Source organism: Elaeis guineensis, chromosome 14 (assembly GCF_000442705.2).
Source record: "Elaeis guineensis isolate ETL-2024a chromosome 14, EG11, whole genome shotgun sequence".
Taxonomy (NCBI): Eukaryota; Viridiplantae; Streptophyta; class Magnoliopsida; order Arecales; family Arecaceae; genus Elaeis; species Elaeis guineensis.
The window spans coordinates 23,312,802-23,431,937 of record NC_026006.2 but is presented as its reverse complement, the minus strand read 5'-3'; the positions used below and the strand labels follow the sequence as shown (position 1 = coordinate 23,431,937).

Below are 119,136 nucleotides of genomic sequence, written 5' to 3'. Positions count from 1 at the left end.
TCTCAAGAACAATATCCAATTCAGTGATAAACTTCTTCATCCAGATAGCTTCTTTGATAGCTTCATTTGTAGCTATGTACTCTACCTCAATAGTTGAGTCAGCTACAGTCTGCTGTTTGAAATTTTTTAACTCACTGCTCCATCATTTAGAGTAAAGATATATCCTGAAATAGATTTACTATTATTTAGATCTAATTGAAAACTAGAGTCAGAATACCTTTCTAGTTTTAAATCAAATCCACCATATATAAGAAAAACATCTTTTATTTTTTTCAAGTACTTAAGAATGTCTTTCACCACTTTTCAATGATCTTCTTCTGGATCAGCCTAAAATCTACTGGCTATGCCTAGGGTATAAGTAACATTAGGCCTGGTACATAGCATGGCATACATAATAGACCATATTATCGAAGCATAGGGAATAGAATTCATTCTACTCATCTCTTCAGGTGTCTTAGGAGACCTCTTCTTATAGAGATGTATGTTTTGACTTATAGATAAGTAATTTCTTTTATTTCCATCTATGCTGAACCTTTTCAGCATAAGATCAATGTACCTAGACTGAGATAAGCCTAGCATCTTTTTGGATCTATCCCTATAGATCTTTATACTAAGTATATAGGATGCTTCTCCCAAATTCTTCATAGAAAATTTGCTTGATAGTCATAACTTGACCGATTATAACATTGGGATATCATTCCCAATAAGAAGTATGTCATCTACATACAAAACTAAAAACATAATGGTACTCCCACGTGTCTTCTTATATACACAAGGTTCATCCATATTTTTTATGAAGCTAAACTCTTTGACTGTGCCATTAAAATGGATGTTTCAGCTCTTTGAGGTCTATTTTAATTCATAAATAGATTTTTTAAGCTTGCATACTTAATTTGCTCTCTCACTTGAGACAAATCTTTCTAGCTGAGACATGTAAATTTTTTCCTCAAGGTAACTATTAAAGAAGGTGGTCTTTAGATCCATTTGGCAGATTTCATAGTCATGGTATGCTGCTATAGCAAGCATAATCCGAATAGATTTCAGCATGGCAACAAATGAAAATGTTTCATCATAATCAATATCTTATTTTTGTCTAAATTTTTTAGCACCAATCTGACTTTGTAGGTTTCAACTTGGCCATCTACTCTAATCTTTTTCTTATAAATCTATTTGCACCCAATAGGAGTTACACCCTTTGGTGCATCAACCAAAGTCTATACTTGATTGGTGTACATAGAGTCCATTTCGGATTTCATGGCTTCCAATCTTTTGTCTGAGTCCCTACTCATGACAGCTTCCAAATAAGTCAGAAGATCATCATTCTCAACGATGTGGGCTTCACCATTCTCAATGATAAACCCATACCTAACAGGAGCTCTTCGCACTCTATCTGACATTCAGAGAGGAGATGTATGTTATCGTTGTACCTCATCAATGGGTACTTCTGGTTGAGAAATATCTTGTGTATCTATTTGTAGGTCTTGAACTTCATCAAGTTTAATTTTTCTCCCACTATCTCCTTCTAAGATAAACTCTTTTTTTATAAAAGTGGCATGTCTACTAACAAAAATCTTTTGTTCAGTAGGATAGTAGAAGAGATATCCCATACTTTCTTTATGATATCTTACAAATAAACACTTATCTGTTCTAGCATTTAGCTTATGTCCAAAACTTCATTTTACATAAGCCGAACAGTCTCAAATGTTAAGATACTTAAAATTGAGCTTTTTGTCTCTCCATATCTCATATGGAATACTAGGTATAGATTTTGAAGGTACTCTATTCAAAATATATACTACAGTCTCTATGATATATTTTCAGAAAAACATAGATAAGTCTGTAAAGCATATCATGGATCGCATCATATTTAATAAAGTACGATTCCTTCTTTCATTACACCATTTAACTATGGTGTATACGAAAGGATCCATTCAGAGAGAATACCCTCTTCTTTAAAATGATCTAAGAACTCACTAGAAAAGTATTCATCTCCTTAATCTAATCAAAAGATTTTAATATACTTTTCAATTTATTTCTCAATCATACTTTGATACTCTTTAAATTTATCAAAAGATTTGGATTTATGTTTCATAAGATACACATATTCGAGTCTTAATAAATCATCCATGAATGTAATGAACTAAAAGTATCCTCCTTTGGCCTGAGTTATCATAGGACCACATACATCTGTATGCATAAGTCCTAATAACTCACTTGTCCTTTCTTCAAGTTCAGTGAATGGAGTCTTAGTCATTTTTTCCATAAGATAAGATTCACAAGTTCCTAATAATTCATAATTATAAGGATCAAAGAACTCTTCTTTATATAACTTATTAATTCTTATCTCACTGATATGACCAAGCCGATAATGCTAAAGTAAAGTATTATTCACCTCTTCTCTCTCTCATTTTTTACTTTCATCAATATGAAAAATATTATCATTAAGAGATAGAATTAGAAGACCATTATCAATATTGCCATCACAAAAATGCTCATTAGAAAAAGATATAGAACAACTATTGCCCTTTCCATTAATTTCAAATCTACGTTGTAACAACAACGGTACATAAATTATATTTCTAACGATCTTAGGCATATAACAACAATTCTCTAACTCTAAGATCTTCTTGGAAGATAACTTCAATAGATATGTCCATATAGCTTCTGCCTGGTTGGGCTTTCCTCCAATGCCGTAGAGCTCGAAGTCATCTTTCTTCAAAACTATAAGTTTCTGCAGTCTCTACAATGACTTACAAATATGAGTGCCACAGGAGATATCCAATATCTAAGAATTTGATATTAAAGAACTTAATGACATAATAGTATGTGTTGGGTATAAAATACCCTCCAGCCAAAGTTCGTGTCAGGAGTGACCCTCCGAGGATTTCACCGACGTCCGACCTTCGGCGACATCTTTCCGAACCTCTCCGACGGCCGAGCCTCCGCAACGTTCCCGAGTTCTGCCGACGGATAAACCCCCATCAGTGTCGATCGGATTCTCCATGACGGACGGACTCCATCCAAGTTTCTACGGTGGTCGACCACCTTCTAGACTCCGTCCGGGCTCCTACGGGAGTCGGACTTCTCCGAACTCCAACTGCAGGTAGACTCCGTCCGGGCTCCTACGGGAGTCGAACTTCTTCCCTGAACTCCAACTGCAGGTAGAATCCATCCGAGCTCCTACGGGAGCCGGACTTCTTCTCCAACTGCAAGTAGACTTCATCCGAGCTCGTACGGGAGCAGGACTTCTTCTCCAACTACAGGTAGACTTCATCTGGGCTCCTATGGGAGCCGGACTTCTTCTCCAACTGTAGGAAGACTTCATCCGAGATCCTACAGGAGCCGGACTTCTTCTCTAACTGCAGGTAGACTTCATCCGAGCTCATACGGGAGCCGAACTTCTTCCCCAAACTCCGGCTGCAGGTAGCCTTCGTCCGGGCTCCTACGGGAGCCGGACTTTCGCCCTGAACTCCTGTTGCAGGTAGACCTCATCCGAACTCCTACAAGGGCCAGACTCTAAGCTTCTACTGCAAGCAATCTACTCTGAGCTTCTACTGCAAGCGATCTACTCCGAGCTTTTACTGCAAGCGATCTACTCTGAGCTTCTACTGCAGGCTTCGACCGAGCTTCCTCGACAAATGATCCCCATCCGGGCTTCTACGGAGATCGGACTCCGATCGAACTTCTGTAGCGGACAGATTTCGGACGAACTCCTATGACACATGGACTCCAACAGCCGGATCCCTCCAGCGGATGAACCTCTCCAGCGCCATCCGACACCCACTGCCGGTCGACCCTCTACCGAATTCTGCGTCAAATCGAACTTCATCTATAGAAAGCCTCTGACCGAGCTCCTACAGCAAATGGCCCTCGCCTGCAGTATTAACGTCTAAAGCACCCAACGGTAGAAGGCTCGCCAGCAACATCCGAGCTCCTTTCAGATGGATACCTACTTCTCTCCGCCAGACACCTCAACCGAGCTTCAGCCGACAGGCCTGGACTCCCTGGCAGGCCACAGTAATGGCCACGACTCTGCTCTACTTCCTGCGATGGATTTCGTGTGGCTCCACCACTCTCTGACAAGTCGCGACAACGGACACTGCTCCACTCCCCGCAACAGGCTCTACGTGGTAGGCCACAGTGATAGCCACGACTCCACTCCACTACTCTTCATAACAAACTCTTCCTGACCCCGAACGGTCCACTACCAGGCGGTTACAAATGTCGCTATCAGTCTGTTGCACCCTTCGCCTATAAAAAGGGGACCCCAGATACGTTATTCTCTAAGCTCTAATTTCTATTTTGAAACTCTGCTAAAATTTTCGTTCGAGCACTCCATTCTTGTTGAAGCAAAGAACTGACTTGAGCGTCGGAGGATCTTGCCGGAGCACCTCCAACTCTGATTTAGACTTTCTTTGCAGGTCCCTACGGCGACCGTGACTCCCTCGACTCCAGCTTCTCCGACGCTGGTGGATTTTTGCACCAACAGGATTGGCGCTAGAGGAAGGGGCTGTGTCTTCGCAGTACCCTTGTTCTTAAAGGAGCGCTCAACGGGACCGCCTCCGATCATCTTCTCCGACATCCTCTTCTCCTTCCTCTACTAGATCTTCGCCCGATGCCTCCCCGCAAAGCATCCACTCGGTGATCCACGGCCTCCGTGGCCAGATCTCAGGCTCCGGCCTCACCTCCAATTTTCCAGGTTTCTCCTCCTCCTCCGGCAACAACGGTTGGCGCAGAGCAATTCGACCTACTGGTTCAGCAGATCAGAGGCCTCACTGAAGCGATGTAGGCCATACAGCAGTAGCAACAGCCACAAGCATCAGTACGACTGAAGAGAACGTCGCCGGAACTCCAAAATCGATGGTAGGACGGGCCACTTGGGCCAGTCGCCCCGTCTTTCCCGGAAAGACGAATCCGAGGGTGGAGAGCCCTCAGTCAGATCACGATTCTACTCCTGGAAGATCTCTACCTCCATTCTGCCAGAAGACCCTTAAGACTCGCAGTCGAAAAGATTTTCTGGATCGAAGGCTCTAGAAGATGAACCGACGGATCGAAGAACTCCGCCACGCTCCCCCCGCTTATGGTGAGGACATTTGTACTGACCCTCCCTTCTCTCAAATGATCATGCAGGAACCGATCTCGCCAAACTTCAAGCTCCCTCAATTTAAAAGCTACGATGGGACTTCGAACCCAGTTGACCACCTGGAGGCCTTCCAGAAAATGATGCTACTCCATGGCACGTCAGACGCCATCCTGTGCCGAGCTTTTCCATCCACCTTGAAGGGAGCAGCGAGAAATTAGTACTCGACGCTGAAGTCGAGTACCATCTTTTCCTTTGATCAGATGAGCCACCAGTTTGCGGCTCATTTTGTTAGCAGTCGGCATCCCCGGAGGAGTTCGGAGTCCCTCATCAACATCAAGCAAAGGGAGGGGGAGTCCATTCAGGCTTACGTCAACCGTTTCAATGTCGCCACATTGGAGGTCCGAAATTTGGACCAATCGGTTGCGATGGTTGCTCTGAAAGGCGGCCTTCAAAAGAATGACCTTCTATTCTCCCTAGAAAAGAAGTACCTCAGGGATTTTGCTGATTTGCTGGCTCGGGCCGAAGGGTACGCCCGAGCAGAAGAAGCTTTCAAGATGAAGGATGAGGAGACCGCGAGAGAGTGACAGGCGGGAGACTCGAGTAAGCCTGCAGTCGAAAAAGGACCGAGAGAAGCTCGACCACATTCTCGAACTCCTCTCGGGTACAAGCGCGCCCAGACTCCTCCCTGAGCACACAGGCAGAGAAGCCTGGAGCGCAGGGTTCGGCAGGGCTCTCCCCCAGGAAGATTCTGCAGCTACGCCCCCCTCAACGCATCGAAAACCTAGGTGCTGATAGAAGTCAGAGAGCAGCTCCCAAGGCCAGAAAGGATGTGCACACATCCTGGGAAGCGCAATCCTAACAAGTTCTGCCTCTACCATCGTGACCACGACCACGACACAGAGGAATGCATTCAACTCCGAGACGAGATCGAAGAGCTCATCAGACGAAGTCGGCTCGACAGGTTCATTCAACGCCGACCTGAGGGTAGAGAGAATCGGCAAAGGGCTCTGCCGCAACCTGAGCCGTCGAGGAGGGAAGAGCAGCCCGGAGATCGGCCTCCAATTGGGATCATCAACTCCATCTCTAGAGGACCTTGATGGGGAGCAGACCTTCTACAGCCCTGAGATTTGAAAAACCTATAAATGTATTACGAACGACTTCACTTTAAATCAAGATTCCTTTCAGATTTGTACATCTTTCTCTTTTGGCACGGACTTGTAATGACAGGGGATAACCCCTTCAGACAACAAAAACGACACCTAATATGGGCAAAATCAAAAGTCCAATTATTTTAAGATCGAACGGGAGGAGAGGCCCTACAACGCCCTTATGTGCCCCCACAGCCATGTTAGGGATAGGGGGGAACCTCGCCCTAACATGAGCAGGGTCAAAGGCCCGGTTATTTTTAGATCGGATGGGGGGAGAGGCCCTACAACGCCCTTATGTGCCCCCACAGCCATGTTAGGGATAGGAGGAGAACCTCGCCCTAACATGAGCAAGGTCGAAGGCCTAGTTATTTTTAGACCGGATGGGGGGAGAGGCCCTACAACGTCCTTATGTGCCCCCACAGCCATGTTAGGGACAGGAGGAGAACCTCGTCGTAACATGAGCAAGGTCGAAGGCCCAATTATTTTTAGACCGGATGGGGGGAGAGGCCCTACAACGCCCTTATGTGTCCCCACAGCCATGTTAGGGACAAGAGGAGAACCTCGCCCTAACATGAGCAAGGTCGAAGGCCCAGTTATTTTTAGACTGGATGGGGGGAGAGGCCCTATAACGCCCATATGCGCCTCCACAGCTCTGTTAGGGACAGGAGGAGAACCTCGCCCTAACATGAGCAAAGTCAAAGGCCCGGTTACTCTTAGATCGAATGGGGGGAGAGGCCCTGCAACACCCATATGAGCTCCCACAGCTTTGTTAGGAACAGGGGAAGAACCACGTCCTAACCTGAGCTGAAATCGATTACATCAGAAATAGGAGAAGGACCTCGTCCTGACATCAATTAAGGTCTGATCATTCAAGACCAGATAAGAGAAAGAAAACCTTCTCAGCGGCCCCTCCGCGCTCCCGCGACCCCACTAAAAGCAGAGGGAAAACCCTCACTCGAGAAAAGAAAAAGAAAAAGGGGAGGGGGTTAAAAAGGAAAGCGACGAACTGCATCAGCGACAAATGAAAAATAAATTACATCAAAGATACAGGGAGCCTCATCTCAGCGAAAATTGGGGTTCTTATCAAAATTCCCGATCTCCAAGAGAGCTCTCAACACAGGCCAAGGATAAGATGGCTTCCTCAGGGCGACGAGAAGCTCAAACCTCCGAGCTCGAACTCTGAAAGGAGGCGTCAAACTCGAATGGTCCTAGATAAATCTGCGACCATAAACAAAAGGATGGGTCAATGCGATGACGATCGGGTACCTCCGAACGGCATCGATATCAAGCAAGGCAAAAGCTGAAAGAAGCTCGGTAAATGACAATTCAACACATGAGTAAAAGAGGTAACGAAAAATTCCCTTCTCATGTCATTAACTAAGTATGCATTACAGAGCCCTTGAGGCTGAAGAAGAAAGATGACAAGAAAAGCAAGCCAACGTGGCGACGATCAGGAACCTCCAGACAACGTCGGCATCGAACGGGACAGAAAATGAAAGAAGTCCGACGAACGATAATTCAACACGATGCACGGGCAAGGACCTCAGATTCCACCTCCGCGTCCTTGACTGCCTGCTGCTCGTATACCAGCTGGATCTTCAACTGCTGTAGCTTGGCCTTCCCCTCTCCAAAGGCGACAGATAGCTCTTCTATGGTTCCTCTTAAGGATTGGAGTTCGTCGGGATCCCGAACAGGAGCAAACTGAGCTCCTTCAGATAACTGTCTTTGAAGGTGGGCAACCTCATCGGTCGCCATCCTGAGCTTCCCCCTGTAGTCGTCCACCTGCTTGCGCCAGCAGGCCCGGTATGCATTATAGTTCACCTCAGCATCTTGGAGCTGTTGCTGAAGGTCGGAGAACTTCTTTGACCATTCTTGATCGCAGTCGGCCCGAGTCGAAAGCCAGGACGAGCTTCCTTCCAACTGGCTGATCTTCTCCTGCGCAGCCGACAGCTCCGCTCTGAGAGAGCTGATCTTGAAAGCTTGAGCCCAAGATCGATCGCTGGCGCACTTCTTATGTTCCCCGAGCTCCTTCTCAAAGTTCACTTTCCTCCGATTGTACTCCATGATCCCCTTCACGTGGAGGTTTCGAAAGTAGGTGGCCTCCGCAGTGGCCTCAGAGTGGCTCTCCCTGAACTTACGAAGTTCGTCCTCCATCTCCTTCGACTTTTTTGTTAAATGATGAACTTTCTTCCTCAGATGTTGGATCGTGGACTTCAGCGGAACTCCCTGTGGCAAGGGAAGCGCTTCGGCAGGACGCTGCCATCGGGGAACAAAAGCGTCAAGGCGCGGCTCATTGCAGAAAGAAAAAAGAAAAGAGTAGAGAAGCCCCCCATAAGGAGAAACCCAATTTTATTGATTGAATGTTTCTTAAAGACAAAAGGAAAAAGAAAAATCACAGTAAAAGAAAAATACAAAGTCAGAGGTCTCAGACCTCCGAAGTAGGAGTTGGGGAGCTCGGTGTTCTTAGAAAGGGGGCTGCGGTGGCAGCAGCAGTAGGAGAGGGCCCGACTTCATCTTCAGACGCCTCGTGCAAGAAGCTGAGGTTGAGCTCGAAAAATTTCTTGACCATCTTCTCTTGGCAGAGCTCGAACCCTTTGATGAATGCATCTTGGCCGAACTTGACGTTCAGGTCTCTCATCTCCGCAGAGGCCTTGAACTCCTCCACCGCTTGGGCCCTGGCCTCCGGGATCAGAACCAAAATCTGCTCCATCAAATTTGCGACCTCGGCCTCTGTCTTCCTCACCATCTCCTTTGAGGTCTGCTTTTCTTTCTCAAGGGCCTCTTGGAGGTTGGCTACCTCGGCAGCCTTTTCCTTGAGGCGGGCGGCTTTAGCCCGGCGACCCTCCTCTGCCTGGATGGCGTCCCTCCTCGCCCGATTCATCGCCTCGATGTTGGCAAGGAGCTGGTGCCCGATCTGCAAGGGCGGCCAGGAGGTCAGACTAAAAGTTGAGAAGTTAATTAAATGAAGGAGCAAGGAGAAGGAGGAAAGTGAATCTGTTTACCTCGAGAAAGGACCCTAAAGAGTCCCAAATCCGCTATTCGAGATCGGTGCGAACGATCCTCTGGATGACTTCGGACAGGATGCAGCCGTCGACCAGTCGCTTAATCAGGTCCCTATCATTAAAGGGATTCTCCACCGGCTCTTCTTCGGAACCATGGGATTCTTCGATGGCGGCTCGGCGGCCGCTCACCCTACGGGCCACCGTCATCTTTCTCCTCCCCCTCTCAACCCCTGACACCTCCTCGAAGCGGGCCCCCGAAGCGGGAACCTCAGCGGGAGAACTCCTTGAAGAGGCCCGGGGAGCCGGAGGCTCGACGTCTGAAGGAACATCGACCACGAGAGCCACCTGGACAGGCGTGGCCGAGCTCGTTTCCTCCATTTTGGCCTTCTTTGCCGATCCGAAGGCCGCAGTGCCTTTTCTTTTGTGAACCTTAAGGCCCCTGGCAAGCATCCGTGCTGCTTCAACGTCCATTTCTGAAAAAAAAAAAAGAGAGAGAATAAGAAGAGAGAGAAAAAGAGATTAGCAATGGGGTGAAAAAGGAAGAGGTGACGCGCAGTCAAAAAAAAAAAAGGGGAGAAAGGGAAGAAGAGAAGGAGAAAAGAAGAAGAAAGAAAAGATGGAATACTCACAAGATCCAGGGGACTCAAGCCGATGTTGAACAGAAACTGCTCCTTCAGAAAGTTGGGAAGGGAAGGAGTTGGATAACTAAGAAGCTTCCAGACGGCCTGAAGGTCATCCTCCCCCAGGCTAGGAGTCCGACGGACAGAGTCCCTCAGGGAGCCCCAAGGGGGCAATCCCAACTTTAAGGTCGGGCATTGGACGTAGAGGTACTTCCCCTTCCAGTTATGAATAGAAGAGGGAGCACCTTTCAGCAACCCCTTCTTGTCGAACTGAGGAGAGAAGTACCACCAGTCCTTTGCCGAGGGGTGGTACTTGAAGGTGTAAAAATACCTAAACAAAGAAAGAGATGGCTAAACTTCGACTACGTGGCAAAGGGAGAGGAACCCTATCAAAAACCTAAAGGAATTCGACGCGACTGAAGCTAAAGAAATATCTAGAAAATGGAAAAGAGCGACGACGAAGGGCGGAAGCGGAAGCCGGAGCCCAGCACGGAAGGCCTCCTGGTACAGGCAGAAACGGCCAGGTGGGGGGGTCCTGGCCTGGTCGGCGGGACCGAAAAGCTCCAGATCATACTCCGGAGGAACTCCAAACTGAACCTTTATCAGTAAAAGTTCATCCGGAGTCAGAGAACAGGGAATGGCGCCCGACGCAAAAACCAGACGAGGCCCAGCCCTAGATGTGGGTTCGTCTACAACATGAGGGTTCTGGGGGACTGAGGCAGACGAGCTCCTGGAACCGCTAGAGGTGGAGGTGCCAGAAGATATTTCAAGCAAGAACCCTAAAAATCTCGAAGAGATCAGGCGAAATAAGAGCCGAAAGGTTCGTGGGAGACTTAACAAGAAGAATGCAGCAGAAGAAAAACGGAGGAGAAGGGGCACCTAGATGGCAAGAGAAGGAACGAAAGTTTCGGGACTAACCTAAGTCACTCCGAAGGATGCAGAGGTGCAGGGACAGGGATGACTCGAAGAACACCTAGGGCTAAAGCGGACACCAAAGAAGGTCAGAGCTCTCGGAGAGAATGCGGGCACCAACAGGACTTTCAGGCAGAATGAAACTCCTGAAGGCGGAAAAGTGGGTTTAAATAGACCCTGAGATCCGATTCTATAATGATCGTGGATCTCCCCAGGCCGACCCATGTTCGTCACGTGTCCCACTCGCCACAGCAGGCGGCTAAAAGTAGCTGACAGCTGACAAAGCCATTACTGCATCGTACCTGGGACAACGCTCCAGCGAGAATTTCGAAAGGTCTCTTCAGATCGCCCCAATTTGAAAAGACTCCAGCACGCACGCATTAAATGCCTGGATTTTCGAGGGCAGTCGTGCACATGATTCAAGGGGGCAACTTCGGTTGTAAAAATTTCTCTATACTTCCTTCATTCGAAACTCGAACTCGGAAGTAGGGGGACTGGTGTTGGGTATAAAATATCCTCCAATCGAAGTTCGTGTCAGGAGTGACCCTCTGGGGTTTCACCGACGTCCGACCTTCGGCGATATCTTTCCGAACCTCTCCGGCGGCCGAGCCTTCACAACGTTCCCGAGTTCTGTCGATGGATAAATCCCCACCAGTGTCGACCGGATTCTCCACGATGGACAGACTCCATCCAAGTTTCTACGGTGGTCGACCACCTTCTAGACTCCTTCCGGGCTCCTACAGGAGTCGAACTTCTTCCCCGAACTCCAACTACAGGTAGAATTCATCCAAGCTCCTACGGGAGCCAGACTTCTTCTCCAACTGCAGGTAGACTTCATCCAAGCTCCTATGGGAGCAGGACTTCTTCTTCAACTGCAGGTAGACTTCATCCGGGCTCCTACGGGAGTCGGACTTCTTCTCCAACTGCAGGTAGACTTCATCCGAGCTCCTACGGGAGCCGGACTTCTTCTCCAACTGCAGGTAGACTTCATCCGGGCTCATACGGGAGCCAAACTTCTTCCCCGAACTCTGGCTGCAGGTAGCTTTCGTTCGGGCTCCTACGGGAGTCGGACTTCTGTCCTGAACTCCTGTTGCAGGTAGACCTCATCCGAACTCCTACAAGGGTCGGACTCCGAGCTTCTACTGCAAGCGATTTACTCCGAGCTTCTACTGCAGGCTTCGACTGAGCTTCCTTGATAAATGATCCCCATCCGGGCTTCTACGGAGATCGGACTCCGATCAAACTTCTGTAGTGGACAAATTCTGGACGAACTCCTACGACACATGAACTCCAGCAGCCGGACCCCTCCAGCAGATGAACCTCTCCAGCGCCATCCAACACCCACTGCCGGTCGACCCTCTGCCGAATTCTGCATGAAATCGAACTTCATCTACGGAAAGCCTCTGACCGAGCTCCTACAGCAAATGGCCCTCGCTTGCAGTATTAACGCCCAAAGCACCCAACGGTAGAAGGCTCGCCAGCAACATCCGAGCTCCTCTCAGATGGATAGCTACCTCTCTCCACCAGACACCTCAATCGAGCTTCGACCGACAGGCCTGGACTCCCTGACAGGCCACAGTAATGGCCACGACTCTGCTCCACTTCCTGTGATGGATTTCGCGTGGCTCCACCACTCTCTGGCAAGTCGCGACAACGGACACTGCTCCACTCCCCGCAACAGGCTCCACGTGGCAGGCCACGGTGATAGCCACGACTCCACTCCACTACTCTTCATAACAAACTCCTCCTGGCCCCGAACGGCCCACTACCAGGTGGTTACAAACGTCGCTATCAGTCTGTTGCACCCTCTGCCTATAAAAAGGAGATCCCAGATACGTTATTCTCTAAGCTCTAATTTCTATCTCGAAACTCTGCTAAAATTTCTATTCGAGCACTCCATTCTTGCTGAAGTAGAGAACTAACTTGAGCGTCGGACGATCTTGCCGGAGCACCCCCAACTCCGATTTAGACTTTCTTTGCAGGTCCCTGCGGCGACCGCGACTCCCTCGACTCCAGCTTCTCCGATGCCGACGGATTTTTGCACCAACAGTATGTATCTCATGTATATTTTTTGATGCAACGCTTGCACCAGCCTTTACAGTTGCAAGAAAAGCCTTGCAATTTCTCTACCAGTGATCTGCCTTGCCGCAGTGAAAATAAGTACCTTATCCGGAGGCTTTCTCCCCTTCTTCCTCTTCATAATGCCTCCTTTAGGATTCAACTTTTTTGTTGAACCCTTCTTACCTGTCTTTTTCTTAGAAATCCCATCTACAAAAAGATTAGAGCCTTTTCTTTCTTCATATGGCTATTAACTATCTTGAGCATATTTAACAGCTTAGATAAAGAGGTATTCAATTTGTTCATGTGATAGTTCACAACAAAATGAGAGAATAATTTAAGGAGTGATTGCAAGATTAGATCCTGACTCAACTCATCATCCATCACAAAACCTAATTGATCTAATCGAGTGATCAAATTAACTACCATGAGAAAATGGTCTTATACAGATGTGTCTTTAGTCATCCTGATACAGAATAACTACTTAGATATCTTATATCTAGCAGTTCTACTCTGTTCACCATATAGCACTTTTAGATTGAGCAGTATGGACTGAGTATCCATGCCTTCATATTGCTTCAGTAACTCATTACTCATAAAGGTTAGTATGATACATTTGATGATAAACACTTAATTTAAGTCATTTAAAGCAAAAAATTATATTTAATTTATTTTATTTATTAAAAATTTGATGCTTCTTTTTATATTTTACAGAAAAGATGATCGTCGATATAAAGAGTCCGATTCGCAGATAAAAAAGACTCAAGTTTGAAGAAAATTGGACTTAAAATAAAATTTAAATAAAAGAAGGATGCATACGGTATTACAGAAAATAAAGATACTATGCAAAAAATCTAAAAAAGATATAGAAGTCATTGTAAAGAAACAAAAGTTTCTTTTTGAAATCAAAAAGGAGCGGGCGTGCGGCAGCGAACGCACGGCAGCGGGCGCGCGGGCGTGCAGCAAGATGGGCGCGAGGCAGTGGGTTCGCGCAGCATGGCGGGCGCGCTGCATTACCGACGGGTTCGTAGGAAATTGTGCTGGCGGACAGTGGCGAACAGATAGCAATGGATCTGAAAATTAAAGAAAAAAAGATAATACTTGGAAATACTTCAAAAGGAAGAATTTGTATTTTCTTTATCTACTTGTGATCTTTCCATCTCATCCATCCATCTTTTAGTTCTTAGTATTTTTTTAGTCCCATATCAGAAAACCATGTAAAACTTCTCCCTCCTAACACCTATAAAAAAGACTTTTGTAATCCCATTGGAAGGGGAGCCCAGAAATTCTTCTAGAGCCTTGCATAGAGGAAGAGAAAGGGATTACTCCATGAGCAGCTAGGCTAGCAGTCTCGAGAGTGGAGAAAAAAATTTATAATGACACAGAGTGGATTTATTGTTCTAAACTTTCTTGTATTTCTTTATATGCAATAAAGATTATGCTTTTTATTTAAATCATCATGAGTTCTTTATTTGCTCTCTTTCATATGCTTTTATTTATGCTTTCCTGTTAGATTAATATTAGGAACAACTTTTACTTTTTGGAGACGCACCGTGATCTATGGGTACGGAGCATGTCGAAGAAAGAAGAGTTATTTACCTAGTACTTTTCGAAGACACACCGTGATCTACGGGTACGGAGTGTGCCGAAGAAAGATAGGTATTTTTTCTAAGATTAATCGCATCTATTTAATTAAAAAAGAGATACAACTCTACTAGTACAAAATTAATTCAAAACTCTCGAGCTCTTTATTTTCTAATTACATCAATTTTAAGATAATTTATTTTCTAAATCAAAACAACGCTTCTTTCTTTTATTTTGCAATCTCAACTTAGCCCAAGATCCCTGAGGATACGATCTCGACTCATCCTACCTATGTAGTGAGTAGAGTTATTTTTGGTGCTATCAATGACTACGCATCAAATTTTGACACCGTTGTCGGAGACCTTGGCATGGTTAAATTAAAAAAAAAAAACCACTGACATTTCATAACACTTAACTAAAATAGCGTAACCTCAAATATAAAAATTTCTAACTTGATTGGACACCTTGTTTCTTTGCATTGCATCTCCATAATTAATTTTAAGGACGCAACCCATTAACTAAGATAAGGTAGGGATTTGATCACCCTTCCTTGGCCCACAAATCACTCCCTTGCATTTGTATAACCTAGACCTTAATCTAAAATTAATTAGACGTTGACCCCTAAGGATTTCAAGCTCATTAGGACAAGTGACCCTGAGAGTTGAATCAGGTTAGACTTGGTCAGCTAGCTGGTGTCTAGGCAAGTGGTTTGCAGGACGACAGAGTCCGAAGGAAGATGGTTTTTAATTGGTTCCGTTCGCTGACCTGGTCAATTTAATTGCTGTCTAAGGAAAGCAATGGGGGGACTCCCACCAACCTTACACTTATCTAACCAGTTGGTTGGTCAAGCTCCGACTTGGAGGCCTTGAAGGCTAACTACAGTTAGGAGCTATTTAGAACTAGGGTAACTTTAGGATAGAGAGTCCACTATGTGCTAACTTGATTGTAATTAAAATCTAACCACAACTAATTCTTCTATTAGTTTTAGGACTTCTTAGGATCTCTTCTTTAGAACTCTTTTCTCTCTTCTCTTCTTCTCTTAATAAAAAAAATAATAATAATCCTTAACAGACTAGGATAGTCCTACATAGACCTTTTAGTTGCATGTTAGGTCGACGATCACTAAAATCCGACTTGCAACTATTAGACGAAGAATTAGAAAAGACTCTTAGGACTATCCGAGTTAGAAACATGGCTACACCTGGTGAGGCTAATCCTCCATGCTCATTGAGAGAATATTTCACTCCATCCTCGTATACCTACTCTCCATGCATTCAAGCACCTCCAGTTGAAGCTACCTAATATGAGATTAAGTCTAGCATTATTCAAATGTTGCCATCATTCTATGGACTTAGTAACGAGGCCCCATACAAACACTTGGATGAATTTCTTGAAATTTGTTCCACAGTAAAAATTCAAAACTTCTCTGATGATGCCCTTAGGTTGAAACTGTTCCCTTTCTCACTTAAGGACAAAGCCAAGCATTGGTTAAACTCCTTAGACTCTATAACCATTTCAACTTGGGAACATCTTCAGAGAGAATTTCTCAAGAAATACTTTCCAATTGGAAAAACAAATCAAATTAGAAAAGCTATCACTAGTTTTTCCCAATTGGAGGGTGAACTTTTTCATGAGACATGAGAAAGGTTAAGGGACCTCATTCGTAAATGTCCACATCATGTTGTCCCTAAATGGCAACTTTGTCAGTATTTTTATGATGGTCTATCGGAGAAACACCGACAAATGGTTGATGCATCGTGTGGTGGGATATTCATGCTAAAGAGTGAGGATGAAGCCTGACAGCTCTTTGAAACACTTAGTGAGAATTTCTTACATCATATGTCTGCCACCTCTAGAGAACAACCCATGCTTCAACAAAAAAAAAGTAGAATTTATCAGATTGGAAACGTCATGGATATCCACAGTAAGGTAGATGAACTGTCCCAAAAATTAGACCGTCTTCTAAATATTGGACAATCCCCAATTCCACCTAACCTAATCCAAGAAGTTTGTGCATTATGTGCAAATCCGAACCATTTTGTTAGTGAATGCCCAGCCGCACCTCAATTTTCTGAGTTTGTGCACGAGCAGGTTCAGCAAGCTCAAGTCCAACAAGCTCATAGACCAGGAAATGATCCATATTCGAACACTTATAACTCCGGCTGGAGAAACCATCCAAATTTTTTTTGGAGACCACAACTAGTGGTTGGCCCTGCCACACATCGACCTCAATATCAAGACCCAACATATAGGCATGGACCATATCATCAATTTCAAAATGCTCCTCAACCGTCTACTACTGGTCACAGCTCAGCTTTTGAGGAAAAAATTCTGAAAGCACTAGAACGATTACAAGTCAACACTCAGACCCTTAACTCCCACACACAATCCATTGTTAAGCTAGAGACCCAAATAGGTCAACTAGCGACTGCATTCAGTAGGAGGAAAGGAGAAAAATTACCTAGCCAACCCGAGAGCAACCCAAGAGGGCAATTTGTGATTGAGAGCTCTAATACCCCAGAAGCTTTTTTTGAACACGCCAAATCAATCATGACTCTGAGAAGTGGGAAGGTCATTGAACACACTAGTAAAACCAATGAGACTGACCCTAAACCTCTAACCGAAGTCAAATCACCCAAGAACAAGGAGGACCTTAAAATAGAAAATGAACCAACTGCACCGAAATCATCTTACTTGCCTAAAGCTCCATTTTTGGATGCCCTGAAAGCTCCTATTCCTGCAGATAAGAAGGGAGGAAGACTCGACGAGATATTGAAATTGTTTAAGCAAGTCCAAATTAATCTTCCTCTTCTAGACGCAATCAAACAGGTCCCTGCTTATGCCAAATTTTTGAAGAATTTGTGCACCCAAAAACGTAAATCTAGATCACAAATTTCAAAGAAAGTATGCCTCACTGAACAGGCTAGTTCTGTCTTCCAGCATGCCACTCTTCCAAAGCTTAAGGACCCAGGAGCCCCCATCATTTTCTATGTTATAGGAGATTATCACATTGAAAAAGCTCTTTTGGACTTAGGGGCAAGTGTGAATCTTTTACCTAGTTCGGTGTATGATCTTTTTGGATTCGAAGAACTGAAATCCACATCAGTCACACTGCAATTAGCTGACAGATCAATTAAGGAACCACGTGGAATGCTTGAGGATGTCTTGGTCAAGGTAGATGAGTTTTACTTTCCAGTTGATTTTCTGATTCTCGATATGGAACTAAGTGGCAACCCAAGACAAATTCCCATTATCTTAGGACGACCCTTCCTAGCTACGGCAAATGCATGCATTAATTATAGGACAGGAGTCATGGACGTATCGTTTGGGAATAAGAAACCGAGACTGAATGTGTTTGGTGCTTCCCAAGGACCATCAATGGATAGTTGCTTCGAAGTAGATATACTAGAAGATATTATAGAAGATGCAACACCCACAATTCTAGCACTAGATCTCTTAAATACTTGCTTGGCTCACTTTGGAATGTATGACTTTGAGGGATATATGAAAGAAGTTAACACCTTGTTGGATACACCACACGATAAAACCACTCCTCCATGGACAATCAAGTATGAGCCATTGCCCACATTAGCCAGTATACCAATAGTCCCATCTTTAGAATCACCACCTACGTTAGAATTGAAACCCCTTCCTGCTACGCTCAAGTATGTATTTCTAGGATCCAATGACACCCTCCCGACAATCATTGCATCAGACTTGACCCCTAATCAGGAAGCACAATTGGTTGGTATTCTGAAGGAACACAAAGAGGCTATTGGTTGGTCCATTGCCGATTTAAAAGGAATTGACCCCTCCATTTGCATGCACCATATTCATTTTGAGGCAAATGCCAAACCCCATCAAGATATGCAGAGGAGATTGAACTCAAACATACGTGAAGTAGTAAAGAAAGAGGTGGTAAAGTGGTTAGATGCTGAAATCATCTATCCCATATCTGATAGTAAATGGGTCTGTCCTACTCAAGTAGTACCTAAGAAATCAGGTATTACTGTGGTTGAGAACGAAGAAGGTGAATTGCTTCCAACTCGCATATCATCTGGATGGCGAGTATGCATAGATTATAGAAGACTAAATGTCATTACTAGGAAGGACCATTTTCCATTGCCCTTCATCGACCAAATCTTAGAATGGTTAGCAGGACAAAGTTTCTTCTATTTTCTTGATGGTTATTCAGGATACAATCAAGTACCTATATTTCTGGATGACCAAGAAAAGACTACCTTCACCTGCCCCTATAGCACCTTCGCTTTTCGGCGTATGCCATTCGGGCTCTGCAATGCACCTGCTACATTTCAACAATGCATACTGGCCATTTTTTCGGATATGGTGGATAAATATCTTGAAATTTTTATGGATGATTTTTTTGTGTTTGGAACCACCTTTGAGGATTGTCTCCATAATCTTTCCAAAGTTCTTAAACGATGTATGGAGACAAATCTCGTCCTAAGTGGGGAAAAGAGCCATTTCATGGTGTGGAAAGGAATTGTATTATGACATATTATTTCTGAAAGAGGAATCGAGGTAGATAAAGCCAAAGTTGAGATCATTTCAAAACTACCACCCCCTACTTCGATTCGACAAATACGATCCTTCTTAAGTCATGTCGGATTTTATAGACGCTTCATCAAAGACTTTAGCAAGATTTCAAGACTCCTGTGCAATCTGTTGGCCAAGGACACACCATTTGTCTTTGACGAAGATTGTTTGAAAGCATTCAATACATTACGAACAGTCCTGACAACAGCACCCATAATAAAACCCCCTGATTGGTCCATTCCATTTGAGATTATGTGTGATGCCTCTGACTTTGCAATAGGTGTCATTTTAGGCCAAAAAATCAATAAGGAGCCACATGTGATCTATTATGCTAGCAAGACTCTTTCCGATGCCCAATTAAACTACACCACAACAGAAAAAGAGCTACTAGCAGTAGTGTTCGCCCTTGAAAAATTTCACTCATATCTGTTAGGGTCTAAGGTTCTAGTTTACTCTGATCATGCGGCTCTGAAACATCTCCTCTCAAAGAAAGATACTAAACTGCGTTTGATCAGATGGATCCTTCTTTTACAAGAATTTGATCTGAAAATTCGAGATAAGAAGGGTTCCAAGAATGTGGTAGCTAATCACATCTCCAGGATCTTAGTTGAACACACGATAGGCATAGATGAGGTTAAAGAGAAATTTTCTGACGAACAATTTTTCGTAATCTTCTCTAGCCGTCCTCCATGGTTTGCCCATATTGTCAATTACTTGTCAACAGAACAAGTACCTTCTCACTGGACAAAATAAGAAAAGGATCGATTTTTCTCGCAAATTAAACAATATTTCTGGGAGGAACCTGAACTATTCAAATACTGTCCTGACCAAGTTATTCGCCGTTGTGTCTCCGAGAGTGAATTCCAAAGCATTCTCACTTTTTGCCATTCTTCGGCATGTGGGGGATATTTTAGTGGAAGAAAAACTGCAGCAAAAGTGCTGCAGAGTGGGTTTTATTGGCCAACGCTTTTCAAAGATACACATGAATTTGGCTGAAATTGTCTGCAATGTCAGCAAACAGAAAATTTATCCAAGAAGGATATGATGCCGCTGACCCCCATTTTAGTAGTAGAAATCTTCGATGTTTGGGGGATTGATTTCATGGGACCTTTTCCAGCCTCGTTTGGATTCGAATATATTCTGGTGGCAGTTGATTACGTGTCAAAATGGGTGGAGGCAATCGCTACACGGACTAATGATAATAAAGTTGTAACTAGTTTTATCCAACGAAACATCATTAGTCGATTTGGCTTTCCAAGGGTGATCATTAGTGATGGGAGGACTCATTTTACGAATAAATATTTTGAAGCACTTATGAAAAAATATAATATTGCATACAAAGTGGCCACACCATATCACCCCCAAACTAATGGTTCAGGTAGAGGTGTCAAATAGGAAGATTAAACATATCCTAGAAAAGACGGTTAGGCCCGATAGAAAGGATTGGTCTTTTCACTTAGATGATGTATTATGGGCTTACCGTACAACTTTTAAAACTCCTATCGGTATGTCACCCTACCGATTAGTTTATGGCAAAGCTTGCCATCTGCCGGTTGAATTAGAACATCGTGCACTCTGGGCCATACGAATGTTTAATTTTAACATGAAGAATGCAGATTCTAATCGAAGGTTGCAAATCAATGAACTGGAAGAACTTCGCAATGATGCATACGAGAGTTCACGAATTTACAAGGCTCGAACCAAAGTATTTCATGATAAATATATCTCTAGAAAATCGTTTAAGCTAAATCAAAAGGTATGGCTTTTCAATTCCAGGTTACGTCTTTTTTTTGATAAACTTCGATCCCGATGGGATGGACCTTTCATTGTCACACAAATATTCCCACATGGAGCAATTGAAATTCATGACCCTCGGAATGGCAATACATTTAAGGTAAACGACCAACGTCTAAAGCCATATGTAGATGAAATTGCACATAAAGAACAAATCGACACCATCTACCTGTGTGATCCACTTTATAATGAATAATAAACTTGACATCTGGCTGAAGGCGTAAAACTTAACGCTTGTTGAGAGGCAACCCAACGATTTCATTTTTTTTTTTTTACTTTACTGCAACTGCAGGAATTTAGAACAAGAGCCTATTAATCAATGAAGCTATCTTCAACTTCCAAAGCAAAATTATCCCAGGTGCACTCTCTCCTTTTATTTTCTTTGCTTTCCTACTCCATTGAGGACAATGTAGACTAAGTTGGGGGAGAAGAAAATTAATCAAAGGTCGAGTATGATCAGAAATAATTAGTTTTGTGTATCCAAATTTTATTTTGATTAAGAGTCAATTAGGCATCCTAATCAATGAATGATTAATGGTCAAGATAATTTTAGAGATACTGAGGAATAAATTATTAAGAAAACTCAATGAATGGTAGGGTTTAGACTAGACCAAATTTTAGGAGTAATTCTACAATCCTCTTCTTACTGATCTCAATAAAGAATCTGCTTCATGAGAGATTGGGTGGAAAGGTCGAGGTATGCAAAAATTCTTCTTAAAATTTTTATTTAAAAAAAAAAATACATTGGTTTCCTACTGAGTAACCGGGCCCCTTCGCCTAAGTAAGCGTTGTGGTTCGCGTAAAAAAATGAGCAATGTTAAAAAAAAATAGTGGATAATAAGGAGACTAAATTGCAAGAAGATAATAAACCTCTCTCATATTAAGTTAGAGGATTTAAAGAGTAAAGTGGAGAGTTGGTGAAAGAAAAGCTCTTAAAATTTCTTTAGTTAATACTCAGCCACTAATTGGATCAAATTGATAATCCAATGAAGTATCTCTTTAATGGTCTGACCAGGTATCATCTACCATTTGGGATGTCTAACCTAACTTTTTATTTAAGATCGAGTCGGTACATAATACTGATATATCTATTTTACTCGAGGATGAGCAAAATTCAAGTTGGGAGATGTGATAAACACTTAATTTAAGTCATTTAAAGTAAAAAATTATATTTAATTTATTTTATTTATTAAAAATTTGATGTTTCTTTTTATGTTTTACAGGAAAAGTGATCGTCGATACAAAGAGTCCGATTCACAGATCAAAAAGACTCAAGTTTGAAGAAAATTAGACTTAAAATAAAATTTAAATAAAAGAAAGACGCATACGGTATTACAGAAAATGAAGATAATATGCAAGAAACCCAAAAAGAATATAGAAGTCATTGTAAAGAAATAAAAGTTTCTTTTTGGAATCAAAAAGGAGCGGGTGTGCGGCAGCGAATGCGCGACAGCAGGTGCGCGGGCACGCGGCAAGGCGGGCGCGAGGCAGCGGGTTCGCGCGGCATGGCGGGCGTGTGGCATTACGGGCGGGTTCGCAGGAAATTGTGCTGGCGGACAGTGGCGAACAGATAGCAATGGATCTGAAAATTAAAGGAAAAGAAGATAATACTTGGAAATACTTCAAGAGGAAGAATTTGTATTTTCTTTATCTGCTTGTGATCTTTTCATCTCATCCATCCATCTTTTAGTCCTTAGTATTTTCTTTAGTCCCACATCGAAAAATCATGTAAAACTCCTCCCTCCTAACACCTATAAAAAAGACTTTTATAATCCCATTAAAAGGGGAGCCCAGAAATTCTTCTAGAGCCTTGCATAGAGGAAGAGAAAGGGATTACTCCATGAGCAGCTAGGCTAGCAGTCTCGGGAGTGGAGAAAAAATTTTGTAACGACACAGAGTGGATTTATTATTCTAAACTTTCTTGTATTTCTTTATATGCAATAAAGATTATGTTTTTTATTTAAATCGTCATGAGTTTTTTATTTGCTCTTTCATATGCTTTTATTTATGCTTTCCTGTTAGATTAATATTAGGAACAACTTTTACTTTCTGGAGACGTGCCATGATCTACGGGTACGGGACGTGCCGAGAAAAGAAGAGTTATTTACCTAGTACTTTTCGAAGATACGTCATGATCTACGGGTACAGAGTGTGCTGAGGAAAGATAGATATTTTTTTAAGATTAATCACATCTATTTAATTAAAAAAGAGATACAACTCTACTAGTGTAAAATTAATTCAAAACTCCCGAGCTCTTTATTTTCTAATTACATCAATTTTAAGATAATTTATTTTTTAAATCAAAACAATGCTTCTTTCTTTTATTTTGTAATCTCAACTTAGCCCAAGATCCTTGAGGATACGATCTCGACTCATCCTACCTACGTAGTGAGTAGAGTTATTTTTGGTGCTATCAACGACTACGCATCATTTGACAATAAGGCTATCATTCTGTCACATCTTGATGTGGCTATCTCATCCTTTATAACATCCTCCCCTACTGGCTTAAGGTAAGAGGCATCGAGGATATAGGAGATCTTCTCCTGAGTGAGCGTGATTTTTAAATTCCTCAACCAATCCATATAATTGGGATCAATCAATTTGTTGGAATCTAAAATTTCATACAATTATAATGAAGATACAATGTAAAATTTAATCTATATAAATAAAAAATAATATATAAGCAGACAACTCATGATGACACATACAATTAAATAAGATCTTCTATCAAAATATGTCTTCCACTATTTTATCGAATATCATAGCCCTCTTCTATGACGAATGGAACATTCTAAATAATTTTCTTAGTAGGATTAAGATCTTAATTCCTTATAAAGGCTTTGTAGTTGCACAGTAAATTTTTATGAGTTCATAGGTACGAAACTCTTTCTAATTGCCTCTCATATAATTTTCAACTTTATCTTGATCTTTAAAACATTAATAGCCTTGTGGTTGTACAACAAACTATAATATCTTAGCTAAATTAGATTCTTCATTTCTATATAGTCAAATTTGAATATTACTACCCTTGTGGTTGTATAATAAAGTAGTATACCGAAAACTGCCATAAGCATCTTATATACATTGAGACCATATTATATTTGTCCCCATAGTAAATCTTATGGTTGCACAACAAATTTACTATGATTTTTGATATAATATTGATCTAGCACAAAAGAAGGCCTCGAGTAGTGCTTTCAATATTAAGATTTTCAATTTCAAGATCGCTTATACAAATTGATCAGGTAAGTAGGTGGGAAGCTCTCCATTGCTTTTCTTAAATACCAACAAGTTGGCCAGATAAGCAAACAGTCTTAATTAAAAAATTATTTTTAGCACTTACCTAGACACCAATTGATCAATTGATTAAGAATTAGTTAACCCATAGTTGCTGTCACTACAACTTAATACAATTTTTTATGAGAGCATTTCTGATCTCATGCACATTCTAATATGAACATATAAAATTCAACTACATATTAATTAAATCTATGATTCTATCATATATGCATCATTTCATATCAAATCATATGAATACATAATCATACCAAGATTATTAACATAGCATAATTCATAGCATGCTTTAATTTAACACTATAAGCATATGATTGAACCAAACAAGATTTGCTCTAATACCACTGTAGGGTTCGATGAGCATAACGAAAGCAAAGTGTATTTCAAAATTTTGCATAATAAAACTTCATATAATCAAACCCTAATCTCAAGAACCCTTTGATGATAAATAATCATATGCATATATATAAGTAAGTATAAAATAATACCATCACGCTATATCTAAAATTTTGACAGAGTTTTCACTAAGCGCTCAAATATTCGTCCTCCAATGTTGATCCATACGGAAGTTGACTCAAGACTCTTGCTCCTCTAAATTGGTTCCTCTGAATTCTTTCTCAAAGAATTCCCCTTGGACAGTTCAACACTATCTTAAAGCTTGGCCTTTCTTTCTCTCCTCCTAACTTTCTCCCTCTCTTCTTTTCTTTTCACCTTGTCTTACCTAATTCTCTTCCTAAGCCCTTATCCTAAAGCAGATCTTTTGTTGTTAAGAGGACTTTGTCTTAACAAGAAAAGAAAGAGGATTATTGGGACAATAGGGGAGAGAATGTAAGAAAAAAGAGATTTGGATTGAATTAGAATATTCGGGTGCTACCTATTTATAGGTGAAGTGCAGACGCTTATCCAAATCCACTCGCACCCATTCAAAATCATCTCATGCCCCTCCTTATTAACTCACACCCAATCACAAATCTCATGCCCATCTCATGACATGGGGGAAAATAATGGAAATTAATCTGAAGAGATGTCTTCTCATAGAAGGATTCTTTGGTGCAGAATTAATTCACGGTGTTTTCTTCGAAATATCATGAGGCTTCAAAGGTGCACCAACTCCATCCAAGGGATGGAAATCCATCAAATGGCCATCCAATGGCTAAGATAGGAGGTGCCAATTTAGATTTGGTATGGAGAATGGATGCACACAGGAAAAATTCATACTCCAAGATTATGGGATTTTGGCTAGGATAAGATCAAGTCTAACTTGATCTAAGACTTATCCATTCAATTAGCCATCTGATGGTTGACTAAAAGCCCATGCTTAAGATAAGAAATGCATGGAATCTAAATGGATAAGAATAAGGAAGGGACACCTCTCTCCAAGGGATGCTAACAACTTAGCGCACGAAGGAAATCCCACATGCCAAGCGAGATAATCTTTGGCATATGGGTTTTAGATTAGATGGTGCCAAATCCCTTGGCTCAACCAGCCAAGGGTCAACCCAATCCATACCCAAGATAAACTTGAATTTAATTGGATTTAATTAGCCCAATCTGGAACCAAAAAATCGAATCCAATTCGATTAGGAGCTAGGATTTACAATATGTGCTAGCATGTTTATTCTACAAACATGATCTAATTCAATTAAATCTTTGATCAATTTTCTTTGTGTATAATCCATTGGGTTCCATATCTAGCCAGCTGTAGGTTCCAGTGTAAGTTGACTTGATTTGATTAGAATTACTGAATTACTTCTAATCGATTTAGATCTAATCGTGCTAATCCAATTTCAACAACTAGAATTATTTCTAATTGACAATTGAATTAAACTCTTTAATTCGATCAAATCTACAAGACAAAATTGACGTCTAGTAACGTATTGTGTCTATTCAAAAAATATAAAATTTTGATAGAAATATCAAAAATATTCTTCAGTGGCAAGTTATCATGTAATTGAATCCTACAATCATACTGTATCCCGAATATGACTATGGACATGGAATCTTATCAAATCCAGTTTCATATTTATATTTCTCTCAATGTTATAATGATGATTCGATGAATAAATTATTAGAAACTCTTTCTAATTTTCATCTTGCTTTGATCAAAGTCTTCTTGAATCACCATATGATTGGAGTAAGTAGGATGCAATCTCCTCTTACTAGGAGTGATTGATTCCATGTTGACCTACTCACAATCTTCATATACAATCCATCATATCTAGAACACCCCATATATGACTTAGTCATGAAGGAGTATGAATCAAAACATGAATTCATATATACAAGATTCTATAGTAATCTCAAGTCAAAGGATTACTTGCACAACTCCCACTAAGAGAAATATCTTTTGACAGGTAAGTAAGACTCCATAAGATGTTTTCAAGATGGATCAATTTAGTAAACTCATTTTTAAATGAGCATCCACATTCTTGTATTAGTGTCTCACACAAGTGATTGTGAGATCAATTATCCCCTCCTTTGAGCATACAAAAGATGTGCCAGTCTTTTCGAAAATATTGATTTCTGACTCAATGATCCATTGATTGAAAATATTTTAGATTAGGATTTTAGGATTTTAAGTTTCATTAGAATGATCCCATCATAATCCTAAAATCATTGTCCTAATTTATAGGGTTTACCATAATGTTAACAAATATAAGATGCAGCATGTGAAGAAACATAAATACTTTTATTTATTTATAAAATGTCAAGTATATGAGTCAAAAAAATTTAAAAAAAAATTCATCAAAATACAAATTTCGATTGATTTATAAAGTATTATTTTTTTTAATTATCTCCGTAATAAATTTTATATAAAATAATTTTTTTATTTTTTAATTTAATCTAATCTATAGAATATCAATTCAGTAGACGGGACTGAAGCGAACTGAATTTTTCAGACCGATTTCAAGTGATTTTTATAGTTGGTTGATTCAGTTTCGATATTGAGTTTAAAAAAATTAGTTTAAATTGATTCAGTCTTCAGTTTAGCTTCGACGCGACTAATGTAAGCCCCCGCCTCGAACAAAACGAATCCGGAAGAGGACGACTCCGGCCTTGCTTGTGTAAGTCCAACCGCGGCTTCGCTACGTGGAAGTTATCTTCTGATAAATTAACCTCAAACCAAACTTCCATACGTGGGAAGTTATCTTCTGATTGATTACGGCTCCAGATTATATCTAATAAAATTACGGTTCAAGGGTCCGGCTCCCTCACCCAAACCAAGATTACCGCTGCTTAGGATACAAACCGTAGGATCTCCATCTAACGGCCAAAAAAAAATATACTCGTATCCGCTTTTAAACCGTTCTCCCTGCGGTACCCTCTCGTCGCGCACCTCTGGGAAACCGGGTGGCTTAGTCCCGTCTCCGTCATAATCCTCGGTTTCTCTAAACCCTAGATCTTGGAATCCCTTGCTCGATTTCCGTCCGCTTCTCTCTCTTCCGATCTCGGCGTTTGAAGGATCATGGCCAAAAGAAACGAAGCATCGGCGATGGAGATCGACGACAACAAGTCCGCTGCCGTCGACCAGATTAATCCCAAGTTCTCTATCAATGGTTCTTTCTTTTACCCCCTTCTCGTATTCGGATTGATACTATTCCAGTGGTTGTTTCTTAGGATTTCGTCGTTTCTTCTGGGGGTCGGATTTGATTTTTCGTTTGTTTTTGGTTGTAACTTACAGTGTTGCAGCTTCTCAAATCAGCTCAGATGCAGCACGGGTTGAGGCATCGAGATTACACTCGATATCGGTGGGTTCTGTTTAATTCTTTGTAGCCAGACGTAGAGAAAAAGTTTCTTGTTTTTGTGTGGTAGAATGGCTTTGATTGCATGTCTCTAAGGAATTTGGTTGATCCTGATGGATCTGTTTGGTTGCCCTTAACGAACCAAGTCCAATCTATAAATTATATTATTTAAGGCTTCATGTGGTATTGCTTTTGTTTTTCGGTTTTTGTTTTCAAGAATCCAATAAGAAAAAAATAACTAGACTTAACAGCATCTATGATAAAAATCGTTTGCTTGGAAGCGTTTTTTTCCTTTTTTTTTTTTTTTGTTGCTTTCAAAAATGAGTGAAATTAGAAGCAAGGAATATTAGAAGTTTCGTGCAAATGCTATCTTCCACATCAGTCTCCATGAGGTATTTCACTAATCTGTTGACAAACTAAAACATCAAAACAGCATCAATGCCAACATGCCCTAAATCTTCCCTTTTTGAAGGAAATGTGATCAACACCCTTATCTTCCTTTAATTTTTAGAATTGAAATAGAATGTGCTAGCAGGAATACAAGTTCAAACTGCTCGGGCATAATCTAAGAGACAATGTGGTTACTCCAAGACAGGGTCCACATCTCTTGTTAGGTCGTGCGATTTAGTGAAAACACTGAAGCTTTCATTCCCTGATGTAAGAAACCCACCTTGCAAGTGAACCCGCTGGTCATGAGATTGTCAAATGTAGATTTTTCTTATGTCTAACTTACCCATCAATATTTTTGCAGATATGTGAGTCGGGTGGTATACTCCTTTCAAGATGCACACCAGCTCCTCTCATTAGAGAGAATTATCATAGGATTCAAAAATCTCATTTTTACTACATGTACTGTTTCAAATATCCTTAAAACTCTGATTCATACTTAAAATTAAGTAGGAAAAGGAAGATATAGCTAATATTCTTCGTGCACTTGATGCAAGAGGAATGAAGCTGCCCATTTTTGAGTAGGAGATGTATGTCTTATTTTGTCCATCATTTATTTAATGAGTGCACGGAATCCTAGGTAAATGACTGATTTTTGAGTAGGGGATGTATGTCTTCTTTTGTCCATCATTTATTTAATGAGTGCACAGAATCCTAGGTAAATGACTGAAGAAGAAAGCGAAATAAAGAAAGACAGAAGAAAAGAAATAAAGTAGAGAAAGAAGGGAATGGTTATTGTTCATGTTATTGTATGAGTTTTATATGTTTGGAAATCAAAGGACTATTCCAAGGCGATAACCAATTAGTATAGTTGTGAGTCGTCATTTGATTGGATAAAAGAGGATTGGACTTAGAAGTTAGTTCTTTTGTTAGCAATTGGAAAAACAGAAATGTGTTTTTTTCAGTCTATTTGGCTTCTATTTGGCTTTTGAAGCATCCTCATTATCATGGGAAGAATATAAAAGAAATAAAGTAGGCTGGTCACTTTATGGTGCTTGCAAGCAAATCCCAGCTACCCATCACCTTAAGTTATGGGAGGTGTTGATTAATTCTATTTTTACCTTCTTTTTTCATTTAAATTCTCTTGTGCAACCTCCCGCTCTTTAAGTCTGTAAGTAGGGCTTAGTCATGTTTTTTTAATTATTCTCTTTTCTATGTTGAATGCTTGAGTAAGAATGTTTATTCAAAGAACATCTTCTTGTTCTCTGTGCTGAGGTTTGAGATCTTTGAACCCTCTATCTGAGGTATAGTGGTGGTATGTCCTAGTTTTCCAAAACAAAATCAGGCGAGCTTGATTTTGAATATTCAATCACATAGACCTTTTAGAAACAGTTTTAGCCCTATTTAGGTAATAATAATTTTTAACCTTTTTCCTTCATTTATGTGAACTTTCTAGTTCAATTTTATTGAAAATCCAGGCCTAAACCAATATCCCGGCAAACCATTATTACATCCCTATCATCCTAAAACCCAATAGGTTCCCTTACATGGACCATATTATGTCACCTAACCATGGTTTAATAAGCCTAACTCGAAGTACCTATTGACTGGTTAGTAGTTGATGTTGAGTTTCTAATAAACTTTGATTTTCAGTTTGTCTTCTAGATTTTTAAAGTAGTTCCTATGGAAGCTAAAGGTTTCCTTGGAAAATTGCCATGCAAGTATGAGAATCTTTGTTATGTGCCATCTCATCAGAAGTGCAACAGTAAGTTCTCCTCCTTACATCAAAACAAATAATGGTACAAGGACAAAAGTGATGGAAAAACTTCTACTTTCGAGATTCTACAAGATAACCTAGATCATAATTATGATTGTCTTAATACTTGTAATATGATTCAAAATTTCCAACATAATAATGTAGAGGATGTGAACCATCATATTAGCAAATTCTCATGATGAAATACAAGTTTATAATATGAAAGAAGGGAAATAGAATAATCAAAGGAGGGAGAGATTTATTAATGTGAAAAACAGAGAAGAGAAAAGGAGGGAAATTTTCTGACTTGGATGCATGATGTTTAATATAAAAACAAGAATGGGAAGATAAAGTGGGAAGGAAAAAAGAAGAGGAAGGAACGAGAAGGAAAATAAAGGGGAGAGAAGAAGGGAGAGTAATGAGAGGGAGGAAAAAGAGTGAAACCTTTGAGAGATTTTCTCTTAAATTTATTGAAATTCATCATAATATGGTTCTAGCTTATGTCTGTAACTCCAACCTTTTGTAATATCGCTTTAAGGTCCATATAAATTTTCTATTGCTCTCCTGATAGGACAAGTTATATGGTAACTTGTGAAGGAGATAATGATTCTAACAGCCCCAGATTGAAACTAATATTAACATAAAAATTGTGCCAGCAATAACTTTTATATTTCGCTTAGATCACTATACTGTTCTGGCATTATATTACAAAATAACATGCACCTTGTTTTTCTGTGCCATGTATTGGCAGGCATGCATATGAAATGGTACACAGCCTTGCAAGTGATCCATCCTAACACAAATATATGATGGTGCCTACTTTTAATGATGATACTATCCCATTGTTCCTATATATGCATTGTTTATTCTAATTATTAACTGAAGCTCTAGAACATAAATTAAACAAACATGACTAAGAAAAAGAAATTTAGTGTATTATATTTTTTCTAGTTTGGGTCTAGTATGTATCAACTGTAACATACTGGTTGACATATTATTACAGCAATTTGTTTGACATTTCCAACTAGTCCTCACTGACGTTATTGGAACATTTGTGGAAGGCTGTGAAATTGTAGAGCTTTATCACCACCATTATGTCTAACTGCCTTAATGCCTGACATATTGTGAGAGACTTTCCTTTTAACAATCTTGTCATTCTTGTTGTTCTGTTCCCATACTTCCATAAACATCCCTTTTGTTGGAAAAAAGAGTTGCAAGGCATAAATTACTACCTTGTTTGACCCAGTAAAGCTCTAGCCATCTTATACTATTTAACTTCTATATTTTTGTGGTTGCAATTTTAGGCTGCTCAACTTTTGGTTTTGTCTTCTGTAAGATCTTCCTTTATGTCCTTGATTCAATAGCCTCTGTGAAACCTGATTTTCTTTATTCTAAAGATTTATGTTTCTTTTATCTTGTCCCCAAATATACAATGTTTTAATAATCAACCTTTCTTTTTCAGGAGATATTGTACTGCACGCTTGAGAAGACTATACAAGTCATTGAAGTTTACACATGGTCGTGGCAGATTTACACGGAGGGTGTTAACTGAGACAACTGTCACAGAAGTGAGGTATCGCCCATAGCTTAGCCAAGAAAGTTTATTATGCTAACTTTCTGTATGAGCACCTTCCATCCTTCAACTTGGGTATCATTATCCTGTGCTCCTTTTTTTCAAAGTAGTAATGTAGTTTGGTTCACATCGAAAATGTGTTGGGTCTTAGTGGATTGCTAATTATTTTGGGAGATACCCTGCATCGGACATTTCAATGGAGCACAAAATATGATGCTTATGCTGCCTTAATATCATGTTCCATGATGTATTCCCAAATTCAAAGATCTTCTGAATTTAGGAAATTATCTAGTACTAATTTTTGAATATAGGTAACCAAACTAACACATATCTAAGTTTTATTATTTTAAACAAAGAGATTGAAGAAACTAATTATGTTACCTAATGTTTTTTATTGCTCTCATTCTTGTATTTATATTGCTTTGTTTGATATATTGTAAATATTTGCTTTATGATCTCTGTGTTTGATTTGTTCTAGCATATGCTTAAAGTGATGTCATAAATGAGGATATTTCCTTTATTTTGTCATTTTTTTTAAAGATTAGTAATATATCATAGAATCCTTTTATATCCAAGATATGCAGATTATGTAGGTTTTCTTGACTTTATTAGTTTAAAGCAGTTTGCCGGAGGGTGAGTTGGATGGGGTTGTTTCTAGGCTGCCATTTAAGTCATTGCTATGGTTCTTTACCTTACAAACTTGTTGCACAATAATATCTTCCTGTGATGTCAGAATGTATATTTAATGGCCATGCTATGTTTTCCTTATGTTAGTAATGTTTAATATTAGTTAAATTTTTAAAGAAGAGCAATATTCTTATTATACTTTGATTCAATTTCACGCAGCCCTCTTGTATTTTAAAGTTCTATAACTTTTTAAACTTGCTATATGGGGATCCTAGAAATATGAGTTTTTACATGGATTTCCTATCCTTAATGAAGATTGTTTTCTTATCCTTAAAGTTCCCTAAAATACATATATCATATGTCTTGCTCACTCATCTTTGCATGCAAGGAAGAGACACCTATAAAAAGAGGGATATTTTGTAATGGGAAATCATCCATCCTTGTAAGAGTATTATTGGTGAAACACTAGAAAACCACTGAAGAGAGATTCAATTTTATGATTAACGAGGAATTAGAAAATTTGACTTCTTAACTGATCATGGTGAATTCTCACTTGTTTACCCCTCAATTTGCCATCTTATTTACTGTCTTACAAAGTTGGTTCTTGGATGTCAGTTGCTAAAATGTACTTGAAGCCCAAAAGTAATGATGTGTGTTCTAGTTTTGCTAATCCAACAATACCTTTTCCATGAAAGCAACTTGAACTGTTCTTCGACCTAACTTTAGCGCTTCATTATTGAATTTAAGTTGCCGAAATATGACTTTAGTCACTAATTTTGGGAAACCTAGAAACTTGATATCTAATTGCCCAATTTAGTTCATTCTACTTTTTGGTGTTGTCTTTCTAAAACAAGAAGATTTGTTAAAGAAAGAAAATTCATTGTTAACAAAGGGAAAAATACAACGTTGGGTGCCTTTTGTTGTGATGAAAATTCCTAAAGGTCCTTTGACCATTGTTCTAGGTTAACAACTTAAAAGTTTGCAACAATATTTGCTCTTACAAATGGTGTTTTGGGGTGGTATATGTAATGCTTTTTTATTGAAGGAACCTTTAAAGCAGGAAATGGTGTATATGCATCACCCTACTGACAACTTAATTTTGTCAGTTTAGAGAGGCAAGTAAGTCATGCAGAAAGGTTTCACTTGCTATTATAACATTCAAAGTTGCTAGTGTAGGATCTAGATGCTTTCATCTAAAGGTGGAGCTTTGCATCACTTTTAAGTCCATATTGGTCACAATGAAGTATTGAGATCATTGAGTTTATAATATCTATTTTATGCTTGGTAGCTAACTATCTCATCATCCATTAAAATGGTAGATAATTGTTAGCTTTTCTAATTTAGTTTTGTGGTGGGATCATAAATTGCTATCTTGAGCAATCTCATGAATCTTATTTTATGCTCCATATGGAGCAATAGCCATGCATTTTGCTTTTCACATAAGCATTTGAAAAGAAGTGGACAAACACCCATTTGAATTTGAAATTTTATAAATAAAAATTTCACTCTAAATATTACAAAGAAAACTATCAATTAATGTTTTCTTGCTAAATACTGCTACATGATGCTTCTTGATCAGAGCTAGTAGATCTGGAGAATGTCTATGGCATTAAGACCTTGTTTGGATGCTAGGAGTCATCTTCTCCAACATTTTATGCTTTAGAGGGGGAGGTTGAGAGGAAACTACATGAAATTGAGGAAGGTTGAAAGATCGAAGGTCAGGATATTGTTATGCTGAGTGTTAAAGGAACGAATAATCTAGATTTTTCAGGACTACATTTTCAGCTGCTCCTGATTCATAAAAATTTGCTTGTGTTCAATATTTTGCCTCTTCCTTCATTAATTTCCTTTCAGCGATTAAAGTTATGCTCGGGTAATCTTGCCCAACACCCATATAGGCCCTAATAACTACTAGTAATTGGAACACTTAGGCCAACCATCTTTGGATGGGTGTGTGGCTTATTGGAACTCATTAGGAGGTTGAGAGTTGCAGGGGACTAATTTGTTAGTTGGATTCTTATTCCCATTGGAAGGGTTTATCACTAGTTCACATTAGTTCTTTAACGAGCCATATGTGATTGAGGACTCATGTTGCATGGTTTGGGGAATTTGTGAATTCGACCTTGGGGTTCAAAGAGAGTACTGGTTGTTGTATTACTCAATCTAACAACCTCCACTAAAGAAAGGTTCCTTTTACTGGGTGGGAGTGTAATCACATTGAACATCATTTACTGAGATCTAGTTTGTTGGAGGATTGTAGTCCATTACTGTAACTGACAAAGCCAATCATAAAAAAAGGGTCTAGCATCATGATTTCTTGACATAAATGGGATGTGGGAATCGCGTAAGGTTAATACAAATTAGGTATCGAAATGGTATGGTACTTGTATGGTCGAGATAGATCGAGACTCTCAGAATAAATAAGAATGAAAAGCAACCAGTATGGCTGGTATGGACTGTTGGCATGGACTGGTATGGTCAGGTATGTGTTGGTCAGACTGGTTTTAGTGTGCCGCATCGATGTCAGTATTATTTTGCCTTTGGTATGGTACAATACTGGTGGTACCATCCTATCCCAATTTTTGAACCTTATTACAAAGGTTTTAGGCTTCAAATGCTGGAAGAGTTAGAGCTAGATGCTTCTTTAGGGCAATAGCTTTGTCGGGTAGACCATCATTTCTCAACATAAATAAAATTTTGACATGTGAAATGAACATACTAAAGTTCATGCTTAACTTTTGGTAATGGAGAAATGACCCATGTTGGGGAGAATCCTCGGATGATAATCGACTAAGTTGATAACCGACTAAGTTGATAACCAGCTTGGATACCAACCGACAATCTAATTTGGATTTTGGCCGACTAAGTGCGGCGCGACAGACTCATAACTCGGCGTGTAGCTGACACCCCCACGGGACCTTCGGTTGATGACTTCTTCGATATTTAGCCGACTATTTCAACCTCGAAGAAATGGGGGCTGAATGATGGTTATGCAACGTGGGTATTAATTGCCCACAATTACGAGGTCGTGGGGCATGATAACCGCCCACTAAACCCATTACTCAGTCTTTACATCACCGACGATGGTTAAATGCCCATGTAAATGCAGTAACGCCCATGTTCCTGTATTCTAAGGGATGGAGGTTATAGGATAACAACAATCTCACCCTATATAAAGGGGGGTAAGTGGGGGAGCTGGGTAAGTTTTTTTTTAGATTCAATTCACTGCTCCTGAGCTTTGGTTCTCTTAACTGTTCCTTTTCTCTGGCTGACTTAAGCATCGGAGGGTTCTTCGTCGGACAACTTTCAGTAAGAGAACTCATTTTTGTAGGTTCCTATTTCTCCAAGATCCAGGCTCTCTTTCTCGGCTCAAGGTTGATCACTTCGTCAGAGTTTAGCGGCAATAATATGGCGCGCCCGGTAGAGGTCGAGGTCTGCCTTGGTTCTCTGGGGTTAAGATCTGTCTCGACTGACTGTGGGGCTCCTCGGACTGTACACATCGAAGTCTTCCTTGACTAGAAGGCTCTGTTGTGGTTTTAATAATGTGGAGGGCACCAATAGTCCCACATTAGTTGTGAGTCAAAGGGGACTCATGCTTATAAGGAGGGGATCATCTTTCCCACGTGAGGTATCTTTTGAAGGACAAAACCGTAAGGCTTATGTGCCAGAGCGGACAATACCTCACGTGTCAGATCGAGCTCATATCCACAACAACCCACTAATGCAAAATTAAGTAATCACATTAAGCAAAATATAGATTATATAATTACCTTTTAGTTTTGAGTTTGTGATACTGGATGGTGTGAATGTACGCCTTCAAATAGAACCAAGGAGAAGCAAAAGAGCTAAAACAATCAAGAGCTTTAATGAAGAGTTGACCATTTTACTAGAAGGTACACCTTTATGCTATCAAGATGTGATCAACTCTATGGACTCTCCTTTCTTGGAAGAAGCTATTATGAACCAGAATCGATAATACAAAATATAATATGGGTTGTAACTGATTTTCCTCTCAGTTGCTTAACATTATGTTGTAAAGAGATATTTTGGTAACATTTTATACCTATTAGAACAATAGATAAGCTAACTAAGAGAATCAAGGAAGAGGTTAGGTTGTTCTGAGACATATGCTTGGATAGCTAGAATCAGAACCATACAAGTCTTTGTAGCCTTGGCATCTATTTACAAACTAATCCCTATGAGATGCTAAAACCAATTTCTTTAATGGGACTTGGAAGAAGTGTCTATGAACCAACCTACAGGTTCTATATTCTGTTGAAAAAGATTATGTTAATTAAAAGGGTCATTATATGGACTTAAGTAAGAACCAAAGTAACCGCACATGAAATTTGGTGAAGTAATTTATCTTTTGGATTTAAAAAGAGCATGATGGGCATTTTAAGGTAAACTAAAAGGAAATCACTATGTAACATTATGTTGATATGTGGATGATATTTTAATTCTTGGAGCAAACACGGAAGTAATTAATGAAATTAAATCCTTTCTATGTCTAAATTTTGAAATGCAAGTCTTATGAAAAACAAATGTAATCTTAGGTATTACTTTAACTAAAAATTTCCAGGGCAATCAATCCCATTATATGAGAAGATTTTATAAAAAAATCAGTTATAGTGATTGCAAATGCTATGATCCTTTATACATCTAAACAAGAATTTATGAAACTTCATGTTGATAAAAATATGCCCAAATAGTGGGTATCTTTGGCTGCAATAGTCAATTGCACCAGGCTAACTATGTTGGTGGCAAGGTTTTGAAAACTGGTACCAGCGGCGGTTCTGGTCGGTCAGCGGCACGGTCCAGTATGGTTCCGTACCGGATCGAACCGGCATGAACCGACAGAGGGAGGACCAGAGGAGAGAGAGAGAGAAAGAGAAAGAGGGAGGGGGTCTGTCGGAGGGCCTCCGACTGATCGTCGGGCAGCATAAATGCCGCGTGCTGCTCCACGGCGTGAAACAGGGGGCAATCCTTGTTTCATGGGCTTTTTAAAAAAAACCCGATAATAGTGAAGTCGGCAATGGATTTGCCGGCTTCACTATTTTTGGATTTTTTTTAAAAAAAGTTTGAAATAGTGAAGCCGGCAAATCGAGTGCCGACTTCACTATTTTTAATTTTTTTTTAAAAAAAATCTTAAAACAGTGAAGCCGGCACCGGCAAACTAAGTGCCGGCTTCACTGTTCGTCTTTTCCTTTTAAAAACGGCCAATGCCCTGCTTCCGTGCCTCCACCCGTGCCGCTTCCGCCACCTAGTGGTCACGGCGGCCACCCAGAGACCTTCGGCGGCCTCTCTGCTGTCTCGTCCTCCCATCTCCAGTGGTCTCCCCCCTCTCTTTCTCTCTCGTCGTGGCAGTCCCATCGGGCGAACCGAGATGCGGTGGCTTCCACCACCATCCGTCGGCCGTAGAGGGCCATCGGCCTCTCCCTCTCCTCTCTTTCTCTCCTTCTGTTTCCCTCTCTTCCCCGGCATCGGCGTATGCCGTTTCCTCTGTCGGAATTATCCCGGTTCTCCGTCAATTCGGTTCGGCACGTCCTGAACCACTTGGTTCGGGATGGTTCTAAGAACCTTGGTTGGTGATTCTCAAGGCATCGAAACCAAAATAAGTTACATTTTTGATGGTGCTATATTTTCTTGGATTTTTGCTAGGCAAATTATAACTTCAAGGAGCACCATGGAGGCTGAAATTATAGCATTATATTTTGCATGTGTAGAAGCTTAATGGCTAAGAAATTTGCCATTTCTATGCATTTTGATTTTAAAGTGACTACTAATAAATGTTATAAAAGTTATGATGCGAAAATGAGTTGCCACTGCATGTGAGACATAAAACAATAAGATATCATAAAACATCATGTCATCTTTTAAATTTTGTTAGATTTGAGAAAAAAATTGGTAATCGGCTTAGTAAGGTTTTGTCTTGGGCTATGGTCCTAGAGTCCAGGGATTCAGGTCCCAACGGGACGTCCCGGGACATCCAGTGGAACATCGGGATGGAATGCCATCCTATTTTTTGGGATAGGCCGTCCCGTTAGCGTCCCAGCATCCCGATCGGGATGCCTTGGGACATCCTCTGTCCTAAATGTCGGGATGGAGTGGGATGGTGATGCGTTTCGTTCCATGAAAAAATCGGAACAATCCCGTCCCATGGGATTTAAAACCTTGCTAGAGTCATCGAGGGATATAGGATCAAGCTTATATGGTGATAACCTATAGTAGTAACCCAACCTCTTTGATTCGAGATTGCATGAAGGAGCTTCAATATGTTGGAACAATTTGAATGACTAATTCGAGCCCTTTATTTGAATTGTGCTTGAATTGCAAAGTTATAGGAAGATCTATTTTTTGAACAAGTTTAAGGCCTTAGTTATTTTCTGATGTAGAATCTCAATGTGCCCATATGTGTATGGAAGTATGGGAAATGGTTTTTGAACAAGGGTTAAGTAAAATAATGACAATTTAGAGAACCAAAATCAGCTTGCGCTTTAAAGGTTAACGGTGGAGGCCATCTTCTTATTGAGATGATTGGTAGAAGAATATGGAGAAATTAGAGAAGTCTAGAAATGGTCTTTATTGACTTGGAGAATAACTTGGTGGGCTTTAAGAAGCGATGGTGTGTATGAATGGTATATTGAAATTATCGAGCATGTGCATGCTGGAGCATTGACAAACTTTAAAAGTTTCTCTAATACAACAGAAGTATTCCAGTCACAATAGGCTTGGACCAATGATCGACACTAGACCATATTTTTTCTGCACTAAGCACAGAGGAACCTATTGATAATGTTCAAGTAGTTGTGCCATGGTATTTGCAGACGATATAGTATTGATTGCTGAAAAAGAACTGAATTAAATAATAAATTGGCTTTATGGAAGAATTCTTTAGAGGATAAAGGCCTAAAAATCAATCAAACAAAGACAGTATATGGACTGTAATTTTTAGTAAAACATAGAAATAAAGATGAGGTCCCTAGGAAGCTTGAAGGGTAAGAGATATGACAAAGTGATTTAATTCGTTATTGGGGATCAACTATACAAAGTAAGGGAGAGATTAATGAATATATATGTGATAGAATTAGAGTTGGATGAGGTATAGAGGTGCCTTTGGGATATTATGTAATGGATGCATACCTTTGAGATAAGGAAAAATTTTAGAGAACAAGGCTTGCTATGCTATATGGCTCTAATTCTTGGGCAACATAAGCTTTAGGACAACAAGTTGAGTTTGGCAAAAATAAAAATGTTAAGATAAATATTGGTAAAACTAGAGAGGATAGATTGAGAAATGTATGTTTATAGAAGTTGTAGGAGGCAAACAAATGATAGACAATGTGATGCAAAATTGATTGGTATGGTTATTTACAACAAAGATTTGAGGGGGCTGCTCTAAGAACGTTTTAATTTGTGATAAAGAATGTGGAAAAAAGAGGGGGAGGATTCAAAGAACTAGGATGCATATTACGAGAAAAGATACAGATTATAACTTAGTGAACCATCGATAAAGCCAATCCCAAATAGTTGGGATACAGTTAGGGCTGCTAACGAATCGGACACGATCGAATACACCACTATTCGAGATCGACTGTTTTGAACTACTGTTTAGTTTGAGTATGGTTCGGGTTCGAATGTATTCGAGGGAACTCTGTTCGGGATCGAGTTCGTTAAGCTTGTTATGTTCGAATTAGGCTCGAGTTCGACTCGTCTAGAGTATACATGATCAAACACCTTTGTGTTCGGCTCGTCTAGAATAACATGGAAAATAGAACTCAAAAGTCAACAAAGCAGCTTTTATTTATGTCTAAAATCTCAATACAATGTACAATTATCAATTTTTACATACTATCATGCAAAATAGGAGTTTAACCAAAGCAGGACACAAAGAAAGGAGAATTACATACACAAACATAGAACAGAGGATACAAACCTAAAATGGGCTTCGAGAAGTTGGTAACTAGGGCTGTTAACAAATCGGACATGATCGAACACATAAGGTAAATAAAATAAAACATCAAATAACACGGATCAAGTTAGTCAACAAAAAAAAATAACAAAGGACATAAAAACAAACTGGAAATACTGTAAGCAGTTAGCAGTCCATATTAAACCAACCTTTAACAATTGATAAGCTAACATTTACAAGAATAAAAAAGTAACAGAAATTCTCATAAAAAAGTAACAAAAATTTTTAAGTAACAGAAATAGGAGAGAGATAAAAAATTTCATAAACAAATATAAGCAATTACCCTTAGCTTACTGGTTCTTTGTTTAGCGAGCAGGCCCCATGACCATGGCTCTATGCATGACCCCATCACATTTCACAACTTAGTGACTCACAGCTTGAACCTTCAAGGACCACCATTGCACCACCACTAGCCACTGGGAGGTCCACCGCCAGCTGAAGTGACCTTCACCAGGTTATCGGGGCTGCTACAGCTCCGGTAGCCACCAGTGGGCACTAAGGCACTGGCCAAAGCCCAGTGGTGGTTATCACGTTGAGAGAGCAACCAACATGAACAAATATCACTAGAGAAAAAGTTAAATAAATATAAGAATAACGAAATAGGAAAGAAAAACCATTACCGTCGGTGGAACTAGGAAGAGAGGTGGTGGGAATTGGGATTAGGGTTTCGGATAGCTACACCCAAGGTTTGCTGAACTGGTACCGCCGGCTGTATCGATTGATCGACGGTATGGTTCGGTACGGTTTCGTACTGTGCCAAATCGAAGTGAACTGATGAAGGAAATGGGAGCCGAATCGAAAGAAGAAAAAGAGAGAGAAATAGAGAGAGGGAGGAAGAAAAAAAAGGAGGGAGAGGAAGGAGGGGGCGGGGTCATCGAATGGCGTTCGATTGGCCGCCCAATGGTGCAGTCCGCGTGGGCGGCACCGCGGGCGTAAAATAGGGGCATCGGCCCTTATTTGACGGGTTTTTTTTTAAAAAACCTGTGAACAGGTGAAGTCGGCAACCACTTGTGGACTTCACTATTTTTTTTTAAAAAATCGTGAAGTCAGCAATTGGGTTGCCGACTTCATGTCTTTAAATCAAAAAAAAAGACCCACGGGTCTTGTTTTGTTTCGAAGGAGGCGGACTGGCGGAGCCACGAAGGCCCTCCTGCTTGATCGCCCTCAGACCCATCGTTATGGGCTCGTTGGCCACCGAGGGTCTCACGATAGAGGCAGCATCCGTCCGGTAGGTCGGCCCCCCAGAGCGCTCTCTCTCTTTCTCGCTCTCTTGAAAGTCCTATCGGGCGATACGGGACTTGAAAGCCCTCCGGTGGCTGCAGCGGGCCACCGTTGGCCTTCGATGTCTCTCGCCTCCCTCCCTTTCCTCTCTCTTTCTCACTTCTCTTTTCCTTCTGATACCATCGGTGTACCGAATTTACTGACTGAATCGTATCGGTTCTCTACCGATCCGTTGCGATACGGGGTGTATTGATCGGTTCGGCACGGTACGGAAAATTCTGGTTGCACCATCGGTGGAAAAAGGGAGGAGAGGCAGAGGAAACTGAGATTAGGATTTCGGCAAGTTGTGCCGTCGGTGGAGAAAGGGAAGAGAGGCGGAGGGAACTGGGATTAGGATTTCGGCCAGCTACGTCGTCAGCGGAAAAGGAGAAGAGAGGCGGAGAGGAAGAGAGGCGGAGAGGTCGAGACTGAGGGTTAGGGTTTTAGTGTAAGTATATATAGGTTAGGGTTAATTGATCAATTGATTTCCACCATCGGATCATTGATCCCATGGTGATAAACAAGATTTTCAGTCGCTGGATTAATGATCCGATGGTGATTATTAAAGCTTATGTATATAATGCTATAATGTATAGTATACATTATATATACTAAAAAAATATACCAAAAAATTCATAAAAAAATAAATATATTAGTATATGTATATAAATATATATAAAATATATAATATATTTATTTATTTTATCAAGTTTTTATCGATCTGAACATGATCGAACGAAGGCTTGTTCTAGTTTGGATCGTTAAGGTATCGAACTTAAAAATCCTGTTTGTGTTTGTTCTACAGTTTAACGAACGAGTCGAGCACGACTCAAAAACAATTGAATATTTCGAATAAATCGAACAACGAGCTAGACTGACAGCCCTAGATACGGTTGGATAGTTATGGTTGCAGTTATGTTGCAGTGTGCTCTTATAGATTGTAGACTACTATATGAACGTATCTTATGAGGCTGTAAGGTTGTAAATAGATCGGGTTGATCCGTGATCCGATTCGATTTGACCCATGGAGATCCGACCCAAACCGTTTAAAAGGATCCGCGGATCCGGGTCGAATTCTAAAATTGGATCCATTCTATTTTTTGGGTTGAGTTTGCATTTATTGAATTTTGACCCGATCAACCCGATCCGACCCACTTAAATTTCTAGGTTTATATGGATCTTATGCTCAATGATCCGATCCGACTCGAATCCATTATATGACCCAGAACTATTATATATTAGCATGGGTTGGGCACAAATTATAGCGGACTGCCCACCTATACAATATTATATTCTTCCCTTTTCACCTCCATAATTGAGCAGCACCCATTGGTTCAAGCTAATGGAGTCTCCAACAAATATTATCTTCTTCTCTTTCCATCTCGATAAGAAATCTTTCACATCAAATCTACATAACATTTCCAACTCAAGAAATTTAGAGAATTAGCAGGGAATAGATATTTCACTTCCGGTTGTATCCCATGACTAACATTGGGAGGCTCACATTCATTTGGCTTCCATGTGTACATGAGGTACATCTTGATCAAGGTTCGCTGTACCGGTACCGGACGGCTTGCCGGTGTCGGACCGGTACGGTACGGTACCGGTATCGTACCGACACTCGGTACGCCCAAGCATACCGGTCCGGTACCGGTACACAATATTTTTTTCGATTTTTAATTTTTTTTGGATTTTTGAAGTTAATAATTGAGAAATACAATCTCAATATGGTATTATATTGCATATTATTGACATATTTGGGTTCAATTTGGAGTTAGGTTGCGGTACAAAGACTCTTAATCCAAAATTTCAAACATATATTTATTTACATTATATTTCAACTGTGTCATCTTAAAACTAAAGAAAAAATATATAAAATATGCATTAAAATGTATCTAAATATTTAAATACAAAGCACAATAATTGATATACGAACCTTAAGATGTATTCTGCATTTAATTTCTTGTCGAGTGTCTGTGACGCTCGTAGATGTCTGGATCATCAGCATAGTCTGAAGGGACATTAGTCCAACCCTCTAGCCAAATTGTACCGTACTCTCGAATATTCATTATCCCATAAGGCATCCTCTCTGGATTGTAAGACATCTCAGACCTCTCGTTAAAATTCTGACTCTGAGAAGTATCTTCGAGATGATGGTATGGTTGTGGAGGAGTCCATTCAAATATGCCAGTAGCAAAATCTGATCCGTAAGATGCTCCAGGCTGCATAGGATATAGTAATCACTAGAAGATGATGCCTCGGATGCACCATATGCATATGGATCATAAGGTGACTGTGGATAATAGGATCCATAATGCGGGATGATCCAGATACATCCATGGACCCTACTCCACGTGCAAGATCATCCGCAGTATATATATAATTAAAATATATACAAGTATAACAAAACACGATAGTTTAATGATAATTAAAATAATTATATATAATTTTAAAATAATTTTAATAATTATTTTAAAACTTATAAATTCAAAATAAATATGTTATATGTTTCAAATAATATTTTTAAATTAACTAAAATATAACACTATTTTTATATATTTTTTATTTTATAATTAAATTTTTTAATTTAAATAATTTAAAAAATAATTTTTTAATTTCAAATATTTGAAAAAAAATTAAAATTAGATTTAAGTAGCTTGAATCATTCTAAACATGATTTCCAAACTCTAATTTTTTTTTCTAAAATTTAAATTTTTTTTAATTTTTAAATAAATAAATATTTAAAAATATTTAAAAAATATATAATTAACGAAAATTATCAATTTTGGTGTCCTCGTGTAGATCTTCCAAAGATCTATCACATATAATTAAATCATACCAAAATCATAAGATTTTGGCATGATTTTCTTCTATTTTTATTTTATCTCATTTTTATCCTATTTCTAACAACAAAAATAAAAAAAACTATTTACTAACAAAATAATAGATTATCTTACCTCTGGCCAAAGATCAGCCTCTTCTCAAATCACTCCTCCAATTTCATGAAATTTTGCCTTATTTTCTAATTTTTTAGAGGTCTCAACGATTAAGTTGCCCACGGCTATGGGTGTTCTCCGAGAACTCTCAAAAAACACCGAAGGCCTGGTGCTTTAATGGGCCATGGGTGTTCTCTGAGAACTCTTAAAGAACACCGAAGGCCTGGTCTTATTAAAGCACCAGGCCCTCCCCCCATGTGAAGTGGGCCACGCCCATTTCTCTCCCCCTTCTCTCCCCCCAACCATGTGAAAAGACCCCCACCTTCCCCCTTTCTCATGGACAATATGGTTCGGTTCACCCCGAATCGGTCCAGAACTGAGCCGTACCGTCCGGTTTCGGGTGGTATGGGCCCGAACCGCACTGAACCGGGCAGTTCGGTGCGGTTCAGGGTTGTGTTTCGAAAAAAAGGCCCGAATCGGACTGGTAAGGGATCGGTCCGGTTCGGTACGCGCCGTACCGGGCGGTTCGGCTCGGTACGGCGAACCATGATTCTTGACAGTTTCCTTTAGACGTAATCGTTACATGTTAATGACCACTCCAAAAATCATAATGTGTCACGAGTGTCGTTGGATGGTAAACTTATGAGATCAACTTCAACTTCACTCATGAGAATCGATTGAATAGCTATAGCTGCTGCATATTGGTTAATTTAACCCATGATCCGATCTGGACCTGATCGGGACTCGAACCAGACCCATATTTCATGGATTAGGGTCAGGTTATACATAGACCAGATTCGATCCATATGATCTATTGGATCAAAAAATTTGATCAAGAAGCCGATCCAACCCGATCCGATCTTCTATTAGGGTAGGTCTGGTTTCAATATCAAGACCCGATCAAAGAATCGGGTTGGGTCGGGGTCACACATGACTCGATCTGACCTGACCCATTTGCACCCCTTTGAGGCTGCAATTATGGAAATTGGGCTATTCTTTTGGCATGCTAATGTGAAGAAACTACTGCATGGTGATGGTGTAGGGTAGACCTAGTTTTTCTTGTGTTATATTCTTTGAAAAATATATGCACGGGTTTGTAAAAATGGAGTTTTTTGTTGTTTCCTTCTGTTGATTTCATTCTTTTTATTTTCTTATTTTCTTTGTTTTATTATTTAAATGAGACCTTAGTTTGACCCTTGACCTATTCCTTGAAGAATTCTAAGCAAGGTACGCCATGCTGTGCCGAATCGGGTGATATAGGGCATATCGTACCATATTAGTTCTATACCGGTAAATAGTATGGGGGGCATATCGATACTCAATATGCCAAATTGGCCCTCGTACGAGGTGTACTGAACAGTGATACCATAGCACCGGTACGGGGCCTAGTACTGAGATGGAATATCTTGCTTCTAAGTGGATCCTCTCTCTAGATGTGTAAGTGAACATGACAAGAGTCCATGGAGGAACAATTCTATTTGTGATGGTTTCCCCGCCTGGGGGGGGGGGTTGGACTTTATTTCTTTTGTGATTTTTTAAATAAATCCTAATATTATGATTATTGATTTGTACTATTTTGTATCACTTCATGATAGCTTCTTATTTCGACAAACGTTATTTTCTGCTCCATTTCTTGCCTAATTATCCATCTTCATCCACAATGATGTTGGAATTGCACAGGATTATTCTAAAGGAGAAGAGATTGATATAGGGAAGAAAAGGTTAAGGAAGAAGGGAAACATACCACTATATTCAAAGAGAGACTCAAATACACCAATTTCTCATTCTCCGTTCATTCTGTACTATTTGATTTCATATAAATAACATGAGCCTTCATATCCCTTAAATAATGCAATACAATGTTTTAGGATACCTGCATGAATCATAATTAATAAAGCTAGAAACTCTAATAGACATATTCCTCATTTATGAACACAGCTAAAGCATAAATACAACCAGCTATTAGTATCAAATAGATATTATTTGACTAGACTTTTGCTGAGATTAAAATCTGAACTAATTTAACGTACCAGTGGTACCACTGCATATCGATAGTATTTAATCGGTGCATGGTATGCAGGGTGTACCAATTATCGGTATGCTGTACCGGTCCTTGTACTGGGTGTATTGACATTGGTAATAGGATGATACCGGTATGGAGTTTAGATTGAGATGGTGAACCTTGCCAAAATAGCTTGAACCACTTATCCTATATTAGACTTTTGCTGCGTGGAACCTGCCCTCGAGTTCTTTAATCACAAATGTTTTGAGGAGTCCTCTTCCAAGTGTATTACCTTAATCTTGTGACTTTATATGGCATCCATAAAATAATTTCTATGTTGTCGAACGTTGATGATGCAATCCAATAATTTCTATGCTGTTGGAATTACATTGGTGCTTTCCAGAATAGGTGTGAGTGCTGGAAGATGTGATTGACCAAGTCTTTAAAAGCAAGGATAATCTATTTCTTGATAAAGTTGTTGAGACATGAAAATTTATCTTGAAAAACTTGAGTTCCATCTTCAAACAAGAAGTTGAAACTTCAATTTTTGCTCCTCTAAAATCAAACTCTAGTGGTGTAGAGTTAATTGGATTGCTAAGACCAGCAACATTTGGGAGCTTGATAAACTCAAGGAGGAGGTGCAAGATCTTACGGAGGAGAATTTGGATGATGAGATGTCTCCACATTGTGAGAACTTTGAGGTGAATTCCAAAACTTTAACCATCTCGTCAATAGGTATGCTGCTCTTAAGTTGATTTTGATGTTATGGTGGTGGAACATCTTTGGAGGATGATAGCCTATTACTGAGAGAAGTTTTAGTTGTCATGAGTTGAGGCTACATAAAGTTGCTCAAACCTTTGTTCTTGTTCTTTCAACTAGTTAGCTTGTGCTTTGAAGCTTCCATTTAGCTTTCCCTCTATTCGACACAAGTGTTCTTCATGCATGATGGGGTGACTCCTCATGATTTAAAAGTTGATCATGATTGGTGAACACTGTGACTTTAAAAAGGTTTCTTCTTAAATAAGAGAAATGGGGAAAGGATGAGAGATCAACCTAATGCTCTAATACCTATTGACATTGGAAAGTGTAGAGGGTTAAACCAAAGGAGAACAGATTGATATATGGAAGGAAAAAGTAGATGAAGGGAGAAATAAAGTGGGATCCACCAATATATTCGAAGAGACATTCAGATAAACCAATCTTTATTCCCCATTAATTCTCTACAACATGACTTTATGTAGATAAAATAACCTTTCATATCCTTTAATTAATACATCACAACTTTTTGAAAGTCCAAGAATAATTACTTTCACATACTCAAGGAGAGACTTGCGTGCACCATAATTAATAAAGCCTAGAAACCAAGGGTTTAAATCAAGGTTCTCCATCTTGGTATAAGGCCTATTGGTACCATGTTAGTACATTGTCGATATGTCCATCATGGGGGTTTGTTGATCATATCGAGACTTGATACACAACTATATCGAGTTTCGGTTCGTATAGGTACAGTACAGAATGCCCAATACGAGATGATATGCACTGCTACAGTGAACCTTGTTTAATACTAGTATCGAACCCCGTATAGGATTTGTACTGGCATAGTTGAGTTAGATCAGGACTGCAACATTCAGTAAGAATGAAAAGCAATTAGTACACTACCTTTATGGTTGATACAGACCAATTGTGACATCTGAGGTTCCATCTTGATTCTTGATACCATTTTGCTGTCGGAACAATAAGATACTAGTGGTACTGTCCTGCTTCGCTGGCTTTTGAAACCTTTCTAGAAACTCTAAAAGGCAGCCATGCTTATCGACATAATTAAAGCATAAAACAAATGAACTATTAATACCTAATAAATACTATTTGATTAGACTTTTGCTTAAAATAAAATACGGGCTACTCCAGAATGGCTTGAACCACCACTCTTGCATCACACTTCTAAGTACTTAAACCCTATTATTCTACCGTTTGTTTGTCCACTTATTGAAGGATCAATTCATTGGCTGTTTTGTGCTATGCACCTTGAAAGAGTGTTAGCAAGGCTTGATTGTCACATCTTCGGAGTCACTTAAACTTTATCTGTCAGGGGGTTGAGTATTTCTTCCGAAACCAACATCATAGTTTTAATTGCTGATCAACTTGACTTGGCATGATACATACCATACTTGTGCCTTGTTGACACATGACAGTGACATGGTACTGATCTATACCGGTGCTTGGCATTTGTGTGCGAAAGCATTGACATAGAATAGTATGGTATGTTCTGTACAGTGCCTGGCCAGTATGACATTAACACGTGGTAATTCGACTGTTAAATGGCTTCCTATGTGCTCTGAATTCGTGCGTTCTTGCCATTTCTTTAATTGCTTCTATTGCTTGGTTGTTTAAATTGTTTCAAATTTATGTAGAATATATCCAAAAATATTTCATTGAGTATATCAAATCTAGTGTTCACATCCAAAAATGAGTCAAGTTGCACGTCTCCAACCTATGGTGGAATATTATAAGAAAGCTAGTATAGTTTAAAGTACCTCATATTATAATATATCTAATAACCAGTATTTTATTGCCAACTTGAAAGAAATCAAATAAAAAACATAAAAACAATATACCACGCTCTTGAAGAATGGATCTGGTTGGATATCTAATGTGCCCCCCTTAGCTATTTGTTGTTGAGAGCTAAAACATATTCAATATATTCATTGAACTTTTGTTTATTATTGTGGGTATAGGTTTCTTAGGGAAATTATGGTATAGATGATATATTGTGTTTCTTAAGATTTTCTGCAAGTTGTTTGCTACTGGAATCCTTTAATTGATGCCTTGTTAGATGTGTTAGGTCCCTTAGCAATATTGTTGTGTTGAGCAAGAAAAATCAAATATACACATTGGATGATAGAAAGATCAGTTGTTAGTTGATTTTAAGGTAACATAGATTATAACTATCATTATATAGGATTAAATGTCTCTTCTAGAATTTTTCCTATGGTCGAGTGTTTTTCAAGCAAAAGGAGAATTTTGTTTGCAATCGTAGACAAAATTATCCATAAAAGGATAGTCTTTTTTTTTTTTTTGAGTAAGAAAACAAATTAATGCAATATTAAAAAATAGTTAAGAAACTAAAAAGTTTATTGAAAATGTGAGCCAGTCATTAATGAACTTGACAAAATAGATTTAAGATGCAAAATGTCTAAGGTCTTCTTGTTAAGAAGCAAATGTGCTGCTTTTTTTTTTTTTTTTCCTGCTGAAATCCTTCAACTTCCAACCTAGCACCATTTCTGGGAAATACCTGCCAGGAATCTGCTTTCCAGATTTCCCAACTCATAGCATGTGCTGTGATGCACATATTGATTCAGGTATTGTGTCATGTTGGTCTATGTCATTACAGCAGGTGCTATGTAGGCAAGAATAAAGACACTGAACAGAGGTAAACATCTCTATATCTTGCATATCAATTTGTGCTTGTTGGGGCGAATCGAAATGGATTGTTAAGGACCAGAAGAAATAATTTAATTTCATCAGCCTTTGCATGTAGCAAAAACACCATGGCAAGGTTCACTTTATCTTGCTAGCTTTGGACTTGTGCTAGAGCGTCATGTGGTACTTTAACATTGTCACACTAGTAACACACCATAGCTAGGTTTTAAATACTGCTAGTAAACCTTATACTTGTTTTCCATTGGAACAGTACAATGTTGGTATGGCACTAGTATGATTGGTATGTACAAGGTTGAGAGAACCAAAATGAATGAAAAGCAATTGGTACCAACTGGTTAGGTTGGTATAGCACTGTTGATATCGACTGGTACAGGCTGATATGGACCTGTATAGTTGGTATGTACCAGTCCAATTGGTTTCGGTGTTCCAAGGCCCATATTGGTGTTGGTGTTCCATCAGAACAGGACAGTACTAACATCCCATTCTGACTATACTGATATCACATTCTAACGATATTTGAAACCTTGTACCACAGACACTTCTTTTTAGTAGTCATCATACCGAGCTTCCAAATACAGTTGATACATTGGTTTCACTGGAAGTTGTATGCTGGTTATTGACGTGAAATAGTTCATGTAAAGCTACAATGAAGCGGCAATTGATAATTACCCCATCTTATCCCTTTTTCCTCAAAGAAAAGATAATTGCTCCACCTTTTATGCAATAAAAGATAGATCCTCTGTCCATTACTTCCCCTTTAGGTTATTCCTTATGAGTATATTTTTAAAGAGTATCATCTATGTGAAGGCTTAGCATGTGTTATTTGCTGAGAACTAATTTGCTGTTGTGCATTAGTGCATATGTTTCATAAATATCATCAAGTGACCCGTCTATTATAGTTGTCAAAAAAAAATTGGTCATGCTTGTTAGCTTAAATAAAACTCTTGTCATATTTAGGAGGCATTATTTATTAATAAAAGCAAGTATCAATAGGTTGACATTATTTGCATGATGTAAACATACCAACTGATATTTTTATCTGGACAAGAAATTGCATGAAAGATATGTGACTTTGCATATTCTCGATATAGGTTTCTCCATATGGTTCTTTATATGGCTGAAAGGGCTTGGAGCCATGCAATGGAAAAGCGACAATCACCTGATGGACCAAATGGCCGTCAACAAATTCACTTGCTTGGTAGATTAAGGAAGGCGGTGAAGTGGGCAATACTTTTTTCACAGCTATGTGCCGTGAAAGGAGACTCTAGAACTTCTCTGGAAGCAGAGGTATATATTCTATCTTAGTTGTTTGTTTTGCTTAAATAATAAGTTCATAACCCGCTCAAGCCAACTTATAAAAATATAATGCAATATGATATTTCTAATTGACTTCATCTTTAAGTTCATGAACTAAAATTCTTGTTTTTATCACTATGGCATGTGAAAGGTTAAACTGAATAGTGAATAACAAGATTGATCTCACCATTGTTTTAATTTACATATGCATGATGATGTAGGGCATGTCTAAAAGTGTCAATTTCTATATGCATTGTAATCCTATTATGAATGCTAGTGCTGGGCTTGTGCGATGCAGCATGGATGGCTTGGAGAGTAAATAGGCTGACTTAGATGGAACTTAGTAAATGGACAGCCAAGATCGACACTACTGGCTTGGATAAAAATAGAGAACTAGTAGCAGGGTGAATGGATATCTCAGTAGTACCTCATGGTTGGGCAACCTAGAGAAATTCCACTTTGTAGGACCTACAGGCTATAACAATATTGTTTTATTTCTCAAATAAAAGGGGCATTCATGGTTTTTAGAAGGTAAAAGATGAAGAAAGAAAGGGAAAAAGGCAAGATTTATGGAGGCACAGGGATCACGGATGAAGGCTAAGTTGTGTTATAAATTTATAATAGTAGAGAATAGAGATTATGTAATCTGATTATTGATGCAATTATATTTCAATCAAGCCAGCCATAAGTGTCTGGGGCTTATCGTAGCATAACATAGAGCAATATGTTTCTAGTTAACACCAATCATGCTTGAGCTGAGATTAAACATTGAACTTGCAGGCAATTTTACTATAAAGAGAGCCACAAAGTTCAGACAAGTTCATGAGTTCTCCAAGAAGGGTACCACATGAAAAGTCTTCTTATGTATAAAATCTTCCTCAAGTAAATGATTTGAAGTTTTGCCTTTTGATTTTGTTTGGTTGTGGTGCAGTGGTGCCATATTAACAGAATAATATGTAAATGTTGTCTTAATTGGAGAAAACTATGCTGTCTAGATGAGGAGAAAGTGGCCAGGTATGGAAGGAGGGAAGTGAGTCGTTCACTGGTCATGGTTGCAACTAAATCCTAAACAATATTAGATATAATTGACAAGATAACCTGTTACCGGCAACTTCAAACTACTTATTAATGGTTCACTTCTTTGATAGTCGTACTTGGAGCATGATGCTTCTAATTTTTCTCAGAACATGTGGTCAGCTGAATATCATGATGTCAAGACCTTGAATACTGAAGCTTCTTGTGCTGTACTGCATTACCAGAACCCAAATTCCAACTATTTTTAGTCAACTTTATTATTCTAACTCATCAATAATCCCTATTAATTCTATACTTGCTAGATGTGTGTATTCTGCTGGCTGATTTTTACTGCAAAACCATAACCCATATTCATTTTGACTCAACCCTATAAATCTTAACTCATCAAAAATTCCTATTAATTCTGTCCTTGCTGTATCTATGTGTGTTCTGATATCTGGTTTTTAGATTACTTGCATTTGAAATTATTGATGTTTCCAGTTAGGTTGGGATTCTAGACTGACTTAGGGAGTAATTTTTTTCTCCCTATGGGATTCAGGCGACCCACTCCAAAGCTACTCCTGGGTATTTATGAATATAAGCCTAGCTTGCAATCTTATGATGTTGCTGGTTGTACTGGCTCAACCCACGAATCCTATAGGATTTTCAGCCCAATCATCTAGATAAACCCTAAGACTTCTCTCTGTGAGAGCATGGATAAATACTTTTCCTTTCCAAAAACGAAAAAGGAAAAAAGGAAACCTCAAGTGTGTATCTGGATTTTTTAACCGTAAAAAGATGCCTGCACTCTTGGAAGTAGAAATGGTAAGTTTACTGTCAACAAGGAACTCATGCCTTTTTAGAATGCTGTGTTGTATGTTTCTTGTCAATTTTAGGAGTTTGGAACGGCCCACAGTGTGAAACTAATATTAAGATTAATTTGAGATATCTGTATATCTTTGTTAGATGGATTGAGATATTCTGACATGTTCATTGATATTTAATGACCAATATATTGAAATATTGTCTAATACATTAGAAATAGGATTGGCTATGATCTTAGGCATTGTTTTTAAGTGTTGCAATTAAGAAATCTTGATAAGAGAGAAAAAAGACAAAAAAATCATAGCCGATATATCAATGATGTATCAGCTGATGCGATAGTTTATATTGGTTGAGATTAAGGAAAAATATTATGTCATGTATATATTTATATATGTATTTGTATGTGTGTGTGTGTGTGACTGATGTCTCTGCCAAGATTTTTTTTTTTTTTTTAATTCTGTTGTATAGGAAATTAGGTTGATTTGTTATTGGTAGCTATAATTAAATTAGCTTTTGCAAATTATAAGGTTCTCTAGTTGGTCCTAAACCTAATTTCACCATAAAGTGGTATTGCTTTCTCTCTTTCTATTCTTTAATTAAACAGCGGGGATGGTGTTTTGCCATGTAGGAAATGATAGGAATGCCTATAGGTATCCATCTCAAATATATTCTATTGTTGGTTCACCTACAAGCATTCTCTTATATCTGTATACAATTCTTCCTGATCATAAATTCATTTGAGTTATCAATTATTATAAGTTTTAATCTATGGAGAATTCTTACTTGGTTAATTTTTATTGCTGTACCAAACAGCAGTGAGAATGAAACCCTTATGAACATAACACTATTTTTGATGTACAGGCATATGCCTCTTATATGAAGGGCACTTTATTGTTTGAACAAGATAAGAATTGGGAAACCGCATTGATGAATTTCAAGAATGCCAGGTACCAGTTTGTTGTAACAAGAACTAGTTCCCACTTCTTTTGCCATACTAGATATATAGCCATCTTAATACTTTTGCGGAGCTGCCAATTCATCTCCAAAACAATTTTGTTATGCTAATTTCCTAAATAAACTTCCATGCTTCAATTCTATCGTGCTATTTGTTTTAGTTTCTGTGGAAAAAAGTAATGTTTCCCAATACAAAGTTTTCATCCTCGTGCCATTGTTCTTCTGGTTTCTTGCTGCAGTTTTTGACTTATGGATGTCATGTTTGGCTAACATATGGTTACTTTACAGGGCTGTCTATGAAGAGCTTGGGAAATATGGTGATATAGAAAATCAAGTTTTATGCCGTGAGCGTGTTGAAGAGTTGGAACCAAGCATCAGGTACTGTTTACACAAAGTAGGAGAATCAAGCTTGCAAACTTCTGAACTTCTAGACATTGGTAAAATGGAGGGGCCTGCCTTGGACCTTTTCAAAGCAAAATTAGAGGTAAGGTTTGCTTCCTTGATGCAGAAGCTTTCATTTTTTTAAATTTTTTTTAAATTTTTCTATCTGACGCTTTTGTCATTAGTGATATTTAACTCTTCGACCTGCTTCTATATTTGCACATTATGATCTGAGAAAATTATATAACATCACTTATTTTAAGAGCTTTTTCTGATTTTTAACCATGCAGCAACTTGATAATATGTGGCTTACTGAAGTATGGTCGTGAGCTATTAAGCATAGTCTGGCCTATATTTTTTGGCAGTTTTACCTCTTCAAAAGGATAAGTGTATATTTTATTCAAAAACATAATTTTCCCTAAAAATTTGATGTATAGAAACATATTAGGACAAGTGTATCTTTTCTTTTAGCATACTCTAGTTAAGTGAATGATATGATTGATTCTATCATGACACATCTGTTCGACTATTACATTGAAACTCCCCCAGCGCCTCTATTGGTGGGGCTTCAGTTTGTGTGATTCCAATTTTCAGTTTCCGAAACATCCTTTCACATTTCATGTTTTTCTCGCACCATGTGTTTCTCAATCCTGCATGATGCTAGCAAAGTTGGTTGGAGCATGTGGCTATAATAAACCATAGGGTTGAGGGTTCAAACACACCCCTTAACATTCATTATTTATTATTTGTTGTTTTTTTAAAAGCATGTGCAGTGCCCATGTCACACTCTACTAGTACTAGAATTAGAAGGATGGAGATATATCTGGTTTGGCATTCTTTTTAAGACAGGCTTGTAATCCTGTCTTGGAATGTGAAAATTTATGATAACGTTGAGTTTGGTCAATATTAAGTTTTTTGTTTTAATGATGTTTGGTGAATTGTTGAATTTAAAATAAGAAAATTTTCTTTTTGGGGTTCTTTTCTATTCATTTCTAAGAAATTACTTAATTATCTTAAACCAATTTGTAAAGAGATACTAATGTACTGCCTTTTCTACTCTTGTTCATTCACTTCAATTAACTTACATTTGATTTTGCTTCTTCTCAAGATGTGGACCAAATTCTAATTAATCGGCTACCATTTGATCAACATGTTCACAACATCATGAATTTTTTTTTTTGAATGCTCTTCATTCATTGTATTCTTCAGGCTGTTATGGCTGAGGCAAGATCACAACAGGCAGCATCCATGACAGAGTTCCACTGGCTTGGTCACAGATTTCCCATCAGTAATGCTAAGACTCGGGTGTCCATTCTGAAAGGTTCGTGGTGATGCTTTTATCCAATGGAGTTATTACTGAAGAGCAAAAAGTTGACACATTTATTCTGCTACCTTTCAAATTCATCTCTGAATCTCTGATGGTTATAATGCATCAGAGATGGTAGTTGGATATGCTTTTGGTTCATGGTTATGTATTTTGTAGTCTTTATGAAATTGATTTCTTTCTGATGTCGTATTGGATGTTCACAAAATTGCTAAAATGTTTGTGGTTTTTCTTGCTTTTTTCTTGTGATTAGAATTTTCTGAAAATTATTCATTTAACCAAATTACTTTGACACTTGAAAGATAGAAGTAATTTTTGAAGTTTTGTATCGATTCCCTCGACGAACTTAATTAATTATTGCTCGTGTGGAATTTCCATCATAGTTTTAATTTAGTGGCTCTTTTGTATCATCGTCTACATATATGAACATATGAATACCAGAAAGATACATTTTTAAGAAGAGATGCAAAGTACGAATCAAGGTATGATTCATTAAGTTTAATGTCAAATGATGAAATAAGTTTATTGAATATCTTGGTGTGTCTGTTCTTGTAAGTTAGCATCTTTCAAATGTTATTTATCTATAATTGCATGTGAGCATGATGCATGCTATGTATCTCATTAGTGATTAGTGAACATGTTTTTATGCATTTGTTTTGTTTGCTCATGTACATGCATGCATCATGCATTCATGCTTATATGGGTATACACATACATATGATACCTTGTAGCATGCATTTACATTAATCCATCTTCAATTTCTATATTTAGTATTCTGTCATGACATGATAGTCATTCTTTAAAACCCATAAAAGCATGCTTGATGTGAGGTTGTTAGGCATTATTAATAGACATGCATCTATATCTACAATTCACAAACTTCATGCCAAAACTATATGTGAAAATCAGTTTTGAAATTTTCAGTGACTGATTTGGTTGGGTATTTTTTTCCCTTCCTGTTCCTTTATCTTTGGACATGGTATGCACTTAATGTTTTTCTTAATTTTTATTATAACTTTTTCTTACATGAGAAATTTGATCAGCTCAGGAGCTCGAGAAAGATCTACGTGGCTCAGCTGCGGATTTAGTCCCAGCAGAGAAAAAGCTTGCCATGTTTGACAAAATATTTTCGGCATATCATGATGCTAGAAGCTGCATTCGGAATGACTTGGTATAAATCAGAAAGCTCCCATATCTAAACCTGATGGGTTAATGAATTCACCTTTCTTCTCCCCACGTTAAAGAATACTTAGATTATTGGCAGACACGATAGTTATAGTGATTGTTTCTCTGCATGTTTTCATGAGTGACAGTTCCTAACAGTATTTCTAAATTTAGGCTGCCGCAGGCAATGCCGAGAATGTAAAAGATGACTTGAACGGCCTTGATAAGGCAGTTAGTGCAATACTAGGACAACGCACAATAGAGCGTAATCTGTTGCTGGTTACCATTGCTAAGAGTAAATTTACAAAGCATCGAGATGACAAGGGCGAGAAAATCACAAAACCAGAAGAACTTGTCCGATTATATGATCTGCTAATACAGGTAGGCTATTTTTTTAGTGTTCTTTGTTTAGGTGATCTCTTTGTGATTAGATGTGATATTCTTCTAATTGTTTTTTCTGAGAATTTGTTCGATGCTAAAGTAAAATTGACGCTTCTATGTGAACAGAATGCAACAGATTTATCTGATTTAGTTAGTTCTGGAAGGGATAGGAACCCAGAGGAAGTCATGTTTGCTGAAGAATATGTGCTCAAGGGGTTGATATTTCGAGCAGAGAGGTATGTCTTTGTCCTCTTCTTATACTATTTGATTTTGTTTGAAATCTTGCCTTATGATGGCTGGCTTTTAATTTTTTCCACAGCTTAATTTCCTGGACACATCTATGATATCGTACTTAAATTTGTTACAAAATAAGCTTAATTGTGTTGATTTCAATTTTATCATTTCTATGATTTTGAAAAATCTTAAAAAGAACGTACCTCATTTTTTTTTTTGGAAATGTTCATGCACATCAGTAAAAAGAAAGATACTCTCTAGTGTTCCTTGGGATCTTCTAGAACATAGAATCTAAGAATTGGTTCAGGTATTGAAACCAAATATGACACAAAGCTGAAAGTCTTATAAGAGAAATTGGTTTGGATGCCATAATATATGGCTAAAATTTTTAATAATATTTAGGATATCATACTCTATGTTCTTGATTACATTTAATCAAATCTGTACTTTGAGTACTTCTTGTTAGTTTTATTTGAAGACGGTTGGCTTATTGTGTTGCTTAATACATTGAAGAGATTGCTTAAGCCAAAATCTTTCAGTTAACAAGAAAAATGACAAACCATGTCGAGCCTTCTCAAATACTCGTTAAGATGTCAGCTAGTTTATTATTGTTACAACTTGAATTAAGCACCATTTCAATTGTGTGTTAAATCTCCAAAGTTGTGGATGTAAGTGCAAGGGAAGTGAGTCCCTCAAAGGAATGTTGTGGTTTTTTGATCTTGGCACCCTAAAATGTAAGTTTTCTAGAGTGATGAATGTGACATTGGCAAACCTGGCCAACTGTGCATAAATAAATGTGTTTGTGGTCAACAATGGTAAACCATGGTCAAATAATGTGACAATAGTCTCGACAAAGTACTTTTTCTTAGTATGTCACTTGAATCTAATATATATATATATATATATATATATATATATATATATATATATATATATATATATATATATATATATATATATATATATATATATATATATATATATATGGAGAAACCTCCATTTGAAGGGAGAGGGAGCTACTTGTTTTTTATTTTTCTGATTCGAACCTCCATGGCGATTGGGAGGGGGGCGTGGTGGAGGGTGGCGCGGGTGAGATGGAGTGAGGTCGAGGAAGGCGTGGTGGGGGAGGGAGGTCGGCGATGGAGCCATCGACCAGGCTCGATGGCTTGGTTGACGGACTCGAGGGACTCTTGAGTGGCACTCCTAAGCGGCGGCGGCCTTGAGGGAGCACGAGAGATCGCGTATGACATAGGCAGTAGGTCGTGGCAAGGTAAGGAGCTAGAGGAGGAGCTCCCAGGCCATGGAGTTTTCGAGGATTCTCTCTACTTTAGCATAGAGGTAGAGGTCGCATCTAACCAGTTTGGGTTTTGGAGGTCCACGGTAAGGTAAGAAAGCCCAGAGAAGACTATGGGCAAGGAAAAGTTGGAGCTTTTAAAAAATAAATTAGGGAGGGCGGGGCTGGCGAGCTCCTCGGCATCGCTGAGGGCAGTGATGGCGAAGTCGAAGTGGCTGGAGCGGAGTGCATCGAGGAGGGAGCGGAAGGTGTGGGGGTCGAGGGCCGCGGTACCTACGGGGGAGGAGAGGGTGAGGTGGAGAATTAGGCTGAGATGATCGAGGTGGGTCCGGGGGGAGTGGAGGAGGGTGCCGAGGATGCTAACTTCCATTTTGCTATAATTCATTTGGCCTTTGGTCCGGTTCAGAAGCTGTTGCTACTATTGATCTACTCCTAATGCAAAACTACCACTATATCAGAAAAGCAAAGGCAATCTGGTCAAAGCAAGATGTATTCTTTGGTTCTCCTCCCAGAAGTTTGTACTCAATACTTTTTTCATCCAATTGGACCCTCAAATATAAGATTGCAGAAAACTTTGGAAGCAACTCATCTTTGAACTCCTTAAAATATCGGATGGTAAAGCTTCACCCATGCCTGTCAAGGTTCATGAATGATCTAGTGCTTCCACCAAAGCTAGAATTCTGCAAGCTTCATCCAACTATTAATTAATTGTTGCCACAGAAGCCTCCACCGGTGATTTCCACATGAGCAACACCTGTTTTAGAATAGTTGGATCCAGATTCTTTATCCATTAAGAATGCTTTGCTCTCCTAACCATGTAGTAGTTTAGCAGTGATTCCTTTTGTCAAGTCCTCTTATGAGATAAAATGCAAAGTCACCAATTATCTCCACAAGAGCACACATGATTTTTAAATTGCATCCCATGCATCGCATGGGGTTATAAGCTAATTTTGCTTTATTCTCAAAACAATAGGGCAGATATCTGCATGCTTTGCATGGCCTAAGCTACAAACAAAATGCTTAGAAGTAGGCTGTTTGCACATGCCTTTCTATTTCCACTTACATGCTACCAAAAAAAAAAAAGGATCCTAAGTAGATAGATTGGCAACTAGGTCACATAGGGTTGGGTTAAGCATCAAGCCACCAACCTAGGTCAAACCCAACTGGCATCCTAACCCAACCTAGCTTTAGAATGGATCCAACTTCCAAAGCCTAGAACTGACTCAGTTATTTATATAATTGTATTTTATGGATACTCAATTGGTTAGGTTAAGTTTGGTTGGATCAGGTTGGATAAAATCTTAATAGGATTTTGTCATGAATGTATATTATAATTGAGTAGGTTGAGTTGGTATTTTATTATAAGAAAATAGGTTATATTCGAGTTTTATCAGATTGGTAGCCTCTTTGTATGAATTTGGGTTGCATTGGATTGGATTGCTCAAGCCTTCAACCTGGAAAAAAAATCTGTTCTACTTAAAATTTTCCATCTTTTAGCCCAAGAAAAACCCAGTTTATGTTGAATTTTGACACAACCTAATTTCCGTTGGGTTGGCCTCAACCATGCAAGGAGATTCTACTTAGAGATGAAGTAGTAGGTTTTCAAAATTTTGTAAGAATAAATGTGTGTGTGTGTATATATATATATATATATATATATATATATATATATATATATATATATATATTTCATTTAGCTTCTAGAATGTCATAAAATCATAACTCACTGATGGTTCTGTATTGTATAAGTTTGTAAATGATAGAGTAAAAATTAAAGTGCATAACTAGACAGTCTAAAAATGGCCAAAGATGAAAGGTGGTGAAAAAATGGTGTTCATCTGAGAGGCCAAAAGTAACAAGGAGAAAAATTATGATAAGTGTTTTGTAAGTAGGGTATGCCCTAAAAGTCATTCGGCACATTGAACATGGTGTTTGGAGATATTCATGGGTATCTCTACTACACATGGTCATAAATAGTTAGAGGATTGCATTACACATTGGACTATGAGCTGCAGGAGTCCATAAGTATTGCTTTATGGGTGGAATGATAAAGTTGATGGTTGTGTATTCCACGGGAAGAGTTGGATCATTCTAGACACTTGAAATGGTTAATAGCTATGGGTAAGTTTCGGCCTTGCATTGCCATTGTTTATAATCTCCAACAATAGACTGGAATGGCTTCTTGTAGCCATCAAAATAGTTGATTTTGTGCTAGCAGATGGGTATGCGTCATACTGAACAATGAACAAGACAAGACCATCTCTTGGAGGTTATTACTGGAGTTGGAGATGATCTTGTACCTATAACATGCAAGTGCTCATTTAACTTGTGGTCATGACCATACACTGAGATACTAGTTTACAAAATGGGAGCTTCACCTGTGCATCGATTTTGGTACCCTAGGTTTATCTTTGCTACGGAGCACATTGGTTTTTCTTGCCTTGTCACGAGCAAGGGTAAGGATCATCCAACAAAGAATGCACCTATGGCAGTTTATCCATATCAAAATAGAGACATAAGACACATGATTTATGCATCTAAGGTGTAATTTGTTTTGATCAAAATTGTTTTCATATTAAAAGTATTATATATTTTGAATTTGTCGAAAAGTGTATTCCAAATTGGTTTTGCTTGCACATTAACTTTTGATTGCATTTGACATGTGATCCGGGGATTTGATGGGCCTTGAAATTGATTCGCTATGGGTTTGATGGTGCATAAATTTTTCAGTGGTCAATCAAGGTACAAGGTGGAGGGATTGAATTGTAGGAACAATTACCATACATGAAGGGAGACCTTTCCGCCTATTTTATTTACAAGAATCAGCACGATTATATGTAATTGGATAGGGAGGTTGGTCCATCTTGCTGTATTGTAATTGTGGCACATCCATTGAGTAAGATGGGACATGTTAGATTGGAAAGCCCAAGTTGATGTTGAAGTCCCATACTTATCCATCATCCTTGGTCTTTCTTTCAATTTCTTTTGAGTCTTCACCAAACTCAGGCTTAATCTGATTAAGCAGATGAACAAGACCATTGGATTGGTTCATGTGGGATGGCAAACAATAATGGGCTGGTCTTACAGTCTGCACCTAAATTCTAGATTAAGATTTCACTTATTAGTTGACTCCCAGGTTCACCCTAAGTGGCCGCCACTAAGCTAGTGTTTTATAGGTTGGCGCCACAATGGCCTAGGATTTCCATAGGGCTGCCTCCCCCCCCCCCCCCATTGTAATCAGGATAAGGGGTGTGACATTTGGGGCATGGCAGTACATGAGTGCAAAGAAACCTTAGATATCTCAAGCCAAAGACCTTTAGGTTGCAATCTACAAAAAAGAGAGTGGAAGAAAGGAAGAAAGAGATGAGGAGGTGATTTTGGAGTAATTCTTGAAGGCCTACCAGGTGTGAGTACTTGGTCCCTAAAAATATCTTTATCCATGTCACGCTTCCAATCCGACATCGTGAGTCAAGAATTCATGGCAACCACCACATACTTATGAAAAATTCTCTCTATAAGCATTTAAGGTATCTCATCATGATAACGTAAAGCAACAGCGGCACAAAATTTAATGTTCAACTTTAATTCAAATAACTAAATCAAATATCTTATAAGATAAAATTTCATAGTTTTTCATCAACTTTCAATAAATCCTAATCTAAATAAAGATATCAAATACTGCTTCTAATTCACTCTCCCATATCGAATCCTTGAGTCAAGCTAGTCCTTTGAATTTGTAAAAATGGTAAAATATAAAGTAATAAACTAGACATCTCAGTAAGCAATGTTATTTTAGCTAGATAAATTCAACAATAATAATATATTGAAAATAAGCATGCAAGATGCATCAACTCAAAACATGTATCACTAATCAAAATAAAATTTATGCAAATTCAGTCTTTTCAAAATTCATTTTCAAATTCATTCTTATTCATAAATTAATTTCTTTCAAAATATCAAGTTTATCTTAACAGCCATGAACTAATCAAAATACCAGCGCATAATCTCTATAGGTAGGATGTCGATATACTAACGTACAATCCTCACTGGTAGGGTATCGATATATCAGTGCACAACGTCCACTGGCAGGATAGTGATATACCAACACACAACCCCCACTGGCAGGCTTTTGATGCATAGACTGCGAGTCAAAATCGATCTTGACTCAAATCTCTCTTTTCGATAAAATCAATTTCGTATTTCAATTGAACAATACACAACTATTCAAAATCAAAATCAATCGATCACAACTCCATAATGAAATCAATACCTTCGATAATGCATCAATAGTATTTTATAATAAATTTAATCAATAAATATCATGCTTCATATTCATAAATCACAATTCATAAATAATACAATTCAAAATTCAATGATATAAATACTACATAATTTGCTGATAAATCTAGAAAAAGAATAGCATTACATACCTTGTGAGCAAATCCAATTAACAAGTTGAATTAATTCTGAGAATCTTTCTTGGAGTTTATTATCTTTGTATCGAAAATGTGCGCATCTTGTTGCTTAAGAGTATGTAGACTTCCATCCTTGTCTTGTTCAGTTATCTGGATAGGTTGACTCTCTATCCTTTGTGGGCAATCAGCTATTTTGTGATTTTTTTTATCACAACCAAAGTATGTACCAATGTTCTAATGATAATCACTTACTGTATGATTTCCACCATATTGGAAACACTTAACATTATTAGTTGATCCATAGTTGTCACTCACTTATTTGAACCCCCAGTATGTTTACTATTGTATCCTTAGGATTCGTTTGACCTATTTCCTTTTTTCTTTCTCTTTCTGCACGTTCCTCATTAACTTCTCTTTCAATTATCCATGCTTTATTCACCACATCTGCATAAATAGTTAATTTTCATATGGCATTACTTGTTTTTTTGATTTCTGTTCTCAGTTCCATCTCAAATTTATGCACTCGATCATGCTCATCCTCGACCAATCCCAGAATAAACTTAGCAAGCTCTGTAAATTTAGCTTCACATTCTGCAACTATCATATTTCTTTGTTTCAGATAAATAAATTCCTATTCTTTCTGAATCCTTACATTCCGAGGAAAATATTGATCATAAAATGCTCTTCGAAATCTCTCTCAAGTTGTTCTCCTTCTTGCTCATATTTGTGTTGCATTCTCTGCCACCAATTAAATGCATCACCTTGCAACATGTATAATGCATACAGGATCTTCTCATCATCACATCTCATAACAGCAAATACTTTCTCTATCTTCATAAGTCAATTCTCAGCTTCTAAAGGTTCCGTAGTCTTCTTGAAAGTCGATGGAGATAACTTCTTAAATTTTATAATATTACTTCGTTGCTCTGTCTGCTCTCCACCGATTAGAGCCCTTCCTTTTCCAACTAAAATCTGATGATACAACTAAGGAAGAAAAGGAGGGTTCTCAGCCTCTTACCTAGCTTTTCCGGTGGCTTTTGGGTTGAAACCCGATGAGCTCGAGAAGAGAAAGAAGAGGGGAAAACTTCGATGATCTCTGATTTGGCCTCGGTCCTTGATGGGAAGAAGAGGGAAATCCTCTTCCCTTTAAATAGGACTAGGGGGTGGTGGATTTTGACACCATCTAGGAGTCGAATCAGGAGAAGATGACTTTTTATGAGAGTTGTTTCTCAAATATCTTTCTTTTTCTTTTTAATAGTTTTCTGCCGTTTTTAAGATTTATGCGATGTTCTTGATTGGATATTATATTCTCTCCTTCTAAAAAGAAATTTCATCCTCAAAATTTCTCACTTAAGTTTTCAAAAATGTAGGATTACTTCCTCAAGTCAATGTCATCCTCTAATTTTAAAATTGAATATTTTCTTATAATATCTTTCAAATCAAATTACTGTTCTGATCAATTTGAAAATAATTCAGACCATTATGCTTCAGCTACATATTTTGATTCAAATCCATCAATGCACTTGTGTTAAATCTAAGTTTCTATATTATGTTATAATTACTATAAGTTATCGTCACAATATCCCTAGTGTCTATCCACCTACACATGTTTGATTTTGTGTTATTTGTCTACTTATGCTCTAATATCATATTAATTGTTGTGTCCCCGATTCGATATCGCGAGCTAAGGATTTATAGCAACCGCCGCATATTCATAAAGAACTTTCTCCATAAGTACACAAGGCATCTCATCACTATATCACAAAGCAACAGTGGAACAAAATGTTCCACTTTAATTCAAATAATTAAATCAAATATCTTACAAAATAAAATTTCATAGTTTTCTATCAATTTTCAGTAAATTCTAATCTAAATAAACATATCAAATACTGCTTCTACTTCACTCTTCCATATTGAATATCTGAGTCAAACTAGTCCTTTGAATCTATAAAAATAATAAAATATAGAGTAATAAGTTAGAAATTCTAGTAAGCAATGTATATTTTAGTTAGATAAATTCAGCAATAATAATATACTGAAAATAAGCATGCAAGATGTATCAACTCAAAACATATAACACTAATCAAAATAAGATTCATGTAAATTCAGTCTTTTCAAAATTTATTTTCAAATTTGTTTCTCATTCATAAATTAATCTTTCAAAACATCCGGTTTATCTTGACAGTAAGTGAACTAATCAAAGTACCAGCACATAACCTTCACTGGTAGGATGTCGATATACCAGTGTATAATTTTCACTGACAAAATATCGATATACTGGCGCACAACCTCCATTGGCAGGCTTTCGATACATAGGTTGTGGGTCAAAATCGATCTCGACTTAAATCTCTTTTCCATAAAAATCAGTTTCGTATTTCAATCGAATAATACATAAAAATATTCGAAATCAAAATCAGTCAACCACAACTCCATAATGAAATCAATGCCTTCGATATACATCAATAGCATTCTATAATAAATTTAACCAATAAATATCATGCTTCATATTCATAAATCACAATTCATAAATAATACAATTCAAAATTCAATGATATAAATACTACATAATTTGCTGATAAATCTAAAAAAAGAGTAGCATTACTTGTGAGTAAATTCAATTAACAAGTTGAATTAATTCTAAGAATCTTTTTCAAGAGTTTATTATCCTTGTATTGGAAATGTGCGCATCTTGTTGCTTAAGAGTATTGACCCTTCCTAAGGTGAGGTTGTAGACTTCCATCTTTGTCTTGTTCAGCTATCAAGGTAGGCCGACTCTCCATCCTTTGTGGGCAATCAGCTATTTTATGACCTTTTTGATTGCAACCAAAGCATGTACCAACATTCCTATGATAATAACTTACTGCATGATTTCCATGACATTGGGAACACTAACGTTATCAGTTGACTCATAGTTGTCACTCACTAACCTCTTATTTGAACCTCTAGTAGGTTTACTGTTTTGTCCTTAGGATTCGTTTGATCTATTCATTTTTTTGATTTTTTTTTCTTTTTGCACATTCCTCATTAAATTCTCTTTCAATTATCCATGCTTTATTCACCACATCTGCATAAATAGTTAATTCATATGGCACTATTTGTTTTCTGATTTTTGTTTTCAGTTCCATCTCAAATTTATGCACTCGATCATGCTCCTCCTCGACTAACCTCGGAACAAATTTAGCAAGCTTTGTAAATTTAGCTTCATATTTTGCAACTATTATATTTCTTTGTTTTAGATAAATAAATTCTTGTTTTTTCTGAATCTTTACACTTCGAGAAAAATATCGATCATAAAACACTTTTCGGAATCTCTCCCAAGTAAGTTTCTCTCTTTGCTATATTTGTGTTGTAGGTTCTGCCACCAATTAAATGCCTCACCTTGCAATATGTATGACCGCATATAAGATCTTTTCATCATCACGATATCTTGTAACCGCAAACACTTTATCTTCATAAGTCAATTCTCAGCTTCTAAATATTTCGTAGTCCCTTTGAAAGCTGATGGAGACAACTTAAATTCTATAATATTACTGTATTGCTCTGGCTACTCTCCATATGCTTGCGGTGGTGGTGTTTGTTGTTGCCCTAGCCGTTATTGTAGTAACTATTGTTGTAATTGCTGTTGCAATTGCATAAAGTCAACTAAAGTCTGCATTATGCTGGGTATATTTGGTTTTTGCTGCTCCCTCTGGTTATTGCTGTAGGATCAACAACTTCTTGCTGAGAGGTGGCACCGACCTGCTAAGGAGTTCCACCCTTTTGTTGAGTCGATGTCTCTCTAACAGTATCTCAAGCAACCCTCTTTATCTTACATGGAGCCATCTTAATTTTTCACGAACAACGAGCTTTCTAAAATTTTCTTTCTAACCTAATATCCAAAATTATACTGTTATCAAAATTTAACCATAATTATTTTCAAAATAAAATCTTAAATTCTCATAGGACTGGCTATTCGACGGTCAACAGTCAAGATCCCTTCATCAGGATCTATGAAAGCCATTAGAAGGTCTTTTTAAGAATTCAGAAAATCTTAGAAGAGAGACATCATCTAGAGAGACTTTTAGAGAGACTTATGGAGAGAAAGTTGGATTTTTCTAGAGAGAGAACGTAGAGAGACTGGAAAGAGTGAAGAGAGGCAGGAGAGACAATTTTCAGGAGAGAGGGAAGAGAGAGAAATCCTCTCTTTTTTTTCCTTTTCTTTTTCTTTCTTTTTTTTTCTCTCGATGGAACGAGGAACCTCCTGTTCCATTCTTTCTTGGAATAGGGAGGACTTCTCAGTGGTGGCGGTGGCGGTGGCCATGGCCAGTGATGCAAGCCGTGGCGGCATGGATGAGGGATCATCGACCGGCGGTCGACGGCAACTATCGTTGCCTGAAAATTCAGAAAAAACCCATGAAAAAAGTAGTGAAAATAGGGGTTTGGTTTTCCCTCTTTTTCTCTCGGAATAAGGGAGCATAATCGACATGGCTGTGGCTGGCGATGGCTTAGGCTATGACAGCATAGCCCGAAGTTCTCAGATCGATGGTCGACGATGGCCACTGATGTCAGAAAAACCAAAAGAAGAGGGGTGAAAACAAAGAAAAATAGGGATCTTTGAAGCTGATCGGAGTCCTTTTCCAACTAAAATCCGACGATAGCCGGCCTGAACCTTAACCAAACAACTAAGGAAGAAAAGGAGGGTTGTCAGCCTCTTAGTTTCTCCGACGGCTTTTGGGCTGAAACCCGATGAGCTCGAGGAGAGGAAGAAGAGGGGAAAACTGCGGTGATCTCGTCCGATTTGGCCTTAGTCCTTGATGGGAAGAAGAGGGAAACCCTCTTCCCTTTAAATAGGGCCGGAGGGAGGGAGTTTAACTCCTCCCCGGTGGTGGATTTTGACACCGTCTAGGAGTCGAATCGGGGGAAGAAGACTTCTTATGGGAGTCTTCTCTCAAATTTCTTTTTTCTTTTAGTTTCTTGCTGTGTTAAGATTCGTGCGATGTTGATGGCTGGGTATTACAATCTATCTTCCTGCATCTTATATTGTACTCACATCTTCTTTAGAGTTTTAAGCCTGTCTTGTTGTCCATGTAATTTATGGCTTCTTATTAAGGTTTCACTAGGCAGCCAAACCATAGGATTTACCCTTGGTGGCCGCCTCTTACCTTCCTAGGTTCCACGAAGGCCTAGATTTTTCCCCCCTAAGCCAGCCCCTCTTATTTTAAATTGAAGAGAAGGTGTATGGTTTAGGATGTGGTGGTTGAGTGCCAAGAAACCCTCGAGATGTCGAAGTAAGAGACCTCTAGGTTGTTGACTACAAAAAGAGAGATAGAGAGAAGAAAGAGACTTGGAGGAGACGTTCAAGTAATTCTTGGAGGGCCTGCTGGGTACACGTTTTTTGTGGTGGTGCCTAGAAAAGTCTTTGTCCATCTACTTGCATCTTCTATTGTTTTCATATCTTCTCTTTATGTATAAATTTATCTTGCTTTGCATGCAATCTATGCTTTCTTGGTGATTTATTGAAAAAAAGAATGATCCAATTTTAAATCTTCCACTACGCCATGATGTTGGACTGCACAGGTGCCCATCAGAGGTTTAAAGTTAAACAATCTATCGGTAATTCAGGGATACTAATGCATGTGCCGTGGACCTAGCTTCCACTTGACCCAAAGCATGTCAAAGGCTGATCAAAGAAGCAAACCTGAAGCTTGATATGAACTTGTATCGATGGTTACCTAGCTAGTTTAATTTAGGAAATGAATCCTGAAAATTTGGTGTATTTTACATGGACTTGGGTTTGTTGGGTGCATGTTTTTTCCTTTCAGTACCTTGAAACTAGTGCCTTTACACTCTAACCAATCTCGAGCAAATTGTTCATTAGCAGCCTAAACCCCATTGTCTCCAGTAAGTGTCCCCCCTTCTCTCTCTCTCTGCTAGGTTTAGGGTTCCCTTGGCCTTCCCCTCTTCCTCCCTCCCCTCTGTCTCTCGCTTTATCTCTCCCGCATGTGCTTTGCTAGTGTTAGGGTTTTACCCTTAGCCCTCCCCCTCCCTCCTTCCCTCCCTCTCTCTATCTCTCCATCCTCTTCCTCTCTCCTTTTCTCTGTCTCCCTTTTCTCCTTGTTTTCAGCACACCCTAGTTTGGCATGGTAGGGAGCCATACCGTACTGAGCTAGTCGCTGGCTCGCACCATCTCTGGTGCCTGTTTGGTGAACCTTTGATTAAATGAGCTCAGTCAAGCATCGCTTACAAATGATTGTTACACATATCTCAATTTAGTTGGGGCTAGAACTATAGCCTTCAATTATCACAATAGAATTATCTGCTCTTTGCTTGAAAACTTCATTCTACTTTTAAATGATAGTCTCTACATTGTTGATTTGGAATGGGTTATTCTTTGCAGGTAGTTAACTTTCAACAAAGGTTTGAAACAAGATGGATTCATTTAAGCCTTATATTTAAATAAAAATGAAAGTGATTGTTGTTGCTGATGCACCTTTTGGATGCCTTGTCAATCTTGACCTATCTCATATATGTTGTGCTTGCTGCCCTCATCCATGACAAGTTCAGTTCTCCATCTCATTTCGGACATTTCTTTTTAAAAATGTTGCAGGTGCTTCTATTTAGCTAAATCCTACAGTTCAGCTAGTAAAAGAATGGAAGCATATGTGTTATTTTGCCATGCTCGCTCTCTTGCAGATACTGCTTTGCAAAAACTTCAAATGACAAATAATCCTGACAAGGTGCGTCGCTTGTGTAACCTATTGACATTTTGTTACAGATGTTAACTTTTTTAATATATGGCCTTTCTGCAAGAGTAAAAAGGTAATCCAGTCAAGGTCATAGTTTTCAAAATGTTGGAATGGCAAGAAAGGCAATACATGAAATGAAAGTGTGAAATAAAGTTCACACTGTGTTATGGATAGAGAAATGACTGCAAAACCAGTAAGAAGTTCTTTGCACAACCCAATTGTGTTGGGCATTCTACTTATTTACTTGCCTTTCCTAGTTTTGAAGAACTCGATTAGACTTATTCCTCAGAAATGAATCCAAGAAATGCTGGTGGGAGAAAAAATGTGTTTGCTGGCAATTCTTATCTAAATCCTTAGAAGCTGTCACTTTCTTGTGGGTTGAGTCCATAGCTTTTATGTATAGCGAGTTTTAAGCTATCAAATCAATCCATGTACTTCTTTCTTAAATAAGTAAATAAGGTCATCTACAATTACAACTTTTAAAGCTTGTGTCTCAAGGATGGGGATATTTCTCTAGATAAGTTTTTTACTGAGATGTAAATGCTAGAATTTGTTCCTTGTGCTATAGAGTCTCAGTTAAGTCACGCTAATTTTTCTGTTTAGCTTTTCACCACCTGATTCATGGTAATATTTTGTCTTCACGATCACAAGATATAGTGCTTCCTTGCAATTTCCTTGTTAGTTGCTCACTTTGTTTTAGTTGAGGAATAATGCATTTTCCATAACTAAAATAGTGCTGCAAGTATATTACTGGGTGTTGTTATTTTTGTGTATGAACTATCTCTCTATTAATGATGCAATTCTAGGGCGTGTCTATACCCCCAAATTCAGATCCACCATGGCTCCTACCATGTCTCCCTATTTATCTCTTTAACCACGTCATAATAATCAGTGACTCCCAAGCATGATCCCAAGCATGACCTTTTCAACCCCTGTCACAATGCTCAATTAAATAATATATTTTTCTTTTTTCCCTTTCTAAATCATAGCCGTTGATTATGTAATCTTCTTTTTTAAATATTAAAATGGGATTCCTAATAGAGCTTTAGAACAAAATGCATTTGACATGAGTGGTCTTTTGTCAATGCGCCCATGATCTATGCCTATTCCCCTTCCTACTCATCATGTGCATCGCATGTGAGTCCACTCCCGAGCAGCTTCATTTTTTGTAAATTTCTGACCTGTCCTTTCCAACCCATGGACCCCAGGCTGGTGCAACTCCACTTATTTTCATTTGCTTTTTCATTCACCTCATCCCATTTTATGGCTTATGTGCGTTGCATGTATGTAGATCTCTAGTAACAATGAAGGATTTAAATGTTGGAAGAGCTACTGGTCAGTACTAAGAGACAAATAATTGATGTGGCTTAGTCCACCAGAATTCTTGTAATGTAGACTATAGCAGGCTAGATTCATTTTAGAGTTTTACTTTTAATATTTCTTCTGCCATATTAGGAAATTGTCATCAATATTTTAATATATATATATTTTTCATCTAGAAATTATGAGAATTAGGAAGGACATGACAAAATTGAATTTGTCTAATGGGCGCTTTAATTTAGGTGAGGTTAAAATAATGGGGAACCAGTGGAGTTGGGGAGAATGAAACTTAAGTGGTTTGACTAAGAAAGGGGCATCATGGTTATGAACAGGGTTTAGTTCTATTGATCTTTCAATCCACGGGGTCTTATGTTTTAGTTTGTCTCTGGCTAATGATATTTGCTTTGGGCTTGGAGATGAATGACATTCCTTATATGAAACCTTGCTTTCTCACATATCCACTCCCCTTCCATGTTGAAGAAACTTCAGGGGGCTGTTCCCTTGTTATAAGAGCTTAAATTGTGTGGCCAATTAGGCTCCCCCAGTAATCATACTTAACAGGTTTCATATAATGTCGCTTTCTTATGCAAAGTTTCTTCAATATAAAGGGATAGTTGAGCCTCTTATGCTCAAGCTTTCCAAAGTTTGATGGATTTTATCTCTTGTTGGTAAAGCAAACACCAAGCTAAGTTATACTAGTTAAGGATGTTGACATTATTAAAAGGAAATATCCACCTATCCTATGAAAACATTGGTGATATTATGCAATCTTTGATGGAGTTTGGCATTTAACTTGATGGTGTTCTCCTTTGCACAAGGCATTCCTTTGAGGACTACATCTCCAAAAAAAGTATATAAATTTGTAAAATGGGAGCACTTTTGATTGTTGTTGGATTTACAGGTAGAACTATTTTAACATGATGGTTTAATTATTTTTGTCCATGCTGTCTATTCCAATCTTGCTTATGGTATGTAATATTTTCAAGCAAGTCAAACAGATAGGAGAGCTGATATTACAGAATGTATTGCGCGACATCTATATTTACTTCTGCTTGCTTCTCAAGGGGCTTACCATGTTATCTGCATCATTAGGATTTGGGGATAAATTCTAGTGGTAGGATCGTGCCTCAAGTCTGGATACAGTTTAAGATGCCTTCCTATTGAAACACTGATAGAACCTTTGTACCAGCAGATAAATGGTGTGAGAAATGCATAGTGGCACATGTAAATTGTATATCACTTGATGATCATGTTCTAACTATCTTAAACATGGAGATAATTTCATTGTTTTATGTTGCTTCCCAACTGTTAATCTAATCAAATTATTTTTCTTTTTAGTGCAGACCTTTCTTGATCATTGGATGCACAATCAAGAATTTGGTTTTTTGTTTGATAAGCATTTTAGTTGTCTCAGATTGTGATCCTAAGTTTGGGATATTAAGTTGCTGAACATGTCTTCATTTGCATTATAGGAGATAAGGAGATGATATCCTAGCAGCGGGGATGCTAGGCCTTTTAACATACTGCACTATGTAATGTTGTACTGTATTTTGTTTATTATTTTAAATGGTATTTTATACAGATCTTTATTTATAATATATCATTTTTTTTTTTGAGAGGTAGGATGGGAGAATCTACTAAAATGAAAACGAGGATTATCTTGAGATATGTTTATCTCTTGTGCTTCACATGATAGATGCGAAACTGCTTTCTGACATCTTCTTTTGACAGACTTTGATGAGGGATCTGAAGGTCCTGTCTGACAACTGTAGATCAAACAGTTGCATTGAACATGCAGCAGGGATTATAGAGGAGGAGAGGATCCCTGAAAAGCTTTCTAAAGGAGTCTCTACCATATCATTAACAGGACATGAAAAGAAGGTATATTTGCAGGACATGCACAACAAATTTAGGAAAATATACTTAGGGAAATTGAGATCCACCCTGGCTGATTGCCACTTTATGTTTAATCCCTGGCCTGTGCATATGTATGTAGAGAACAGGTATAGCTCCATACAGAAAAAGGCCTGACTCTGTGCAGGGGATTAAACATAAATTGCTGTGCCAGGACTACACAATCAAACAGTGGACCTAAAACTGGGGTTTTCCCCAGTTTACTTTTTACCGCTGTGGTGACTACTTGCATCCCATAAGTGCTATTGAAGTTCCCATTGAACTGAGGGGCTGCAAGTTGAGCTCGCATCTTACATTCCATCTCTTTTTTCATAGTGAGATACTGAAAGCACTAACATCCATTTATTTAGATTGAAGTCATTACAAATTCAATGCTATTTTACATGAATATATAGCAACAGCTGTGGCCTATTCATTGCAGGAAGAGAAGTTCCTTCTGGAAATGCTTGATGTTTATGAATCGGCAGTTGGCAATTTAAACACAAAAGCTGTTCCTCATATTGAACGTTTTCCTCCTCCTTTCCAAGCAGTACCTTGCAATCCTATCGTTCTGGACATTGCCTACAACTCAATTGAGTTCCCATCTCTTGAGAACAGAATGAAGAAAGACAAGAAAGGCATTTTCAGCAGACTATGGCGATAAATGTTGTCTACTTGATCTGGGTACATGAAGATAATCCATATTAAACTTTTCCCCTGCTTCTCTAGGCTCTTATCCCAAGGATTTGACCATTCATCCTTTATGATGGATTATGCTTCTGTTACGATTCTTTTTTCTTGGTTGGTGGGTGTTGTTCTGAGTTGTTTGGTAGGGTGGGAGACTGTCATGCGAAGGTTTAATTTATTAAATAGACATTTGTGTTGCTAAATTGGAGGGAAGCATCCATGTCCCCCCTCCCCCGGCTATCTATAACACCAACCAAGTTATGAATCTTCAGTTCCGTTCATTATACCATAGATGGTATTGCTTTCAGTGTGTAGTCAAACAGATGCTTTCACAAGGATAATCTCTCTGACCGATAAACCTTTTTGATATTCATTATTCTCTGCTTTTGTGATGCTTTTCTCATGGACATGGATAATGTTATGGTATTCAGCTGAATGATTTGGTATGTCCACATTATTGGCGGGGATTTTGCTGGTGGATGAATTTCTTAGATAAGCTCTTTCATCTTTCAGGAAAACCAATCTGTGCTAAATTGCGGTAATTTGGTAAGTGGGTTTTATTAATTTCGCTGTTATGGAGGTGGATAAATGTGACATGCAGATCAATTATGATGGGCGTTTTCATTATTTGATGACAGAAAAGAATATTACAACAAGCGGTGCAAGGGCATGCACTGGCTTGGATCCCAGTCCTTGTCCGGCTTGGAAAGCACGGTACTTTATAATTTTAGTGAGAATGAAATCAATATTACACTTTCCAGCAAGGATGTCAAATAGGAAACATGAAGGTGAGACTGGTAAGGCCGCAGCTCTTGCCAGAGCTCTTGATCTTGCGGACTCAGCTTCTACAGACTTGTCATGGAATTCTGAGTAGAGTTTGGTGGTGTGTATGCCAGCGGTTGTATTTGAAGCCTCATGTTAAGGATTTTTGTTATATCCAAGGCAGTCGAAGATGAAATGCCCCCACAACATCACAAATTAGGTTTCAGGGTGCTATTGATTATTAATAGGCTGAAACCTGAGAGCATGCAAAAGTTCTGGAAGATAAAGTTAGCCCGAGGAACCATGTATGCTAAGCATCACCATTATATTATTATCATACCTGTCATTTTAGGGAGATTGCTCTTGAAAATTTGTGATTAGTTTATCAGTTTCTTTTCTTCTAAATTTTGTCGATATTAAAGTCATCTTTTAATTCTCTTCGTTATCTATATTCTCATTTCTGTATCTTAACAAAAGAAAGTCTATTGCGCACCATTCAACGGAGAATGGTCTTAGGGAATGAGTTTTTCAGATTTTTTATTAAAATAATATTAATTTAAAAATATTTTATTTAAATAATATTATTTTTAAAGTATTTAAAAAAATACTATATGAAGTAAAGTCATTCTATCATAAAGTAACTTTTTGTGCTGAGTCAGCATATCCAATATCAGATTGGGTGGATATGTTGGACAACAAAATCATCTTATTATAAGGTGATTTTATAAATCGTTTAACTGTAGAGCGATCATATGAGTCGTTCTATCAGAGAGTGATTTCATTAGTGTCACAACCATTTTAAAACTCGAAACCTCCATACACGAGGCTTCTCTCCGTCTTCGTTTCACTCTCATGCATAGTCGTCGGTTTCCTTGGAGCTCAAAACCGTAGAACCTGAGACCTCTCTCCCTCTCATGTGTGAGGTCGAGCGGATCAGCTTTCTCTCTCCCTCTCATATGTACGGTCGAGCAACAACTCTTCCTCTCTCTTCCTATTCCTCTCGTACATGCAAGCAACCTCCCCCTCTCTCCCCCCTCTCTCTCTCGTGGGTGCGAAGATCGAGCATTTGTTAATGTTATGGACAATCTTGTCGACACTGTATGAGTCATTCAAAAGGATAGACGACTTCAGACTACATTATCAACGGATAATCCAAGTATCTCATCATATGTCCAGCAAACCTCATACCTTAGCTTTTCGGATTTTGAACTCTCCATAGATGATGCATCTATATCACAGAGGATGAGCGAGTCAGGAGACATGTCGTATCAATCCGATGAGTAGCATGTCGATCAGCATGGGAGGCCAGAGGTAGGGGTCGATTGAGAGTTTTTCGAAGTAGACACCAGGCACATTTTGATAGGCCGAACACGCTAGCACTTCCTTCCCCATCGGTCGATACCGTGCCTGAGCCACATGACAGTGGTTAGGATGATATGCATTTACGAGAGACGGACGTGGAGGCCTCGGTATCTTGATATATACGTATCTCAATAGTTGTGATATTTGTATATTTTTTTTTTGCTAAAAAGTTTTGTAATCATCAACTATTGAATTATATTATTTTGAAATTAATATTATAATTTTTTTTAATCTGAATGCACATGTTATAATTTTTGTTGGTTGCGTAAAAAATTAATTGTTGAGCTGGATACAGCTTATATAGTTAGAATTTGGGATTGTCCATTATTTCTAAGATATCTTGCTATGTTAATTATAAACAAAGGTTGAAAAAATTTGAATTTGTATCTAAGAAAAGTCAAGAATTTTTGAATAGATAAAGATGCTCGGAGAATGCCAAAATTAGCATTTCATCAAGTTGGAGATGCAAATAATACTTTTCGAAAGTTTCAGAAATTAAATTGAGAGAATCGGTTTCGGATATGAAGAGGTGACGGCTAGGTCATTCCTTTCTGGATGGCACGTTGGCACGGATGTTTTAGGGTGGGCACACAAAAGGGGATGACCCCTACGTTGAGGGGTGACCCATGGGTCTTTGCTATATCTATAAAAATAAACTTTTTGTTTTGATTTGTAGCGCAGTAGGGTTCGACACATGGGTCGACCCATGCCAAGTTGCCATGACAAGTTGGTGTTATACCATGAGCTATTTCAAAGTCGCCCTATTAAAAGGTGACTTATAGAGGCACCTTATCATAGAATGACTTATAGAGCCATCCTATTATAAGGCGATCTATATGGATGCCCTACGATAGGGCGACTCATACTATCAGCTATCTATTCTCTAGCTGACGGTAAGAGTAGTGAGTCAGTATGAAAAGTCGCCCTATCATTGGGTGACTTAATTTTAGGCAGTATTTTGGTAAATAGTTTTGAAAGGATATTATTTTAATATTTTTTTTAAATTAACATTATTTCAATAAAAAATTTGAGTTTTTCTTTTTGATTTTTTTTTGATTTTCTGATTATCAGAAGAACTTATTTTTCTTTATTGGGCAGGGGAGCGTCAAAGACACCTCTCTCTTCGGACCAGGAGGAAGATTTGATCATAGAGGGCTCTTCCAATAGCTCCCTCCTCCTGGGATCATTTGCCCTCTTCCTTTTTTCTCTATTTCCACGCTGAAGCCCTTACAGGAGCCTCCCTCTCCATGATCCCTTTGACTCTCGCTTTTGGCATCAGCTCTTCAGACTCTTTTTACCTTCTGGCAGATTAGCAACGAGAAATAAATATTGGTGCTGTGAATTTTTCTCATTGCAAGTTGGATGTAAAGATATGTACATGTGTATGTGCATGAATGGCTTGATGTACTTTATATATATATATATATATATATATATATATATATATATTTGCTTATCTATTGATTTGCTACCGATAAGTACATTAAATATCTCAAAAAAAAATTAAAATATTTATTAATTGATATTTATTTTTTAAGAATTGATGTTTTTATTTATGTTTTGCAGGAAAAATGATCGTCAATGTAAAAAATCCGATTCGCAGATTAAAAGAAAGAAATTAGGAGCAAATCGGATCCAAAATGGATCCCAAATGAAATCCAAAAGCCAAAAGTGAAAAATAAATAAAAAAAAAAATATAACATGCGGTCTATCGTATGGTGCATGGACCAATCCACCGTGCAGTTCACGTATGGTGCACAGGAACAGGAGCCCCTGGTCTTTTATTGCGGCGCACACGGGGTTTATGCTGGGTCTGAGAGTTGGTTGGTGCGGTCGAGTTCAGCAGCGGATGGGCACGACACGATTTGAAGCATGGGATCTTTAAAGCGGAATGGGTCCTGGTGGCTTAAGCGGGCTTGCGTGAGACTTAAACAAAGGGCGGACGCATGAACATGTAGCCTGAGATGCGCGATGTATGTGGAAACAAGCTGGCAAGGAGTCTTATTCTGAGAGGAATCAAGAGATTGAACACGTCCAGGACTTGGGGGATTTTGGAGGCTATAAAAAAGGACCAAGACATACAAAGAAAAATCATTCAAGGAGAGAGCAGAAGTAGGCAACAGAGAGAGGCAAGTGACAGCAGAAAATTTTCTTTTTTTTTCTAGTTATTATTTTAAACTTTGAGAGAAATAAGAGAATACAGAGGAAGAGCTGGAGATCTCTATGCATGGCTAGACACCTTTATCTTGAGAAGATGGTGAAGCTTGCAAATGGGTTCTTATTTTTTTTTATATTTAATTTTAATGCAATAGAATTATATTTTTATTTCATATTTTTTTATTTTTCTGAGGTATTGATTTAGCCTGCATGGTCCATACCTTCAACAGATGTGCCATGGTCTCTGAATACGGTACGTGCTTAAGAGAGATAGATTGTCATATGTTAGATTAAATTTTATATCTTGTAATTAGATTTAGACAGTTTATACTCCAAACAGATGAGCCATGATCTACGAATACGGTCTGTACCTCTTACAGATAAACTATACTAATATCCCAATCACAAGTATTAATATTATAATATATAAAAAAATCTATTTTGCATGATGGATTAAGGATTCCTGAGTTATCTCTCTGACTTGTTTTCATTTACAAATTACTTTAAACTTGCAGTTTAATTCTTGCTATTTTATTTTTAATTTTTTTTACAATCAATTCTCTTTTATTATTTTTTCGTGAAATAATTGTCCTATATCTTCAAGGATACACCCTATCTATATAGTTTGAGTTGATTTTTATTTTTGACCGCCTACGACAATGATCAAATTTTGACGTCGTTACCGGAGATCTAGGCATGATTATTTTTTTTTCTTTTTTAAAAAAAAAACTTTTTTTAGTCTTATTTGCTTTTTTAGCTGACTTCTTTAATTATTATTGCTTCATTTTAGTTGCCTTATTTTCTAAATTACCTTTTATTCTTATGAGTATAAAAAAAATAAAAAAATAAAAAACATAATAAAAACTTTCAAATTTGCTTAGACATTTTGTCTCTTTGCATAGCATGTTTATAACATATCTCAAGGGCACAAACCTTAAACAAGATAAGATGAGGATTTTATCACTCTTCCTTAATCCATAAACCACAACCCTGCATTTTGCATTGACCTAAATCTTAACTTAAAATCAATTAGATGTTGGTCCCTAAGGACTCTTGAGCTCAATAGGACAAGAGATTCTAAGAGTTGGATCGAGTTAGGGTTAGTCATTTTGACTGGTGTTTAGAAAAGTAGTTCAAAGACAAGATCCCGAAGAAAGGTGATTATTTAATTGATATCTAAGAAAAGCAATGGGGGGACTCCCACCAACTTTATACTTATCTGGCCAGTTGAGTGGCTAAACTTTTAATTGAAATGCTCGAAGGCAGTCTTAGAACAGTTAGGAGCTGTCTAGATCTAGGGTCACTATTAGCTAGGATTGATTGGATAATTTGTTTGCTATTGAAATTTAAACTTAATTAAAATACTCTTCTCTATCATCTCTAGATTTAGGACTTATCTTTAGAACTCTCTTCTCATCTATCTCTCCTTCTTTTTTTCTCTTTTTCCATAAAAAAATTGCAAAAATAACTAAAAATTCATAACTTCCTTTTTAGATAAGGATATCTGGATGATTAGTTAGAACCGAATTGAACCCTATATCAAGTCCAGTAGATCTTAAGGTCACCATGAGCAAAATCAATCAACCATAAGTCTTGAAGGACTTGTGTTGTCCGATTGGGTTAGTCCAACCCTCATATAGCCGTCTGCCACAAACTGATACAAATTTTGAAATTAAACTCTAGATAATAAATATGCCTCTCAAATTCATCGGAATTGAGAATGCATATATTTTTATAAAAAAATTTGAGGAAGTATGCACCACGATGCGACTCCAATAGTTCACTGAGGATGCTGTTAACCTAGGCTGATCAATTTTGCTCTCAAGGACAGTGTTAAAAAGTGGTTATACAGTCTTCTGAACTAATCCATAGTATTATGGAAGGGTTTTGTTAAAGTATTTATGAAGAAATTTTTTTCACATCAAAAGACTGCCAAATTTAGGAATAAAATTAATTAATTTTATCAATTACCTGGTGAGTCTTTTTGGAAGTGCTTCGATCACTTCAAGAATCTTTTGAGTCAATACCCATACCATAGAATTGAGACTTGGAGACTATGCCAAATCATTTACGAGGAACTGACCCAAACTCCAGAACAATGCTAGAATTAATGTGTCAAGGTCAGTTCATGAACAAAGAACCTATAGAAGCCTGACAATTTCTAGAGGACCTAGTAGAAAAGAGCTTACAATAGAAAATACTAAGAAATCTGAAAGACTCACACCTTCAAGAGGGGGAGTACATCAAGTTCAATCTTTCCTAGCTATCAAGGACAAAATTGCTATCCTAGTTTGAAGAATTGAAGCCTTAAAACTCCAGGGACACATCCAAGTGAACCAAGTTTCAACATCCACTTGCAATGAGTGTAATGCCATAGACTACACAATAGAAGTATATCCCTTTTTGATGGGCTCAACCGGGAATGAAGTAGCACAGGTCAATGCTGCTTATCACAGACCCACAAATGCCTCCTATGCACCAACGTATAACCCAGGATAGAGGAATCACCTCAATTTTTCTTGATCATAAGGGTCAAACTGAAGTAGACTTGCCTTCAATCAGCCCAACCCCAGGCCCACTCAATCATTAAATAACCCATCAGGTTTCAGCAATGATCAAAGGCTTAATATACTAGAAAAAATGTTAGAGGTTTTGGTGAAATCAACTTCTGATAGCAGAAATACCTTCAATAATTTCATGAAAACCATGGGTAATTTCATGCAAACCACGGGCTAAATTCTAACAATCAATACCCAAGCAATAGCCCAATTGGAGATGCAATTAAGATAGTTGGCTACCACCATTAATGAAAGAGAAAAGAAAAAATTATCAAGCCAATCAGAACCTAATCCAAGAGCCCAAACCAGTCAACAATCCCAACCTGAAAGTCGGTTCAACCATATAAATGCAATTCACATCTTAAGGTCTGAAAAATAAGTAAACAATCATGTGGGTACATCTAAAGATCAAGAAGACCCACTGTCTGAACCACCTCATGAGCAATTGACCGATCAAATCGAGTCTGAGGAGTCCGAATCAATAGAGATTGACGAGCCACCCAAGCCACTCATAGAACCCACCTCAAGGTTCAAGCAAGCCGAGATATCACCGACTAATCCTGTAGCTTCTTTTTCAAATAGACTTAGGTCCAACAAACACTTAGCCCATATGGATCAAATCTTAGAGATATTCAAACAAGTGAAAGTAAATATCTCTCTGTTAGATATGACCCAACAAGTTTTCACATATGTCAAGTTTTTCAAAGACCTATGTACAAAGAAAAAGATCACCAATATTCCCAAGAAGGTCTTCTGACGGCTAGTGTGAGCTTATACCTTTCGAGCGACATACCGATCAAGTACAAAGATCCAGAATCTCCTATAATTTTTTATGTCATTAGAGAAACTATCATTGATAGGACTTTGTTAGACTTAGAGGCTAGTGTGAACGTCTTACCTTATTCAGTCTATAAAAAATTAGGGATAGAAGAATTAAAGCCTACAGAAATCACATTGTAATTGACAGACCGATCAGTGAGGGTCCCCAAAGGAGTTATGGAGGATGTGCTAATTAAGATCAGCAATTTTATTTATCTTATGAATTTTGTAATCATCGAGACTGAATCAGTGTCTAACCCAAAAGATCACATCCCAGTCATCTTAGGAAGACCATTTTTAGCAACCACCAACACCCTAATCAACTACCGCAATGGACTCATGAAGCTTTCATTCAAAAACATCTATTGATCTTAATATTTTCAATCTTGAAAATAAAAGAGACCAATTCGTTGACATAAACCTGAGCCAGGATGAGATTTATAAGCCCATTGACCTGGGGGAAGAAAATTTTGACTGCAATCTTTGGTTAGACTAAGAATCTAAAATTATTTATTAAATTTTTATATCCAAAGACTAGAGAGTTCATCCACAATGACAACCACCTGTCGAACTACTTATGAGAATGGATGAACCAATATCCAAACCATCGATTAAGAAAGTATCAAAATTAGAACTCAAAACACTCCCTAAGCACCTCAAATATGCGTATCTAGATCCATCAGAAATCCTATCCATAATCATCACATTAAACCTAGATTAAACTCAAGAGGAGAAACTTTTAGCTATTCTCAGATAGAATCAAGAAGCCATAGGCTGGATCATGGCTGACATCAAGGGGATCAGCCCCTTAATCATCCAACATCGAATTCATTTAGGAGAGGAAGCCAAACCAATTAGAGACCCCCAAAAGAGGCTTAACCTAGCTATAAGGAGGCAGTGAAGAAAATGATTCTCAAGTTACTAGACAATGAAATTATATATCCCATTTCAGATAGTTCATAGGTTTGCCCAATTCAAGTAGTGCCTAAGAAGTTAGGGGTAACAGTGATCTAAAATGAATCAAATGAGTTAGTACCGATCAGAGTCTAAACTAGATATAGAGTCTGTATTGATTATAGAAAATTAAATGTGGTCACAAGAAAGGATCATTTTTTTTTACCATTCATTGACCAGATATTGGAGAGGTTAGTCGGATATGAATTCTATTATTTTCTTGATGGATACTCCAACTACAACCAGATCTCTATAGCACCAGAGGACCAAGAGAAGACTATGTTTATCTATCCATTTGGAACTTTTATCTATAGACGTATGCCCTTTGGCTTATATAATGCTCCATCTACTTTTCAAAGGTACATGATCAGCATTTTTTCTGATATAATCGAGAGATTTCTAGAAATATTTATGATCAATTTTTTCATCTTTGGCTCCACCTTCTCTGAGTGCCTACATCACTTAAGACTAGTCTTAGAAAAGTATAAGAAAAAAATACTTAGTACTTAATTGATAAAAATGCTAATTCATGGTAAGAAAAGGCATGGTACTTGGCCATGTTATCTCAAAGAAGGATATTGAAGTAGATAAAGCCAAAGTAGATCTGACTGTAAATCTTTCACTATCCAAATTAGTCAAAAAAATTTGCTCATTTTTAGGACATTCTGGATTCTATAAGAGGTTCATCAAAAATTTTAGCAAGTTAGCTCGATCATTGACTAATCTTCTTGCTAAAGAGACAAATTTGACTTCACTTCTGAGAGTCTCGAGTTATTTGAGCATCTTAAAAAGGTAATGATGTCTGCACCTATCATTTATCCACCTGACTGGATTTAGCCCTTCGAACTCATGTGTGATGCATCTGATCAACGCCATTAGAGCCGTTCTAGGATGGAAAATTGATAAGCTGCCACGAGTCATTTACTATACCAGTAGGATCCTTAATGACATGCAGTTTAATTACTCCACAACTAAGAAAGAGTTCTTAGCTATCATCTTTATCTTGAAAAAGTTTAGATCTTATTTGGTTGCGTCACGTCATTGTATACACTGATCACTTAGCTATTGACATCTCTTGTCAAAAAAAGATACTAGGGCATGCTTGATCCGATGGATTTTACTTCTTTAGAAATTTGATTTAGAAATTAAGGACAAGAAGAAAATCAAAAATGTAGTAGCTGATACTTGTCCCGATTGATGGATGCACCTTCTAACAAACCATCAATAGAAGAATCTTTTCTTGATGAACAACTCATGTCTATGATCGTAGAACCGTGATATACTGATATTGTCAATTATTTAGCCACGAGTAGGATTCCCTCTCATTGGACCACCTAGGACAAACATAAATTCTTTGCCTAAGTAAATATTTTATTTGGGATGATCTATATTTGTTCCAATAATATCCTAACCAAATCATCAGAAGGTATGTCCCAGACTATGAGGTCAAAAGCATCCTATCCTTTTGTCACGACTAAGGCTGTGGTGGCCATTTTGGATCCAAGAAGACAGTCGCAAAAGTTTTTCAATATAGATTCTATTGGTCCAATTTGTTTAAAGACGCACATGAGTATTGCAAAAGTTGTGCTGAGTGTCAACAAGTAGGATGGATCATAAAAAGGTACATGATGCCATTAAATCCGATCCTAGTTGTTGAGATTTTTGATGTGTGGAGAATCGATTTTATTGGATCATTTTCAAAATCTTTTGAAAATGAATATATCTTGGTGGTTGTTGATTACATGTCCAAATGGGTAGAGGCTATGCCATGTAAATCGAATAATAGCAAAATTATTGTCAAATTCCTAAAAAAAAACATCCTCTTCCATTTTGAAATTTCTAGAGCCATTATAAGTGATTGGAGAATATATTTTTGTAATCGATCTTTTGCATTCCTGATGAAAATGTATAACATCACCCATAGGCTGGCAACATCCTATCATCCTTAGACTAGTAGGCAAGTAGAGATTTCAAATCATCCAATCAAACAAATCTTAGAGAAGACTGTGAGAACTAATAGAAAAGATTGATCATTGAAGCTTGTAGATGCATTATGGGTATGTCGCATAGCTTTCAAGACCAACTTAGGATTGTCTTCCTATAGGATTTTGTTTGGTAAAGCATGTCACTTGCCAGTAGAATTGAAACATAGGGCAATGTGGGCCATAAAATAATTGAACATGGACTTGGATGCAGCCGGAGGCCAGAGGAAACTACAGATTGATGAACTTGAGGAGATTAAGAATGAAGTCTATGAGAATGCAAAAATCTATAAAGAACGAACTAAAGCTTTCTATGACCAAGCAAGTTTTAGAAAATCCTTCACACGTGGATCAAAAGTTCTCCTATATAATTCTAGGCTTCACTTATTCCCTAAAAAACTAAGATCTTGATGGACCAGGCCCTACATAGTAATGTTGGAGCATGATCTCGGCTCCTCCCACGAACCTTGGGTGCAGCGGAACCAGCAACGAACAGATCTGGAGACTTTTGGACACGATCCAAGGCCCTTGATGAAATCAGTCTGGTTGCTGTCTTCTTCGTCAGCCTTTCATTCCAGATGAAGAACGCCTCTGAAATCACCTCTAAAAAATTCAAGATCTGGTACCCAACCAGATCAGACATGAACCGAGGTCCTCCAATTCGTAGATCTCAAATTAGGATATTCTAGATAGGAAAGAAGGTAGATGGAGACAGACCTTATAGATCTGTCCTGCTGCAGCCTTTTTGTAGATCTATTGATGGAGATCTCACCCGCACCTCAAACGACCTCAGATCGACTCCAGATCTGAGAGAAACTTATACCAACCTCTTCTCAAGAGATTTCAAGTCCTGGACCTAGTATTTGGATGCCTGCAAGAGAGGGGAGAGAAGAAATGGCTGGCGGCTGCAATGGGGGAAGGGGCTAGCGCCTCCCTTCCTTTCTTTCCTTTTATGGACTAACGGCAAGAAACCCTAGGGTTTCTTGCTCCTGGTACATGGAAGATTGCTGGAGAGAGAGAGGGGGAGAAGAGAGAGAGAGACTTGGGAGAAAGAGTCATCTATTTTCTTGGCTTAATCAAAACTATACAAGTACATGTATATATAAACACCGGGTCAAGTGACCCAAACCCAAAACTCCCTTGACCAACTCTATGGGAGATTAGGTTAACTCAAGCCCATGTACACCCATGACTTGACCTAATCTCACCTCTCCTGGACCCAGACCTGGCCCATAAAGAGTTGGTCCCTTGAGGCCCACATAACCTAGACCTCAAGAACCCGAAAGGCCCACAGCCTTTCAACCTAGGGCCCAACTAGCCCTAGAGCCTCCATGAAGCCCTCATGAATGATGGACCTTGGCCTTAGCCTTGGTCCCCTGGGCCTTGGGCACACCACCTGGATCATAACAATCTCCACCTTGGTGTCCCAAGGCCTCAACCAGCTCCACTCTGTCCTTGCGACTGTAGACCCATTTGCAGCCAATGGGCCTCTTCCCCTGTGGCAACTGCATCAATCACCACGTCTGGTTCTGGTGGAGAGACTGCATCTCCTCGGACATCGCCTGGACCCACCGCTCTCTGTCCTGACTCTCAATAGCCTCCTGATACGTATATGGGTCTCCATTCGCTATCACCAGGGCATATGACAGCGTCTCCTCGAAGCCACATCGGTCTGGTTGCCTGATGGTCCTCTTGGACTTGTGTAGGGCAACACCGATATCAGTCCTCGATCCAGCTCGCTCCTGCTGGACCTCTCCACCTTGATCATCCGTCTGAGTCCTCTCCACCTGTGGAGACACCTTAGGTAGGTTCTCCACCTGAATGTCATGTCCTCCCATAGTACCTGCAAGAGGCAAAATAAAAGAGATAAGCTGTCCAGCAGCGCCCTGCTGGACCTCCTCCTGCTCCTGCTGCTCCTCCATGCCTGCTCACCTCCGAAGGACTGACTCCTCATCAAAAGTCACATCCCGACTAATGATGACCTTCTTTTCCAAGGGATCCCACAGCCTGTATCCCTTGACTCCTCACGGATAGCCTAGAAACACCGTCTTGAGTGATCTGGCATCTAGCTTGCTCCGTTCACCAGCTCCAATGTGCCCATAGGCCATGCACCCAAATACCCGTAGATGGCCCAGCCCAACTGTCCTCTCAGACCACACCTCCTCTGGAAGCCTGCCATCCAACCTGGTGTGAGGTGACCGATTGATCAAGTAACCCGCTGCGTCTACTGTGTCAACCCAGAACTCCTTTGGAAGCCCTGCCTACAGCCTCATGCACCGTGCCTTTTTCAAAAGTATTCTGTTCATCCTCTTAGCCACCCCATTCTACTGTGGAGTCTCCTTAACTGAGAAGTGTCTCCTAATCCCACACTCCTCACAGTAATCCTGAAACTCTCTGTAGGTGTACTCTCCGTCGTTGTCTGACCTCAGACACTTCACGCTCCTCCCCTGCTCCTTCTCCACCTCAGCTCTCCAGAACTTGAACTTGGTGAAGACCTCAGATGTTTCTCTCATGAAGTAAATCCAGAGTTTTCTTGAGAAATCATCAATCAGGGTCATGAAGTATCTGGCCCTATTCCTAGCTAAAACTGGGGCTGGTCCCCACACATCCGTGTGTACTAACTTCAGAGGGACTGCACTGCGAGCTGTACTGATGGTGAACTGAACTCTCCTCTGCTTTCCCATCTGACAAGGCTCACAGATCTCCCTTGTAGCACCATCCTCCAGATCAGAGATGAGTCCTCTCCTGCTCAACTCCCTCAGCCCCCTGTCACCCATGTGGCCTAGACGGTATTGCCACATCCTGTAAGCCCCCTCCTGGTCCTGTGCTGCAGCTGCTGCATCAGACTCTCCGGTCACCACAGATCCCTCCATATGATAGAGGTTATTGTCCAACCTCCTGCCTCTCATCACTACCATGGCTCCATTGGAGATGTTCAGTACTCCGCTTCTAGCCCTACTGCTAAAACTGTATCCACTGCGCTCCAAATAGCCTAGTGACACCAGATTCTTTTCCAGCTCCGGGACGTGCTTTACACTTGTCAATGTCCTCACAATCCCATCAAACATCCTCACCCTGACTGTCCCTATCCCAGCCACCTCGCAAGGATGATTGTCGCCTAGAGTCACTGATCCCTCATCTGTCTTGGTGTATGTCACAAACCAAGACCTGTGTGGTGTGTAGTTATGTGAGCACGCAGAGTCTAGTGTCCACTCCTCTGTGTAATGCCTGTGACCATCTGATACCACAAGTAGATCATCCTCCACCTGCTACCCAGCAACTGCACTCACTGATTCTGAGCCACTTCTTTCTCCCTTCTTGCTCTTCCATAGTAGACATTCTCGCTTGAAGTGCCCGAACTCGTTGCACTTGAAGCATTTCACCTCTTTCTTTTTCTTCCTGGACTTGGACCGCCCCTTGGACTTGCTTCTGCCTCTGCCTCTACCTGTCTTCTCCCCTACTGCCAAACCCTCCTAGGGAGCCCGATCTCTGGTCAACTTTTTCCTCTGCTCATTCGACCTCAGCACCGAGACCATGTCCTCATACTCCAGAGTCTCCTTGCCGTAGAGCAGTGTAGTCACCAAAGAATCATATGATCCGGACAGCGAACATAGAAGCAATAGAGACTTGTCCTCCTCATCCAGCTTCACCCCGATATTCACCAACTCCGTGCACAACTGGTCGAACCTCTGAATGTGGCCAATCATATCAGATCCCTCCTGCATTCGAAGACTGTACAACCTCTTCTTCAGCATCAGCTTGTTGCACATATTCTTCTCCATGTACATGGTGTGCAACTTCGACCAAAGGCCCTTCGGGGTCTTTTCTTCCAGCACCGAATACAATGCTGCATCCGTCAAACATCCTCTGATCATCGAGCATGCTTTCTTCTCCAACGATACCCACTGTCTATCTGTCATTCCCTCAGGCTTCTCATCCAAAGCCTGATCCAGACCTGCTTGCACCAGAAGATCCTCCACCCGGATTTTCCACATGGAAAAATTTCCCTTGCCATCAAACTTTTCAAACTCAACCTTCATATTGCTGCCCATGACTGGATCCAAGCCAAACAAGCAATATAAAATCAAGAAGTGTAGAATATACCTTGATGGTACCTTGCTGAAAATTTTCAGCACTTGGGATCTTCAACTTCTCGCACTTGGAACTGCTTCCTCACCACTGTAGCTCTGATACCAACTATTGGAGCATGATCTTGGTTCCTCCCACGGACCTTGGGTGTAGCAGAACCAGCAACAAACAGATCTGAAGACTTCTGGACACGATCCAAGGCCCTTGATGAAATCAGCTTGGTTGCTGTCTTCTTCGTCAGCCTTTCATTCCAGATGAAGAATGCCTCTGAAATTACCTCTAAAACATCCAAGATCTGGTACCCAACTAGATCAGATCTGGACTTCAGTCCTCCAATTCATAGATCTCTAATTGGGGTATTCTAGATAGGGAAGAAGGTAGATGGAGACAGACCTTGCAGATCTATCCTGCTGCAGCCTTTTTGTAGATCTGTTAATGGAGATCTCACCCGCACCTCAAACGACCTAAGATCAACTCCAGATCTAAGAGAAATTTATACCAACCTCTTCTCAAGAGATTCCAGGTCCTGGACCTGGTGTTTGGGCATCTGCAAGAGAGGGGAGAGAAGAAATGGCTGGCGGCTGCAATGGGGGAAGGGGCTAGCGCCTCCCTTCCTTTCTTTTCTTTTATGGACTGGCGGCAAGAAACCCTAGGGTTTCTTGCTTCTGGTGCATGGAAGATTGCTGGAGAGAGAGAGGGAGAAGAGAGAGAGAGAGACTTGGGAGAAATAGTCATCTATTTTTTTGGCTTAATCAAAACTATACAAGTACATATATATATATAAACATCGGGTCAAGTGACCCAAACCCAAAACTTCCTTGACCAACTCTATGGGAGATTAGGTTAACCCAAGCCCATGTATACTCATGATTTGACCTAATCTCATCTCTTTTGGGCCCAGACCTGGCCCATAAAGAGTTGGTCCCTTGAGGCCTACATAACCTAGACCTCAAGAACCCGAAAGGCCCACAGCCTTTCAACCTAGGGCCCAACTAGCCCTAGAGCCTCCATGAAGCCCTCATGAATGATGGACCTTGGCCTTAGCCTTGGTCCCCTGGGCCTTGGGCACACCACCTGGATCATAACAAGTAAAAGGAGTTTTTTCACACAGAGCCATAGAAATCAAAAATTCAAGTAATGGTGCTACTTTCAAAGTAAATGGACAATGATTGAAATCATTCTTGGAGTTGCCTACTGAAGTTGTGGAGGAGAACATGGTTCTCCATGAGCCTATTTATACTGACTAATTCTGTATTAAAGATTTAGTCCGGCTGAAGACTTTAAATTTAGTACTTTTTGGATGGTAACACAAATTTTTTATTTTTTCTAACCTTTACTTTAGTGATTTATATTTTTTTAGGAATAGTGGATCACCTGTATGGAAGCACCTATCAATGAATAAGTATACTTAGTCCAGGTGGTATCTCTATTTTATTTTTCTTACTCTATTGAAGATAATGAAAATTAAGTTGGGGGATAAGGATAATAAATTTTTTTTTTAAAAATTCTCAAATAAGTAAGTATTTAGTATTTAGGCACTTGATTATCCTAGATTTGAGTTTAATCAAGTAAATTTTAAAAACAGCAATCAATGTTCATCTAAAAAATTTTTGAAACACTGAGGGATCAAGGATTAAGAAAACCTAATGAATGGTTAAATTTAGAATAAAAATTATTCTAGTATTTCTAACACTTCCTATTAGTATCAAAGAAGAGTCTACTTTTTTATAAGCATAAGTAGAGTATCTATACGTTTCTTCTGAAAGAATAATGTCCTACAAGCCAATCACATATGTGATGCGATGAAATATTTTTTTATATTTTATCTTTCAAACTCATATATTTGATATTATTTATTAATAAAGTTAGATATTTTTGATTCATTATATAGTACATCTTATATTTGTTTAAGATTACAGTGAACCCCATAAATTAGAGTAATGATTTTAGGGTCATGATGAGATCATACCGTGAGACCAAAATCTTTGATAGTACTGATCTAAAATATTCTCAGTTATTGATTCATTGAGTCGAGGATAATGTGAAAGGAATATGCCCTATAAGCCAATCAAAATGTATAAATAGATGGATATTTTTTTTTTGTCTCCCGACAGCTCATGTACTGATGTTTTAAATAAATAAAGATATTTAGTTCATCATATGCTGCATCTTATTTTGATGAACCCCATAAATTAGGGCTATGGTTTTAGGGTTATGATGCAATCATACCAAGTGAGACCTAAAACCTTAAAACTCTAATTTTAAATTTTTCTAGTCATTGGAACATTGAGTAGGAGATCAATATTTTTGGTAAGATTGGTACATCCTGTGTATGCTCGACAGAGAGGGTAATTGATCTCACAATTACTTGTGTATGACACTAATATAAGGATGTAAGTATTCATTAGAGAATGAATTCACTGAATTGATCCAATTAAAGAAAATATGATGGAGTCTTATCTTCATGTCAACAGATTTTTTCTCATAGTGGGAATTGTGCATGTAAATCTTTTGACCTGAGACTGCCATAGAACCTTATAAGCATGAATCCATATTTTGGATCATACTCATTCATGATTTTATCATGTACGGGGTGTTCTGGATATGATGGATTGCTTATGAACGTGGTGAGTAGGTCAATATGGAAACGATCACTCCTAGTAAGAGGAGATCGCATCCTATCTGCTTCAATCAAATAATGATTCAGGAAGACTTTGATCAAAGTATTATGAAAAATTAGAAATAGTTTCTAATATTTTATAAATCAAATTATTATTATTTGATCAAGAGAAATATGAATATAAAATTAGGTTTGATATTTTTTCATACCCAAACTTATATTCGGGATGCAGGATGATCGTAAGATCAAGTTGCACGGTAATTTTCATTGAAGGGTATTTTTTGGTATTTCCATCAAAATTCCATATCTACCAGGTAGACATGATACGTTGCTAGACGTCAATCATGTCTTGTGAGTTTGATCGAATTAAAGAGTTTAATTCGATCATTAATTAAAAGCTGTTCTGATTGATCAAAATGGTTCAGCTTGATTTGACCTAAATCGGCTAGATTGTGTTTTAACCAAATTAGTTTAAATTGCACATGGACTCACTGCTGGCTAGATGTGGAACCCAATGAGTCACACACAAAGAGACTTGATCATGGATTTAATTTGATTAAACCATGTTTGCAAGTTGAACATGCTAGCACATGTTGCAAACCCTAGCATTTAGATTCGAATTGAATTCAAATCGGGTTCCGATTTGGGCTAATTTAGAACCAATCTGAGCCAAATTGGATTTGGTCTTGAAGTGGGTTCGAAGTGTTTTAATTGGGCTTGCTGTTGGGTGCCAAAAACTAGGGAACCACATGCCTAAGAGTCTCTCTCTTGGCGTGTGAATTTGAATCCATGCACATGAGCCACATGGCGCATGGATGGAGTTGGCGCCACCTTTAGATAAGGTCTATCCTATTTTTCTCCATAACCTTTATTCTACGAATGTATTTCAAATATCTTAGGAGATGCCTAAGAGTCCTTCTGAGTATTAAACTCATCGTAGAAGAATTAAGAAAAGGGATAAGGATTAAATCCATGCGCCACCTCTTGAAAGCGCCCCTTTGAAATTTCAAATGGGGAGATAAGTTTTAAATTATCCACGCCCCTTAATCTCTTGCGCCATTCTTCAAATTGGCACCATCTATCTTGGCCATTGGATGGGCTTCCTTCCAGATCCAAAGGCATGGGTTGATGGCACCAATAAGAGAAGCTTCGTGACTTCTCATTTGAACACCGTAAGTTAAGATCGAAGAGTCTTTCTGAAATAAGGCGTCTCTTCAACCCAACTTTGATGTACACATGGCATTTCTTAATTTATGGGGCTTGAGAAATAGACAAGAGGCATGAGATAAATTGTAAGAGGGCATGAGATATTTTTGGATTGCACCTTTACGTGCAATATAAATAGGGGTGCACGTCGAGGAGTCTCGGGGATTCAGAAATCTTCTTTCTTTCTTACAAGAGGCTCTGCTTGTCTAATTTTCTTTATTCTTTCTCTCTAGCCTAGATAAGGTCCTGATAAAGGACAAAAAATTTTCTAAAAAGGCTTAGAGAATTGGAATAAAAAATTAAGGAGACAAGGAGCAAGAAAGAAAGGGAAGAAAAGGTCCAACAGTGTGACAGCAAAGCCAAGAAAGGAGGTTCTGCCCAAATTGCATTTAAATTCTGATAAATCAGAATTTAATTGCAGAGTATTTTCTAATAAGTGCTAGAGGGTTGATCGAGTCCCCATGTGGATTAACGTTGGAGGGTGAACACGTGGGCACCTTGTGGAAACCCAAACAGATTGCTGCCGGCAACTAAGCACAAATCAGGGTTTAGCGATAAGAGGTATGTTTCTATATCTTTATTTGATATTAATGAAAATTATATGGTTTAATTTTTGATAAGGTGATCTTGGAGTTAGGTTTTATTTTTATGATTTCATAATAATTGCTTTGAAATCTTTGCTTCCGCCATTGCATTAAAATCTTTCAGTGGTATCAGAGCCACCTTGTTAGAATTAAATCATATGATGATATGTTAATGATTTAAAGGCAATATTATAAATATGATATGATCATTATTTATGTTCAATATGATATTAATATGATGAGATTATATTCATTATTTCATAATTAAAATATGATGTATATAATTATGGAATGTTGCTTTGTCATATTGAATTGTGTTCACTATGATGCTATATGATGAGATCATATTCATTATTTCATAATTAAAATATGATGTATATAATTATGGAATATTGCTTTGTCATATTGAATTGTGTTCACTATGATGCTATATGATGAGATCATATTCATTATTTCATAATTAAAATATGAAGTATATAATTATGGAATGTTGCTTTGTCATATTGAATTGTGTTCACTATGATGCTATATGATGAGATCATATTCATTATTTCATAATTAAAATATGATGTATATAATTATGGAATATTGCTTTGTCACATTGAATTGTGTTCACTATGATGCTATATGATGAGATTATATTCATTATTTCATAATTAAAATATGATGTATATAATTATGGAATGTTACTTTGTCATATTGAAGTGTGTTCACTATGATGTTAATTTCTTTTATTCATGTATGATATAGAAATTAAATATGCATTGAGTCCTGAAAAACCCTCTGTAAAATGATATTAAGTTGTAGTGTAATTAACCAATAGCAGAACCAGTCGATGATGTCTAATTGATCAATCGGTGTCTAGGAAAGTAGTTCATGATTGGTAAAGAGAATGTGGTTTCTAATTGGTTCCGTTGTCCGACCTGGCCAAAATTTATTGGTGTCTAAGGAAAGCAACGGGGGGACCCCCACCTCTCTTCCACTTACCTGGCTAATTAGATTAATTTAATTCTTGACTGGAATGCTCAGTGTTATATTCACTATATTATGGTTTTCCTTCATGCTAGGACATTACTATGTCACGAACCATATTAGGTTTGTTGTGTAACCACAAGACCAATTATGAAAACTGACATAATATTGTTCTGGCGCATCGAGATGCTTACAGCAATTTTTTGAGTATAATGCTTTGTTGTGTAACCACAAAAGAATTTATATTCTATTTTGACTGTATTAAAATGAAGGGTCCTACTTAACTAAAACATTATGGTCTGTTGTGTAAACACAAGGCTATTAATGTTTTAGAGGCCAGTGCTTTTATTGAGAATTGCATGAGATGCAATTGGAAAGAGTTTCCTACCTTTAAACTTATAAAAGGTTTGTTGTGCAACCACAAGATCTTTTATAAGGAATTAGGGTCTCAATCCCACCAAGAAAATCAATCAGGGTTTTCTCAAACATCATACTAAAGGGTTATGATGTCTGATAAAAATAATGGGAGACATAATAAAATTAAAATCCTAATTTAATTATGTATATCATCTTGAGTTGTTCGCTTATGTAATGTTCTTTATTATATAGATTAATGGCTTCTTCACTTTCACTTCGCTCTATTTTGGATACAAATAAATTGACTGGTACTAACTATGTGGACTGGTTGAGAAATCTTAAAATAGTACTTAGTCAAGAGAAGCTTTCTTACATTCTCGATACTCTTGACATTGAGCCAGTTGGGGAGGATGCCACAGAGGAAGAAAAAACCACATATAGGATGTGGCAAAATGATTCTTTAACCGTTAAGTGTATCATACTTGTCTCTATGACAAATGAGTTACAGAGGCAGCATGATAGCATGGACACTCATTCCATATTGCTCAATTTAAAAGAGCTTTATAGAGAACAGAGTAGGATTGCAAGATATGAGATATCTAAGCAGTTATTCCGTGTCAGAATGACAGAGGGGTCATCCGTACAAAACCATGTTTTAATGGTTATTGACCTGATCACTCGATTAGGTCAATTAGGTTTTGTTATGGATGGGGAGTTGAGTCAGGATCTAATCCTGCAATCACTTCCAGAATTATTTTCTCAGTTTGTCGTGAACTACATGAACAAACTGAATTCTTCCTTGCCTGAGCTGTTAAATATGCTCAAAACAGCAGAGAGCCATATCAAGAAAGATAAGGCTCCTCTTCTTCTTGTGGATGGGATCTCCAAGAAGAAGGCAGGAAAAAAGGGTTCTAAAAGGAGGCTGAACCCTAAAGGTGGTATAAATAAGAGAAAGAAGGGAAAGAAGACCTCCGGACAGTTGACCTGCTTCCACTGCGGCAAGGCAGGTCATTGGAAAAGGAATTGCAAGGCTTATCTTGCAACAGTGAAGACTGGTGTAAATAATGCACCAAAAAGGTATGTATGAGATACATACAATATTATCATTGAATTCTTCCATTTCAAACTCATGGGTATTAGATACTGCCTGTGGTTTTCATATCTGCAAATCATTGCAGGGGCTGCAGTAAATTAGAAGTTTGAGGAAGGGAGACTTCGAGCTCTATGGTGCTGGAGGAGATTCTATCCAAGCAGGAGCTGTAGGGACATATATCTTGAAGTTTCCTTCTGGGAAGATCTTAGAGCTAACAAATTGTTATTACATGCCTAAGATCATTAGAAATATTGTATCTGTACCTTTGTCGATAAAACAAGGATATCAAATATCTGTAACGAGCAATGTTGCTCGATTAATTTTTCTAATGAAATAATTTGTCATGGCATTTTTGACAATGGTTTGTTGACTCTATGCTTGAATGATAATATTTTTTATATTGATGAAAATAGTAAACGTAAGAGAGATAATGTAAATAATACCTTACTTTGGCATTGTCGACTTGGTCATATTAGTGAGACTAGGATTAACAAGTTGTACAAAGAAAAGTTCTTTGATTCTTATGATTGTGAATCATTAGGAACTTGTGAATCATGTCTCATGGGTAAAATGACCAAGACTTCATTTAGTGGACATGGAGATAGGACAAACGAGTTGTTAGGACTTGTACATACAGATGTATGTGGCCCTATGACAACTCATGCCAGAGGTGGATACTTATTTTTTATTACATTTACAGATGATTTATCTAGGTTTGGATATGTGTATCTTATGAAACATAAATTCGAAGCCTTTGATAAATTCAAAGAGTATCAAAGCATGGTCGAAAAATAAACTGGAAAAAGTATAAAAATCCTTCGATCTGATCGAGGAGGAGAATACTTGTCCAATAAATTTTTAGACCATCTTAAAGCAAAGAGAATTATCTCTGAATGGACACCTCCTTATACGCCACAATTAAATGGTGTAGCTGAAAGGAGAAATTGTACCTTATTAGATATAGTATGATCCATGATGTGCTTCACTGAATTGCCTACTTCCTTCTGGGGTTATGCTTTAGAGACCACAATAATTATCTTGAATAGAGTACCTTCTAAATCTGTATCTAGCACTCCATATAAAATATGGAGAGGTAAGAAGCCCAATCTTAAATATTTTAAGATATGGGGATGTTCAGCATATGTCAAAAGAAATTTTGGACATAAACTAGATACTAGAGCAGATAAATGTTTGTTTGTATGATATCCTAAGGATAGTATAAGATATCTATTCTACCACCCTACTGAACAAAAGGTATTTGTAAGTAGGCATGCCACTTTCATGGAGAAAGAATTTATCCTAGAAAGAGGTAGTGGGAGAAATATTGAAATTAATGAAGTTCAACAAAAATAAATAGATATTTCTCAACCAAATATTCACATAAATAAAGAAGAACTAGAACACATAACTCCTATCCGTAGGTCAGAGAGAGTACGATATGTACCTATAAGGTATGGGTTCATTATTGAGAATAATGAAGCCCAAGTCATTGAGAATGACGAACCTTTGACCTATACAGAAGCTGTCATGAGTAAGGACTCAGACAGATGGCAGGATGCTATGAAATCTGAGATGGACTCCATGTACACCAACAAAGTATGGACTTTGGTTGATGCACCAGAAGGGGTAAACCCTATTGGGTGCAAATGGATCTATAAGAAAAAGATTGGAGCAGATGGTCAAACAGAAACCTGTAAAGCTAGATTCGTAGCTAAAGGTTTCAGGCAAAAATAGGGTATTGATTATGATGAAACTTTTTCACCTGTTGTCATGCTCAAATCTATTCGGATAATGCTTGCAATAGTAGCATACTATGATTATGAAATATGGCAAATGGATGTGAAGACCGCCTTCTTGAATGGTTTTCTAGAAGAGGAGGTCTACATGTCACAGCCAGAGGGTTTTGTCTCAAATGACAGACCAAATCTAGTATACAGGCTTAAGAAATCAATTTATGGATTAAAGCAAGCCTCAAGGAGTTGGAACATCCGCTTTGATGTAACAATCAAAGAATTTGGCTTCATCAAAAATGTGGATGAACCTTGTATGTATAAGAAGACTAGTGGGAGTGCCCTAGTTTTCTTAGTTCTGTATGTAGATGACATACTCTTTATTGAGAATGATATCCCAATGTTACAAACAGTCAAATTATGGCTATCAAATAAGTTTTTCGTGAAAGACTTGGGGGAAGCATCCTATATACTTGGTATAAAGATCTATAGAGATAGATCTAAAAGGATGCTAGGCTTATCTCAGTCTAGGTACATTGACTTAATACTGAAAAGATTCAGTATGAATGAGAGTAAAAGAGGTTATTTACCCATGAGTCAAGGCATACATCTCTCTAAGAAGATGTCTCCTAAGACAACTGAAGAGAGAAATAGAATGAGTTCTATGCCTTATGCTTTGGCTGTAGGATCAATAATGTATGCTATGTTATGTACCAGGCCTGATGTAGCTTATGCCTTAGGCATAGCCAGTAGATTTCAGGCTGATCCAGGAGAGGATCATTGGAAGGCTGTGAAAAATATTCTAAAGTACTTAAGAAGGACTAAGGATATTTTTCTCATATATGATGGATCTGATCTTAAACTAGAAGGATACTCTGATTCTAGTTTTCAATCAGACCCAGATGATAGCAAATCTATTTCAGGATATGTCTTTACTTTGAGTGGTGGAGCAGTGAGTTGGAAGAGTTCTAAGCAACAAACAGTAGCTGACTCAACCACAGAGGTAGAATACATAGCTGCAAGTGAAGCCGCCAAGGAAGCTGTCTGGATGAAGAAGTTCATCACTGAATTGGACGTTGTTCTTGAGATTGAGAACCCAGTACCACTTTATTGTGATAATATTGGAGCAGTTACTCAAGCAAAGGAACCAAGGTCTCACCATAAATCCAAGCACATTTTGAGACGCTTCCATCTCATTCGTGAAATAATTGAAAGATAAGATATTATTATTGAACGAGTAGACACAAAGAACAACATAGCGGATCCATTCACTAAAGCTTTACCACAGCAGCAATTCAATCGCCATCTCGATTGTATGGGGTTGAAATATAAGGGAGATTGGCTTTAGTGCAAGTGGGAGATAAAAAGGAATATGCCCTATAAGCCAATCAAAATGTATAAATAGATGGATATTTTTTTTTTGTCTCCCGACAGCTCATGTACTGATGTTTTAAATAAATAAAGGCATTTAGTTCATCAAATGCTACATCTTATTTTGATGAACCCCATAAATTAGGGCTATGGTTTTAGGGTTATGATGCGATCATACCAAGTGAGACCTAAAACCTTAAAACTCTAATTTTAAATATTCCTAGTCGTTGGAACATTGAGTAGGGGATCAATGTTTTCGGTAAGATTGGTACATCCTGTGTATACTCGGCAGAGAGGGTAATTGATCTCACAATTACTTGTGTATGACACTAATATAAAGATGTAAGTATTCATTAGAGAATGAATTCACTGAATTGATCCAATTAAAGAAAATCTGATGGAGTCTTATCTACATGTCAACAGATTTTTTCTCATAGTGGGAATTGTGCATGTAAATCTTTTGACCTGAGACTGCCATAGAACCTTATAAGCATGAATCCATATTTTGGATCATACTCATTCATGATTTTATCATGTACGGGATGTTTTGGATATGATGGATTGCTTATGAACGTTGTGAGTAGGTCAATATGGAAACGATCACTCCTAGTAAGAGGAGATCGCATCCTATCTGCTTCAATCAAATAATGATTCAGGAAGACTTTGATCAAAGCATTATGAAAAATTAGAAATGGTTTCTAATATTTTATAAATTGAATCATTATTATTTGATCAAGAGAAATATGAATATAAAATTAGATTTGATATTTTTTCATACCCAAACTTATATTCGGGATGCAGGATGATCATAAGATCAAGTTGCACGGTAATTTTCACTGAAGGGTATTTTTTGGTATTTTCATCAAAATTCCATATCTACCAGGTAGACATGATACGTTGCTAGATGTCAATCATGTCTTGTGAGTTTGATCAAATTAAAGAGTTTAATTCGATCATTAATTAAAAGCTGTTCTGATTGATCAAAATGGTTCAGCTTGATTTGACTTAAATCGGCTAGATTGTGTTCTAACCAAATTAGTTTAAATTGTATCTGGACTCACTGCTGGCTAGATGTGAAACCCAATGGGTCACACACAAAGAGAATTGATCATGGGTTTAATTTGATTAAACCATGTTTGCAAGTTGAACATGCTAGCACATGTTGCAAACCCTAGCATTTAGATTCGAATTGAATTCGAATCGGGTTCCGATTTGGGCTAATTTAGAACCAATTTGAGCCAAATTGGATTTGGTCTTGAAGTGGGTTCGAAGTGTTTTAATTGGGCTTGCTGTTGGGTGCCAAAAACTAGGGAACCACACACCTAAGAGTCTCTCTCTTGGCGTGTGGATTTGAATCCATGCGCATGAGCCACATGGTGCATGGATGGAGTTGGCGCCACCTTTAGATAAGGTCTATCCTATTTTTCTCCGTAACCTTTATTCTACGAATGTATTTCAGATGTCTTAGGAGGTGCCTAAGAGTCCTTCTAAGTATTAAACTCATCGTAGAAGAATTAAGAAAAGGGATAAGGATTAAATCCATGCGCCACCTCTTGAAAGCGCCCCTTTGAAATTTCAAATGGGGAGATAAGTTTTAAATTATCCACGCCCCTTAATCTCTTGCGCCATTCTTCAAATTGGCACCATCTATCTTGGCCATTGGATGGGCTTCCTTTCAGATCCAAAGGCATGGGTTGATGGCGCCAATAAGAGAAGCTTCGTGACTTCTCATCTGAACACCGTAAGTTAAGATCGAAGAGTCTTTCTGAAATAAGGCGTCTCTTCAACCCAACTTTGATGTACACATGGCATTTCTTAACTTATGGGGCATGAGAAATAGACAAGAGGCATGAGATAAACTGTAAGAGGGTGTGATATGTTTTTGGATTGCACCTTTACGTGCAATATAAATAGGGGTGCATGCCGAGGAGTCTCGGGGATTCAGAAATCTTCTTTCTTTCTTACAAGAGGCTCTGCTTGTCCAATTTTCTTTATTCTTTCTCTCTAGCCTAGATAAGATCCTGATAAAGGATAAGAAATCTTCCAAAAAGGCTTAGAGAATTAGAATAAAAAATTAGGGAGACAAGGAGCAAGAAAGAAAGGGAAGAAAAGGTCCAACAGTGTGACAGCAAAGCCAAGAAAGGAGGTTCTGCCCAAATTGCATTTAAATTCTGATAAATCAGAATTTAATTGCAGAGTATTTTCTAATAAGTGCTAGAGGGTTGATTGAGTCCCCGTGTGGATCAATGTTGGAGGGTGAACACGTTGGCACCTTGTGGAAACCCAAACAGATTGCTGCCGGCAACTAAGCACAAATCAGGGTTTAGCGATAAGAGGTATGTTTCTATATCTTTATTTGATATTAATGCAAATTATATGGTTTAATTTTTGATAAGGTGATCTTGGAGTTAGATTTTATTTTTATGATTTCATAATAATTGCTTTGAAATCCGTGCTTTCGCCATTGCATTAAAACCTTTCACAATGATACTAGAAAGATTGGTACATCTTATGTATGCTCAATGGAGAGGATGGTTGATCTCACAATCACTTATATGTGAGACTAATATAAAGATGTGGGTGCTCATTAGAGAGTGAGTTCACTGAATTGATCTATGAGAGAACATTTGATGGAGCCTTATTTGCACGTCAGCAGGTTGTTCTCTAGTGGAAGTTGTGCAAGTGATCCTTAGATCGAAGATCATCATGGTACCTTATGTACATGAATCCATATTTTGATTCATTCCTTAGCTTGATTCTCTGATCTTTATGTGGAGTATTCTGGATAAGGTGAAGTATGCATGGAGGTTGTGAGTGGTCAATAAGGGATTGATCACTCCTAATAAAGAGGGCGAACATCCTATGTGATCTCATAGATCGATGATCCAGAAAACTTTTGATCAAAGCAGGATGATAATTAGAAAGAGATTTCTAATGTATCATCAGCTGAATCATCATCTTCTAATCAAGATACATATAGATGAGTATTTGATTTTGATATTATTTTATATCCATAACTCGTCTGGAATGTTGTATGACTAAAAGATTGAATTGCACGATCACTTACCATTGAAGAATAATTTTGATATTTCTATCAAGTTTCATCTATTTTGGACAGTCATGACACATTACTAAACATCTATCTTGACTTGTGGACTTATAAAAATTAAAAAAATTTAATTCAAAAATTAATTAGAAAGAGTTCTGATTAATTGGTGCAATTGGACTGACCTAATCTAATTAGATTAAAGTTAGGTCAAAAGTCTGAGTCCACTGGTGGCTAGATTTGAAATTCAATGGGTCACACACTTTGAGATTTAATCTTGATCTAATTTTATTTGAACCTATTATAAGTTCTAAGGGTTAATTTGATATACTAGCATATTGTGTTAACCCAAGTTTTCAATTTGGTTAGTTTAAATTATTTGAGCTATACTTAACCAGTTGCCTTGAACCTAATTAGATTAGGTCTAGTTTTACTTGATTTCTTGGGTTTACATGAAAGTGTTTTATATGTGAAAGAGATTCTCCATGCCATCTATCTGAATTCAATGTCAAAATTTATGGGTGTGGTAAAAGAAGAGTCTTTCTGTTAATATATCTCTTTGTTTTCCGCTCCATTTATTTCTTTCATGCACCATTAATATATGATATTTATGGGTGTGGATGAGGAGAAATTTTTCTATATTGGGACTCTTCCACACCATTTATTCTTGCATGATGATTCATTTCCCCATGTGAGAAGGTGGAGCACCAAGAGTTGGTGCCCCTTGGGAGACCCATGCACCTTTTCATTTTCTATTTATAGGAGGTGCATCAAATCCATCTGATGGATTACCCTGGCCAAGATTTTGCTAAATTGAAATACAGCGACTCATTCTTCTCCAACTCTTGGAGTGGTCAATCCCATCTCGATCACACTCTGACTTTGCTAGTACTTGACTGTGCCCAGAAGCCTTCCATCTCTGAATTAGAAATTCAATTAGTCCAGTACCAAAGCACATGAGTTGCTTGCAAGTCACTGAGGCGATCTCAGGTCTAAGGGACATTTATACCTATATCCCATCAGAGACATTCTCGACAGCAGAATACTCTGGAGTTGGTCACGTTCAATGATGATGTACTAGTACATCTCACCTGTATGTCATACCAGTGTCTCCATACTCTTTGGTTAAGAGGACAACCAACCCATATGGCCTACAGCGACCTATGCTCGATAGAAGCTGTCGTCCTTATTAACAGCCTATCATTTGGTCGTGAACTGTTTTAAGGACTAATCGATAAATCCTCTCTTTATCAAATCTAAATAGTCCTAAGGACTTCATCATAACAACGGAGTTCATTTGAAGATGAAAGCTTATGATAAAAGTATCAAATATATTTTATTTATTAACAAATCAATTACAATACTTGGTTGCTCAACCGTCAACAGCTTGACGATTGGCTTTTTGGGACATATTTTCCAATAACTCCCACTTGTCCTAAAGCCACTCGGCACAGTATCTAATACCCATCTTCGACTTGTGGTTGTCGAAGTCCTTTATCGCCAGGGCTTTTGTGAAGGGGTCGGTCAGGTTCTCCTTTTCGTCGATCTTCTGAAGGTCGATGTCACCTCGATCCATGATCTCCCAAACCAGGTAGAAACGGCGCAAGATGTGCTTTGTCCGCTGATATGCTTTAGGTTCCTTCACCTGAGCTATGGCACCAGTGCTGTCGTAGTAGAGCAGGACCAGACCATCGAGGGAGGGTGCTACTCCGAGCTCGTTGATGAATTTTCTCAGCCACACAGATTCCTTCGTGTCATCCGATGCTGCGATGTACTCCGCTTCACAAACAGAGTCCGCCACAGTATGCTGCTTGGAACTCTTCCAGTAGATGGCTCCACCATTCAAAGTAAAGATATAACCCGACATGCTCCTACTGTCATCATGGTCAGATTGAAAGCTAGAGTCTGTGAACCCCATAAGTTTCAGATCTGACTCGCCATAAACTAACCATTGGTCCTTAGTATTTCTCAAATACTTAAGGATGGCTTTAATCACTTTCCAGTGATTTTCTCTAGGATCAGATTGGTATCTACTCACTACTCCTAGTGAGTATACCACATCTGGTCTTGTACATGTCATGGCGTACATGATAGATCCCACAGCTGAAGCATATGGGACTCTACTCATACGCTCTCTCTCTTCAGGAGTTGTCGGACAATCCTTCTTAGAGAGAAAAATTTCATGGCCTATCGGTAGATAGCCTTCTTGAAATTCTCCATGCTGAACCTCTTCAGCACAGTGTCTATGTACATGGACTGGGATAACCCAAGCATCTTTTTAGATCTATCCCTATAGATCTTCATCCCTAGGATGTAGGATGCTTCACCCAAGTCCTTCATGGAGAGCTGTGATGACAACCAAACTTTTATTCCCTGTAGTGCAGGGATGTCATTCCCGATTAAGAGAATGTCATCCACGTAGAAGACAAAGAATACCACAACTGGACCATTTGCCCATTTATAGATGCAGGGCTCTTCTCCATTCTTAATGAAGCCATACGTTTTGATCACCTTATCAAAATGCATGTTCCAACTTCGAGAAGCTTGCTTCAATCCATAAATGGATCTCTGAAGCTTGCACACCTTGGACTCATCTGTGGATGTAAACCCCTCAGGTTGTATCATATACACCTCTTCGGTCAGCTCTCCATTCAGGAAAGCTGTCTTTACATCCATCTGCCAGATCTTATAATCCAGATGGGCAGCTATTGCAAGCATTATCCGAATGGATTTGAGCATTACCACAGGAAAAATGTCTCGTCATAGTCAATACCATAACGTTGACGATACCCCTTGACGACCAGACGGGCTTTATAGGTCTCCACCTTTCCGTCTGCACCCCTTATCCTTTTGAAGACCCATTTACACCCAATGGGTTTAACCCCTTCAGGTGGGTCAACCAATGTCCATACATCGTTGACCTTCATGGACTCCATTTCAAATTTCATGGCTTCAAGCCATTTCTCGGAATCAGATCTCTGCATTGCATCCATATAGGTGATCAGATCCTCATTATTCTCATCAAGTTCGATGGGATCACCATCCCGGACCAAGAAACCGTAGTATCTGTTCGACTGACGCGGTACTCTACCGGATCGCTTTAATGGTGTAGGTACATTGGACTCTGAATCTGATCTAATCATATCCGACTCAGGTTCAGCTATTGGTATCGGTCCTTCTACCTGTTGAACTTCATCAAGTTCAACCTTAGAGGCAACGGTTCCTTCACCAAGGAACTCTTTTTCTAAAAAAATTACCTTAAGGTTGACGAACACCTTTTGTTCATCAGCATGGTAGAAAAAATATCCTTTTGCCTCTTTGGGGTACCCAATGAATGAGCATTTGTCAGACCTAGGTCCAAGTTTATCTGTGACTAATCATTTGACATAGGCCGGGCACCCCCAGACCCTAAGGTGTGAAAGTGCTGGCTTACGTCCTGTCCATATCTCATATAGAGTCTTAATTACAGACTTACTTGGAACCCTATTTAATAGATAACAGGCCGATTCGAGTGCATATCTCCAGAAGAATATCGGCAAGCTAGCAAAACCCATCATGGATCGGACCATGTCTAATAGAGTCCGATTCCTCCTTTCAGACACACCATTATGCTGTGGTATTCCTGGAGGAGTTCATTGGGAGAGAATCCCATTCTCTCCTAGATATGTGAGAAACTCACTAGAAAGGTATTCCCCTCCTCGATCTGATCAAAGAGTTTTAATACTCTTTCCAGTTTATTTTTCTACTTCACTTCGGAATCGTTTGAATATTTCAAATGAATCCGACTTATGTTTCATCAGATAGACATATCCATATCGGGATAGGTCATCCGTGAAAGTTATGAAGTTGAAATATCCACCTCTAGCATTGGTGCTCATGGGCCCGCATACATCAGTATGTACTAGGCCCAAGAGCTCAGTAGCTCTCTCACCTTTTCCAGTAAAAGGTGACTTGATCATTTTACCAAGAAGATAGGACTCACAGGTTGGAAGTGATTCACAATCACTGACTTCGAGAATTTCCTCTTGAGTCAACCTGTTTATTTTGTTCTTGTTTATATGACCTATCCTCCAATGCCATAAGTAGATATCTGACACACTATCTAATCTAGGGTGCTTGCCAGTAGAATAGACTCTTATCAGGCTTGATCTTTTTGGTCTGGCTCTGCATTGATGTCCCAGCCTGAACATGCACCTTCTTCGCTTTCTTCTTCTTGTTCTTCTTTCCTTTCTTAAAGGATCGAGAACCAGAAGACGATCCTCCCACTAAGTTCACCGACTCCTTATGGAGTTGGTGATCTTTCTCAAAGTTCTGAAGCAACCCCAGTAATCCGTGGTAGTTTACTTCAGGCTTTGTCATTCTATAATGAGTGAGAAATAGGAGATAAGACTTGGGTAGCGAGTTCAGTATTGCATCTTTCTCAAGCTGCTCATGCAAGGAAAAGCCGAGCTTGCTCAATCGTTCCATCAGCTCGATCATTACAATACATGATCAGTGACAGAGGTATCATCCCGCATTTTGGCGTTGAAGATGGCACAACTAGTCTTGTGCCTCTCCACGTCATCGGGTGTGCCAAAGGCATCCTCCAACACTTGAAGCATGTCCTTTGGCTGAGCCATCTCGAATCTGTGACTGAACTTGTCGCTCATGGCAGCCAGCATGATACAGCGCATCGTGGTCCGGTCACTGAGCCACTTTTGGTAAGTGTCTCTGACTATTCCACGTGCATTGGCAGCTGGCTCCTCAGGTGCAGGATCCATTATCACATATAGGATCCGTTCATGCTCCAGGACTATCTTCAACTTTCGATACCAGCTACTGAAGTTGGGTCCCACCAACTTATCATTGTCCAACAATGATCGGAGCGATAGGGAAGTGGCCATATTTGCATAAAGGAGAACCATAACCTAATTAGTAATTGATTCATTAAATCAAATGATTTGGACTTTAATCAAAAGATTTCTCCCACTATTTTATTCGAATTGGTAGCCTCTACCTCCAATTCGAGGAATTACCCTAATTCCTTAGTGGATACTAGAATCCACTTAGACTGCACACAAGCCCAACTTCGGTTGGCCAACCCATGTACATCTAAGGATAGGTTCATAACCAATTATTTCTCTAAATAATTTCTAGTAATTTTAATTTTACCCCAGAAATCTAATCAGTAGGCTTTGGCCTCCACTGTAAGGATTCGGTTAGGTCCAACTATTAACATGATCATACTTGGTGTATCTAACCAACGAATGATTAAGCCCAACTTTGGTTGGCTCACCTAACCACCATTAGAGAGATACTTCCAAGTTGTCATATGATGAGTGATAATTCCATTAGTCAACAAGCACCAGGCCTTTGGGTCTACAATGATTATTGAGTTAATGGACTCATTATCAAACACCTTAATGGGAGGCTATGACTCAGTTATCTCCATAACTTTATCATTTTAAGGACCTAATAATTTTAGAAGATTTAAATAATTTAGAGGATGAGGTCAGATGAACCAGCTTATCATGATCCTCCCACTGGCTTCACCAAGTCAGCTTTAGGGAGACCATTAAAAGGGCTGGTCTAGGAGCACCTAAATCAGTCACACTGATTTACCTAGCGGATATGGGTCAGCTCAAATAGTCAAGTGATCCGATCAAAATATAATTTCACCAAGAGGCCAAGTAAGTTCGATCATTGGAAGGGTTACCAAAGCTTGCCTTAGACACCATCAGAAATGGCCAGGTAAGCAGGCTCCTAATTAAAAACCACCGGTCTGGTTTACCTTAGACACCAACTGGTTTAATTAGTTTCAATTAGATCAACCTAACAGTTCGTACTAGACCGCTTAGCCAAGAATCAAGTCCATTTGGTTCTCGTTAAAGACATGGACTTGACCAACTATAACTATTGTAATTGATCTAGAGAATCCTTGACCAAATCTAAGACAACAATTGATTAGATTTAGTCAATTCTCTAATTAAGTCCATCTTTAATCTAACCATAGGTCTAACCCAATTAATGGACCTAATTCCCACTAACCCATTAACCCAATGTGTTATGGTTTGTGTCTTAGGTTCTTCAATTCACAATCCTAGAACCTAATCAAACAACTTCTTAATTCTTAATTAAGTTTTGGGCTGAGGGTTGGGTTTGGCTTTTCAAAAAATAATTTTCATATTTATAAAATAATTTTATAATATGATTCTATCAACCATATTGCATGTTTGATTCATAATCAAGATACAAGTGAATTAAACATGAAACTACTTTAGATCTAATCTAAACAGGTTCATGTAATTGAAATAATTTCAACTTTAAATAATTTCTTTGCACAAAAATTATTAACAAAGAGATTTTATTTTAGATTTAATTTTTTTTTAAATCTAATAAATCATAAATTTAATCTAGATCATATCTAATAAATTTATGATTAAAGATAGATCTACACAAATGAGGACAACCTTTGCACTGTAAGGGGTAAACCTTACAGCAGGACAACCTTACAGTTTGTGATTGATCTAAAATTTTAATTTTAGATTTAATAATTAGATTATAAATTAGATCTAATCTAAGAAATAATCTAAGCATGTATAAATAATCATGTAATAAAGAACCTAGGCTCTGATACCGATTGAAGGAACCAGATCTAGGGTTTTAGTGTTAAATCTTGAAACTTTTTCAAGATCATACAGTGGAAGACTAAAATAAATTAAAATTTATTATTTAAAATTAGAGAATTTTTAGATCTAAGATTCTATTACATAATTATTACATAATATTAAATCAAAAATTAAAAAATATATATACAGCATGAACTACATGTTGATCATATCAACATGTTTCTATACTACATCTAATGTATGTATTAAACAATAGATCAGATCTATTATCTTGCAAGTTAGATATTCTAACCTCACTGATCTGGGCTTGAGGATGATGTTGCAAGCTGCACATGCATCCGGCCTTTAGGAGTCATCCACACGAGCCCACGAATCTCGATCAGAAGTCCTGCTTTAGGAAATCAGCACAGTATGCTAGTACTGCGCTGATCCTTCTTTGATGGTTGATCAGGTGCCTCCTTCTTCTTGATTTAGACTCTTCCAAAGATGGAAAGTAGGATGAAGAGTTTTAGATCTGAGATACTCTCAGAAAACTCAAGATGGAGGGAGAAAAGATATGAAAACAAATAACCCTAGAAGAAGACCCTCTTCTTCTTCTCATTTTTCTCTCTAGACACCTTATCTTGTGTCTATTATATCTCCACGACCCAAAGGTCTTTCTCTTTGATTTTTGGATGGCCCAAAGGTCTCTCAAATCTCTATCTTTTATGAATATTTTATAAAGAAACTCATTTTATACAGAGAGATATGATAGAGTCCTTGTCTAGGTCAAATACCTAGTCAAGGCTTATCCAAACATGGCAAGATAAGGGGCGCCCAACTCTTGAGCACCTCCTCCTTATTTTTATGTATGGATCACCAGCAAAAAGTACACAATGTGTACCCTAAAATCCATAAAAATTCTAAAAAAAATTTGGATAAATTTGGTGCAAAATTGAAAGAGTTTTGGATTTCTAAAACTCTATCTCATAGAATTCGAAATCCAAACTTATTCCTCTTTGATTTGATCCAAACCACCTTCCATGTAAGAAAGAAGAGAGGAAACCTTTTGTGAACGTGGGAGAGACCTAGGAGAGGGCTTTTGTTGCACAAAATAAGAGGAGATTGGCGTTGAATGAGAGAGAGGGCGTGGGGAAGGCTTATGTGGTGCAAGGTGGAATCCCAGTCTTACTAGGATTCTATCTTATGATTTGTTTTAATTTGATTTCTCAAACCAAATCAAACCAAAATTAGATCAACCCAATTAAAATAGGTCTTAATCCAATTAAAAACCTAATTTAATCAGATTAAATTATATTTAAATCTGATTTAATTTTTTAATCAAATTAAAAATTAGATTGACCAAAGTCCTAGTTGAACTAGGACTAGTTTTTCCTTGCACTTGGCTTATCCAATAAACTAATTGGACTTGATCCAATCAAGTCCAAACTAAATCTAATTAAATTATATTTAATTAGACTTAATCTCAGTCCATTGGCTTAATCAAATTAAGTTAATTAGCAATCAAATTGCTAATCGATCCTCCTGCAACACTTGCATTGGGTTAAATGTCAATCGTATTGATCATTTAACCCTAGAACGATTCTTAATCGTTGATCAACCATCCGATCGGATCATGAACTCTAATGTGTGTGACCTCATAGGTTTGAACCTAAGTCGGTAGTACAGAAATAAATTTTTATACCAATCGAAGTGACCATCTAGCAATGGTACCCGACGATCGGATAGGTCGAATGTGTAGAACAACATCCTTAGAACCCATGCGGATATAGTTTTCATATAATTCATCCTCTTGACCAAAATGATCATAGGACACCCCAGAGTTCAACTGTCAACTCTGATCAGGTTGTCCACATGGTATTTTAAAATATCAAATCCATCTGATGGATTATCCTAGCCAAAGTTTTGCTAAATTGAAATACAGCGACTCATTCTTCTCCAACTCTTGGAGTGGTAATCCCATCTCGATCACACTCTGACTTTGCAAGTACTTGACTGTGCCCAGAAGCCTTTCATCTCTGAATTAAAAATTTAGTTAGTCCAGTATCAAAGCATAGTGAGTTGCTTGCAAGTCACTGAGGCGATCTCAGGTCTAAGGGACACTTATACCTATATCCCATCAGAGACATTCTCGACAGCAGAATACTCTGAAGTTGGTCATGTTCAATGATGATGTACCAGTACATCTCACCTGTATGCCATACCAGTATCTTCACACTCTTTGGTTAAGAGGACAACCAACCCATATGGCCTACAGCGACCTATGCTCGATAGAAGCTGTGGTCCTTATTAACAACCTATCATTTGGTCGTGAACTATTTTAAGGACTAATCGATAAATCCTCTCTTTATCAAATCTAAATAGTCCTAAGGACTTCATCATAACAATGGAGTTCATTTGAAGATGAAAGCTTATGATGAAAATATCAAATATATTTTATTTATTAACAAATCAATTACAATACTTGGTTGCTCAACCGTCAACAGCTTGACGATTGGCTTTTTGGAACACATTTCCCAACACTTCCAAGATAAGAAAATAAGTCAGATAAATTGGACCTAATCTAATTAGATCAAAGGTAATAGGTTAAGACTAGCTCAAATTTATTTGAACTCACCTAATTAGAAACTTGGGTTAATACAATGTGCTAGCATATCAAATTAATCTCTAGGATTCATATTAAACCCTAGTTAAATTAGACCAAGATCAAATCTTAAAGTGTGGATCCATTGAGCTCCAAATCTAGCTAGCAGTGGACTCAGGCTCTTGATCTAACCCTAATTTGATTAGACTGGGTCAGCCTAATTGCACCAATTAACTAGGACTCTTTCTAATTAATTTTTGTATTAATTTTTTTTTTAATTTTTATGAGTCTACAAGTCAAGATTGATATCTTGCAATGTGTCATGGCTATCCGAAAGAGATAAAATTCGATGAAAATATCAAAAATATCCTTCAGTGGCAAGTTATTGTACAATTCAATTTTTTAGTCATACAACACCCCAAATGAACTATAGACATGAAATTATTATTGAAAATTATATTTCAAAGTCAATCACTAGCCTGTTAATGGTTGAACTTATTATTATAATTATATATATTATTAATTTAATAAATTTTATTTAATTTTTTCATCACTGTGTACATCTTATTTTGAACTCGTGTTATATGATGAAGTCCTTAGGATTATTTGATTTAATATAAGAGGATATATCATTTAGTCCTTAAATCTTAAGTTCACGATCAAATGATATACTATTATTAGGATGATAGCTATATCAAGTATAGATCGTTGTGTGCCATATATATTGGTTGTCCTCTCAATCAAAGAGTGTAGACACTGGTATGGCATACAAGTGAGACGTAGGAGTATATCTCACTGAACGTGACCTACTGGTGAGCACTCTGCTGTCAGGAGTAGCTCACGAAAGATATGGGTATAAATATCCCTCTGATCTGAGATCACCATAGTGACTTGCAAGCAGCTCACTGTACTTTGGTGCTAAACAACTTAAATTTTTAATTCAGTGATGAAAATTTTTTAGTTACAATCAAGTACTTATGAAGTTGGTGTGTGAATCAAGATGGAATCGACCCCTCCAAATAAATAGGAGTTAATGTATCAGCATATTTTAATTCAGTAAAATCTTGATCGAGATAATCTATATGATAGATTTAAAAATTAAAATATAATATAAATGACCATATCAAGGTTGACAGTTAAATTCTAGATCACCTTGAGTATTTAGGTCAAAAAGATAAATTATATGGTAACCATATGCCAATAGGTTCTTGAATGGTGCTTTGCAATCTTTCGATCTATCCGGATGTTGGGTATCATTGCTTGATGGCCACTTTGATTGGTATAAAAAGATTATTCCTACACTATTAGCTTAGGTTCAAACTTTTGGGGTCACACTCAAAAGAAGTTTCTGACTGATCATATGACTGATTAACGATTAAGAATCGTTCTAGGATAAAACAGTCAATTCGATTGATGATTAATCCTATACAAAAATTATAATAAATCAATTCATTAATTATTAATAAATTATAAAAAAATTGATTAATAATTAGATCTAATTAGCTTAATTTAATTGAGCATTGAGGTTTGGATTAAATCTAATAGAATTGGATTCAATTTGGTTTGATCTGATTAGGTTATGAGATGACCTAATCGCTAAAGGTGTTTGATTCCTGATTTGATCAGGACTTGAGCTTGATTAATATTTAATTTAATTAAAATTTAATTAAGACTATTTACTACTTAATTAGATTATATTTAGTGATCCAATTCGGTCTAACCTAATTCGGTTGGATTAAGAACCTAATTGGATGAAAAATTAATTCAAATTCAGAATCCTTGCGCCCTATATTTCTTCACACGAGAAATTTTTTGTGTGAATTTTTTTCACATCTAAAAGTAGTTTTATGCTAACATTTGATCTCCTTTTGAATTAAGAATTGGTTGGTTTAAATTTGAGTTCAAATAGATTTGAATTTGAATAAAAATCTAGAGTCTAAATCTAGTAGGACTCTTCTCTTCATGCTACCACCTTTCTCCATGCATAAAGTATTTTTGCATGAAATTTTTTATGCCATTCTGATGCTGGTCAAGCACCATCTGAGTCTCTAAGATAAGAATAAAATTTAATTCAAAGTTTAATTCAAATTTGATTTGAATTGATGATATGGATCAACCAACATTTGAACTTGAGCTAAAATTATTTTATTTTCATCCTCATCTTTCATAGGATGCCACCCTTAAGAAAGGATGAATTTTGTGCAACAAAAAGAGAGTTTTTTGGCATGAGAAACCTCAAAGTTAGGGCATGAAAACCTGAGAGTGGGTTGGGCTTCTGTGCATGAGAAACAGAGGAAGTGATCTTCCTCTCGGGCATGAGGTGTAGGGTGGGTTTTAGGGTTTCGATTCTAGATTTTGTGAGAGGAAAAATACAAGAGTGAGTCTTGTTCAATCCCCCACAGCACTACTTTCTCATAAAGCTTCATCTTCTGATCTAGAGGAGTCTGGGAGATCCAAAGAAAGGAGCTTGGATCAGCCATCCAATACCTTCGACACGAGTTAGCACTTTCGAGAAATATGATCTGATCAGGAGCTTTGAGTGGATGATCTGTAGAGGTCGGACGATCTGTGTGGCTGATCAATATCAGTAAGAGCTTCATACCATATCTATCAGTAGTGGAGATCATCGACTCACGATAAGGTGATGAGTTCTGAACTCAATCGATGTGATCTAAAGGTCAGATCTGATTTAAGGCATCGATGTGATCAGTGTTGTTTTATTTTATATTAGATTTTATTTATAAAATTTTTATATCATAAATCTTTAATGATAGTTTAGATCTAATTCAAGGCATATTTAGAAGATTAAAATATTTAATCTTTATTTTTTTATTATAAAATTTTAAAAATATATGCTTTGAACTATCTGTTTTTTCTTCAATTGGTATCAGAGTAAAGTTTTATATGACATAATATTTTTTGCATTTAGATCTATAATTTAATTTAGATTAGATCTGATATATGATATTTAGATCTAAAATTAGTTATAGATCTGATCTCACAAATTGATATAAGGTTGTCCTGCTATAAGGTTTAACTCTTACAGTAAAAAGGTTGTCCAAGTTTATGTTGATCTTTATAAAATTTGATTTTAATTATTTAGATTAGATCTAAATAATTAATTTAAAATTTAAATAGTATAGTAATTTGATTGGATAGATCTTCATAGCCATTCGATCATAGGAGAAATTAAGGTTTCACAACCCGATTTATCCATTCGATGGGATCTCCTATGGCTTGTTGGGATGTTGCATGATCTTTTTCATGATGATGAACAATAATTTTTTTTTTAAAATTTTATTTTAAATTTAAAATAATATATATTAGATCTAAAATTAAAATTTTGATCAATGGATGATTGATTATAAAAAATATTTTATAAAATTAAAAATTATTTTTAAATATCAAAACTGAACTCATATCAGTCCAAAACTTAATTAAGAATTAAGTGATCTAGATTTGAGAATCAAAGATCTAAGGCATTAACTTCATAATTCATAGGTTAATGGGTTAGCTCGAGTCAAGTTCATTTAACTGGGTTAGACCCAGGGTTAGAAATCATTGATAATAGATCATATTAGTAATTAATCAAATCTAATTAAAAGTTAATTCTAATTGGATCAATTTTTTTTCTTGATCAATTTCAATAGTTGTAGTTGGTCAAGTTCATGCCTTTGATTAAACCAATATGGATCTTGATCGTAGCTCCATAGTTGACCCAGGTCTATAAGTTGATCAAATTGAAAATGACTAATCTGTTGGTGTCTAAGGTAAGTATGACAGCTTTGATCAGTGGTTATTAATTGTGAGCTACTCGCATAGATTGAGTTTATATCAAGTTAATGGCATATCTCTTCCATCGATTCCACTTGCCTGGCCAACATGGTGAATCATATTTTGATTAGATCATTTAATGATTGGCATTGACCCATGCTAACTAAGAAATCAGTATGACTGATTTAGATGCCCCTAGTACAATTTGTCTTGAGTCCTCTTTATGACTTGAAGAAGTTAGTGGAAGGATTTATGACTGATTGGCTGGACCAGCTTATGTCTAGTCTTTCTTAATCTGACTTGGTAAAGTCAGTGAGAGGATTAAGATTAACTAATCAAATTTTTTTTCATCTTTCAATTCAACTAATTAAATCTTCTAAAATTATTAGATCCCTAAAAATAAAATAGTTATGGTGATAACTAGATCATAGCCTCCCATTAAATTGGATGATCATGAGTCCAACAGTTTAAATGATCATTGGAGGTGCCACATGCCTGGTGCTCATCTGACTGTTAGAATTATCATTCATGATATGTTAATTTAGTTATATCTTTCTGATGATGGTCAGGTTGGTCGAGCCACACTCGAGCTTGGTCACTTGTTTGTTAGATGCATTAAATTCTGGCATGTTAATGGTTGGACCTAATCAGAACTTTCAGTGGAGGCACCACACACCTGCTGAAGAGGTGTCGGGGCAAAATTAAATGCTAAAAATTATTTGATAAAATAATTGGTTAGAAACCTACCCATGGGTGCATAGGGGTTAGCCGAGCCACACTCGGGCCCATATGCAGTCCATATGCATTCTAGTACCCACTAAAAAATTATTATAATTTCAAATTAGAGGTAGAGACTATCAATTCAAATAAAATAATGAAAGAATCTTTAGACTAAAATCGATGTCTTTAGGCTTAATCAATTCATGTACTAATTAGATTTTGATTTTTCTTTTGCAGTTATGGCCACCACCTTATCGCTCTGATCACTATTAGATAGTGATAAATTGATGGAACTAAATTTTGATAGCTGATATCGAAAGCTTAAAATAGTCCTAGAGCACGAATGGATCTTGTATGCATTGATAGATCTGACACACGAGGAGCCAGCTTCGAATGTCTGTTGTACGGTTAGAGACACTTATTAGAAGTGGCTCAACGACTGAACTATGGTTCATTGCATTATGCTGGTGGCAATGAATGATGAGTTTAGCCATTATTTCAAGAATGCTCAGCCACATGATATGTTGCAAATATTGAATGAGTTCTTTGGCACACCTGACAATGTTGAGAGGCACAAAATTAGTTGTGCCATCTTCAATGCTTGAATGAGAGAAGGAACATCAGTCATTGATTATGTACTGTACATGATTGAGATGATTGAGTACTTAAGCAAGCTCGACTTTTCTCTACATGAGCAGCTGGGGAAGGATGCCATTTTGAACTCTCTGCCCAAATCCTACTCCCTTTTCTTACTCATTTTCGAATGACAAAGCCTGCAGTCAACTACCATGATTTACTGGGGTTATTGTAGAACTTTGAGAAGGATCACCAGCTCCACAAGGAGTCGATAAATCTTATGGGAGGGTCTTCTTCTAGATGTTGACCCTTTAAGAAAGAAAAGAAGAACAAGAAGAATAAGAAAAAAGATGCAAAGTGCTGGGGCACCCAAGTCCAGTCAGACCAAGAAACCCAAGTTCGACCAGTGTCAGGTGAAATGCTTCTACTATAAGAAGCTGGAGCACTGAAAGAGAAACTATCCTAGTACATTACCTCCCTGAATTCGAACAGATCGAGAAAGAAGTAAGTTATTGCTGGACAAGGTAATTAAATGATTGCACTTTGTAATTTCTCAATTTGTGATTCTACTACTTGGGTATTAGATACCGGAAGCCCTTTTAATATTTACAATTTATTGCAGGATCTGCAGGTCAGTAGGAGATTTGAAGAAGGCAAAAGATTTTTTAATGTTAGAGATAGAAGATCAGTTCCAATTCTAGCATTAGAGATTATTAAGCTTGTATTCAAGTCCAATATAATTGTTCTTAGTGAATATCATTTTTGTCCTTCCTTTTTATTGAATATTATTTCTGTAAGCTTCTTGGGCATATACAGTTATAAAATTTTAATAAAAAAAATAATTTTAATATCATTATAAATGATGTTAATGTGATGAATGGATAGCTGAATAATGATATTCACATATTGTAACAATCTGTTAGTGTAATGTACATGTCCAGCAAATACCCTAGAATTAGTGATGTCTTCGATATCTACCTTTGGCACTATAGGTTAAGTCATATTAATAAGAACAGAATAAATAAGTTGATACAAGAGGAAATCCTTGAAGTCAGTGATTGTGAATCACTTCCAACCTGTGAGTCCTATCTTTTTCGAAAAATGACCAAATCACTTTTTATTGAAAAAGATGAGCTAACCAGTGAAGTTCTAGGTCTGATACATACTGATGTATTTGGACTGATGAATATCAGTACCAGAGATGGATATAATTATTTCATTATGTTTACAGACCACCTATCAAGATATGGACATATCTATTTAATGACACATAAGTCAGAATCATTTAAAATATTCAAATGATTTCGTAATGAAGTTGAGAAACAAACTGAAAAGAGTATTAAAACTCTTGGGTTCGACTGAGGTGGAGAATACCTCTCCAGTGAGTTTTTGACATACTTAGAAGAAAATGAGATTCTTTCGTAATGGACTCCTCCTGAAACACCATAGCATAATGGTGTGTCAGAAAGGAGGAATCAAACCCTGTTGGATAGGGTTCGATCCATGATGGGTTTTGCAAGTCTCCTTAGGCTTGGTCATATAGGAGAGGACAGACTCAACAAACTGAAGAATGATGGTCTTCTCAGATCATTGACTTTTGAGTCTTATCCAGTTTGTGAATCGTGTCTTCAAAAAAAAATGGTCAATTTGCCCTTTGTGGGACAAAAGAGAAAGGGCCACTGAGATATTAGCCCTGGGACACACTAACATGTGTGGTCCATTTGATGTACAAGCCAGGGGTGGCTATGTTTATTTTATAACTCTTATCAATGATTATTCATAGTATGGATTTGTGTATTTGATACACCATAAGTTTGAAGTCTTTAAAAAGTTCATAGAGTTTGGACATAAAGTAAAAAAATAGATCGAAAAATTCATTAAGATTCTTTGATCAGATCGAAGAGAAAAATATTTTAGTGAGAAATTTTAGGCCTATATCAAAGATAATGGTCTAGTGACATCTCCAAAGATACCTCAGCTCAACGGAGTATCCGAAAGGAGGAATCAAATCCTATTAGATATGGTCCGATCTATGATGAGCTTTACAGACCTTCCTATCTTTCTCTGGAGATATGCATTACTTTCTATAATTCATCTTTTAAATCAGATTCCCTCTAAATCCATTCCTACCATACCATACGAGTTATGGTATGGTAAGAAGCTGACTCTTGGTTACCTCAAGATTTGGAGCGATAGCAGGTGGACAGTTAGAGGCTAGGTCCTTTAGGTCTCGCTTCATAGGATATCCTAAAGAAATCATGAGATACTACTTCTTTCTTCTTGAGGATCACAATATGATTGTGAGCCGTCATGCCATCTTCTTAAAAAAAAAGTTTATCCAAGATAGAGGCAGTGAGAGGAAGATTGAGCTCAAAGAGAAAGTCTCTGAAGAGCATCGAGTCCAAGAACCTGAACCCAGTAATGAGCCAGTAGATGTGATACCTCCATCTCGTAGATCAAGTAGAATCTCCCATCCTCTTGAAAGATACTTAGATATTCTTACAAAATATTTAGAGGAAGCATTTCATGTGGGAGATAGGTATATTAGGAATGATTCCAAGACCTACGATGAGACCATGTTAGATATAGACCCCAAGAAATGGATGGAAGCGATGAAGTCAAAAATTGACTCCATGCATTCCAACCAGGTTTGGTCCTTAGTAGATCCACCTGAAGGTATTATACTTATTAGGTATAAATAGATTTATAAAAGAAAAATTAGGTCAGATGATAAGATAGAGACTTATAAGGCAAGGCTAGTCATGAAAGGTTATAGTCAATACGAAGGCATTGACTATCATGAAATCTTTTCGCCCATGGTCATGCTGAAATCTATTTGTACTCTGCTTGTGATAGAAGCTTTTTATGATTATAAAATTTGATAGATGGATGTGAAAACTATCTTTTTAAATGGATATCTTGAGGAAGATATCTATATGGAGTAGCCTTTGGGATATCCAGTGATAGTGATCACAAGATCTGCAAGCTGCAAAGGTCCATATATGGACTTAAGTAAGCATTTTGGAGTTGAAACACTCATTTTAATGATGTGATCAAGATATTTGATTTCATTAAAAATGAGGAGTCATGTGTGTATAAAAAGATCAGTGAGAATGCTGTCACATTTCTCGTATGGTACGTGGATGACATCCTCCTGATTGAAAATGATATTCCTATGCTGACATCGATCAAAGTATGATTATCAAAAGAATTCATCATGAAAGATGTAGGAAAAGCTTTCTACATTCTTGGTATAAAGGTCTATAGGGATAGATCTAAGAGAATGATAGGACTCTCATAGCGAATGTATATAGAGAAGGTACTGAAGAGGTTCAGTATGAAAAACTCGAAGAGAGATCTTTTACCCCTTAGACATGGCATTCATCTTTTCAAGAAGATGTGTCCTGATACATCTGAGGAGATCTAGTGCATGAGCAAGATCCCTTATGCTTCGGCAATAGGGAGCCTTATGCATGTCATATTATGTACATGACTTGATATAGCCCTTGTTGTGAGTGTCACGAGTAGATATCAGGTGAGTCCAGGTGAAGAACAC

The 119,136-nt window shown here is 38.0% G+C and overlaps 1 protein-coding gene and 1 non-coding gene across 2 annotated transcripts; one reads left to right on the top strand and one right to left on the bottom strand.

The window, feature by feature from the left end:
• Nucleotides 1-15,985: 15,985 nt before the first annotated feature.
• On the bottom strand, nt 15,986-16,092 carry LOC140853904 (small nucleolar RNA R71). Its single transcript, XR_012137046.1, has one exon. It is a non-coding gene; the product is annotated as a small nucleolar RNA R71 (small nucleolar RNA).
• Nucleotides 16,093-27,379: 11,287 nt separating this feature from the next.
• LOC105034674 (uncharacterized) lies at nt 27,380-73,945 on the top strand. Its single transcript, XM_010909914.4, has 13 exons — nt 27,380-27,609; nt 27,735-27,801; nt 31,401-31,511; nt 50,841-51,036; nt 53,746-53,831; nt 54,127-54,322; nt 55,429-55,540; nt 56,587-56,714; nt 56,882-57,088; nt 57,215-57,324; nt 69,618-69,747; nt 72,808-72,957; nt 73,412-73,945. The coding sequence occupies exons 1-13, from the start codon at nt 27,519-27,521 to the stop codon at nt 73,631-73,633; spliced, it is 1,806 nt and encodes a 601-aa protein (XP_010908216.1). The 5' UTR covers nt 27,380-27,518; the 3' UTR covers nt 73,634-73,945.
• Nucleotides 73,946-119,136: the final 45,191 nt, after the last annotated feature.

Excerpts from the sequence above, each read along its gene's own strand:
- LOC105034674 (XM_010909914.4), top strand. The coding sequence starts at position 27,519 with ATGGCCAAAAGAAACGAAGCATCGGCGATGGAGATCGACGACAACAAG. Across the intron at positions 57,325-69,617 it reads TTGATATTTCGAGCAGAGAG|GTGCTTCTATTTAGCTAAAT; the intron begins GTATGTCTTTGT and ends AAAATGTTGCAG. Across the intron at positions 69,748-72,807 it reads TGACAAATAATCCTGACAAG|ACTTTGATGAGGGATCTGAA; the intron begins GTGCGTCGCTTG and ends TTCTTTTGACAG.